Source organism: Myxine glutinosa, chromosome 14, assembly GCF_964187855.1.
Source record: "Myxine glutinosa chromosome 14, kmMyxGlut1.1, whole genome shotgun sequence".
Lineage (NCBI taxonomy): Eukaryota > Metazoa > Chordata > Myxini > Myxiniformes > Myxinidae > Myxine > Myxine glutinosa.
Genome location: NC_136274.1, coordinates 24598169 through 24726641, shown reverse-complemented (window position 1 = coordinate 24726641; position 128473 = coordinate 24598169). Strand labels below are relative to the sequence as shown.

Genomic DNA, 128473 nt, shown 5'->3' with positions numbered 1-128473 from the left:
TTTTAATCATACAGGTGGTAGTTTTAATCATACAGGTGGTAGTTTTAATCATACAGGTTGTAGTTTTAATCATACAGGTTGTAGTTTTAATCATTCAGGTTGTAGTTTTAATCATACAGGTTGTAGTTTTAATCATACAGGTTGTAGTTTTAATCATTCAGGTTGTAGTTTTCATCATACGGGTTGTAGTTTTAATCATTCAGGTTGTAGTTTTAATCATACAGATTGTAGTTTTAATCATACAGGTTGTCGTTTTAATCATTCAGGTTGTAGTTTTAATCATACAGGTTGTAGTTTTAATCATACAGGTTGTAGTTTTAATCATACAGGTTGTTGTTTTAATCATACAGGTTGTCGTTTTAATCATACAGGTTGTAGTTTTAATCATACAGGTTGTAGTTTTAATCATACAGGTTGTAGTTTTAATCATTCAGGTTGTAGTTTTAATCATTCAGGTTGTAGTTTTAATCATACAGGTTGTAGTTTTAATCATACAGGTTGTCGTTTTAATCATACAGGTTGTCGTTTTAATCATACAGGTTGTAGTTTTAATCATTCAGGTTGTTGTTTTAATCATACAGGTTGTCGTTTTAATCATACAGGTTGTAGTTTTAATCATACAGGTTGTAGTTTTAATCATACAGGTTGTTGTTTTAATCATTCAGGTTGTAGTTTTAATCATACAGGTTGTAGTTTTAATCATACAGGTTGTAGTTTTAATCATACAGGTTGTAGTTTTAATCATTCAGGTTGTAGTTTTAATCATACAGGTGGTAGTTTTAATCATACAGGTGGTAGTTTTAATCATACAGGTTGTAGTTTTAATCATACAGGTTGTAGTTTTAATCATACAGGTTGTAGTTTTAATCATACAGGTTGTCGTTTTAATCATTCAGGTTGTAGTTTTAATCATACAGGTTGTAGTTTTAATCATACAGGTTGTAGTTTTAATCATACAGGTTGTTGTGTTAATCATACAGGTTGTTGTGTTAATCATACAGGTTGTAGTTTTAATCATACAGGTTGTAGTTTTAATCATACAGGTTGTAGTTTTAATCATACAGGTTGTTGTTTTAATCATACAGGTTGTTGTTTTAATCATACAGGTTGTAGTTTTAATCATACAGGTTGTAGTTTTAATCATTCGGGTTGTAGTTTTAATCATACGGGTTGTAGTTTTAATCATACAGGTTGTAGTTTTAATCATACAGGTTGTAGTTTTAATCATACAGGTTGTAGTTTTAATCATACAGGTTGTAGTTTTAATCATTCAGGTTGTCATTTTAATCATTCAGGTTGTAGTTTTAATCATTCAGGTTGTAGTTTTAATCATACAGGTTGTAGTTTTAATCATTCAGGTTGTAGTTTTAATCATTCAGGTTGTAGTTTTAATCATTCAGGTTGTAGTTTTAATCATTCAGGTTGTAGTTTTAATCATACAGGTTGTAGTTTTAATCATTCAGGTTGTAGTTTTAATCATACAAGTTGTCGTTTTAATCATACAAGTTGTAGTTTTAATCATTCAGGTTGTAGTTTTAATCATTCAGGTTGTCGTTTTAATCATACAGGTGGTAGTTTTAATCATACAGGTTGTAGTTTTAATCATTCAGGTTGTAGTTTTAATCATTCAGGTTGTCGTTTTAATAATTCAGGTTGTAGTTTTAATCATACAGGTTGTAGTTTTAATCATTCAGGTTGTCGTTTTAATCATTCATGTTGTAGTTTTAATCATACAGGTTGTAGTTTTAATCATTCAGGTTGTAGTTTTAATCATTCAGGTTGTCGTTTTAATCATACAGGTTGTTGTTTTAATCATTCAGGTTGTAGTTTTAATCATACAGGTTGTAGTTTTAACCATTCGGGTTGTCGTTTTAATCATTCAGGTTGTAGTTTTAATCATTCAGGTTGTAGTTTTAATCATTCAGGTTGTCGTTTTAATCATTCAGGTTGTAGTTTTAATCATTCAGGTTGTAGTTTTAATCATTCAGGTTGTCGTTTTAATCATTCAGGTTGTAGTTTTAATCATACAGGTTGTAGTTTTAATCATACAGGTTGTAGTTTTAATCATACAGGTTGTAGTTTTAATCATACAGGTTGTAGTTTTAATCATTCAGGTTGTAGTTTTAATCATTCAGGTTGTCGTTTTAATCATTCAGGTTGTCGTTTTAATCATTCAGGTTGTAGTTTTAATCATACAGGTTGTAGTTTTAATCATACAGGTTGTAGTTTTAATCATACAGGTTGTAGTTTTAATCATACAGGTTGTAGTTTTAATCATTCAGGTTGTAGTTTTAATCATACAGGTTGTAGTTTTCATCATACAGGTTGTCGTTTTAATCATTCAGGTTGTAGTTTTAATCATTCAGGTTGTCGTTTTAATCATACAGGTTGTAGTTTTAATCATTCAGATTGAAGTTTTAAGTGTTCAGGTTGTAGTTTTAATCATCAAGTTGGTAGTTTTAATCGTTGAGGTTGTAGTTTTAATCGTTCAGGTTGTCGTTCTAATCCATCTTGTGTACATTTGGTATTTGTACCCCACTTACCTTTTGCTGTTGTTTTACACTATAATTTGTGCGCAATTCAATTCACATGTTTAATTATAATGGGGAAAGGATGTGATGCACCTTTCTGACTTACATTGCCCGTGGATGAAAAAAATTCCATATTTCACATGGAAAAGATAAAGTAATAAAAAAAAATAGAACGATAGAGTGTCCACAAGGAGTGCGTAAGTTTGGAAAGAAACATCACCTGTCATTCAAGGTAGACGTGGGGTGAAAATACTGCCACCCAGCGTTCTTGAAGACGGGATGACAAACTGGGAAAAGCTTCAAATCAAGAGATTTATAGGAGTTATATCAACAAACTATCATCATGGGATAGAGAGGGGTGAAGCAGGTCGGTGGCAAAGTTATTCTCACCCCACACTTGAAAGGAATCGTGAAGATGTTTTCAAAATCCAAACCCATTGATAATGTGACTTGTCGGGTAGAACGGAAAGGAGCATGGAATGTGGAACATCCTGTTTCACAATCACTTATTCCCAGAATTCCCGGGTCAGGAACTCTGTCCCCCATATATCTTTGGGGGACAGAGTTTGGGGGACTCTGTCCCTCCTTGTTTAAATTAATCTATAACAACCCTAACACATATCTGTATTTCGAACAAGTCGTTGTACTTCCCATAAACATGCGTTGTTAAGACTCCTTCCTACTCCTACCCAGGCTAACCCTAATCTCCAACATCGTCACGTCCCATAAATCTGTTCCCCTGGCGCACCACAGCAGGACACGCCTTCTTCTTCTTCTTCTTTGCTCAGGAATCAGCACAAGGCTGCAGGTTGCAGCATTTGCTGGGGTGCAGTGAAGCTTTGTCACTGAGCCAGCTTGCTTGCTCATTCTTCTGAGTTTGAACAATCAACAACACTTTGCTAATCGCTGAGATTTATTGGTGAAAGGCTTAAAGCCTCGTTATTGGGCCGATGATTCAACAGTTGGAACCACTCGAGAATTTTTATTTTCCGGATTGAGCAGAGCACGTCCTGCCTTTAAATGAAGGAGCAGGTTAAAGAGCGAACACAAGAACTAAGTTACAAACCCACGACCTTCGAGTGAAAACCTACGATCTTCAAACACTCAAATCACCCCGGCCAATACCGTTCACGGGAATTTCAAATTATTTTTTAAAACAATCAATCATACATTCGATTCCTTAAATATAGGATAAAATCATGGGATTCTAACTCACAACCTCACCAGCCAGTGTAAACCCCCCTCAACCTGTTCGATATTTAAATTAAATAAACGATTAAACCTATCTATCTATCTATCTATAATTCCAGTAATCTCTGTGTGTATGTATGTATGTATGTATGTATGTATGTATGTATGTATGTATGTCTGTTTGTCTGTGACCGCTGTTTCTCGACAACTACCGGTCCGATATACTTTAAACTTGCCAGGTATATTGCTGGGGACCCGAGGATGTGCCTTTTCAAGGTTTCATATTAATCGGAGAAGTAGTTACCGAGCTATGTCCAAAAAACGATTCAACCAATCAGAGAGCAGCGAGCTATCACGTGTGCCGAACATGGCGAACAGACTCTGCCTCGGACGGCACATTTGAGAGCGTATTCATTTATTTCACGTTGGCAAACTATGTTGGCGTTCAACTATGTTTTAAAACTAATTAAAACTAATTTGCGATTCATCGTAACTGCGATATGCGACCTTCCGGACAGTGAAGACTGCACTTCCGGCAGCCAATCACAGAACGCGTTGTTGCGTAGGCGTGGCCGATGTGAGAGCGAGCCGAGCCGAGCCGAGCGCGTGCGCCATTACGGTTCGTAATTCGATTTCTTCCGGAGAAAATAATAATTTCTCGATTTCTTATGCACATTATTTCTCCCAATTCAGTCAGAGCGAAGGGCGGAAGCGAAGAGCGTTGTTTTTTTTGTTTACGGGTGTACGGGCGTACGGGCGGGGTAGAGCGTACGGGTAGCGTTTTTTTTTTTTTTTGGCAAGGAACGGGCACCCACGTACGGGCATGCCCTACTATATATATAAACCTATCTATATTAAATAAACGATAAACTATTAAACTAAATGAACGATCAACCTGTTAAAAAATCATGGGATTCTAACTCACAACCTCACCAGCCAGTGTAAACCCCCCTCAACCTGTTCAATATTTAAATTAAATAACTCAACCTGTTCGGTATTTAAATTAAATAACTCAACCTGTTCGGTATTTAAATTAAATAACTCAACCTGTTCGGTATTTAAATTAAATAACTCAACATGCTCGGTATTTAAATTAAATAACTCAACCTGTTCGGTATTTAAATTAAATAACTCAACATGCTCGGTATTTAAATTAAATAACTCGACCTGTTCGGTATTTAAATTAAATAACTCAACATGCTCGGTATTTAAATTAAATAACTCAACCTGTTCGGTATTTAAATTTAATAACACATTGTTCGGTACTTAAATTAAATAACTCAACCTGTTCGGTATTTAAATTAAATAACTCAACCTGTTCGGTATTTAAATTAAATAACTCAACCTCTTCGATATTTAAATTAAATTATTTCAACAATCAAATATTTAATAATCTACCATATAAAACATGTTTGCATGAACATAAACATGTTAAAAAGAATCATGTTTGTATGTTTGTATGTTTGTACATTTGTCTGTTGTCTGTCGCACTTCATAAGGACGATTTGAGTCGGGGTTTAAATGCCAATCTTTTAACTTTAACACGACTGTGTTCACCATGGTCAAAAGACCCAAAAGACTCGGAAGACCCAAAAGACCCATCAGACCTCGATGATTCAAAAGTCCCCAAGGACTTAAAATACCCCAATGACTCCAAAGACCCAGAGGACCCAAAAGACCCTGAGGATCCAAAAGACCCAGAAGACCCTTAAATACCCCAAAGACTCGGAGAACCTAAAAGACCTGAAGACCCAAAAGACCCTGAAAGATCCCAAAGACCCCCCCAACCCCCCAAAAAAACCAAACTCAGAGGACCCAAAATACCCTTAAAACCTTGCAGACCAGATGACCCAAAAGACCCAGAGGACCCAAAAGACCCTGAGGAGTCCGAGGATCCAAAAGACACAGAAGATTCAAAAGACCCAGAAGACCCAAAACATCCTGAAGACCCCCAAAAAATCCCGGAGCCAAAAGACCAGAGGACCAAAAAGACCACAAGGACCATGAAGACCCAAATTCCTCCTTGTTTAAATTAATCTATAATATGAGTTATGGTCAATCCATGACCCACAGAATAACAAATTCAACAGCTTTACAAAATCTCTAAGGACGAATCCATTGCAATTACGGACACATCTTCAGGTAAGGTCTGATACAGCAATACTTAAATACTTTTTCATCAAGACAGCACTTGACACCATCAAGGCTACCTTTTGGGTCATTGCAAGAAAATAGCCCTAGAGTGGCATTCAAATTAAATGAACTCTCCTGATATTGCAGAAAACTGCACGCGGTTTGGAAGAATCATATTCAAAATCGAAGGCACCACCACTGAGTATAACTTCCCAGTAGGCAAGGTTCGACCACCGAGTGGCCTTTGGCCTGGGACTGTGGGGCCATTGCATGCCAGGTCTTGGCGAGACCGACGGCATCACAAGTCGAAGGATTGAAAGACACAAAGCAAGCGTCCAGACACCAGTCTATTTACTGTGAGCGAACACACGGTAAGAGCACTCTGGACGCCACCAGGTGGCAGAGCCTGGAACTCGACCTGACATCACAATACGTTTCACCGGTCGGCGTTAAGTCTTTTCCCAAGAGGTGGAGGGAAGAGGCATCACGTGACTGCATTAACCAAAAGGTTTGACCTAATGTCATTTTCATCATCACCTTTTTTTTTTTTTTTGTATACAAGATCGAGGCTCGTGAAAGAGCGAACATTAATCACACAGAAAGACAAACCGACACATAAAACATAACATCGGGAGCGGTAGACAAGATGGGGAGAGAGGGGGAAGGACACAAACACAACATTTGAGAGCAGGGACCGAGAGACATGGAGACATCGAGAGATCTGAGAGAGGGCGAGGGCTTTGGGGGGGGGGGGCATGGGAAGGGGGCGGTGGGAGAGGTATAAAACATATGGACACTGCCAGGACTTCCAGGAAAGAAGTTGGAATTTCAAACAAGGTGGATCTGGGGTGAATTAGCGGGGGTAGAAAAGATCAAGGTTTTGGATGGGGGAAGATAAGAGATGGTGGTGAACAGCTGTTTTAAAGACCTGGAGGGAGGAGTGGGATTGAAGGGAGTGAGGGAGTTTGTTCCAGAGGCGGGAGAAAAGAGGAATGAAAGAGTGGAGGTGAGCAGAGAGCCGAGATTTCGGCAGTTTAACCATCAGAGGGTTGCTGGCAGATCTTGTGCGACCTGTAGGAATATTTGGGGGACAGAGCACAGAGAGAGCTGGGGGTGCAAGGCCGGAGAGGAGTCGGTAGAAGACAGAAAGACCACCTACCTGCCTGCGGTGAGTGAGTAAAAGGCCCTCAGAGATAGCTTCATCGCGGGAGATTCCAATAATTCTGAAAGCTTTGGTTTCAACAGCGTGAAGCCGAGATAGGTGTGAGGCAGGAGCACCGGCCCATAGGGGAGAACAGTATTCCATTGAGCTGCGGATGAAAGCCTTGTATGTGGTGAGGAGCTCAGGTGTGCCGAGGAAGGACTTCACACGACGGAGGATGCCCAGTCGGCGACTGGCTTTGGAGGCCAGCTTGGAAATGTGGTTTTCCCAAGAAAGATCATGGCAGATAGTCAGACCCAAAATCTTGAGCGACAGAACTTCTTGGAGAGGATTGTTGAGAAAGTAGATGGGAGGGTTGTCCAGTCGATCTTTTCGGAGAGACATAGTAAGAGTGTGAGATTTGTCAGGATTGAAAGACATGTTCCACTTGTTTGACCAGTCTGTGATTTTGTCCAGGTCTTCAGAGAGTGAGGAGGCAGCAGACTGCCGATCTGAGGGAAGAGGAATGGAGCGGCAGAGAGTGGAGTCATCAGCAAAGAGATAGAGAGGATTTTCGAGAGTCAGAGAGATCATTGATGAAGACCAGAAAAAGCACGGGGCCCAGAACACTGCCTTGGGGAACTCCAGCCTGAACAGGAAGAGGAGATGAGAGAAACCCATTCAGGGCCACACGTTGACGACGACTAGAGAGGAAGTCCGCCAGCCATGCGTGGAGATTTCCATGGATACCAAAGGAGGAGAGTTTGGTGAGCAGAGCGGGGTGCCAGACCGTGTCGAAGGCACGTGATATGTCGAGGGAGACAGCTCTAATTTCCTGTTTGGCATTGAGGACCTCCATCCATTGTTGAGACAGCAGAAGCAGCATGTCCAGAGTAGAGTGACCTGGTCTGAAACCAAATTGATGATCAGAGATCAAGCCATTGGAGAAGAGGAAAGATTTCATATCCGAAGCAATGATGGATTCCATGACTTTGCTGATAATTGGGAGAAGGCTGATTGGTCTGTAGTTGCTAGGATCTGTTTTTGCACCTTTTTTGTGCAAAGCGGTGATGTTGGCTGATTTCCAAGCAGATGGCAGTTGACCTTGAGCAAAAGAGAGGGTGAAGAGAACAGAGAGAGGGTGAGATAGAGCAGCAGAGCAGGATTTTAGGACCCGTGGGCTGATGCCGTCGGGTCCAGTTGCAGAATCAGAGTCGAGGGTTGACAGAAACTTTTCCACCTTGTCAGGAGGAAAGGACACGGAGTCCAGGAGCAGCAGGGTACGACTGGGTATGGTGGGTACAGAGAGGGATGGGTTTGGGACACAAGATTTAGAGGCAAACACAGAGTTGAGGCATTCAGCTTTTTCACGTGCGGAGTCAGCTGTGTAGCCGTTTGAGGTAAGGGAGGGGATGGAGGGGGAACAAACACCAGAAACGGATTTGACCAGACGCCACCAGAATTTGGAAGAGGGAGACAGATAAGAGAGTTCGGTCTTGAGAACGGAGAGATATTGTTTCCTGGCTCTCCTGAGGGTGGACACACACTTGTTTCGGGCTTTGTGAAAGGAAATGAGATTTCCTTCCGTTGGATTTGCTTTCCAGGAGACGAAGGCAAGTTGTTTCTGGGCAACAGCCTCACCACAAGATTCCGTGTACCATGGACGGGAGGAAGGGTATGACAACTGAAGACGAGATGGGATAAATCTGTGCATGAGAGAGAGCAATTTACTTTGGAAGAATTCCCAGGATGAGTTGATGTCAGAGGTGGTAGAGATGGGAGACCAGTCCAGATGATTGATGGCTGCTTGAAGACCGTGCCAGTTGGCCTGAGTGAAATGCCAGACTCGTCGACGCTGAGCAGGCTCCCTGAGGATGGTCAGAGAGATGTCCACTTTAACAAGGACATGATCAGATGATCCGATCGGAGCAGAAGAAGAGCAGCAGACATTTTCAGGGAAGTTAGTCATAACCAAGTCCAGAAGAGAAGATGTTCCGTTGACTGAGATCCGGGTCGGGAAATTGACAGATTGTGTCAGTCCCAGTGAGTCGCAGAAGTCCTTTGCTGAGGAGCCATGGCTGGTGAGAGAGGTACCCACACCCAGCCAACTGGCATGATGACAGTTGAAATCACCACATATGAGGAAGAGAGAGTTGGGATGAGTAGATAGAAGTTGGTCCATATCATCAGACAGCGAGATGTAGATGGAGTCATCACTGTTTGGTGGACGGTACAACACACATATGAACAAGAGGTGGGAGCGAAGGGGAAGCCGTAGCCAGAGGTATTCCTGGGGGTGAGGTGGAGAGAGTGCAGTGCAGGGCGAGTGAGGAAGAGAGTTTTTGATAAAGATAGCAACCCCGCCTCCAGGACGAGGCTCAGGTCTATCATACCGGAGGAGGGAGTAGCCCGGGAGAGATACTATGGAATCAGAGACATCATAAAGGAGGAAAGTTTCTGTTAAGCAGATCACGTCTGGTTTGACAGAAGCAACCTGTATGGAGAGATCAGTTAAGTTTGAACGAAGGCCCCGGATGTTTGAGGTCCATACCGTTAATGAAGAGGAAGGGGGAGCATCAGATACAGAACAGGGGGGAGGAGGGGTAGGGTAAGATGTGGAAGAGGTGGAAGAGGTAGGGAGAGCTGTTGAAGGTGTGTCAGAGATTTCAGAATAGCTCGGAGAAAGGGAAGGATGGGGCGGACAAAAGGTTTGATGGTGATTGGGTGAGCCACAATGAGGTGTTATTTGAGGAGGGGGAAGAGCGAGGCAGAAGGTTGGGGGAGATGGAGGTGAGAGTTTGAAGGGGGAAGAAGCGGGGAGGACGCTTTGAGGAGGGGGAGTGAGAGGGGGGAAATTGAGAAGCAATGAGGGTGGGGAGATTTGAAGGGGAGGGGTGAGGGGGGAGTTTGGGAGGGAAGGGACAAGGGGAGGGATTTGAAAGGGATGGGATATGGGGGAGATTTGGAGGGGAGGGGTGAGGCAGGAGTCTAGGAGGGGAGGGGCGAGGGGCGTCTTGGCGGGGAGGGGTGAGGGGGTAGTTTAGGAGGGAGGGGGCAAGGGGGGAGATTTGAAAGGGATGGGTGATGGGGAAGATTTGGAGGGGAGGGGTGATGGGGAAGATTTGGAGGGGAGGGGTTATGGGGAAGATTTGGAGGGGAGGGGTGAGATTGGATTTTTGAAAGTGTACGATTTATGGGAAACGAACATTTATTGCAAAATGAGTTTCTTGTGACCTTCGAGTTAAAAATACGTTTAAGGACGCTGGATGGAGGATGGAGTGCAGGAGAGTTTAGGGAATGTAGAAAAAAGGCACTATAGGAGATGGATATTTTTTTGGGGATGAATTGATTTGGTGAGCAAGTCGAAAGCAGCCTTTTAAAGAAGAAGAAGAAAAAGGTGTTTTTTTTTTTGTTTTTTTTTTTGTATACAAGATCGAGGCTCGTGAAAGAGCGAACATTAATCACACAGAAAGACAAACAGACACATAAAACAAATAACATCGGGAGCGGTAGACAATATGGGGAGAGAGGGGGAAGGACACAAACACAACATTTGAGAGCAGGGACCGAGAGACATGGAGACATCGAGAGATCTGTGGGAGGGAGAGGGCTTTGGGGGGGAGGCATGTGAAGGGGGGGAGGCATGTGAAGGGGGGGAGGCATGTGAAGGGGGGGGGGTGGGAGAGGTATAAACATATGGACACTGCCAGGATTTCCAGGAAATAAGTTGGAATTTCAAACAAGGTGGATCTGGGGTGAATTAGTGGGGGTAGAAAAGATCAAGGTTATGGATGGGGGAAGATAAGAGATGGTGGTGAACAGCTGTTTTAAAGACCTGGAGGGAGGAGAGGGATTGAAGGGAGTGTGGGAGTTTGTTCCACAGGCGGGAGAAAAGAGGAATGAAAGAGTGAAGGTGAGCAGAGAGCCGAGATTTCGGCAGTTTAACCATCAGAGGGTTGCTGGCAGATCTTGTGCGACCTGTAGGAATATTTGGGGGACAGAGCACAGAGAGAGCTGGGGGGGCAAGGCCGGAGAGGAGTCGGTAGAAGACAGAAAGACCACCTACCTGCCTGCGGTGAGTGAGTGAAAGGCCCTCAGAGATAGCTTCATCGCGGGAGATTCCAATGATTTTGAAAGCTTTGGATTCAACAGCGTGAAGCCGAGCCAGGTGTGAGGCAGGAGCACCAGCCCATAGGGGAGAACAGTATTCCATTGAGCTGCGGATGAAAGCCTTGTATGTGGTGAGGAGCTCAGGTGTGCCGAGGAAGGACTTCGCACGACGGAGGATGCCCAGTCGGCGACTGGCTTTGGAGGCCAGCTTGGAAATGTGGTTTTCCCAAGAAAGATCATGGCAGATAGTGAGACCCAAAAGCTTGAGTGACAGAACTTCTTGGAGAGGATTGTTGAGAAAGTAGATGGGAGGGTTGTCCAGTCGATCTTTTCGGAGAGACATAGTAAGAGAGTGAGATTTGGCAGGATTGAAAGACATGTTCCACTTGTTTGACCAGTCTGTGATTTTGTCCAGGTCTTCAGAGAGTGAGGAGGCTGCAGACTGCCGATCTGAGGGAAGAGCAATGGAGCGGCAGAGAGTGGAGTCATCAGCAAAGAGATAGAGAGGATTTTCCAGAGAGTCAGAGAGATCATTGATAAAGACCAGAAAAAGCACAGGGCCCAGCACACTTCCTTGGGGAACTCCAGCCTGAACAGGAAGGGGAGATGAGAGAAATCCATTCAGGGCCACACGTTGACTACGACCAGAGAGGAAGTCCGCAAGCCATGCATGGAGATTTCCATGGATACCATAGGAGGAGAGTTTGGTGAGCAGAGCTGGGTGCCAGACCGTATCAAAGGCCCTTGATATGTCAAGGGAGACAGCTCTGATTTCCTGTTTGGCATTGAGGACCTCCATCCATTGTTGAGACAGCAGAAGCAGCATGTCCAGAGTAGAGTGACCTGGTCTGAAACCAAATTGATGATCAGAGATCAAGCCATTGGAGAAGAGGAAAGATTTAATATCCGAAGCAATGATGGATTCCATGACTTTGCTGATAATTGGGAGCAGGCTGATTGGTCTGTAGTTGCAAGGATCTGTTTTTGCACCTTTTTTGTGCAAAGCGGTGATGTTGGCTGATTTCCAAGCAGATGGCAGTTGACCTTGAGCAAAAGAGAGGGTGAAGAGAACAGAGAGAGGGTGAGATAGAGCAGCAGAGCAGGATTTTAGGACCCGTGGGCTGATGCCGTCGGGTCCAGTTGCAGAATCAGAGTCGAGGGTTGACAGAAACTTTTCCACCTTGTCAGGAGGAAAGGACACGGAGTCCAGGAGCAGCAGGGTACGACTGGGTATGGTGGGTACAGAGAGGGATGGGTTTGGGACACAAGATTTAGAGGCAAACACAGAGTTGAGGCATTCAGCTTTTTCACGTGCGGAGTCAGCTGTGTAGCCGTTTGAGGTAAGGGAGGGGATGGAGGGGGAACAAACACCAGAAACGGATTTGACCAGACGCCACCAGAATTTGGAAGAGGGAGACAGATAAGAGAGTTCGGTCTTGAGAACGGAGAGATATTGTTTCCTGGCTCTCCTGAGGGTGGACACACACTTGTTTCGGGCTTTGTGAAAGGAAATGAGATTTCCTTCCGTTGGATTTGCTTTCCAGGAGACGAAGGCAAGTTGTTTCTGGGCAACAGCCTCACCACAAGATTCCGTGTACCATGGACGGGAGGAAGGGTATGACAACTGAAGACGAGATGGGATAAATCTGTGCATGAGAGAGAGCAATTTACTTTGGAAGAATTCCCAGGATGAGTTGATGTCAGAGGTGGTAGAGATGGGAGACCAGTCCAGATGATTGATGGCTGCTTGAAGACCGTGCCAGTTGGCCTGAGTGAAATGCCAGACTCGTCGACGCTGAGCAGGCTCCCTGAGGATGGTCAGAGAGATGTCCACTTTAACAAGGACATGATCAGATGATCCGATCGGAGCAGAAGAAGAGCAGCAGACATTTTCAGGGAAGTTAGTCATAACCAAGTCCAGAAGAGAAGATGTTCCGTTGACTGAGATCCGGGTCGGGAAATTGACAGATTGTGTCAGTCCCAGTGAGTCGCAGAAGTCCTTTGCTGAGGAGCCATGGCTGGTGAGAGAGGTACCCACACCCAGCCAACTGGCATGATGACAGTTGAAATCACCACATATGAGGAAGAGAGAGTTGGGATGAGTAGATAGAAGTTGGTCCATATCATCAGACAGCGAGATGTAGATGGAGTCATCACTGTTTGGTGGACGGTACAACACACATATGAACAAGAGGTGGGAGCGAAGGGGAAGCCGTAGCCAGAGGTATTCCTGGGGGTGAGGTGGAGAGAGTGCAGTGCAGGGCGAGTGAGGAAGAGAGTTTTTGATAAAGATAGCAACCCCGCCTCCAGGACGAGGCTCAGGTCTATCATACCGGAGGAGGGAGTAGCCCGGGAGAGATACTATGGAATCAGAGACATCATAAAGGAGGAAAGTTTCTGTTAAGCAGATCACGTCTGGTTTGACAGAAGCAACCTGTATGGAGAGATCAGTTAAGTTTGAACGAAGGCCCCGGATGTTTGAGGTCCATACCGTTAATGAAGAGGAAGGGGGAGCATCAGATACAGAACAGGGGGGAGGAGGGGTAGGGTAAGATGTGGAAGAGGTGGAAGAGGTAGGGAGAGCTGTTGAAGGTGTGTCAGAGATTTCAGAATAGCTCGGAGAAAGGGAAGGATGGGGCGGACAAAAGGTTTGATGGTGATTGGGTGAGCCACAATGAGGTGTTATTTGAGGAGGGGGAAGAGCGAGGCAGAAGGTTGGGGGAGATGGAGGTGAGAGTTTGAAGGGGGAAGAAGCGGGGAGGACGCTTTGAGGAGGGGGAGTGAGAGGGGGGAAATTGAGAAGCAATGAGGGTGGGGAGATTTGAAGGGGAGGGGTGAGGGGGGAGTTTGGGAGGGAAGGGACAAGGGGAGGGATTTGAAAGGGATGGGATATGGGGGAGATTTGGAGGGGAGGGGTGAGGCAGGAGTCTAGGAGGGGAGGGGCGAGGGGCGTCTTGGCGGGGAGGGGTGAGGGGGTAGTTTAGGAGGGAGGGGGCAAGGGGGGAGATTTGAAAGGGATGGGTGATGGGGAAGATTTGGAGGGGAGGGGTGATGGGGAAGATTTGGATGGGAGGGGTTATGGGGAAGATTTGGAGGGGAGGGGTGAGATTGGATTTTTGAAAGTGTACGATTTATGGGAAACGAACATTTATTGCAAAATGAGTTTCTTGTGACCTTCGAGTTAAAAATACGTTTAAGGACGCTGGATGGAGGATGGAGTGCAGGAGAGTTTAGGGAATGTAGAAAAAAGGCACTATAGGAGATGGATATTTTTTTGGGGATGAATTGATTTGGTGAGCAAGTCGAAAGCAGCCTTTTAAAGAAGAAGAAGAAAAAGGTGTTTTTTTTTTTTTGTTTTTTTTTGTATACAAGATCGAGGCTCGTGAAAGAGCGAATATTAATCACACAGAAAGACAAACAGACACATAAAACAAATAACATCGGGAGCGGTAGACAAGATGGGGAGAGAGGGGGAAGGACACAAACACAACATTTGAGAGCAGGGACCGAGAGACATGGAGACATCGAGAGATCTGTGGGAGGGAGAGGGCTTTGGGGGGGAGGCATGTGAAGGGGGGGAGGCATGTGAAGGGGGGGGGAGGCATGTGAAGGGGGGGGGTGGGAGAGGTATAAACATATGGACACTGCCAGGATTTCCAGGAAATAAGTTGGAATTTCAAACAAGGTGGATCTGGGGTGAATTAGTGGGGGTAGAAAAGATCAAGGTTATGGATGGGGGAAGATAAGAGATGGTGGTGAACAGCTGTTTTAAAGACCTGGAGGGAGGAGAGGGATTGAAGGGAGTGTGGGAGTTTGTTCCACAGGCGGGAGAAAAGAGGAATGAAAGAGTGAAGGTGAGCAGAGAGCCGAGATTTCGGTAGTTTAACCATCAGAGGGTTGCTGGCAGATCTTGTGCGACCTGTAGGAATATTTGGGGGACAGAGCACAGAGAGAGCTGGGGGAGCAAGGCCGGAGAGGAGTCGGTAGAAGACAGAAAGACCACCTACCTGCCTGCGGTGAGTGAGTGAAAGGCCCTCAGAGATAGCTTCATCGCGGGAGATTCCAATGATTTTGAAAGCTTTGGATTCAACAGCGTGAAGCCGAGCCAGGTGTGAGGCAGGAGCACCAGCCCATAGGGGAGAACAGTATTCCATTGAGCTGCGGATGAAAGCCTTGTATGTGGTGAGGAGCTCAGGTGTGCCGAGGAAGGACTTCGCACGACGGAGGATGCCCAGTCGGCGACTGGCTTTGGAGGCCAGCTTGGAAATGTGGTTTTCCCAAGAAAGATCATGGCAGATAGTGAGACCCAAAAGCTTGAGTGACAGAACTTCTTGGAGAGGATTGTTGAGAAAGTAGATGGGAGGGTTGTCCAGTCGATCTTTTCGGAGAGACATAGTAAGAGAGTGAGATTTGGCAGGATTGAAAGACATGTTCCACTTGTTTGACCAGTCTGTGATTTTGTCCAGGTCTTCAGAGAGTGAGGAGGCTGCAGACTGCCGATCTGAGGGAAGAGCAATGGAGCGGCAGAGAGTGGAGTCATCAGCAAAGAGATAGAGAGGATTTTCCAGAGAGTCAGAGAGATCATTGATAAAGACCAGAAAAAGCACAGGGCCCAGCACACTTCCTTGGGGAACTCCAGCCTGAACAGGAAGGGGAGATGAGAGAAATCCATTCAGGGCCACACGTTGACTACGACCAGAGAGGAAGTCCGCAAGCCATGCATGGAGATTTCCATGGATACCATAGGAGGAGAGTTTGGTGAGCAGAGCTGGGTGCCAGACCGTATCAAAGGCCCTTGATATGTCAAGGGAGACAGCTCTGATTTCCTGTTTGGCATTGAGGACCTCCATCCATTGTTGAGACAGCAGAAGCAGCATGTCCAGAGTAGAGTGACCTGGTCTGAAACCAAATTGATGATCAGAGATCAAGCCATTGGAGAAGAGGAAAGATTTAATATCCGAAGCAATGATGGATTCCATGACTTTGCTGATAATTGGGAGCAGGCTGATTGGTCTGTAGTTGCAAGGATCTGTTTTTGCACCTTTTTTGTGTAAAGCGGTAATGTTAGCTGATTTCCAGGATGCTGGCAGATGACCTTGAGCAAAAGATAGGGTGAAAAGAACAGAGAGAGGGTGAGATAGAGCGGCAGAGCAGGATTTTAGGACCCGTGGGCTGATGCCGTCTGGTCCAGTTGCAGAATCAGAGTCGAGGTTTGACAAAAACTCCTCCACCTTGTCAGGAGAGAAGGACACAGAGTCCAGGAGCAGTTGGGTTCGACTGGGAAAGGTGGGAACAGAGAGAGATGGGTTTGGGACTAAGGATTTCGAGGCGAACACAGAGTTGAGGCATTCGGCTTTGTCACGTGCGATGTCAACTGTGTGGCCATTTGAGGTAAGGGAGGGGATGGAGGGGGAACAAACACCAGAAACGGATTTGACCAGACGCCACCAGGATTTGGAGGAAGGAGACAGGTTTGAGAGTTCATTCTTGAGTGAGGAGAGATAGTGCTTCCTGGCACTCCTGAGGGTAGACACACACTTGTTCCGAGCTTGGTGGAAGGAACTGAGATTTCCTTCAGTTGGATTAGCCTTCCAAGAGGCAAAGGCAAGTTGTTTCAGGGCAACTGCCTCACCACAAGATTCAGTGTACCATGGACGGGAGGAAGGATTATAAAAGAGGAAGGAGGAAGGATTATAAAAGATTATAAAGAGGAGGAAGGATTATAAAATATGACGGAATACATAACTTGAGGGGAAAGTGTAAACATTGAAGGTTAATGAGTGAAAACTATCTGGGGAAATGGGGGAGAAACACGTGGTCGAAGAACGAACGAACGAATAAGAATGAATAAACGAATGAGAACAGAGAAGGAAATGTTGTTTGTTTGTTTGTTTGTTTTTTTTGTTTGTTTGTTTTTTTTGAGTTGAGATTTACACAAGGAAGTAGGCTATGGGTGAAAAGACTGGGAATACAGAGAACGAAAGTTATTGGATCCAAACGACGGACCGCTGAGAGAAAAACAAAGCCTCAAGGTTGTACAGTGCACACTGTACAAGGCCTCAAGACACGACACGAATTAACACGATTTTCAATACAGGTATGAAAGATTTGCACCGAAAAATCTTCGTTGGGACACAATATACGTACACCATAAATAAATACAGTTTTAACGAAAATACAAATGGGAACAATCACTTAACTTCGATTTCAAATCGTTCGCGACGCGGCAAAGGCCTTGCTCGCGACACGGCAAACAGATGATCAATTTATGAAAGATAAACACCGAGAAACAACCAAAGTTGCACATAATAACTTCACACACCGAAAGATAAATACAGTTTCGACAAAATACAATTGTGAACAGACTTAACTTCGAAAAACGTGGAGACCGTGTGGAGCTTCGAAAATCCCTCCCACCGTCTCCGAGATCTCGCGAGATGCGAGATGCGAGACGCGAGACCTCACACCTTGCGAGTGAATGGGTTTGGGTGCGGTCTGGCGTGCCATGTGTGTGCACGCAGACATGTCTACGACCAAACATGTGTCCTTTTTTTCTTTAATTACTATTGTGTTTTTCGTTGTTCTCTTTTTTTCTATACTAAGTCGAGGCTCTTATAAGAGATAACACATAGAACATCCAATAAATGGAGCGGGAGACAAGAGGGGAGAGACAGGGAAGCACAACAACAGTAGAGAACAGGGACATCGGGAGATCTGTGGAAGGGAGAAGGCTGGGGGGGGGGGAGGCATGGGAAGGCGGGGTGGGAGAGGCAATAGGCTCTCTGGCGAGGGTAACAAGAATGAAAACAAGAAAACAAACGGAGTGAAAACTGAGTACTCCATTTCAGCGCACGTCATCTCTGGGCCCCCCTTCGGTGATGACGTCATGCAGCGGCTGGAGATGGAATAGGAAAGGAGCGGTGTACAAAATATGGGATTCGAACTCACAACTCTAGCTCACCTGCTGGAGGAGTGTTTAACCAAACCCAACCTGTTAGGTATTTAAATTAAATAATTTCAACAATCAAATATTGAATAATCCTTAAATAATATGTAAAAACACAAGATTAAAACCTGCAGCCCTCACATCACATCAACCACTTGCTCTTTCCCAAAATAAACGAAACGACTAGTCCTCAAAACGACCTTTTCCACTGAAACAAATTCATAATCTTCAAACAAAACCAAAATGAAGGAACGAACAATTTTCCAGAAAGATTTAACATCCATAAACGAACGGGGAAAGGTTCAGAGTCAAACTAAAACGATTCAATCCTGGATTTAACTCGAACAGGAAGCCTCGGTGACTTCAACCGGAAGTGCTTTGTGTTGAAGAAGAACAACGTTTGTCACAAGATATTTCAACAATTTATTCTTTATCAATTAATTTTTTTTTTTACGTTTTCTCCTTCGTAGTAGAGCAATAGAGAGCAACAAAGTATTGTGCACTTTGAGGTACCGCAAAAGCATGACATTTGGTACGGTAGTAACCGCTAATATATGGCCACCAATTCCAAGATGGCTGCCAACATACTATAACAGTCAATTATCAGACTTAAATCTTTAAGTTTGGCATTTAAAACGCTATTCTTGGCATAGTCACAGCGATTGGTCTCAAGACTGGTTAGATTATTACAAATTGACTTTAGATCAAAACAATCGCCAAATTCAACGCCGTCCCATTGCCGGACTTTGTCATTGAGATTTGAGTTGCATATTGTGACTCTTGTTCAGTCACTAATGGAACGTAGTGCACGGAACTTTCATCTGCACCAAGAATCAATGAGACAATTTGCACTCATTCAACAAATCAAGGCTAGCATGGCCATGAACAACCCCGACATGGAGCCATGTTCCAGAAAAGCCTCCTCGTCATACGCAAGACACAAAGAGCATTTTCTGCCATTCCTATCGACCAGGCCCACAAGGAAAACAACAACTGTGTTAAAAGGGATTGGTTGAGCTGTCGTCCTGACTGAAAACTCCTCCCAACTGTTACGTTGGATGGTGTCCGAACCAGAGGTTTCCAGGGTTATTGTGGATTTTGAGGTCTCCCAAGATCTTGGCATCTTGGGAGGCCTCAAAATCCACAATTTTTTCAAGGCACGTCGAAGCAACGTGCACGATTTCCATCATCACGAACAGGTGAAAAATGTCCAGATCACCTTTCAGAAGCAGGTTTGTGCAGTTATTTACATCATGGAAAGTATGGGCAATTATTTTAAAGAATGTAGCCAAGACCTACTTGTGTTAGGTACCAAGAAAATTGTTGATGAGCAGATAAAAGCAACCATCAGGCAAATGGAAGATTTAGGAACACGACAGTACAATATATTTGTAAAAAAAAGTGTTTAATAGATCAGTTTCACTAAAACAAAGAGTGGCCTCACTGAAGCAGAATAGTTCACCTTTCTCACAGCTGCATGTATCTCGTCAGATAAGCCAAAGCAACCTGGATGAACGATTTGCCCATGAAAATCGCAATATCCACCTTATATCTCTGAGTTTGGCAACTTGCACCGGTCGTGTAAATCAGACATGATGTCGAGATTAGAAAACCTGGGCGATCACCCTGGAACGGATCCAGTAGTAGACGCCCATACTCGTCGATTGTGCAGCACCTATGAACATGATGAAACTAAGCGGAGTGTTACAATGTTTTTGGACGAGGTACAACAGGACTATTTGCCTTTTGCCACAAATCAGTTTCAGGGCGTTAATAGGTATGATGTTGTAAGGAATAAGAATATTCCCGACAGCCCGCAAGCTACAGCATGCAGCAAACATGTTTTTACATGTCTTTCAATCCTGACAAATCTCACATTATCCGAAATGGTTTGACACATTAAACCATTTCGACAAAAGTGTTTCGACAAAAGTGTTTCGACAAAAGGACACTTTGTCAAAAGTTTGACAAAGTGTCCAATGACAAATCTCACATTCCGAATGTCTCTCCGAAAAGACTGACTGGACAACCCTCCCATCTACTTTCTCAACAATCCTCTCCAAGAAGTTCTGTCACTCAAGCTTTTGGGTCTCACTATCTGCCATAATCTTTCCTGGGAAAACCACATTTCCAAGCTGGCCGACAAAGCCAGTCGCCGACTGGGCATCCTCCATCGTGCGAAGTCCTTCCTGGCACTACCGAGCTCCTCACCACATACAAGGCTTTCATCCACAGCTCAATGGAATACTGCTCTCCCCTCTGGGCTGGTGCTCCTGCCTCACACTTAGCTCGGCTTCATGCTGTTGAAACCAAAGCGTTCAGACTCATTGGAATCTCCCGCGATGAAGCTAACTCCGAGGGCCTTTCACTCACTCACCACAGGCAGGTTGGTGGGCTTTCTGTCTTCTACCGACTTCTCTCCGACCTTGCTCCCCCAGCTCTGTCTGTGCTCTGTCCCCCAAATATTCCTCCAAGTCGCACAAGATCTGCCTGCAACCCTCTTATGGTTAAACTGCCAAAATCAAGACTCTCTATTCACCTTCACTCTTTCATTCCTCTTTTCACCCAACTCTGGAACAAACTCCCTCACTCTCTTCAATCCCACTCCCCCCTCCAGGTCTTTAAAACAGCTGTTCACCACAATCTCTTATCTTCCCCCATCCAAAAACCTTGATGTTTTCTACCCCCGTTAATTCACCCCAGATCCACTTTTTTGAAATACCAACTTCTTTCCTGGAAGTCCTAGCAGTGTCCATGTGTTTTTTTTTTTACCTCTCCCCCCCCCCCCCTTCCCATGCTTCCTCCCCCCAAGCCCTCTCCCTCCCACAGATCTCCCGATGTCCCCGCTCCCCATCTTGTTCTCCCGCTCCCTTTATCATATGTTTTATGTGTCAGTTTATCTTTTTGTGATCAATGTTGGCTCTTACACGAGCCTCGATCTTGTATATAAAAAATAAAAAAACGTGGGAAGGGAATATGCTGGAGCGTCAAACCTAGAGTCAAACTGCCAGTTAACTGGGGATAAATTGAGGTTGAAACCAACAAAACAGAGCTGTTCACATATCCTTCAGCTGAAACAAGTTATATTCAGTGTGAAGGAAAGCAGGGTTTGGTAACAAATGGCGACGTCGTACTATCTAAATCAAGAGACAATGTCAGTAGGATAGCCGCCACCCTGCATCCATGAAGAGACCGACACAAAGCTACCCTTACATGCAAAAGATGCCAGGAACCGAGGCTTCTGGAAAGTAATGGTGAAAACGGTACCCACAGACTTCACGGTTTTCACAGGAATGGATGTTGATGAATTGTCGGTTGCGTTTGGCTGTGGGAAAATTTTCAGACACATTGCAATTCACAATACATCTCTTGGATCAGAGAAATCCCATGCTCTTGGTGTATTTAATGCTTACACTGGCTGTGACCAGACATCAGCCTTTGCTGGTTGAGGGAAAACCATAGCTTGGTTAAGCCGCTGTCACACCTTGACGTTTTAGCCAGCGTATGCCGACGTATGAAAAATTTGGCTACGTTAAGAGCACGCTGAAGCACGCTGGCATACGTCGTAGTACGCCGAGCTCGTCGACAAATTTCGTGCATGCACACAATTTGTCGACGTATGCCAGCGTATGACTCACACCAGCACTCAATTTTGATACGTCGGCATACGCTGGCTAAATCGTCAAGGTGTGACAGGGGCTTTAACATGGATGGCGTATGAAAAGGTAACACATGCATTTACATCCCTAGTACAAACTCCAACAAAAGAAGTTGTTATGACTGCAATGCCATCACTGGAGTGATTTGAAGTACAGTATACCCTTGTTTTACGCGGTTACATTCCGGTAAAACCCGGCGTAAACCAAATCCACATAAAATAAGACCAAGGGCCTACGGGTAAAAAGGGGGTTAGCTTCCGGGTTCCGATCTCTCGCCTATAACCTCACGCCTCATACACTGGAGTAGTTTACAAGAGTCGCCCTCGCTCACGGCGTAAAACCAGAGCATTTACTACCTCCTTATGTTTTCTGTGCGTTTATTTGGCGTACACTCCATTAGTTAATGCCATGGCGTCTACCCAGTGATGCCGCACTGTCAATCCGACCAAGCTTATTCAAAACCTCCTCTTTCTGTGTCAGACATCATTTTCCTCGACTTTTTTGCACTTGTTTCACCACTAGCAACAGTTTTCCTCTTGGGGGGGGCATTGTTAAAAATCACTAAGGGCAATAATAACCGAAAATAAAGGAATTTATACGATTCCATGGAGCGCAGTGTTGCCGCAGAAAGAGATAGGTACAGTAGAGTACTGTCCGCACTGTATCTCAGTTACCCACTTGCACCGCATCAGTGCTGCTGAGTGCACACAACACCACAATGCGGAGAAAGAAGAAGAAGACCGACCGGAAGAAGAAGAATATCCATGGAAAGACCTGACCCACATGAAAAGGTACACAGAAAATTATATGTGTAAAGTCGAAACCACACAAACTAAACGTTTACTGTATTGATGTATGGCCGAAGCAGCGATGTATATAAGGATGTAGATGATGTCCGCAAGGTTCTTTTCACGCAGAAGGGGAGATCTTTGAAAAACATTCCCCCGACATCAACAGCATTGCTCCAGCACACTAAGTGGGCCGCACTTCAAGCAGCCGTAGAAAGCGACATGAGCCAATTTGGATATATGGTGGCCATCTTGGACCTATAGTGGCCATTTTGGGAAAATTCCAAGTGGGCCTTTATCAGATATTGACCAGTTGGGCATCTACTCCAAGTGTGTTAAGTTTCATGCTTTTACCTCAAAGTTCACAATTCCCTCAATGTCTGTCTTACATCATATTGCTATACTATGTATCGACTGTGGTGAAGAGCAGCCAGTGTCTTTGTGACGAACCTGAGCGTGGAAAAAAAAAAGTTCTGATTGGCTCTTTGGATGGTTGAATGTTGCGTGCAGGTTAGGCTTTAACAGTTTCTCCAAAGGGTGAGTAAAACAGAAGGTTCCACCTGCCAACGTCCCAGATCCTGGAACGGTGAGTGAGAGTTCTCGAAATTAAAATCCACGCCTTGGTTGAGCAAGTGTGGTCTCTGAGAGTTCAACACGGAGACAAAAGGTGCAGACGAGCAGTAAACACAGGAGGGAGAAGCTCAGCAATGTCCACCGCCAGACAAACAGCTGGTCTGTCAACTGAAGGTTTCAAACAAATGCGAGAACGAGTTAAAAGAGGTCCACTTCTTCATGCCCTTCTTCCTTTCCCCCCTGCTGCCCAAGGCTTACCTCCATGCTGGAGCTAGGTGGAAGAGAGGTAGAATCCTGCTTTGGAAAATAAATAAGGAGCAATGAAATGAAGGAAGAAAATGTAAAAATACCCAGCGACAGCAATCTGTGGAGGACAGGTGGGATCACACAGGTAAATGGGTGAGATGATACAGGTAAGTCTGAAAACCTCAAGATGTTGAGAATCCAGTTCCAAATCCCAAATATTCCAAATCCCATACAGCACAGATTTGTCCATCGTAACAGTACAATGATGTCTTGTACATCGTAACAATGCTTGTTTTGCACGTTATTTACTGTGCACCTGAGATCAATGTTTATTAAATAATTAACATCACGAGCACTCCACCTCGTAATTTCCAACTGTGCATGGCCTAAACTGAATTTAGCTTCAGTATCCACACCTAACATCACCTTTTCCAGCACCATCATCTCACCTCATCTCATCTCACACCTACCCCCCCCCTCCCCCCCCACCCCAACATCAACATCTCATCATTCCTCCAGCACCAAGATCTCACCTCATCTCCCCCCCCCCCCCCCACCCCCCTAACATCAACATCTCATCATTCCTCCAGCACCATCATCTCACCTCATCTTTCTTCCAGCACCAGCCAGCAAAATGCAGACAAAGAGGCTGAAAACCCAGAGAGCAGCCAGAAGAAATATTCCTATTCCAATCCCCATCCATTTTGGAGCACCCATCTTGGCACCTGGAACGTACACCGATTGGATTACATCGACTCTGCTGGGACAACCCGGGCTCTAAAATCCATGAGGTCCTAATGCCTCACCCCTTATGTAAAGACGTTAGAGCTGATACACAAGCACATGTTTTGGTCTGACGAAGGGTTAATGTCCGAAATGTCAATTATTCCTGCTTTCTACGATGGTTAGCATACCTGGATCAACGGTCCCTTGATTGCATACATTGTTCAACCTGTTAAACACAAAGACACTAGCCTTCTTCAACAAGGCTAGTTCTTCATTCTACAGGGTGAGTCATAAGTCCCAGGATACGGTTTTAGCTGCTTATAGGATTTGTTTATACCATCTATTTATACTGTTATCTTTTTTTTCAATAATACATTAAACCAAGATAGCAGACACCAGTCCATCACAGTGGAAGAGAAGTGCTGTGGTACCACGAGAGGAGAAAGACAAATAAGATGATGAAATTTCACAAGATGCGCAGAAGACTTCGAGGAGCATTTTGGAAGTCCAGCTCCACCAAAATCGAATCTTCATCTTTGGGCAAAAAAGAAATTCCAGAATGGAAGTGTACTCGACAGCAAGTGCAGCGAATGACCAAAAAATAGTGATTTGGGAATTGAAAACATTAAAACAACCGTTCTCAAATCTCCAAAAAAATCATTACGGAAACGTTCTGCAGAGTTGGGCGTTTCGTATTCATCGTTACGTCACACAATGGAAGAAGATCTTCACATGAAACCAGATCAACCAACTGCCATTTGTGAATTGTCAGATTCAGGTCATGAAAACAGGTTGACATCTTGTGTGGTCACCTGCAGTCCTGACCTGACCACTTGTGACTGCTCTGTGGGGTACGTCACAGCTAAGGTTGCAGAACATCGCATGCTATCTGTTGATGAACGGAAACAACGCATTCAGGAAACATGGGGCACCATAACACATGGTATTTCGCATCAGTTTTCACATCGCACGTGGAAAACAATCATCTTGTGCCGTGACAACAGCGGACGTCATACGGATGCGCTCGATGTCGAAGGAGGTATTGTAATTGTTGGATCACTATACTATGTCATTGTTACTCCTGTTATTATATGTATTACTGTTATTACTGTAATATGTTATGACTCCTGGGGATTATGGCTCACCCTGGCAGATGGTGTAAACAAATCTCCTATCTTGTTTGGTGGGTTGTTGGGTAGATAGCTGTGTTGTTTGGTAGATAGCTGTGTTGTTTGGTAGATAGGTGGGTTGTTTGGTAGATGGGTGGGTTGTTTGGTAGATGGGTGGGTTGTTTGGTAGATGGGTGGGTTGTTTGGTAGATGGGTGGGTTGTTTGGTAGATGGGTGGGTTGTTTGGTAGATGGGTGGGTTGTTTGGTAGATGGGTGGGTTGTTTGGTAGATAGCTGTGTTGTTTGGTAGATAGCTGTGTTGTTTGGTAGATGGGTGGGTTGTTTGGTAGATGGGTGGGTTGTTTGGTAGATAGCTGTGTTGTTTGGTAGATAGGTGGGTTGTTTGGTAGATGGGTGGGTTGTTTGGTAGATGGGTGGGTTGTTTTGTAGATAGCTGTGTTGTTTGGTAGATAGCTGTGTTGTTTGGTAGATAGCTGTGTTGTTTGGTAGATAGCTGTGTTGTTTGGTAGATAGCTGTGTTGTTTGGTAGGTAGCTGTGTTGTTTGGTAGATAGGTGGGTTGTTTGGTAGATGGGTGGGTTGTTTGGTAGATGGGTGGGTTGTTTTGTAGATAGCTGTGTTGTTTGGTAGATAGCTGTGTTGTTTGGTAGATAGCTGTGTTGTTTGGTAGATAGCTGTGTTGTTTGGTAGATAGCTGTGTTGTTTGGTAGGTAGCTGTGTTGTTTGGTAGATAGGTGGGTTGTTGGGTAGATAGCTGTGTTGTTTGGTAGATAGCTGTGTTGTTTGGTAGATGGGTGGGTTGTTTGGTAGATAGCTGTGTTGTTTGGTAGATAGCTGTGTTGTTTGGTAGATAGCTGTGTTGTTTGGTAGATAGCTGTGTTGTTGGGTAGATAGGTGGGTTGTTGGGTAGATAGCTGTGTTGTTTGGTAGATAGCTGTGTTGTTTGGTAGATAGCTGTGTTGTTTGGTAGATAGGTGGGTTGTTTGGTAGATGGGTGGGTTGTTTGGTAGATGGGTGGGTTGTTTGGTAGATGGGTGGGTTGTTGGGTAGATAGCTGTGTTGTTTGGTAGATAGCTGTGTTGTTTAGTAGATAGCTGTGTTGTTTGGTAGATAGGTGGGTTGTTTGGTAGATGGGTGGGTTGTTTGGTAGATGGGTGGGTTGTTTGGTAGATGGGTGGGTTGTTTGGTAGATGGGTGGGTTGTTTGGTAGATGGGTGGGTTGTTTGGTAGATAGCTGTGTTGTTTGGTAGATAGGTGGGTTGTTTGGTAGATGGGTGGGTTGTTTGGTAGATGGGTGGGTTGTTTTGTAGATAGCTGTGTTGTTTGGTAGATAGCTGTGTTGTTTGGTAGATAGCTGTGTTGTTTGGTAGATAGCTGTGTTGTTTGGTAGATAGCTGTGTTGTTTGGTAGGTAGCTGTGTTGTTTGGTAGATAGGTGGGTTGTTTGGTAGATGGGTGGGTTGTTTGGTAGATGGGTGGGTTGTTTTGTAGATAGCTGTGTTGTTTGGTAGATAGCTGTGTTGTTTGGTAGATAGCTGTGTTGTTTGGTAGATAGCTGTGTTGTTTGGTAGATAGCTGTGTTGTTTGGTAGGTAGCTGTGTTGTTTGGTAGATAGGTGGGTTGTTGGGTAGATAGCTGTGTTGTTTGGTAGATAGCTGTGTTGTTTGGTAGATGGGTGGGTTGTTTGGTAGATAGCTGTGTTGTTTGGTAGATAGCTGTGTTGTTTGGTAGATAGCTGTGTTGTTTGGTAGATAGCTGTGTTGTTGGGTAGATAGGTGGGTTGTTGGGTAGATAGCTGTGTTGTTTGGTAGATAGCTGTGTTGTTTGGTAGATAGCTGTGTTGTTTGGTAGATAGGTGGGTTGTTTGGTAGATGGGTGGGTTGTTTGGTAGATGGGTGGGTTGTTTGGTAGATGGGTGGGTTGTTGGGTAGATAGCTGTGTTGTTTGGTAGATAGCTGTGTTGTTTAGTAGATAGCTGTGTTGTTTGGTAGATAGGTGGGTTGTTTGGTAGATGGGTGGGTTGTTTGGTAGATGGGTGGGTTGTTTGGTAGATGGGTGGGTTGTTTGGTAGATGGGTGGGTTGTTTGGTAGATGGGTGGGTTGTTTGGTAGATGGGTGGGTTGTTTGGTAGATAGGTGGGTTGTTTGGTAGATAGGTGGGTTGTTTGGTAGATAGGTGGGTTGTTTGGTAGATAGGTGGGTTGTTTGGTAGATAGGTGGGTTGTTTGGTAGATAGGTGGGTTGTTTGGTAGATAGGTGGGTTGTTTGGTAGATAGGTGGGTTGTTTGGAAGATAGGTGGGTTGTTTGGAAGATAGGTGGGTTGTTTGGTAGATAGGTGGGTTGTTTGGTAGATAGGTGGGTTGTTTGGTAGATTGGTGGGTTGTTTGGCAGATAGGTGGGTTGTTTGGTAGATAGGTGGGTTGTTTGGTAGATAGGTGGGTTGTTTGGTAGATAGGTGGGTTGTTTGGTAGATAGGTGGGTTGTTTGGTGGATAGGTGGGTTGTTTGGTAGATAGGTGGGTTGTTTGGTAGCTGGGTGGGTTGTTTGGTAGATAGGTGCGTTGTTTGGTAGATAGGTGGGTTGTTTGGTAGATAGGTGGGTTGTTTGGTAGATAGGTGTGTTGTTTGGTAGATAGGTGCGTTGTTTGGTAGATAGGTGCGTTGTTTGGTAGATAGGTGCGTTGTTTGGTAGATAGGTGCGTTGTTTGGTAGATAGGTGGGTTGTTTGGTAGATAGGTGCGTTGTTTGGTAGATAGGTGCGTTGTTTGGTAGATAGGTGCGTTGTTTGGTAGATAGGTGCGTTGTTTGGTAGATAGGTGGGTTGTTTGGTAGATAGGTGGGTTGTTTGGTAGATATGTGGGTTGTTTGGTAGCTGGGTGTGTTGTTTGGTAGATAGGTGGGTTGTTTGGTAGATAGGTGGGTTGTTTGGTAGATAGGTGGGTTGTTTGGTGGATAGGTGGGTTGTTTGGTAGATAGGTGGGTTGTTTGGTAGCTGGGTGGGTTGTTTGGTAGATAGGTGCGTTGTTTGGTAGATAGGTGGGTTGTTTGGTAGATAGGTGGGTTGTTTGGTAGATAGGTGTGTTGTTTGGTAGATAGGTGCGTTGTTTGGTAGATAGGTGCGTTGTTTGGTAGATAGGTGCGTTGTTTGGTAGATAGGTGCGTTGTTTGGTAGATAGGTGGGTTGTTTGGTAGATAGGTGCGTTGTTTGGTAGATAGGTGCGTTGTTTGGTAGATAGGTGCGTTGTTTGGTAGATAGGTGCGTTGTTTGGTAGATAGGTGGGTTGTTTGGTAGATAGGTGGGTTGTTTGGTAGATATGTGGGTTGTTTGGTAGCTGGGTGTGTTGTTTGGTAGATAGGTGCGTTGTTTGGTAGATAGATGCGTTGTTTGGTAGATAGGTGCGTTGTTTGGTAGATAGGTGCGTTGTTTGGTAGATAGATGCGTTGTTTGGTAGATAGGTGCGTTGTTTGGTAGATAGATGCGTTGTTTGGTAGATAGGTGCGTTGTTTGGTAGATAGGTGCGTTGTTTGGTAGATAGGTGCGTTGTTTGGTAGATAGGTGCGTTGTTTGGTAGATAGATGCGTTGTTTGGTAGGTAGGTGGGTTGTTTGGTAGATAGGTGCGTTGTTTGGTAGATAGGTGCGTTGTTTGGTAGATAGGTGCGTTGTTTGGTAGATAGGTGCGTTGTTTGGTAGATAGATGCGTTGTTTGGTAGATAGATGCGTTGTTTGGTAGATAGGTGGGTTGTTTGGTAGATAGGTGCGTTGTTTGGTAGATAGGTGCGTTGTTTGGTAGATAGATGCGTTGTTTGGTAGATAGGTGGGTTGTTTGGTAGATAGGTGCGTTGTTTGGTAGATAGGTGCGTTGTTTGGTAGATAGGTGCGTTGTTTGGTAGATAGATGCGTTGTTTGGTAGATAGGTGCGTTGTTTGGTAGATAGGTGCGTTGTTTGGTAGATAGGTGCGTTGTTTGGTAGATAGGTGCGTTGTTTGGTAGATAGGTGGGTTGTTCAGTGGTTATCTGGGTTGTTATGGCTCGATTGCTTTACCTGTTCGTTGTGGTTAGTCAAGTGGTTGATCGAACGGTTATTTGTGACGTCGGCTCATGTTTTCAAAAAGTCACGTGTCAGTGGGATTTAAATACGTGAGAGACGGAATTAGTAATAATAGTTGGACGAGTGAAAGTCGAGACATCTGTTTATTACCTACGGGGTGGAGAGCCAATTTGAGAAGAGGTAGACAAAAAAAAAAAAAAAAAAAAGGTAGACAACGATCGGGGAGGAAAAGTGGGCTTGTGGGGCGAGGAGTGGAGAGAGGAAGAAAATGATTAAAGAGAGGAATGGGTAGAGATTAAAGAGGAATACGGAGAGAGGGGGAGTTTCAAAATATTCCGCCATATTATAGCGAATTGTAAAGTGAACAGCGTAATACAATACAGATCGATCGAAGGAAGAGGCACACAATGCACCGTGTGAATGAAACAAAAAGCAGAGACATGACGAAAAAACAATAAAACTGTCCGCTTTACCGCCTCGCTTTCGATCACACACCGCCTGAGGTTTCCTCCTCTTCAATCACGCATGCAGAACGTTTCCACAGGAACAGTCCGCGCCCTCATTGGTTCCCCGGTATGTGTGGGAGGGGCGTAATTTCTCCGCCTCTGTTCAGAAGTAATATTTCACTTTTAAATTCTCCATTTAATGTGCAAGTACTGTGCACCTGCACGAGGTTGTTTCTGGTAAGACAGAACTATTTTACTTATTACAGACGCAATTATGCATTCATTTTCGAATCGAATCTTATCCATTCTCTCGACTCCACTCGCCATAATCCTCCTTTTCCTATCTTACGTTACGTCACTTCTCTAAAGCTCAGTGGTTGCCAGAAAAAAAAAAGTCAGGCGTCGTCACAACTGCGGTTGATGCTACAACGCCTCCATGAGCCTCAGAGCCTCCAGAAAAACAAAAATTGGGAAGCATTAAAATTATAAACTCAGTACAATAACTTCAAATAGCACGATGAGTGCCAGCACGTGAGCGTGCATATTTTAGGAACACCTGTGCACAGGTTGCAGGGAGGTTCACTTCCGATCTCCAAGGAATGTCAGGTTCAATGTTTTTTCGTTCAAATTTTTTGGAGATTAGCAAAACTATACATTTTTGGAATATTCAGAGCATGAGGAATCCAAAAATTTATGTTGCCATTTGTGTAATAATAATAATAATGATAATGCATTTATTTTATATGGCGCTTTTCAGGAAGCCCAAAGACGCTTTGACAGAGTGCAAAACATAATGCATAGCAAAACATAAAAACAATTGCAAAAAACAAGAATCAATAGGGAAATATTCAAAGCACAAAGGAAGGAGAAGGAGAGGAGATAGTCAGGGGTTAGATGCTGCGGGTTAAATGTTGAATGCAGTGTTGAACAGGTGGGTCTTGAGTGATGTTTTGAATGTGGTGAGTGAGGAGGAGTCTCTGATGGTGTGAGGTAGTGAGTTCCAGAGGGTGGGAGCAGCGATGGAGAAGGCCCTGTCCCCCCCAGGATCTGAATTTGGTCCGGATGGGGGGGGGGGGGGTCAGGAGGTTGGTACCAGCAGAGCGGAGGTTGCGGGTGGGAGTGTGTCTGGAGAGGAGGTCAGCCAGGTAGGATGGGGCCAGGTTATGGAGGGATTTGTAGGTCAAGGAGGATTTTGTACTGGATTCTCTGGGGGATGGGGAGCCAGTGAAGCTTGTAAAGGACGGGGGTGATGTGGTCACGGGTCCGGGAATGGGTGAGTAGACGGGCAGCGGAGTTCTGAATGTATTGGAGTTTATTGGTGATTGTTGAGGGTGAACCATAGAGGCTGTTGCAGTAGTCCAGACGGGAGGTGATGAAGGCGTGGATGAGGGTTTCTGCAGCCGTGGAGGAGAGGGATGAGTGGAGACGGGCAATGTTTTTCAGGTGAAAGAAGGCTGACTTTGTGATCTGTTTAGTGTATTTGTCGAAGGAGAGGGTTTGGTCAAAGATGATGCCAAGATTCCGGATGTGAGGGGAGGTGGATACTGGGATACCGTCGAAGCGTCGATGTTGAGGGCAAAGTTATGGGTGGATTTTATGAGCGTTTTTGGGCCAATGATGATTATTTCAGATTTATCATAGTTAAGTTTGAGGAAGTTGATTTGAACCTCGGGTGTAGACACCTGCATGGCCGCCATTTTGGATTCCCAAAATGGCCGCCATAAAATACATAATTTGCGCTATCTCAGCTTCTAGTCAACCTAGAATCTTATTTAAATATGCGAATCCTATGTTTTCTGGGTCAAGAAAACCATTGGTGGGATCATTAGACTTCTAACCCTAACACTTGTTTCACTTTTAGGACTTTCCAGATGACGCTCAGGACAGTGATGAAGATCTGTAAAAGCATATTCCTGAACGGTATAGACCTAGTAGATCCTGTGTACAGGACTTATAGTTCAATCTGATACTAACTAGGCTGCTTTCTTGCTTTATAAACCCATCCCTATAACCTCAATACAATATCATGTATAATGTAATGCAGTTATATCACAAATATAAAGACAATGGTTTTCAATTACCTTTGTTTGTTGCTTTTCTATAATCCTAAGCACTATTTTCAGGCCTTTATTGGATTCCTTGACCCAGAAAACATAGGATTAGCATATTTAATTAAGTTTCTAGGTTGACGAGAAGCCGAGATAGCGCAAAATATGTATTTTATGGTGGCCATTTTGAAAATCCAAAATGGCGGCCATGCAGGTGTCTGTGCAAATGCCAACATTGATTTTCGGATTCTCCATGCTCTGATGATTCCAAAAATGTACAGGTTTGCTAATCCCAAAATTCTGAACGAAATTATATTTGTTAACATAGTGAACCTGACTAAATCTCTAAGTGCGCCAGAACATTGCCATATACGGCGACACAAGATGAAGATCGAGGAAGGGACGGGGTTGAACACGAAACAAAATTCCCATTTTCATTCATCATTCCGAGTTTGAAATTGCTAAACACAGTGAAGGTTGCATGGTGGGGAAGAAAATATTCCAGAAAAATATGTAAATCATAGATTGGAAAATTCAAACTTTATTCACAGAATGTAAACTCAACAAGCAGAAGCAACATATATTGCATAACTTAATCTTAATTTCCAGGAAACGTAAAATAAAATAATAGAAAACCAAAAGGGAAATATGAGGAAGAGGAGGAAAACAGATTTGGTGTTGTGGTTGAGGGTGAGGAAGGCGTGAAGGAGATCCGGTGGTGGAGAGGACAGTGAACAATGATTCAAAAGAGACCGGCAGAGTGAATCAGCCAGCATCTCTGGGTGCTGCCATCCGGGATAAACCAGGCGAGGCTCGCCGTTGTCTGGAATGTTCTTGTCTAAGAGGCGGCGGATTTCCTACTGGTGGAAATGAAGCCGCGTTGGGGGCACTGGCGGGGAACGGATGGCAACTGTAGGTGGAGCTTGCAAAATGGCCCGGATGCTGCGGTGCCTGCGGACTGGGCAGCGATGAGCCAGTTGGAAAGTACTGTAGCGTCTGACTCGGTCGCTCTGCAGGCATGATTAGTGTGAGATCAAACTCTGGAAGTCCACTGGCTCCAGTTCGAATGATAGGAATCGGAGGCGAGAGCTGGGAAGCTGCAACAGGGAGTTTGGTGGCGTTGGGAAAGGGAGGCATAGAGATGGACATGAGAAAAAGGGAAAATGGAGAGGACAAACATGGCTTGTTTTGAACTTTCAAGAAACTGTGCATCACAAAAAAGAAAAATGCTTCCGGCAACTTCGTCGGCGTAGGCATGAAAAGTGTATTTTGTGCTTACTTTGTTTCAATAGCAAAGTATTTGATCTCGACTATGAACTTGGGAAAAGCAAATGTTTCCTCTTCTACCAAGGACAATCCCATGGAAAATTTACATAAAACTTGCAGAAAAGGACACCATAATAACCACCTTTAGAGGCCATTTTTCCCCGCAAAGCAGGGGTTGGCCTTTTTCGGGAACCGTGGTTGTTGTTGTTTTTTGGTCCCCTTTTTGAAGCAATGTTTTACGGCCGGATGCCCTTCCTGACGCCAACCCTTTTTGCCGCCTTTAACGACAAACAGGGAATTACCAGCAAGCTGGTACTCAATTAGCCGACCTCGGAAGGATGACAGGCTGAGTCAACCCCCCTGGCGTTAATTCAGCGATCGACCGGGATTCAAACACAGGATCCTAGGATCCTAAGCTGGCACCCTGGCCGCTAGCCCAACACCAGGGCCTCCATAATCCATAAAAACCAACACCAGGGCCTCCATAAAAAGGACACCATAATAAGATCTGCAATTTGGTCATGACACATTCAATCAGACCAAACCCCAAGGAATTCGAAACATCCAGAAGGGACGGGACAAGAGACAGATTCATATTCTCAGTAAAGGAGGAAGCACTATGATGGAGCAACCTCCTGGTATGCAATCAAAAGGACGAATGATAATCAGGTCATAGTCGGTGGGAAATTAGAGGTGTACGTCCTTACTAGGTGGGCAATCAGAGGTGTATGTCCTTACTAGGTGGGCAATCAGAGGTGTATGTCCTTACTAGGTGGGCAATTAGAGGTGTATGTCCTTACTAGGTGGGCAATTACAGGTGTAGGTCCATACTCGGTGAGCAATTAGAGGTGTAGGTCCTTACTAGTTGGACAATTAGAGGTGCAGGTCCTTACTAGTTGGACAATTAGAGGCGCAGGTCCTTACTAGTTAGACAATTAGAGGTGCAGGTCCTTACTAGATGGGCAGCGGTGTAGTTCCTTACTATGTGGACAAATGCAGGTGTAGGTCCTTACTCGGTGGACAATTAGAGGTGTAGGTCCTTACTAGGTGGACAATTAGAGTAGCAAGTCCTTACTAGGTGGACAATTAGAGGTTTATTTCCTTACTCGGTGGGCAATTAGAGGTGTATGTCCTTACTAGGTGGGCAATTAGAGGTGTATGTCCTTACTAGGTGGGCAATTACAGGTGTAGGTCCTTACTCGGTGGGCAATTAGAGGTGTAGGTCCTTACTAGTTGGACAATTAGAGGTGCAGGTCCTTACTAGTTAGACAATTAGAGGTGCAGGTCATTACTAGATGGGCAGCGGTGTGGGTCCTTACTAGGTGGACAAATGCAGGTCCTTACTAGGTGGACAATTAGAGTAGCAAGTCCTTACTAGGTGGACAATTAGAGGTTTATTTCCTTACTAGGTGGAACAATTAGAGGTGTAGGTCCTTGCAAGGTGGACAATCAGAGGTTTAGTTCCTTATTCGGTGGAACAATTGGAGGTGTGGGTCCTTACAAGGTGGACAATCAGAGGTTTAGGTACTACTAGTGGGACAATTAGAGATTTGGTCTTACTGGGTAGATAACTATTGAATTGGGTTCTACTCGGTGGGAAATTAGAGGTGTGGGTCCGATGAGGTGGACAATTAAAAGGTGTGGGTCCTACGAGGTGGATACTTAGAGGTGTTGGTCCGACAAGGTGGACAATTACAGGTGAACGTCTTACTAGGTGGATAACTAGATTTGGGTCCTACTCGGTGGGCAATTAGAGGTGTGGGTCCGATGAGGTGGACAATTAAAAGGTGTGCGTCCTACGAGGTGGACAATTAGAGATGTGGGTCCGACGAGGTGGATAACTATGTGAAAACAAAAAGGTGATGAAAATGTGGAAAGAACAACAAAGGATAGAGGCTTTAAAATTCAGACATGACAACAGGGCCGTCTCTCTGGACCTATCTATTGCTTCCAATACAGTCTGACATCCCGCCTTACTATCCAAACTCTCTGCCTATGGCATATAGGGCCAACAACACACATGGCTTACTGATTTCCTCTATTCTTGGAGCCAATGTGTGGCTCTCAACATGAACCTTTCATTTCCGCTCCCTGCCAAGACTGGAGTGACCCAAGGCAGTGTCCTGGGCTTCGTCCGATTCCTGAATTTCATCAATGATCTCTCTGACTCTCTGTAGAATACCTTTTATCTATTTGCTGATGACTCCACCTTCTGCTCTGACATCCCTTATCCTTTAGAGTTTAGACAGACAGGCAGGCATAAGCCTCTTCCATCTTCAGACCTTGATAGAATCACAAGATGGTCAAACACTTGGAATGTCTTTCAATCCAAACAAATGTCATCATCACTGTCTCTATCCGAAAGGGCTTTCTGGCAAATCCTGTTCTTCCTCGTCCCCTTCCCTCCTCCCCAATGCCCCATCGACTTTCTCAACAATATTTTGAGGAAGTTCAGTCACTCAAACTCGTGGGTCTCACTATCAGCCATGGTCTTTCATGGGCAAACCACATAAAGTTGGCCTCCAAAGCCAGTCACCGACAGGGCATCCTCAGTCATGCAAAATCCTTTGCTTGGCAAACCTGAACTCCAATCCACCTACAGTGCACCTTCAGAAAGTATTCACACACTTTGAGTGTTTTCGCATTTTGGTGTTTGGTGTGTTGCAGCCTGAATTAAAAATGGATTAAATTGAGATTTTTTTTTTCACTGATCAACACATAGTGCCCTATAATATCAAAGTGAATTTGTTTTTTTGATTTTTTAGAAATTTTTACAAATTAATTAAAAATGAAAAGCTGAAGCATCTTGAATTAATAGGTATTCAACCCCTTTGCTCTATGACACTCCAAATTGACCTCAGGTGCATCCAATTTCCTTTGATCATCCTTGAGACGTCTACACAACTTGATAGGAGTCCACCTGTGGCCAATTCAATTGATTGGACATTATTTAGAAAGAAACACACCTTTCCATATAAGGACCCACAGTTGACAGTGCATGTCAGTGCAGAAACTCTACCATGAAGTCCAAGGAACTGCCCGTAGAATTGTGAGGAGGCATAGATCTGGGGAAGTGTATAAATAATTTATAGTGTTGAAAGTTCCCAAGAGCACAGCGAGCTCCATCATTAGAAAATGGAAAGAATATGGAACTACCCAGACTCTTACTAGAGCTGGCCTTCCGGCCAAACTGAGCAACCGAGCAAGAAGGACATTTGTCAGGGAGGTAACCAAGGACCCAATGACAATTCTGACAGAACTACAGAAAGGAACGTGAAAGACAGAGAAAAAGGCAAAAGATTATGTGGTCTGATGAGATGGAAATTGAACTCTTTGGCCTGAATGCAAAGCGCTACATCTTACGGAAACTGAGCACAGCTCATCACCCATCTAACACCATCCCTACCGTGAAGCATGGTGGTGGCAGCATCATATGGAGATGCTTTTCAGCAGCAGTGACTGGGAGACTTGTAAGGATAGAGGGAACAATGAATGGAGCCAAATACAGGCAAATCCTTGAGGAGAACCTCTTCAGAATGCAAAAGAACGCAGACAACGGCCAAGATTTACCTTCCAACAGGACGATGACCCCAAGCATGCAGCCAAAGCAACAATGGAATGGCTTCAGAACAAGAACGTGAAATTCCTTGTGTGGCCCAGCCAAATCCCAGACTTTAATCCCATTGAGAATTTGTGGGAAGACTTGAAGATTGCTGTTTACCGACGCTACCCATCTAACTTGACAGAGCTTGAGCAAATCTGCAAGGAAGAATGGGAGAAACTCCCCAAATCCAGATGTGCAAAGCTGATACAGACATGCCCAAGAAGACTCAAAGCTGTAATCACTGCCAAAGGCGCTTCTACGAAGTATTGATTCAGGGTGTTGAATACTTATGTAAATTACATATTTCTGTATTTCTGTATTCATTCATTCATTCATTTTTAATTATTTAGTAAAAATTTATAAGAATTTTTTTTCTTCCAATTTGACATTATGGGTTCTATGTATAGATCAGTGAATGAATGAATGAATGATCGTTTTAAGGCCATTTTCCCCGCTAGAGCGGGGGTTAGCCTTGCGGGCCCCATGACAATCATGGTTCCCTGTTTGAGGCAATGTTTTTATGGCCGGATGCCCTTCCTGACGCCAACCCTTGGTCACGCTCTTACGATGCGCAGGGATACAGTGTACCTATTCTAAATCGGGGTACACACCGTGATCATTCATCCCAGCAAGCTGGTACTCTATTTGCCGACCTCGGAAGGATGACAGGCTGAGTCAACCCCCCTGGCGTTAATTCAGCGATCGACCGGGATTCCGAACCCAGGATCCTAGGATCCCAGGCCGGCACCCTAACCGCTAAGCCAACACCAGGCTATGTATGTATAGATGAGTAAAAAGAAAAAAATCTCTATTGAATCCATTTTAATTTCAGGCTGCAACATAAAATGTGAAAAAAGTCAAGGGGTGTGAATACTTTCTGAAGGCACTGTACAACGCTTTCATTTGCCAGTTAATGGAATACTGCTTGCCAATTTGTGCTTGCACCCCTACCTCACACCTTGCTCTGCTTGATGCTGTGGAAACCAAGGCCTTCAATATCATTGGAATCTCCTATGATGAAGCTGAGTCTATGGGCCTATCACTTTCCCATCGAAGACAAGTCATTGGGGGCAAACTTCTACCGTCTCCTTTCTGGGCTTGCACCCTCGGCCCTCTCCTTTCTGCCCCCACCCCCTAAGTTCTCGCAGGAAGCACACAGTCCACCATCAACTCCCTTCTAGTGAAACTCCCAAACCGCTCACCTCCACTCATTCATTCCTCTTTCCGCCCCCCCCCCCCCCCCCCCACCCACCTGTGGAAGCAACTTCCACATTCTCTTCAATCTCACTCTACCCTCCAGGACATCAAGGCAGCTGTGCAACACCATCTCAGATCATCCCCAATCCTAAGCCATATTTTCTACCCTCACTAACTCACTAATTGTCAAATTTCCGCTGCGTATTTTGTTGTGTATGTGTTATTGTGTGTTTCTATTTGGTTTTGGTTTTGTAGTTGTTGCAAATTTGTGTGTAATTAGTCGTTTCTTTGTTCGCGCCTCGTGCGGCCTGGTGTCTCGTGCGGCCTCCTCGTCTCGACTTGTGCCCCGCCCCCTATATCTCGTTTGTTCTTTCACCTCTGCTCCTGCTTTCTCAAATCCACGTTCTCACTTAGAGACTTTTCCCAGATTGTTTTCATGGTTTTGCTTAAATATTTATTTAAATATGTTTAAACCGCAGCCGTGATGCTGACGCCGCCCCCCACAATTTCCATGTTTTAAACGTTTCCCAGTGTGTACCCTGGATAAGAATAGGTATGCCGTATCCCTGCGTGTCGTAAGAGGCGACTAAGAGGGTTGGCGTCAGGAAGGGCATCCGGCCATAAAAAAAAACAAAAAAAAAACATTGCCTCAAAAAAAGAACCATGACAATTACAACGACATGTGGGCAGGGTACAGCCCGAAGTGGAGATCGGTTTCTGAGGTTTGGGACATGGAATGTAGGGACAATGACAGGGAGACCAGGAGAAGTGGTGGAAGTATTGGTCAGAGGAAGAGTGGACATATGTTGTGTGCAAGAGACGAGATGGAAGGGAAGTGGTGTGAGAATGGTGAAGGGCAGACAGGGACAGAAATACAAGTTTGTGTGGCAAGCGTGCCTGGAGGGCGTGAATGGTGTTGGTGTCCTGTTTTCTGAGGAGTTTGTAGACAGTGTGGTGAGTGTGACTAGAGTGAGTGATAGGTTGATGATGGTGAAAATGATGATTGGAAAGCTCTTGGTGAACGTCATCTCGGGATATGCTCCGCAGGTTGGTCGAAGCGATGAAGAGAAGGACAAGTTCTGGTGTGCGATAGAGAAGCTGATGTAAAACGTGAAAGATGAGGAAGTTGTTGTGGTAGGAGGAGACCTAAATGGACATGTGGGAAGGAGTATGGATGGTTTTGACGGAGTTCATGGGGGTTACGGATATGGTGTGAGAAATGGAGAAGGTGAAAGGATTTTGGAGTTTGCTGATGGAGCTGATTTGTTGATTTGTAATACTCAGTTCCAGAAAGAGGATAATAAGCTTGTTACATACACGTCAGGTGGGTCGACGACAACCGTTGACTACCTGATGGTGCGTAGGCGAGAAAGGGGGCACCTCCGAGACACAAAGGTGATCCCGGGGGAGGAGGCTGTTTCACAACACCACTTGGTTGTTTGCGACGGAAGGGTGAAAGGTGCGAGGAGAGCTCGGCGGGTGAAGTACCAACCGAGAATGAAGGTGTGGAGGTTGAAAGAGGTGACAGTAAGGGAGGCATTAAAAGAGAGGCTGAGTATGGTCGAGGATGATGTGGTCGAGCTTGAAAGTGGTTGGATGTCAATGAAAGCTAGTCTGTTGGGAGCCGTTGGTGAGGTATGTGGATGGACAAAAGGACCACCGAGGCACTCGGAAACATGGTGGTGGGATGATGAAGTTGGAAAGAGGATTGACGAGAAGAGGAAGAAGTTCAAGGAGTGGCAGAAGGCGAAGGGTACGGGAGCAGAAACAGCAGAGCATGAAAGTTATAAGGCAGCCAGGAAGGCTGCAAAGAAAGAGGTAGCAAAGGCGCAGGAGGCATGTAGGAAAATGTTCGGAGAACGCTTGGATTCGGAAGAGGGTCAGAAAGCAGTATTCAGGATTGCAAAGCAGATAGCGAAAGAGAGGTGTGATGTGATGGGGGTGAGTTGCTTGTAGGATGAAGTGGGACAAATCGTTGTCGACCCAGATGGAATTAAAGGAAGATGGAAAAGATATATGGAAATGCTGTTGAATACAGAGAATGAATGGGATGGCAACATAGAGAGTAACCCAGTTTTAGGACCGGCAGAGAAGATAACTGAGAAGGAAGTTGAGGAAGCGATAAAAGCAATGAAGAGTAGAAAAGCGGGAGGGCCGACGGGAGTTGTGGGAGATATGTTGAAGGCAGCAGGAAGTTGGGGTGTGAAGAGAATGACAGAGATCTGTAATCTGGTGGTGAAAGAAGGCCGCATTCCAGTGGATTGGGAACTGAGTACCCTCGTCCCTCTATACAAGGGGAAAGGTGACCCTCTGGAGTGTGGCTCGTACCGAGCGATAAAGTTATTGGAGCATGGAATGAAGGTATTGGAAAGGGTGTTGGAGAGGAGGATAAGGAAGAAAGTGAAGATCGACGAAATGCAGTTTGGATTCATGCCAGGAAGAGGAACGACAGATGCGCTTTTCATTGTGAGGCAGTTGCAGGAGAAGTACATGGAGAAGAGGAAGAAGTTGTTTCTTGGGTTTGTTGATCTGGAGAAAGCATTCGATCTGATTCCACGCAAAGTATTGACATGGGCATTGAGGAAGTTAGGAGTGGAGGAATGGTTGATCAGGGTAGTGATGGCAATGTACAAAAGAGCGTGCACAGCTGTAAGGACGAAGGACGGGAACAGTGGTGAGTTTGAGGTGAAGGTGGGAGTGCATCAGGGGTCGGTACTAAGTCCACTACTATTTGTAGCTGTGATGGAGGTGCTGGCTCAGAACGTAAAGGAGGGTTTACCGTGGGAGTTGTTGTATGCAGATGATCTGGTGTTGATTGCGGAAAGTATGGATGGACTGAAGGAAAAGATGAACACGTGGAAGGAATGTGTGGAGACATAAGGTCTGAAGGTGAATATCGGAAAGACGAAGGTGATGGCAAGTGGTAAAGCATGTGGTGAGGTGGAAAGAACTGGGAAATGGCCCTGTGCTGTGTGTAGGAAGGGTGTCGTTGTGAACTCCATTCAGTGTACAATGTGCGCTGAGTGGGTTCATCAAAAATGTAGTGGTCTGAGAGGGTCATTAACCAGTGTGGCAGCTACATTCAAATGTAAGGTGTGCACAGAGGGAGCTGCAGATGGAGGAAATGTTGAGTTGGATCTTGGAGACGGCGTGAAGCTGGAAGGTGTGAAAACATTTTGCTACCTCGGAGACATGCTGAATGGAGAAGGTGGATCAGACTCGGCAACGGTTGCTCGAGTGAGATGTGCATGGAAGAAGTTTCGGGAATTGAGTGGCATAGGCCTACTGATGAGGAGGGGAGTGTCGTTGAAGCTGAAGGGAAAGGTGTATGCTGCATGTGTGAGAAGTGTTATGATTTATGGGAGCGAGACATGGGTAATGAACGTAGAGCAGCAACGAAGGTTGGAAAGGGTGGAAATGCGAATGGTTCGACGGATGTGCGGAGTATCGTTGAGAGAGAGGAAGACAAATGATGAATTGCGAAAGATGATGGGAATAGAGCCTGTGATTGATGCTGTGAAGAGGAACAGGTTGAGATGGTTTGGTCATGTGTTGAGGAAGGATGAAAGTGACTGGTTGAGAAGAGTGATGGAAATGAATGTAGAAGGAAGTAGAAGACGGGGAAGACCGAGAAAGACTTGGCTAAAGATGGTGGAAGAAGAAATGCGGGCAAGGGGGTTAACAAGGAGAGATGCAGAAAATAGGGCAAAATGGAGAAGATTGTCATGGGGACCGCAAGGCTAACCCCCGCTCTAGCAGGGAAAATGGCCTTTAAAATGCATGTTGTTGTAACCCCTCACCTCCCCAACACCCAAGCTCTTCTCCTTCCAAAATTTCCCATTTTTCCTTCCTGAGAGTTTCCTTCTGTATCCATCTTTTCCACCCGATGCATCCTGCATTACTGTTCCCCATTCCTCTCCACACCCATTCCTTGTCCAAGTCTCCCTCTATTTTGTCCTTCAACTCCACTGTTGGCGTTTCACCCCCTCTCTCTCGAATGTTCCTTTTGTCCCATTGCATGCTGATTTGATCAGTGGTCCATCTCTTCCACGAGCATTGACCCTGTATATAAAAAGGAGACCGAGGAACAGAACAAGAATATTGTCACCTTGTCCCATATCTGAGCAAGGTGCAAACGCAAATGCAAAAGATGGTTGCCTAAGGCCTAGTACAGCCATAGCTTTGTGGGTGGAAATGTGAGAGGAGCTGGAGGGAAGGGGAGGGGTGTAAAGTAATAACTGATGAATACGAAGTTGGAATACCAGGAAGGTACAGCATGAAATAAACAAGGAAACAAGTCAACTGTTCTCATTAAGACCGATAATGTTCAGGATTCCCTGGTGTACACTCGGTAGTAGTGGACAAGCAGATGAGCCTCACCCACAACAGTCGGCGAAGCACCCTCCCTTCCATCCATGCCTGCTCCTTCCTCCTCAGAGCTCGCAATGGTTTTGATGGCATCGTGGAAGAGCGGTGCACCGCTGGGAAGTGCAAACTGGGACATTCTCGACATGAGGGACAGCGGATGCTGGAGGCTGGCCGGGGTGAGCGGAGAGAGTTCATCCTCTTGTGGCTCTCTCCCTACAGAGCAGGTAACCATGTTGCCACTTTCTGTGGTTTTCAGTAGCTGTTGGAAACAGTTGGGTGCTGAAGAAAGAGGTGGGGGAGGACAGGTTCGTTTGGGGGCAACGCGATTACGAAGGTTAATTTTACGCAAGTATCCACCAGTGGGATGTGGCAACGTTTAGCAGAAAATGTATGGCTTTTGTCATCCACACATGCAGTGCGGATTCATCTTTGGATCAAATTGTCTAGAGTGACAGACACTGCAAATCAATGTCAAAAACAACATCTCGACATACTTACCGAGATTCATCAGCTGATGGCTCTCTCTGCTCGGCCCCGGGCTACGAATGGGAGTTGGCATGGGGCCGGGAGAGGGGTGTGGGGAACCGCCCCAGGCAGGGTGAGAGCCTGAGATCGGAGAGTGGAGCAGGGAGGGGGAATGGGGCAACTGGAGAGGGTATAGAGAGAACAAGTGAAACAAGGGAACATCAAAACAAATTAGTGTTGTACTGCACTTTACTCTTCCAAACAGATAATATGGATGGGCTGGGTACCCTCCGACAAGTTCATTGTAAAGTGCAATAATGCCACAGAACCTGTTACCCCTTAAGCTACCGACAATTAGCTCTTCCAATACCAACAGCATCTCTTCAGTGTGTTGCGATTTAATCAACACAGGCACAAAAGTCAAGAGGTAATATCGGGTGCAATATTCCTTAATCTGCAATATGTAGGCATGGTTCGCTAACAGAGAGAAACAGTAAGTCATTGGTAACATTCATGCGTGATTCCAATCGGGGCATGACACTTGTCACCACTAAATGACCAAATCGCAATTTGGTGCAATAGTAGCAGGCCTTGGATGGTCGGTTCACGAAACAGCCAACGAACCACTGTTTGGTTGCGGCGCCTCAAGCTCAGCCTTCCTGCTTGTGATGTCAACACGATGGGCCTACTGGTACTAGTACGATGTGTTGCCGAAATTGTCATTTCCACCTTTATAGTATTGCACAAGATCAAGCCTTTGGAAGATTTCAAAAGCACAATATATGCTCTCGATGGCACATCACAAGACTTGAGTACCACGTGGATGCCTCCTAGTTTGGAGGTGATGTGTTGTAATAATTTATGCACATGATGTCAGTGTCATAGAGGAGTGTGCTTCTTTAGTTAAATTTAATATTCCTGACTGCAAACCTCCTAATTGTTGAGGAGCAGGGCAGAGACAATGTGTCAGCGTGGCAGGTGACACTTGTTGCTAACAGGTTGTGCAGCAATTGCTGGGGTAAGACTCAATCTGTGCCTTGCTTCCTAGTCAAGTTAGGGAGTTTAATCTGTATATATATATATATATATATATATACAGATATATATCAGTCACTATGCGTATAGAGAAACTATATACTATAGTCACCACAGGGTTGGGTGTTACCATAAGTCACATAAGTCATAAGTTAAATATGGTCACCATAAGTCACCACACAAACTATATATACTAACTATAAAAACCCTGGTGTTGGTATAACCATATATATATACCCTATAAAAAACCCTATAAAAACCCATATATATACACACATATACATACATATATATATATACAGTGCATTCAGAAAGTATTCAGACCCCTTCACTTTTTTCACATTTTGTTATCTTGCAGTCTTATGCTGAAATCGTTTAAATTCATTTTTTCCCTCATCAATCTACAATCAATACCCCACAATGACAAAGAGAAAACAGGATTTTAGAAAGTTTTGCAAATTTTTTTTTTTTTTAAACTGAAATATCACATTGACATAAGTATTCAGACCCTTAACTCAGTACTTAGTTGAAGCACCTTTGGCAACGATTCTAGCCTCGAGTCTTCTTGGGTATGACGCGACAAGCTTTGCACACCTGAATTTGGGGATTTTCTGCCATTCTTCTCTGCAGATCCTCTCAAGCTCTGTCAAGTTGGATGGGACCGTCGGTGGACAGCCATTTTCAGGTCTCTCCAGAGATGTTCGATTGGGTTCAAGTCAGGGCTCTGGCTGGGCCACTCAAGGACCTTCACAGAGTTGTCCCGAAGCCACTCCTGCGTTGTCTTGGCTGTGTGCTTTGGGTCATTGTCCTGTTAGAAGGTGAACCTTCGGCCCAGTCTGAGGTCCTGAGCGCTCTGTTTCAGGTTTTCATTGAGGATATCTCCGTACTTTGCTCCTTTCATTGTTCCCTCAACCCTGACCAGTCCCCCAGTCCCTGCTGCTGAAAAACACCCACACAGCATGATGCTGCCACCACCACGCTTCACCGTTGGGATGGTATTGGGCAGGTGATGAGCGGTGCCTGGTTTCCTCCGGACATGACGCTTAGAATTGAGGCCAAACAGTTCAATCGTGGTTTCATCAGACCACAGAACCTTGTTTTTCACAGTCTGAGAGTCCTTTAGGTGCTTTTTTGCAAACTCCAAGCGGGCTTTCATGTGTCTTTCACCGAGGAGAGGCTTCCGTCTGGCCACTCTGCTCTAAAGCCCAGATCGGTGGAGTGTTGCAGTGATGGTTGTCCTTCTGGAAGTTTCGCCCATCTCCACACAGGATCTCTGGGGCTCAGCCAGAGTGACCATCGGGTTATTGGTCACCTCTCTTAGCAAGGCCCTTCTCCCCCGATTGCTCAGTTTGGCCGGGTGGCCAGCTCTAGGAAGAGTCCTGGTTGTTCCAAACTTCTTCCATTTAAGAATTATGGAGGCCACTGTGCTCTTGGGAACCTCCAATGCAGCAGAGATTTTTTTTGTAGGCTTCCCCAGATCTGTGCCTCGACACAATCCTGTCTCTGAGCTCTGCAGACAATTCCTTCGACCTCGTGGCTTGGTTTTTGCTCTGATATGCATTGTCAGCTGTGAGACCTTATATGGACAGGTGTATGCCTTTCCAAATCATGTCCAATCAATTGAATTTACCACAGGTGGACTCCAATCAAGGTGTAGAAACATCTCAACGATGATCAAGAGAAATGGAAGGCACCTGAGCTAAATTTCAAGTGTCATAGCAAAGGGTCTGAATACTCATGTAAATGTGATATTTCAGTTTTTTCTTTTTAATAAATTTGCAAAACTTTCTAAAATCCTGTTTTCTCTTGTCATTATGCTAACTAACCGCATACGGGGCTAACTCCCGCTCTAGCAGGGAAAATGGCCTTAAAATGCATGTTGTTGTTGTTGTGTCTTGTCATTATGGGGTATTGAGTGTAGAGTGATGAGGGAAAAAATGAATTTAAATGATTTCAGCATAAGGCTACAACATAACAAAATGTGAAACAAACAAACACACACATCTCGTTTTTTAAAATTTCTGTTCCTTACAATTCTATCAAAACACACACGCGCACACACACACACACACACACACACACACACACACACACACACACACACACACACACACACACACACACACACACACACACACACACACACACGGTGTGTATCCCCCAAGTGCCAGCTATCGCTCGCTGGGTGGTCATGTTATGATAGCACAAGTGATTGCGCAATGTCAGTACATCGCTATATCATAGATATTTGAATGGACGATAATCAAGGAAAAAATATCAATATCGCCCATCCCTAGTCTTTTGTCAACACGCATTAGACGGCGAGATGAAGACACTTTTGCCACTACACGGCTTTATGACAACAAAAACACATCGACTCGGAAACGTGTGACAAAATTTGAAAACGTGATGACATTTCCCTCGGCCACAGGTGTTGGCTTAGCGGTTAGGGTGCCGGCTTGGGATCCTAGGATCCTGGGTTCGAATCCCGGTCGATCGCTGAATTAATGTCAGGGGGGTTGACTCTGGTAATTCACTGGTAATTCACTGGTAATTCCCTGTGTGTCGCAAGAGGCGACTAACAGGGTTGGCGGCAGGAAGGGCATCCGGCCATAAAACATTGCTTCAAAAAGGGGACTCTGGTGCCCGAAAAGGGCCAACCCCCACTCTGCAGGGAAAAATGGCCTCTAAAGGCGGTTCCTTTTTTTCACAATGGCCAAGAAGTTGACCAAACTCAAACAAGAAGTTGGGAAACTTGAACGTCCGGGGAGGTAAAGTAGACACTCCCTCCCTGGATGCCTCTTTGGATGCCAACATGTAGTATAAATGGGATTCATGAAGGAAGCCCACAAATCAATCACTGAACAATCATCAAATAAATGGGTAAAATAATTTGAAAATGGCAGCAAGCATGAAAATAAATGGGTAGATAAAGTACTATAAACATGGGGTTGCCGAGGTATACGGTGACCAAAACATCCCTGAAATGGTACAACTGTCCCTCCTGAAATTTTACATTGAGGGTTACTGAAAGGGTGCAAAAAAATATATATATAAATAAATAAACGTTGTCCTGCACTTAACCCAGGGCACATTTGCATTCTCAATTCCTCACCAAAGCTGGTGACCTTATCGAAGGTCCTGGGATGAGCCCCACACCTGATGGTGTGTGGATAATTGGTGACCCGTGCCCTCCTGCTCCTCCGCTGACTCCAGGAGACCCCGGAAGTTGCAGCGTAAGAATACGGCGACCGGCCGCCCGGACCAGAGCCTCAGGCCTTGGCCCGGCTTCCCCGTGCCTCCCAACCCCAAGCATCACTGGTTGCTCCAAAGCCGCCTCATGGCATTCTGGGAAAACAATGCCAGACGGCTCAGCAAATCGCGCTGGCTGGCAGGCATAAGGTCGGGGAGAGGAACGCAAGAACTCTTCCGCCAGCATTGATCGCACAGGAGATATAAAGAGACCTCCATTTGTAAAGAATTTTGGAGAGAAGTTCTGGCGTTGCTGCTGCTGTTGTTGTAGATTGAGATATTGAAGCTGCTGATAATTGCATGTCTGTGATGGTGGCATGCCCAAGACAGATGCCGTGGCCAATTGTTGCTCCATTGTGCAATCCTGCCCCATCTCAGATCGCATTCGACATCCCATTGCTATATTAGGCCCTTGTGCCCTAAGTTCCAGGTTCAAATCTGGCCCGGTAACAAACGAAGCGTCTCCGGGGTCAAGCAGGCGGTACGGTGGAGGGGGTGGACGATTTTGCTGCATGTGCAGCCTGCTGCCGTGCTTTTGCCTCCGACGTTTTTCCTCGTAAAACTCACGTTGCAAGTGCAGCCAGGCCAACTGGTCCGCATTGAGGTGCCCTGAGGGGGTGGGCATCTCCGTGAAGTTCAAAACTCTAGCCTGCAATTGCATGGCTTGAAGAGGGTCTTCAAATTGCCTCCTGGGTGGCCGGTGCCCCCAATTCTGCTGGGTCGTCGATGCGCAGATTGGTTGCAGCAGCTCCTGTTGTCGAATTTGTAACGTTGGATCTAAACCTGACAAACAAAACAAACAAAATGGTATTTTCAAGATGTGATTAAAGATGTCCAAAATAAAAAAAAAGAAGGAAAGCACTTGGAGGGAAATTGCACATGAAATTCATGAAAAACAAATGGAAATTCGGACACGCATCAAAGGAAAGCTAGAGGATGAGGTGGGAAAAAGAGTGAGAACAAGCGTTACGCCTAGGTCCCCCGTCGGTGAAGTGATGCGAGTTGACAAAGTGGAAGACGCGAGGCGGCCATCTTGGATTTTGACGTGGCGACCCAATTTTCAATAGCGTTCTTCCTTATGCCTAGATACACCCACACACCAGATTAGAAGTTGGTCCCCTGTTGTTGTTGTTGTTTTTTGTTTGTTTTTGTTGTTTTTTTTTTGGTTTTTTTTGTATACTGAATCGAGGCTCGTGAAAGAGCTAACATTTATTTCACAAACAAATCAACCAGACAAACAAAATATACAAAAAGAGGGAGCGGAAGACAAGATGGGGAGAGAAGGGGGAAGCACACAACCACAACATTTGAGAGCAGGGAGAAGTGTGGGAGGGAGAGGGCTTGGGGGAGGAGGCGTGGGAAGGGGGGGGGAAGAGGTATAAAACACAAGGGGACCGAAATTAGCGGGGGTAGAAAAGATCAAGGTTTTGGATGGGGGAGGATAAGAGATGGTGGTGAACAGCTGTTTTAAAGACCTGGAGGGTGGAGTGAGATTGAAGAGAGTGAGGGAGTTTGTTCCAGAGGCGGGAGAAAAGAGGAATGAAGGAGTGAAGGTGAGCAGAAAGTCTTGATTTTGGCAGTTTAACCATAAGAGGGTTGCAGGCAGATCTTGTGCGACTTGTAGGAATATTTGGGGGACAGAGCCCAGAGAGAGCTGGGGGGGCAAGGCCAGAGAGGGGTCGGTAGAAGACGGAAAGACCACCAACCTGCCTGCGGTGAGTGAGTGAAAGGCCCTTGGAGTTAGCTTCATCGCGGGAGATTCCAATGATTCTGAACGCTTTGGTTTCAACAGCGTGAAGACGAGCTAGGTGTGAGGCAGGAGCACCAGACCAGAGGGGAGAGCAGTATTCCATAGAGCTGCGGATGAAAGCCTTGTATGTGGTGAGGAGCTCAGGTGTGCCAAGGAAGGACTTCGCACGACGGAGGATGCCCAGTCGGCGACTGCCTTTGGAGGCCAGATTTGAAATGTGGTTTTCCCAGGAAAGATCATGGCAAATAGTGAGACCCAAAAGCTTGAGTGACAGAACTTCTTGGAGAGGATTATTCAGAAAGTGGATGGGAGGGTTGTCCAGTCGGTCTTTTCGGAGAGACATCGTAAGAGTGTGAGATTTATCAGGATTGGAAGACATGTTCCATTTGTTTGCCCAGTCTGTGATTTTGTCCAGGTCTGCAGAGAGTGAGTAGGCTGCAGACTGCCGATCTGAGGGATGAGGAATGGAGCGACAGAGAGTAGAGTCGTCAGCAAAGAGATAGAGAGGATTTTCAATCTCCCATCTCTACCACCTCTGACATCAACTCATCCTGGGAATTCTTCCAAAGTAAATTGCTCTCTCTCATGCACAGATTTATCCCATCTCGTCTTCAGTTGTCATACCCTTCCTCCCGTCCATGGTACACGGAATCTTGTGGTGAGGCTGTTGCCCAGAAACAACTTGCCTTCGTCTCCTGGAAAGCAAATCCAACGGAAGGAAATCTCATTTCCTTTCACAAAGCCCGAAACAAGTGTGTGTCCACCCTCAGGAGAGCCAGGAAACAATATCTCTCCATTCTCAAGACCGAACTCTCTTATCTGTCTCCCTCTTCCAAATCCTGGTGGCGTCTGGTCAAATCCGTTTCTGGTGTTTGTTCCCCCTCCATCCCCTCCCTTACCTCAAACGGCTACACAGCTGACTCCGCACGTGAAAAAGCTGAATGCCTCAACTCTGTGTTTGCCTCTAAATCTTGTGTCCCAAACCCATCCCTCTCTGTACCCACCATACCCAGTCGTACCCTGCTGCTCCTGGACTCCGTGTCCTTTCCTCCTGACAAGGTGGAAAAGTTTCTGTCAACCCTCGACTCTGATTCTGCAACTGGACCCGACGGCATCAGCCCACGGGTCCTAAAATCCTGCTCTGCTGCTCTATCTCACCCTCTCTCTGTTCTCTTCACCCTCTCTTTTGCTCAAGGTCAACTGCCACCTGCTTGGAAATCAGCCAACATCACCGCTTTGCACAAAAAAGGTGCAAAAACAGATCCTAGCAACTACAGACCAATCAGCCTTCTCCCAATTATCAGCAAAGTCATGGAATCCATCATTGCTTCGGATATGAAATCTTTCCTCTTCTCCAATGGCTTGATCTCTGATCATCAATTTGGTTTCAGACCAGGTCACTCTACTCTGGACATGCTGCTTCTGCTGTCTCAACAATGGATGGAGGTCCTCAATGCCAAACAGGAAATTAGAGCTGTCTCCCTCGACATATCACGTGCCTTCGACACGGTCTGGCACCCCGCTCTGCTCACCAAACTCTCCTCCTTTGGTATCCATGGAAATCTCCACGCATGGCTGGCGGACTTCCTCTCTAGTCGTCGTCAACGTGTGGCCCTGAATGGGTTTCTCTCATCTCCTCTTCCTGTTCAGGCTGGAGTTCCCCAAGGCAGTGTTCTGGGCCCCGTGCTTTTTCTGGTCTTCATCAATGATCTCTCTGACTCTCTCGAAAATCCTCTCTATCTCTTTGCTGATGACTCCACTCTCTGCCGCTCCATTCCTCTTCCCTCAGATCGGCAGTCTGCTGCCTCCTCACTCTCTGAAGACCTGGACAAAATCACAGACTGGTCAAACAAGTGGAACATGTCTTTCAATCCTGACAAATCTCACACTCTTACTATGTCTCTCCGAAAAGATCGACTGGACAACCCTCCCATCTACTTTCTCAACAATCCTCTCCAAGAAGTTCTGTCGCTCAAGATTTTGGGTCTCACTATCTGCCATGATCTTTCTTGGGAAAACCACATTTCCAAGCTGGCCTCCAAAGCCAGTCGCCGACTGGGCATCCTCCGTCGTGCGAAGTCCTTCCTCGGCACACCTGAGCTCCTCACCACATACAAGGCTTTCATCCGCAGCTCAATGGAATACTGTTCTCCCCTATGGGCCGGTGCTCCTGCCTCACACCTAGCTCGGCTTCACGCTGTTGAAACCAAAGCTTTCAGAATTATTGGAATCTCCCGCGATGAAGCTATCTCTGAGGGCCTTTCACTCACTCACCGCAGGCAGGTAGGTGGTCTTTCTGTCTTCTACCGACTCCTCTCCGGCCTTGCACCCCCAGCTCTCTCTGTGCTCTGTCCCCCAAATATTCCTACAGGTCGCACAAGATCTGCCAGCAACCCTCTGATGGTTAAACTGCCGAAATCTCGGCTCTCTGCTCACCTTCACTCTTTCATTCCTCTTTTCTCCCGCCTCTGGAACAAACTCCCTCACTCCCTTCAATCCCACTCCTCCCTCCAGGTCTTTAAAACAGCTGTTCACCACCATCTCTTATCTTCCCCCATCCAAAACCTTGATCTTTTCTACCCCCGCTAATTCACCCCAGATCCACCTTGTTTGAAATTCCAACTTCTTTCCTGGAAGTCCTGGCAGTGTCCATATGTTTTATACCTCTCCCACCGCCCCCTTCCCATGCCCCCCCCCCCCCCCAAAGCCCTCGCCCTCTCTCAGATCTCTCGATGTCTCCATGTCTCTCGGTCCCTGCTCTCAAATGTTGTGTTTGTGTCCTTCCCCCTCTCTCCCCATCTTGTCTACCGCTCCCGATGTTATATGTTTTATGTGTCGGTTTGTCTTTCTGTGTGATTAATGTTCGCTCTTTCACGAGCCTCGATCTTGTATACAAAAAAAAAAAAAAAAAAAAATTTTGAATGAGAGAGGTTGAAGTCGTGGAGATTTGAATGAGAGAGGTTGAAGTAGTGGAGATTTGAATGAGAGAGGTTGAAGTAGTGGAGATTTGGATGAGAGAGGTTGAAGTCGTGGAGATTTGAATGAGAGAGGTTGAAGTCGTGGAGATTTGAATGAGAGAGGTTGAAGTAGTGGAGATTTGAATGAGAGAGGTTGAAGTAGTGGAGATTTGAATGAGAGAGGTTGAAGTAGTGGAGATTTGGATGAGAGAGGTTGAAGTAGTGGAGATTTGGATCAGAGAGGTTGTAGTAGTGGAGATTTGGATGAGAGAGGTTGAAGTAGTGGCGATTTGGATCAGAGAGAGGGTGAAGTTGTAGAAGTTTTGATGAGAGAGGTTGAAGTAGTGGAGATTTGGATGAGAGAGGTTGAAGTAGTGGAGATTTGGATCAGAGAGGTTGAAGTAGTGGATATTTGGATGAGAGAGGTTGAAGTAGTGGAGATTTGGATGGGAGAGGTTGAAGTAGTGGAGATTTGAATGAGAGAGGTTGAAGTAGTGGAGATTTGGATCAGAGAAGTTGAAGTAGTGGAGATTTGGATGAGAGAGGGTGAAGTAGTGGAGATTTGGATGAGAGAGGTTGAAGTAGTGGAGATTTGGATGGGAGGGTGAAGTAGTGGAGATTTGGATCAGAGAGGTTGAAGTAGTGGAGATTTGGATGAGAGAGGTTGAAGTAGTGGAGATTTGGATGAGAGAGGTTGAAGTAGTGGAGATTTGGATGGGAGAGGGTGAAGTATGGAGATTTGGATGCGAGAGGTTGAAGTCGTAGGGATTTGAATGAGAGAGGTTGAAGTAATGGAGATTTGGATGAGAGAGGTTGAAGTAGTGGAGATTTGGATGAGAGAGGTTGAAGTAGTGGAGATTTGAATGAGAGAGGTTGAAGTAGTGGAGATTTGGATGAGAGAGGTTGAAGTAGTGGAGATTTGGATCAGAGAGAGGGTGAAGTTGTAGAAGTTTTGATGAGAGAGGTTGAAGTAGTGGAGATTTGGATCAGAGAGGTTGTAGTCGTGGAGATTTGGATGAGAGAGGTTGAAGTAGTGGAGATTTGGATCAGAGAGGTTGTAGTAGTGGAGATTTGGATGAGAGAGGTTGAAGTAGTGGCGATTTGGATCAGAGAGAGGGTGAAGTTGTCGGAAGTTTTGATGAGAGAGGTTCAAGTAGTGGAGATTTGGATGAGAGAGGTTGAAGTAGTGGAGATTTGGATCAGAGAGGTTGAAGTAGTGGAGATTTGGATGAGAGAGGTTGAAGTAGTGGAGATTTGAATGGGAGAGGTTGAAGTAGTGGAGATTTGAATGAGAGGTTGAAGTAGTGGAGATTTGGATCAGAGAAGTTGAAGTAGTGGAGATTTGGATGAGAGAGGGTGAAGTAGTGGAGATTTGGATGGGAGGGTGAAGTAGTGGAGATTTGGATGAGAGAGGTTGAAGTAGTGGAGATTTGGATGAGAGAGGTTGAAGTAGTGGAGATTTGGATGGGAGAGGGTGAAGTATGGAGATTTGGATGCGAGAGGTTGAAGTCGTAGACATTTGAATGAGAGAGGTTGAAGTAGTGGAGATTTGGATGAGAGAGGTTGAAGTAGTGGAGATTTGGATGGGAGAGGTTGAAGTGGTGGAGATTGGGATGGGAGAGGTTGAAGTAGTGGAGATTTGAATGGGAGAGGGTGAAGTAGTGGAGATTTGGATCAGCGAGAGGTTGAAGTAGTGGAGATTTGGATGAGAGAGGTTGAAGTAGTGGAGATTTGGATCAGAGAGGTTGAAGTAGTGGAGATTTGGATGGGAGGGTGAAGTCGTGGAGATTTGGATGAGAGAGGTTGAAGTAGTGGAGATTTGGATCAGAGAAGTTGAAGTAGTGGAGATTTGGATGAGAGAGGGTGAAGTAGTGGAGATTTGGATGAGAGAGGTTGAAGTAGTGGAGATTTGGATGGGAGAGGGTGAAGTAGTGGAGATTTGGATGAGAGAGGTTGAAGTAGTGGAGATTTGGATCAGAGAGGTTGTAGTAGTGGAGATTTGGATGAGAGAGGTTGAAGTAGTGGCGATTTGGATCAGAGAGAGGGTGAAGTTGTAGAAGTTTTGATGAGAGAGGTTGAAGTAGTGGAGATTTGGATGAGAGAGGTTGAAGTAGTGGAGATTTGGATCAGAGAGGTTGAAGTAGTGGAGATTTGGATGAGAGAGGTTGAAGTAGTGGAGATTTGGATGGGAGAGGTTGAAGTAGTGGAGATTTGAATGAGAGAGGTTGAAGTAGTGGAGATTTGGATCAGAGAAGTTGAAGTAGTGGAGATTTGGATGAGAGAGGGTGAAGTAGTGGAGATTTGGATGAGAGAGGTTGAAGTAGTGGAGATTTGGATGGGAGGGTGAAGTAGTGGAGATTTGGATGAGAGAGGTTGAAGTAGTGGAGATTTGGATGAGAGAGGTTGAAGTAGTGGAGATTTGGATGGGAGAGGGTGAAGTATGGAGATTTGGATGCGAGATGTTGAAGTCGTAGACATTTGAATGAGAGAGGTTGAAGTAGTGGAGATTTGGATCAGAGAAGTTGAAGTAGTGGAGATTTGGATGAGAGAGGGTGAAGTAGTGGAGATTTGAATGAGAGAGGTTGAAGTAGTGGAGATTTGGATCAGAGAAGTTGAAGTAGTGGAGATTTGGATGAGAGAGGGTGAAGTAGTGGAGATTTGGATGGGAGAGGTTGAAGTAGTGGAGATTTGGATCAGAGAAGTTGAAGTAGTGGAGATTTGGATGAGAGAGGGTGAAGTAGTGGAGATTTGGATGAGAGGGGTTGAAGTAGTGGAGATTTGGATGGGAGAGGGTGAAGTAGTGGAGATTTGGATGAGAGAGGTTGAAGTAGTGGAGATTTGGATGGGAGAGGGTGAAGTATGGAGATTTGGATGCGAGAGGTTGAAGTCGTAGAGATTTGAATGAGAGAGGTTGAAGTAGTGGAGATTTGGATGAGAGAGGTTGAAGTAGTGGAGATTTGGATGGGAGAGGGTGAAGTAGTGGAGATTTGGATGAGAGAGGTTGAAGTAGTGGAGATTTGGATGAGAGAGGTTGAAGTAGTGGAGATTTGGATGAGAGAGGGTGAAGTAGTGGAGATTTGGATGAGAGGGGTTGAAGTAGTGGAGATTTGGATGGGAGAGGGTGAAGTAGTGGAGATTTGGATGAGAGAGGTTGAAGTAGTGGAGATTTGGATGAGAGAGGTTGAAGTAGTGGAGATTTGGATGAGAGAGGTTGAAGTAGTGGAGATTTGGATCAGAGAGAGGGTGAAGTTGTAGAAGTTTTGATGAGAGAGGTTGAAGTAGTGGAGATTTGGATCAGAGAGGTTGTAGTAGTGGAGATTTGGATGAGAGAGGTTGAAGTAGTGGAGATTTGGATCAGAGGTTGTAGTAGTGGAGATTTGGATGCGAGAGGTTGAAGTAGTGGCGATTTGGATCAGAGAGAAGGTGAAGTTGTAGAAGTTTTGATGAGAGAGGTTGAAGTAGTGGAGATTTGGATGAGAGAGGTTGAAGTAGTGGAGATTTGCATCAGAGAGGTTGAAGTAGTGGAGATTTGGATGAGAGAGGTTGAAGTAGTGGAGATTTGGATCAGAGAAGTTGAAGTAGTGGAGATTTGGATGAGAGAGGGTGAAGTAGTGGAGATTTGGATGGGAGGGTGAAGTAGTGGAGATTTGGATGAGAGAGGTTGAAGTAGTGGAGATTTGGATGAGAGAGGTTGAAGTAGTGGAGATTTGGATGGGAGAGGGTGAAGTATGGAGATTTGGATGCGAGAGGTTGAAGTCGTAGACATTTGAATGAGAGAGGTTGAAGTAGTGGAGATTTGGATGAGAGAGGTTGAAGTAGTGGAGATTTGAATGGGAGAGGTTGAAGTAGTGGAGATTTGAATGGGAGAGGGTGAAGTAGTGGAGATTTGGATCAGCGAGAGGTTGAAGTAGTGGAGATTTGGATGAGAGAGGTTGAAGTAGTGGAGATTTGGATCAGAGAGGTTGAAGTAGTGGAGATTTGGATGGGAGGGTGAAGTCGTGGAGATTTGGATGAGAGAGGTTGAAGTAGTGGAGATTTGGATCAGAGAAGTTGAAGTAGTGGAGATTTGGATGAGAGAGGGTGAAGTAGTGGAGATTTGGATGAGACAGGTTGAAGTAGTGGAGATTTGGATGGGAGAGGGTGAAGTAGTGGAGATTTGGATGAGAGAGGTTGAAGTAGTGGAGATTTGGATGAGAGAGGTTGAAGTAGTGGAGATTTGGATGGGAGAGGTTGAAGTAGTGGAGATTTGAATGAGAGAGGTTGAAGTAGTGGAGATTTGGATCAGAGAAGTTGAAGTAGTGGAGATTTGGATGCGAGAGGTTGAAGTCGTGGAGATTTGAATGAGAGAGGTTGAAGTAGTGGAGATTTGAATGAGAGAGGTTGAAGTAGTGGAGATTTGAATGAGAGAGGTTGAAGTCGTGGAGATTTGAATGAGAGAGGTTGAAGTCGTGGAGATTTGAATGAGAGAGTTGAAGTAGTGGAGATTTGAATGAGAGAGGTTGAAGTAGTGGAGATTTGAATGAGAGAGGTTGAAGTAGTGGAGATTTGGATGAGAGAGGTTGAAGTAGTGGAGATTTGGATCAGAGAGGTTGTAGTAGTGGAGATTTGGATGAGAGAGGTTGAAGTAGTGGCGATTTGGATCAGAGAGAGGGTGAAGTTGTAGAAGTTTTGATGAGAGAGGTTGAAGTAGTGGAGATTTGGATGAGAGAGGTTGAAGTAGTGGAGATTTGGATCAGAGAGGTTGAAGTAGTGGATATTTGGATGAGAGAGGTTGAAGTAGTGGAGATTTGGATGGGAGAGGTTGAAGTAGTGGAGATTTGAATGAGAGAGGTTGAAGTAGTGGAGATTTGGATCAGAGAAGTTGAAGTAGTGGAGATTTGGATGAGAGAGGGTGAAGTAGTGGAGATTTGGATGAGAGAGGTTGAAGTAGTGGAGATTTGGATGGGAGGGTGAAGTAGTGGAGATTTGGATGAGAGAGGTTGAAGTAGTGGAGATTTGGATGAGAGAGGTTGAAGTAGTGGAGATTTGGATGAGAGAGGTTGAAGTAGTGGAGATTTGGATGGGAGAGGGTGAAGTATGGAGATTTGGATGCGAGAGGTTGAAGTCGTAGGGATTTGAATGAGAGAGGTTGAAGTAATGGAGATTTGGATGAGAGAGGTTGAAGTAGTGGAGATTTGGATGAGAGAGGTTGAAGTAGTGGAGATTTGAATGAGAGAGGTTGAAGTAGTGGAGATTTGGATGAGAGAGGTTGAAGTAGTGGAGATTTGGATCAGAGAGAGGGTGAAGTTGTAGAAGTTTTGATGAGAGAGGTTGAAGTAGTGGAGATTTGGATCAGAGAGGTTGTAGTCGTGGAGATTTGGATGAGAGAGGTTGAAGTAGTGGAGATTTGGATCAGAGAGGTTGTAGTAGTGGAGATTTGGATGAGAGAGGTTGAAGTAGTGGAGATTTGAATGAGAGAGGTTGAAGTAGTGGAGATTTGGATGAGAGAGGTTGAAGTAGTGGAGATTTGAATGGGAGAGGTTGAAGTAGTGGAGATTTGAATGAGAGGTTGAAGTAGTGGAGATTTGGATCAGAGAAGTTGAAGTAGTGGAGATTTGGATGAGAGAGGGTGAAGTAGTGGAGATTTGGATGGGAGGGTGAAGTAGTGGAGATTTGGATGAGAGAGGTTGAAGTAGTGGAGATTTGGATGGGAGAGGGTGAAGTATGGAGATTTGGATGCGAGAGGTTGAAGTCGTAGACATTTGAATGAGAGAGGTTGAAGTAGTGGAGATTTGGATGAGAGAGGTTGAAGTAGTGGAGATTTGGATGGGAGAGGTTGAAGTGGTGGAGATTGGGATGGGAGAGGTTGAAGTAGTGGAGATTTGAATGGGAGAGGGTGAAGTAGTGGAGATTTGGATCAGCGAGAGGTTGAAGTCGTGGAGATTTGGATGAGAGAGGTTGAAGTAGTGGAGATTTGGATCAGAGAGGTTGAAGTAGTGGAGATTTGGATGGGAGGGTGAAGTCGTGGAGATTTGGATGAGAGAGGTTGAAGTAGTGGAGATTTGGATCAGAGAAGTTGAAGTAGTGGAGATTTGGATGAGAGAGGGTGAAGTAGTGGAGATTTGGATGAGAGAGGTTGAAGTAGTGGAGATTTGGATGGGAGAGGGTGAAGTAGTGGAGATTTGGATGAGAGAGGTTGAAGTAGTGGAGATTTGGATGAGAGAGGTTGAAGTAGTGGAGATTTGGATCAGAGAGGTTGTAGTAGTGGAGATTTGGATGAGAGAGGTTGAAGTAGTGGCGATTTGGATCAGAGAGAGGGTGAAGTTGTAGAAGTTTTGATGAGAGAGGTTGAAGTAGTGGAGATTTGGATGAGAGAGGTTGAAGTAGTGGAGATTTGGATCAGAGAGGTTGAAGTAGTGGAGATTTGGATGAGAGAGGTTGAAGTAGTGGAGATTTGGATGGGAGAGGTTGAAGTAGTGGAGATTTGAATGAGAGAGGTTGAAGTAGTGGAGATTTGGATCAGAGAAGTTGAAGTAGTGGAGATTTGGATGAGAGAGGGTGAAGTAGTGGAGATTTGGATGAGAGAGGTTGAAGTAGTGGAGATTTGGATGGGAGGGTGAAGTAGTGGAGATTTGGATGAGAGAGGTTGAAGTAGTGGAGATTTGGATGAGAGAGGTTGAAGTAGTGGAGATTTGGATGGGAGAGGGTGAAGTATGGAGATTTGGATGCGAGATGTTGAAGTCGTAGACATTTGAATGAGAGAGGTTGAAGTAGTGGAGATTTGGATCAGAGAAGTTGAAGTAGTGGAGATTTGGATGAGAGAGGGTGAAGTAGTGGAGATTTGGATGAGAGAGGGTGAAGTAGTGGAGATTTGGATGAGAGAGGTTGAAGTAGTGGAGATTTGGATGGGAGAGGGTGAAGTATGGAGATTTGGATGCGAGAGGTTGAAGTCGTGGAGATTTGGATGAGAGAGGTTGAAGTAGTGGAGATTTGGATGAGAGAGGTTGAAGTATGGAGATTTGGATGGGAGAGGGTGAAGTATGGAGATTTGGATGGGAGAGGGTGAAGTATGGAGATTTGGATGCGAGAGGTTGAAGTCGTGGAGATTTGGATGAGAGAGGTTGAAGTAGTGGAGATTTGGATGAGAGAGGTTGAAGTATGGAGATTTGGATGGGAGAGGGTGAAGTATGGAGATTTGGATGCGAGAGGTTGAAGTCGTGGAGATTTGGATGCGAGAGGTTGAAGTCGTGGAGATTTGGATGAGAGAGGTTGAAGTAGTGGAGATTTGAATGAGAGAGGTTGAAGTAGTGGAGATTTGGATGAGAGAGGTTGAAGTAGTGGAGATTTGAATGAGAGAGGTTGAAGTCGTGGAGATTTGGATCAGAGAGAGGTTGAAGTAGTGGAGATTTGGATGCGAGATGTTGAAGTCGTAGACATTTGAATGCGAGAGGTTGAAGTCGTGGAGATTTGGATCAGAGAGAGGTTGAAGTAGTGGAGATTTGAATGAGAGAGGTTGAAGTAGTGGAGATTTGAATGAGAGAGGTTGAAGTAGTGGAGATTTGAATGAGAGAGGTTGAAGTAGTGGAGATTTGAATGAGAGAGGTTGAAGTAGTGGAGATTTGAATGAGAGAGGTTGAAGTAGTGGAGATTTGAATGAGAGAGGTTGAAGTAGTGGAGATTTGGATGAGAGAGGGTGAAGTTGTAGAAGTTTTGATGAGAGAGAGAGGGTGAGAACCAAAGAGGAAATATGAACCAACATGAACCATCAATGTTACAGTCACTCACCAAGTACACATGGTCACATTGCTCCTGACAGCACAAAGACCTTTGCTCATAATCTGTAGATATTTTGATGCGAAGGACCCCAGTGCATAGAACAGAACACAATACGAACACGACATGTTCTTACACCCTCTTTGTGAACCGGTCTGTCACTGCGGATGGGAAATTCTCGAAACGCCCACCCTGGCGGCACGTTTGGTGCACTCGAATCAATACGCACCCGGGTTGCTGGGTGCTGAAGGTACAGACTGCGCCGTCAATGTCGTGAGAGCCTGTGGTACGACAAGGCCGGGGGGATTTAAGGAGGCCGTAGTTCTTCTTTTCTCTCCTTCCCTGTCTCCTTCCTTGTCTGCCTCCCTGGGTCGCTCTCCCTGTTGAGGGAACAGCATGCGGTGGATGTGACGAAGTTTCTGCAGAGACAGCTCTCTGTGCTGTAGTTGTTCCTGAGGAAGCAACACAAAGGAAAATAATATCGGTGAATCCACCAGGAAGCAAAAAGAAGCCTTTGCACAAAACAAGCAATCAGTGACATCACCATACGACTGCTGTTATAGATTACATGGAGAACCTTTCGTTTGTTGTAGACAGCGTTTACCTGCGATAATCCTTCGGGATTTATAGGCATTGAGGGACGAGGGGAGATGGAAGGTGAGGGTGAGGAAGAATGTGAGGACGAGGAGGGAAGTGGAGCCTCTATAGGGGTCAAAGGGGCATTGTGCAAGTGAGGAGAAGAAGCTTGATTGGCCGGCGCTGACTGTGACTGGACAAACAGTGGAACAGCTGTGCTGAGCTCTTGGGCATTCTGTGGCTGCACAAGCTGTGGTTAGAATGTAGGAAATGAATGCAAGGAACAAAAACTGAAGGAAACAGTTTTGCATCCACAATCAATAAAAAGGTGTAAATGTCTTGAGGAAAAAAAGCGAAGGTAGTTACTTTGCCGTGTGCAGTTTTCTCTTGTCTGTGGAAGGTTAAGATGGAATCGACGTGGCCCTGGCACACAGCTTCTGCCGCCCTTGGAACACAGGATGTGGGAAGGGCAAAAGAGTTACCGACCAGTGAGGACGAGAGGAGAGGGTGCTCCGATGGAAAAGGAGGTTTCAACGCAGCAACAGCAGGAAGTAAAGAGGGAAGTTATAGTCGTGGTGGAAACAGGGAGGTTCGGACTTTACACGTGCCAGTGAGACAAAAAGGTGGGGAAACAAATTATCCATCTACATATTACGTACAGAAAATGGCGAAAGCTTTCATTGCACAGCGAGCAAGGTGGCTTATAGGAAATAGGCCAAGTACAGGCAGATACAGTTACAGGCTGGACAAAAGCACCAAATTTTTCACAGAATTTATTTCGGGTGCTGTGATTAATTTCAGAAGGGTAGCCATCAAAAATGAACAATTTCCAGAATATGACGTTGCTCGTTCTGGGTGGCTACCCTTCTGAAATTAATCATTATAACGGGAGGAACATTCCGGAAAGATTTGGCACTTTTGTTCACCCAGTAACGGTATTTCAAAAATATTTCATTAAGCCACCTTACGAAGCCAGACACCGGAACATCCGGTGTTGCAATTAAAAAAGATCCCGAGGGACGAAGAGCAGCAGGCCGTCCGGCCAGTATCGTGGATCAGTACAGGACAGGTGGGATTACGACAAATTAACATGGTAGTCCTTTAAAATGACAATCAGCCGGCCATGTGCATGATGCATTCACGGATGTGCACTCAATAAAATTGCATGTCTTCTAATTTCCCCGACATCTAATTCCATCCATTTCACGTCATCGCCCGTCACGCTGTTCTTCCACAAGGCTCGATGTAAATGTGAAATCACACTTGCAAAAACCTTGTGCCAAGCTTGCACAGGCAAAACAAATAGCCATGGTAAACATTATTAACTAGAACGGCACTTGGTAGAGCGCATACCTCAGCCAATCTGAACACTTTACGTGTTGTATCCCACCTTTAGGCCGGATATGGATTCGGACATGAACCAAAATCGAATTGGCTTGTTCTCATCATCTAACCAACTCATCCACCAGGTTTTGTCATAACTCGTCCATAACTTTTTGAGATATTGTGCTATATATCGTTTTTGGGAGGGAAGTTCATGAGTTTGAGGGAGTTCATGGGGGTTACGGATATGGTGTGAGAAATGGAGAAGGTGAAAGGATTTTGGAGTTTGCTGATGGAGCTGATTTGTTGATTTGTAATACTCAGTTCCAGAAAGAGGATAATAAGCTTGTTACATACAAGTCAGGTGGGTCGACGACAACCGTTGACTACCTGATGGTGCGTAGGCGAGATAGGGGGCACCTCCGGGACACAAAAGTGATCCTGGGGGAGGAGGCTCTTTCACAGCACCACTTGGTTGTCTGCAACATAAGGTTGAAAGGTGCGAGGAGAGCTCGGCGGGTGAAGTACCAACCGACAAAGAAGGTGTGGAGGTTGAAAGAGGTGACAGTGAGGGAGGCATTAAAAGAGAGGCTGAGTAGGGTCGAGGATGATGTGGTTGACCTTGAAAGTGGTTGGATGTCAATGAAAGATAGTCTGTTGGGAGCCGTTGGTGAGGTATGTGGATGGACAAAAGGACCACCGAGGCACTCGGAAACATGGTGGTGGGATGATGAAGTTGGAAAGAAGATTGACGAGAAGAGGAAGAAGTTCAAGGAGTGGCAGAAGGCGAAGGGTACGGGAGCAGAAACAGCAGAGCATGAAAGTTATAAGGCAGCCAGGAAGGCTGCAAAGAAAGAGGTAGCAAAGGCGCAGGAGGCATGTAGGAAAATGTTCGGAGAACGCTTGGATTTGGAAGAGGGTCAGAGAGCGGTATTCAGGATTGCAAAGCAGATAGCGAAAGAGAGGTGTGATGTGATGGGGGTGAATTGCTTGAAAGATGAAGTGGGACAAATCGTTGTGGACCCAGATGGAATTAAAGGAAGATGGAAGAGATATATGGAAATACTGTTGAATGCAGAGAATGAATGGGATGGCAACATAGAGAGTAACCCAGTTTTAGGACCGGCAGAGAAGATAACCGAGAAGGAGGTTGAGGAAGCGATTAAAGCAATGAAGAGTAGAAAAGCGGGAGGGCCGACGGGAGTTGTGGGAGATATGTTGAAGGCAGCAGGAAGTTGGGGTGTGAAGAGAATGACAGAGATCTGTAATTTGGTGGTGAAAGAAGGCCGCATTCCAGTGGATTGGGAACCGAGTACCCTCGTCCCTCTATACAAGGGGAAAGGTGACCCTCTGGACTGTGGCTCGTATCGAGCGATAAAGTTATTGGAGCATGGAATGAAGGTATTGGAAAGGGTGTTGGAGAGGAGGATAAGGAAGAAAGTGAAGATTGACGAAATGCAGTTTGGATTTATGCCAGGAGGAGGAATGACAGACGTGCTTTTTATTGTGAGGCAGTTGCAGGAGAAGTACGTGGAGAAGCGGAAGAGGTTGTTTCTTGGGTTTGTTGATCTGGAGAAAGCATTCGATCGGGTTCCACGTGAAGTAGTGACATGGGCATTGAGGAAGTTAGGAGTGGAGGAATGGTTGATCAGAGTAGTGATGGCAATGTACAAAAGAGCGCGCACAGCTGTAAGGACGAAGGACGGGAACAGTGGTGAGTTTGAGGTGAAGGTGGGAGTGCATCAGGGGTCAGTACTAAGACCACTACTATTTGAAGCTGTGATGGAGGTGCTGGCTCGGAACGTAAAAGAGGGTTTACCGTGGGAGTTGTTGTATGCAGATGATCTGGTGTCGATTGCAGAAAGTATGGATGGACTGAAGGAGAAGATGAACAAGTGGAAGGAATGTATGGAGACGAAAGGTCTGAAGGTGAATATCGGAAAAACAAAGGTGATGGCAAGTGGTAAAGCATGTGGTGAGGTGGAAAGAACTGGGAAGTGGCCATGTGCTATGTGCAGGAAAGGTGTCGGAGTGAACTCAATTCAATGTACAATGTGTGCTGAGTGGGTTCATCAAAAATGTAGTGGTTTGAGAGGGTCATTAACCAGTGTGGCAGCTACATTCAAATGTAAGGTGTGCACAGAGGGAGCTGCAGATGGAGGAAATGTTGAGTTGGATCTTGGAGACGGCCTGAAGCTGGAAGGTGTGAAAACATTTTGTTACCAAGGAGACATGCTGAATGGAGAAGGTGGATCAGACTCGGCAACGGTTGCTCGAGTGAGATGTGCATGGAAGAAGTTTCGGGAACTGATTGGCGTGCTGACGAGGAAGGGAGTGTCATTGAAGCTGAAGGGAAAGGTGTATGCTGCATGTGTGAGAAGTGTTATGATTTATGGGAGCGAGACATGGGTAATGAACGTAGAGCAGCAAAGAAGGCTGGAAAGGGTGGAAATGCAAATGGTTCGGTGGATGTGTGGAGTATCGTTGAGAGAGAGGAAGCCAAATGATGAATTGCGAAAGATGATGGGAATCGAGCCTGTGATGGATGCTGTGAAGAGAAACAGTTTGGGATGGTTTGGTCATGTGTTGAGGAAGGATGAAAGTGACTGGTTGAGAAGAGTGATGGAAATGAATGTGGAAGTAGAGGACGGGGAAGACTGAGAAAGACTTGGCTAAAGATGGTCGAAGAAGAAATGCGGGCAAGGGGGTTAGCAAGGAGAGATGCAGAAAATAGGGCAAAATGGAGAAGATTGTCATGGGGACCACAAGGCTAACCCCCGCTCTAGCAAGGAAAATGGCCTTTAAAATGCCTGTTGTTGTTGTTGTTGTTGTTGTATATAGTTTTTGGCCCTCTCAATGGTGAAGAATCACTTTAAAAACTAGAATGGCACTCAGTAGAGAGCATACCTCCGCTTGGTTGGCCATATCAATCAATGGTGAAGAATCACTTTAAAAAATGAAATAATTCTCACATCCTAATCCATATTCAGATCTTCACCAAAATCGAATCGATTCTTCCTTGACACACACACAACCTGTCCACCAAGCTTTGTCCAAATCCGTCCACAACTTTTTGAGATATCCTGCTATGTATCGTTTTTGGCCCTATCTCCCAATGGTGAAGAATCACTTAAAAAATTTCTATTAGCCGGATCCGAATCCAGATCTTCACCAAAATCGAATCATTTCGGCATTGTGACGTATGCTACACCTCTGCCCAAATTTCGTCCGAATCCGTCCACAACTTTTTGAGATATTTTGTTCACAAACAAACAAATAAACAAACGGACAGACAAACAGACAGGGGTGAAAACATAATTCGGTGAAAACATTTGAAAACAATTCAAACATGAAAACATAATTGAAAATTGAAAACAAAAAGAATTTTCTTTTCACATTTGCGTTCGTCTCGAAAACAACAGATTTCGAGACAAAATTTGACGATTAGCGGAAGTCTGGCACATTGGCATTTTCCGCCATCCATTCGGATAAAGGAGGTACGATATAGAGAACAACGGTAACATTACGTATCCACCTTTGGTGGGGGAGGTAACGAGAAGGGTACTGGTATAGCACATACCTCCGTCAGCCTGACCAGTTTATGTTTTGTATCCCACTTAATAGGCCGGATCAGGATTCGGACCTGAACCAAAATCTAATTGGCTTGTTCTTGTCGCCGAACCAACTCATCCACCAAGTTTAGTTATAACTCGTCCATAACATTTTAAAATATCATGTTATATATCACTTTTCACACGATCGCTCAATGGTGAAGAATCACTTAATAATTAAATAATTATCGTATATATATGAATGATCGTTTTAAGGCCATTTTCCCCGCTAGAGCAGGGGTTAGCCTTGCGGGCCCCATGACAATCATGGTTCCCTGTTTGAGGCAATGTTTTTATGGCCGGATGCCCTTCCTGACGCCAGCCCTTGGTCACACTCTTACGATGAGCAGGGATACGGTGTACCGATTCTAAATCGGGGTACACACCGGGATCATTCATCCCAGCAAGCTGGTACTCAATTTGCCGACCTCGGAAGGATGACAGGCTGAGTCAACACCCCTGGCATTAATTCAGGGATCAACCGGGATTCGAACCCAGGATCCTAGGATCCCAAGCCAGCACCCAAACCGCTAAGCCAACACCAGGCTATCGTATACAACAACAACAACAACAACAACAACAACAACAACATGCATTTAAAAGCCATTTTCCCTGCAAGAGCGGGGGTTAGCCTTGCGGTCCCCATGACAATCTTCTCCATTTTGCCCTATTTTCTGCATCTCTCCTTGTTAACCCCCTTGCCCGCATGTCGTCTTCCACCGTCTTTAGCCAAGTCTTTCTCGGTCTTCCCCGTCCTCTACTTCCTTCTACATTTATTTCCATCACTCTTCTCAACCAGTCACTGTCATCCTTCCTCAACACATGACCAAACCATCTCAACCTGTTCCTCTTCACAGCATCAATCACAGGCTCTATTCCCATCATCTTTCGCAATTCATCATTTGTCTTCCTCTCTCTGAGCGACACTCCGCACATCCACCGAACCATTCGCATTTCCACACTTTCCAGCCTTCGTTGCTGCTCTACATTCATGACCCATGTCTCGCTCCCATAAATCATAACACTTCTCACACATGCAGCATACACCTTTCCCTTCAGCTTCAACGACACTCCCCTCCTCATCAGCACGCCACTCAGTTCCCGAAACTTCTTCCATGCACATCTCACTCGAGCAACCGTTGCCGAGTCTGATCCACCTTCTCCATTCAGCATGTCTCCGAGATAGCAAAATGTTTTCACACCTTCCAGCTTCACGCCGTCTCCAAGATCCAACTCAACATTTCCTCCATCTGCAGCTCCCTCTGTGCACACCTTACATTTGAATGTAGCTGCCACACTGGTTAATGACCCTCTCAGACCACTACATTTTTGATGAACCCACTCAGCGCACATTGTACATTGAATGGAGTTCACTCCGACACCCTTCCTGCACACAGCACATGGCCACTTCCCAGTTCTTTCCACCTCAACACATGCTTTACCACTTGCCATCACCTTCGTCTTTCCTATATTCACCTTCAGACCTTTTGTCTCCATACTTTCCTTCCACTTGTTCATCTTTTCCTTCAGTCCATCCATACTTTCCGCAATCAACACCAGATCATCTGCATACAACAACTCCCACGGTAAACCCTCCTTTACGGTCTGAGCCAGCACCTCCATCACAGCTACAAATAGTAGTGGACTTAGTACCGACCCCTGATGCACTCCCACCTTCACCTCAAACTCACCACTGTTCCCGTCATTCGTCCTCACAGCTGTGCGCGCTCTTTTGTACATTGCCATCACAACTCTGATCAACCATTCCTCCACTTGTAACTTCCTCAATGCCCATGTCAATACTTCACGTGGAACCCTATCGAATGCTTTCTCCAGATCAACAAACCCAAGAAACAACTTCTTCCTCTTCTCCATGTACTTCTCCTGCAACTGCCTCACAATAAAGAGCGCGTCTGTCGTTCCTCTTCCTGGCATAAATCCAAACTGCATTTCGTCGATCTTAACCTTCTTCCTTATCCTCCTCTCCAACACCCTTTCCAATACCTTCATTCCATGCTCCAATAACTTTATCGCTCGGTACGAGCCACACTCCAGAGGGTCACCTTTCCCCTTGTATAGAGGGACAAGGGTACTCAGTTCCCAATCCACTGGAATGCGGCCTTCTTTCACCACCAGATTACAGATCTCTGTCATTCTCTTCACACCCAAACTTCCTGCTGCCTTCAACATATATCCCACAACTCCCGTCGGCCCTCCCGCTTTTCTACTCTTCATTGCTTTTATCGCTTCCTCAACTTCCTTCTCAGTTATCTTCTCTGCCGGTCCTAAAACTGGGTTACTCTCTATGTTGCCATCCCATTCATTCTCTGTATTCAACAGCATTTCCATATATCTGTTCCATCTTCCTTTAATTCCATCTGGGTCCACAACGATTTGTGCCACTTCATCCTTCAAGCAACTCACCCCCATCACATCACACTTCTCTTTCGCTATCTGCTTTGCAATCCTGAATACCGCTCTCTGACCCTCTTCCGAATCCAAGCGTTCTCCGAACATTTTCCTACATGTCTCCTGCACCTTTGCTACCTCTTTCTTTGCAGTTCTCGTCAATCCTCTTTCCAACTTCATCATCCCACCACCATGTTTCCGAGTGCCTCGGTGGTCCTTTTGTCCATCCACATACCTCACCAACGGCTCCCAACAGACTATCTTTCATTGACATCCAACCACTTTCAAGCTCAACCACATCATCCTCGACCCGACTCAGCCTCTCTTTTAATGCCTCCCTTACTGTCACCTCTTTCAACCTCCACACCTTCATTCTCGGTTGGTACTTCACCCGCCGAGCTCTCCTCGCACCTTTCACCCTTATGTCGCAGACAACCAAGTGGTGCTGTGAAACAGCCTCATCCCCCGGGATCACATTTGTGTCCCGGAGGTGCACCCTATCTCGCCTACGCACCATCAGGTAGTCAACAGTTGTCGTCGACCCACCTGACGTGTATGTAACAAGCTTATTATCCCCTTTCTGGAACTGAGTATTACAAATCAACAAATCAGCTCCATCAGCAAACTCCAAAATCGTTTCACCTTCTCCATTCCTCACACCGTATCCGTATCCCCCATGAACTCCCTCAAAACCGTCCATACTCCTTCCCACATGTCCATTTAGGTCTCCTCCTACCACAACAACTTCCTCATCTTTCACGTTTTCCATCAGCTTCTCTATCGCACACCAGAACTTGTCCTTCTCTTCATCGCTCCGACCAACCTGCGGAGCATATCCCGAGATGATGTTCACCAAGAGCTTTCCAATCATCATTTTCACCATCATCAACCTATCACTCACTCTGGTCACACTCACCACACTGTCTACAAACTCCGCAGAAAACAGGACACCAACACCATTCACGCCCTCCGAGCACCCTTGCCACACAAACTTGTATTTCTGTCCCTGCCTACCCTTCACCATTCTCACACCACTTCCCTTCCATCTCGTCTCTTGCACACAACATATGTCCACTCTTCTTCTGACCAATACTTCCACCACTTCTCCTGATCTCCCTGTCATTGTCCCTACATTCCATGTCCCAAACCTCAGAAACCGATCTCCACTTCGGGCTGTACCCTGCCCATATGTAGTTGTAATTGTCATTGTTCTCTTTTTGAGGCAATGTTTTTATGGCCGGATGCCCTTCCTGACACCAACCCTCTTAGTCGCCTCTTATGACACGCAGGGATACGGTGTACCTATTCTAACCAGTGTACACACCGTACACACTGGTCCAAGTCAATCCATGTAAAACTAAAAGCACAAGGATGGCCGAGTCGTCCTCCCAAATACATTACACATACAAGCTCCTCCACAAGATTGAGATCACCATTGATAACAAAGAAAAGGTTCGTTTACACTGCACGTTAAGTAGCTAAGATGGCCAGGCGTACAGAATGTAAACGCAACACTTTCGAAGGTGATGATGCACGAAAGAAAATGCTTGATGCTTGATGAAATGAAAATGAAAATGCTTGATGAAAATGCTTTGTGCACGAAAAAACGATCAATAAACTATATTCCCAAATGGAGCACTCCCAAACATACCCAAATACAGACAAAGGGAAATCCAACTGAAAAACAAAGAGGTGTGATTTAGTGGGCACTTAGTCTTAAATCGGCTGGTGTATCTCGTCAGGAATCATCAAGGATCGTCCGAGGCCCTGGCGTCTTTGCGCATGAAACACTCCTTGGCGCGAAGTAGGCCTTCCGCGTCAAGCGAACGGCCTTGGCGTGCAGCTCGCTCTTCCCAGCCGTGCTTGTCCTCACGATGTCTGCACGGAAACCACAGCTCTCCGTCCACAGTTCCCCTCCGTCCACAGTTCCCCTCCTCACGACCGACCCCAGCAAGACGTCAGAAGACGACCGCTCCTGATGAAGCCGGGACTCGAACTCGCACGACGTGAGAATGTCTTGCCTGATCGATATACCTCCAAATTGGCTGGTGTATCTCGTCAGGAATCGTCAAAGATCGTCTGAGGCCTTGGCGGGAAAATGTGTTCGTTGGCGCGAACTCAGCCTCGCTGCGTGTCCGCTCCACGCACAGCTTGAAGAAGGTCCGCAGGACGAACCGCCGCTTCGAAGTCAGCACGAACCAGGACGCACAGCTTAAAGAAGGTCCGCAGGACGAACCGCCGCTTTGAAGTCAGCACGAACCAGGACGCACAGCTTAAAGAAGGTCCGCAGGACGAACCGCCGCTTCGAAGTCAGCACGAACCAGGACGCCCAGCTTATAGAAGGTCCGCAGGACGAACCGCCGCTTCGAAGTTGTGTGTGCTGCAGCCTCGATGTCTTTGCATCAACAGGTGAATAACACTTCGTCGTGTCGCAAGAAACATCAATCGCGAATGTCGCGAATGACCATCGCAAGAAACATCAAACTATCGTATCCAAATCCATATTCAAATCTTCAACAAAATCGAATCGATTCGTCCTTGTCACACACACAATCGATTCTTCCAAATTTCTTCCAAATTCATCCACAGGTCTTTGAGATATCCTGCTATATATCGTTTTTGGCCATATCTCCCAATGGTGAAGAATCACTTAAAAATTATACTAGCCGGATCCGAATCCGGATCAAGATCTGCACCAAAATCAAATCATTTCGGAATTGTCGCACCCCAACCAGTCCACCCAATTTCGTCTGAATATGTCCATAAACTTTTGAAATATCCTGCTCACAGACAGACAAACAGGGGTGAGAACATAACCTCCACCCACTTTCGGTGGTGGAGGTAACAAAAACCTAGTAATTTCGATTCTCATCTCAAAATGAACGTCAAACTTCAAAAAGGTGATGTAGTTTGCCAAATTAATATAGAAAGCAGGTAAACAATGCGATGTCACGTGACACAAATCCGATCCCATGCAATGTAATCTGACCCCAATCACTTTTATTAACTAACTAGCCGAAACCCGTGGAACATCCACGGAAGGGAGGATGTGGTGTATGGATAGAGTGTACCATTATGGATGGCATAGGGGATTTGCTTGTCCGAGTAAGAGTTAGGAAGAAAGATGAGAATGAAGAGTGCGTATATGAACAACGATCGCCGACACCGGCACAAATGCATGCTCTGGATTGTCCACTCAGCGGACGGCTTGCTTCGCCTTCGCCCAGCAGACGCCAATACGATGGCGTCCTAAGATGGCGTCGTATCGGCAGTTAATCGGATGCTTTTGGGCCCCAACGTCGGCTAATTCAGATTTTTCGAGTATGGCTGTACGTGATAAACAAAGAGCGCAGTTCGTAGATCGTAAATCCATTAGTGCCGTGGGCATCGTGTCACTGGGTGCGGCGTAAAAGGGATAACAAAGTCGAGTCCTTACGCTATTATTATATAGATTTATATATGAACCAATCCTCACCCCCTTCCGCCCCACTGTCCCCCTCCCTAAAAACAATTTTATTTTCACATTTGCGTTCATGATTTCGAGACAAAATTTGACGATTAGTGGAAGTCTGGCACATCGGCATTTTCCGCCATCCATTCGGATGGAGGTACGATATAGAGAGCAACGGTAACATTAATGGCGGAATAAAAAGAAAGCATCATCACTTACCTGTTGGCAAGTTCGGTGGAGAAGAAGAGCCGACAATCCCCTTCTCCCCTTTTTACAACCTTTGGGTTCGCTTCCTCATGAGGACTTTGAGGAGGATGATGCGCAGGTGGGGGTTCCTTCATACTGGATGGTTATCAGCTGGAGGAGAATGTCGGAGGTGAGTGAAATGGACCAAGCACAAGATACACCAATATAAACATTCAATAAAAGTAGTTTATGTTAAGTACTTTGGCAAATAAAAAAAAGAAAAGGATCCGATACTCCAGGTCCCCCACATTTTGGGTGGTATGAGGAATCGGTGTGCAATATGAAAGTTCATTGGTTTTTGAAATATCAGATACACAAGCAAAGTTACCAAGATGGTTGCCATGGCAACATAATTCAGCCAATCACAACTGTGATCTAATCAGGTTAAGATGTCATGAGGAATAAATATCTGCAATATGAAAGCTAAATGTTCAACAGTTTTTAAATAAATTAATTTTGCGTACAAAAAAGTACATGGACAAGTGGTCAGTCTGTCGGATGGAGCTCATTTTAATGTCACCCGTCTCCGATGTTTTCGGAGGGGAGGGGGACAAAACAAACGTTATGAATGACACTGCCAGCTTTGAAAACAAAAATAATCACCCAGGACAATTATAAGTGGAGGGTAGGGAAAGGAGGGGCGAAAGGGGGTGGGGAGTAGGAAAAGGAAGAGGAGTAATAGGAGGAAGAGTAGGAGTGGAAGGAAGAGGCAAGGTTATGGAGATGAAGGAGAGAAGATTCATTTAAAGAGGATGGGAGGGCAGGAAAAGGACACAGAGAGGTGGGTACTGGGGTGGGGAAGAGGGAAGCCAGTACCAAAGGTCCTTCATATCTTTCTGGCTTAACCGATGCAGCATCAACAGCAACCTTGGATCCCACAAGTGTTGTAACTAGAACAAAAACCAGTTTACTCAACGGTGCAGCCTCGTGAGCGTGCCAAAGTCTGAAGCCTCGGCCTAGTATCAGGTGCGATTTTATCCTTATTTATTAGACATCCTACGGATGTAAATGAACGCTCGTTTTCCTTTCTGTGTGTTGCACATCACGTGCAGCCAATTTCACCTCCCCGCGCCTTGTATTTATTGTTATTTTTAAAAAACGCTTCTGTACACCGCCCTTGAGGCTCGGGTTGCAAGCCACCGTCTACATTTCCAATAGAAGAGACAAAATTACTCTTTTGTGGAAAATGTTTCTCGAGTTTGCTTTCTCCTCAAAAATAGATCGTAGTGAACACACATTCATGTCAAAATATTGGCCTTTAAAACCCTACCCGAAAGTGGGACAAACACCTGTACAAACACACAAACTGACATCGTGTTTTATATGGTAAACACACACACACACACACTTGACTTCTGACATCACACTGATTGTTGGTGGCACCATCTTGTGACAACTTTCTCTCCATAGTCAGCAGGGCAATTAAAGAGGACCCTCACCCCCACCCCCCCCCCCCCCCCCCCCATCGGATCTAGACTCAGACAATGCACTCTAAGCACAAACCCACCGAGTGCAGTAGATATGCACACACAAAAACGCAACATGATTCGCCATCTCCGATGATCCAGTGCCTTTCCCCTTTTATTTACTGACTCCTAAACTTTTATTTGTTTTATTCCAATTTGTCTCCTTCAGATCCAATCCGTACAAAACCTGTGTGCGTCATCATGGAAACTACAGTAAAGAACCAGGTTGTTCACAGTATTCCGAGGCTCATTGAAGGATCTTGTACACAGCCCACACACAGTCCTAGGAGGACAATAGCAGCCGACGGACAATCAACAGCATGTGGGATCGCACCATGAGACAAGTGCTCAGATGGGAATGGCAAAGAGGCCAATCATTGCTACTCTCTGGTGTTTTCTGACTCCCATTGAAGATTGATTTTCTATTTTTTGGTTCAAGTCGATAAGCCTTGAGATTACGTGAACAAATCACGTCGTGCCAGCAAATTTGTGCGCCGACAGACGGCAGGTGAGCTCACTTGGTGGCGTGCTCACCTCAAGGCCCTCAGCTCATGGATTCGATCTCGTGCGGGTGGAATCCGACTACCAAACTGCCATCAGGAAGCAGCCAGGACGAGGAGCCGGGAGAGCACAGCATCCTTCAAATGGAGATGCAAAGCGCGCCGTCCCATTTGCATTCAGGTTGCGGCCATTAAAAGACCCCACAGTATCTCTGGAGAAGAGTAGGCCACGATTGAAGCGTGATGTTGAAATCGATTCATTATAAATAATTAATAATAGAATAAATCAGAAAAATTAACCCTTTCATTGTAACATTCGCAAAATGAAACTATTTGCATCGAGAGTTAATATATTCTCACAAAAAGGTGACAACTCCAGGTATATAATATAAATGGAGCACCACAATGTCATATTACTTGGGTTTTTGGTCCGGTGGTTGCGTGTTTGGGCTGGTAGGATAGCAGAGAGGTACGCACATTCCCCTCTAGCCTGGGTTTGAATCCCGACCAAGCTATAAACCACCATCTTGGTGTTTCACAGGCAGGGCGAGGTATCGACGCGTGTGCCGTCACTTGGATGGACGTAGACGTAGAGCCAGGTGTACCAACTGCCGGCATTAGTTGGTGGATTTTAAAGATCCCACAATGTCCTTAGCGAAGAGTAGACAAGTTATCTTTGGCATCCCGGACAAATTGCAAACTTCTGTCACCTCCGGTCAAACGTCAGGCCTGGCCATTCGGTTCGTGAAAGACTTTGGCCACAATCCTTAACCCAACCGAACCCACGAGGGAATCATTGTGGCGGTTAAAGGGGTAGTAATAGTTTTTGCGGAGTGGTTCATATTATTTGTCAAAAGCTCAAAGATATGTTTCAGGAACAGGTATCCAATCACGTTCAGGTCACACTCAGCTTCATGGTCTATTGGAATGCGAAGGTTCACATCGAGGAACCTTGAGCTTTGCCTTCGCTTTGTGGAACACACCAAGTGCTGTGTGTACAGTGTTAGTGAATGCTTGTGATAAACCCGACATTCCCAAGCCTCAAAAGGCAATGACATGCCCTGTGGCACACTATGAACCCTCGAGGGTGCAGGCAGTCTGTTACACACCAACTACACACCTGTGCCAATGGATGGTGGAAGTCCGTCCATTACCACACCAACTACACACCTGTGTCCATAGAGGGTTCAGGCAGTCCGTCACACACCAACTACACACCTGTGTCCATAGAGGGTTCAGGCAGTCCGTCACACCCCAACTACACACCTGTGTCCATAGAGGGTTCAGGCGGTCCGTCACACACCAACTACACACCTGTGCTAATGGATGGTGGAAGTCCGTCCATTACCACACCAACTACACACCTGTGTCGATGGAGGGTGCAGGCAGTCCGTCACACACCAACTACACACCTGTGTCCATAGAGAGTTCAGGCAGTCCGTCACACGCCAATTACACACATGTGCCAATGGATGGTGAAGCTCGCCCATTACCACACCAACTACACACCTGTGCCGATGGGGTTCAGGCAGCCTGTCCAGTGCACACCAACTACACACCTGTGTCCATAGAGGATTCAGCAGTCCATTACACACCAACTACACACCTGTGCCGATGGGGTTCAGGCAGCCTGTCCAGTGCACACCAACTACACACTTGTGTCCATAGAGGATTCAGGCAGTTCGTTCATTACACCCAAATGCACACCTGTATCCATAGAGGGTTCAGCAGTCCATTACACACCAACTACACACCTGTGCCGATGGGGTTCAGGCAGCCTGTCCAGTGCACACCAACTACACACTTGTGTCCATAGAGGATTCAGGCAGTTCGTTCATTACACCCAAATGCACACCTGTATCCATAGAGGGTTCAGCAGTCCATTACACACCAACTACACACCTGTGTCGAAGGAGGGTACAGGCAGTCGGTCCGTTACACACCAACTACACACCTGTGCCAATGGATGGTAAAGCTCACCCATTACCACACCAACCACACACCTGTGTCGATGGGGGTGCAGGCAGCCTGTCCAGTGCACACCAACTACACACCTGTATCCATAGAGGGTTCAGGCAGTCCGTTACACACCAACTACACACCTGTGTCGAAAGAGGGTACAGGCAGTTCGTCCGTTACACACCAACTACACACCTGTGCCAATGGATGGTGAAGTCCGTCCATTACCACACCAACTACACACCTGTGTCGATGGAGGGTGCAGGCCGTCCGTCACACACCAATTACACACCTGTGTCGAAAGAGGGTACAGGCAGTTCGTCCGTTACACACCAACTACACACACCTGTACCAATGGATGGTGAAGTCCGTCCATTACCACACCAACTACACACCTGTGTTGATGGAGGGTGCAGGCAGTCCGTCACACACTAACTACACACCTGTGTCCATAGAGGGTTCAGGCAGTCCGTTACACACCAACTACACACCTGTGCCAATGGATGGTCAAGTCCGTCCATTACCACACTAACTACACACCTGTGCCAATGGATGGTGAAGTCCGTCCATTACCACACCAACTACACACCTGTATCGATGGAGGGTGCAGGCAGTCCGTCACACACTAACTACACACCTGTGTCCATAGAGGGTTCAGGCAGTCCGTTACACACCAACTACACACCTGTGTCGAAAGAGGGTACAGGCAGTCGGTCCGTTACACACCAACTACACACCTGTGCCAATGGATGGTAAAGCTCACCCATTACCACACCAACCACACACCTGTGTCGATGGGGGTGCAGGCAGCCTGTCCAGTGCACACCAACTACACACCTGTATCCATAGAGGGTTCAGGCAGTCCGTTACACACCAACTACACACCTGTGTCGAAAGAGGGTACAGGCAGTTCGTCCGTTACACACCAACTACACACCTGTGCCAATGGATGGTGAAGTCCGTCCATTACCACACCAACTACACACCTGTGTCGATGGAGGGTGCAGGCCGTCCGTCACACACCAACTACACACCTGTGTCGAAAGAGGGTACAGGCAGTTCGTCCGTTACACACCAACTACACACCTGTACCAATGGATGGTGAAGTCCGTCCATTACCACACCAACTACACACCTGTGTTGATGGAGGGTGCAGGCAGTCCGTCACACACAAACTACACACCTGTGTCGAAAGAGGGTACAGGCAGTCCGTCCGTTACACACCAACTACACACCTGTGCCAATGGATGGTGAAGTCCGTCCATTACCACACCAACTACACACCTGTATCGATGGAGGGTGCAGGCAGTCCGTCACACACTAACTACACACCTGTGTCCATAGAGGGTTCAGGCAGTCCGTTACACACCAACTACACACCTGTGCCAATGGATGGTCAAGTCCGTCCATTACCACACTAACTACACACCTGTGCCAATGGATGGTGAAGTCCGTCCATTACCACACCAACTACACACCTGTGTCGATGGAGGGTGCAGGCAGTCCGTCACACACCAACTACATGTACCGGTGTCGATGTCATGAGGCATGAGCAGACAGTCGTTGGTTGGAGAACGTCAATCCCTCGTCCTGTGCCAATGAGGGAGAACGTCAATCCCTCGTCCTAATCAGCTAACTTATCAGTCATATTTCTGTATCTAGCTCATACCTACATGGACAACCCAAGCTTCCCTTAAACTTCTCGCAAACCCCTCGGTCTCACCTGTGCGAGTACGTGGTGCTTGGAATTGGATACCTTCACTCAGGTCGTTTCCAGAATGGCTAAACACATCAAGACACATTCAATGCCATGCCAATGGTGACAGACTCTCACCAGATCAGGTGACGTAAGCAAATATGCCGGTACGTTCGTGCGAGTTAAAATACCTGTTCATGAGATGACGACCATATTCGGTAATACTGTACCAGGTAAAAAAAAATTAAAAAAAACACCACGCCTAGTATCAGATGGACAGTTGAATCGAACTGTAGTAAACAGAACGCATTACCAAACACAGGAATACACGTGTATTACCATACTGTACGCCATTTCCAAAACGAGGAACCATCTCCGGGTAGAACCCGCTTTGTCACAGCGAATAATCGAATACGAACCAGAACAACAAAACCCAACAAACCACAACAAGCACCCGCGGCCCCCCACACTCCCCTGGCAGGAAATCGACAAACCGCAAGCACCGCGCGTCCACACACGCTGTGTGCACACCTGTCCGTGTCCCTCACCTCTTTGACTAACGGAACACAGGTGGGGAAAAACTCGGGAAGGCGAGTCTGAAGGGGAAGAGGAGATAAGCGGGGGAAAGGAAAGGGACGAACAGGCCTGACTCCGCCACTGCTGTTTGGATCGTCCGACTTGGACTCTTCGTGAGGGAGGACAGAAACACGTCGGCTGCGTTTGACTCGCAGAGGATTTCAAATTCGCTTAAATATTACAGAATTTGTACTAATTCAGTTGAATATTCTTAAAAGTTCATTCATTACACGTGTGACGAATGGTAAGAAATATCGGGAAATCGTCATGGTTATGCAATCTCCCTTGCACGATTGGTAGAGTCCAAACCCTCCCGATAATTTGTCGAAGGGGCAGGACGAGACGAAATGGGCGGGGATTGTTGAAAGGGGGTGTGGCGTAGAAAAAGGGGCTGGACTAGATAGTCTAGATAAGACGGTGGAGCAAAGGCCGATTACATTTATTCGATACGCTCCTTCATATTCCATAATTATTAGCCCGTCCCCTGCACAGCAGGAGACGGTATTTTTTCTTTGGAGTCGTATATTGTGTGTGTGTGCGTGTGCGTGTGTGTGTGTGTGTGTGTGTGTGTGTGTGTGTGTGTGTGTGTGTGTGTATGTATGTATGTATGTATGTATGTATGTATATATATATATATATATGTATGTATGTATGTATGTATGTATGTATATATATATATATATATATATATATATATATATATGTATATATATATATATATGTATATATATATATATACGTAGTGTGTTCAAAAAGTATCCGACCTTTATTTTTCGTGCGTAAAAAAAAAGAAGCTAGGGAGGCGTTGATTGGTGCACGTATGTAGGCGATCCTAATGCACACGCGTGAATTTTTTCCCACCTGCAGAAGCTGTCATTCGACGGCAGACCGCCGATGAGTGAGGACATGTAAGTGAGCGCCGTCGGATTTTCGTTTTTGACAACAACAACAACAACATGCATTTTAAAAGGCCACGGAAAAACTTGAACAACGCTACTGCATCAAATTTTGTGTTTTTTGGCCTCAGGGATGTTGGATGCTTCCATTGTGATGACTGCAACTTGGTTTCTGGGTCGTACCCATAAACCCAGGACTCATCGCCAGTGATCACTGTGTTGAGGAAGCTGGGATCGCTGTTCACAGTCTCCAGCATGTCCTGTGCAATCTCCAAACGGAGTTGCTTCTGCTCAATCATTAGCAGCTTTGGTACGAACTTCGCTGAGATTCTCCTGAAGCCCAAATCCTCCTTCATAATGGAATGAACGGTGTTGAATCTTGCGGATCGTTTCCACTTGGGAATCGCCAAGCTTTACACAAAATTTGATGCAGTAGCGTTGTTCAAGTTTTTCCGTCATTTTGTCAAAAACGAAAATCCGACGGCGCTCACTTACATGTCCTCACTCATCGGCGGTCTGCCGTCGAATGACAGCTTCTGCAGGTGGGAAAAAATTCACGCGTGTGCATTAGGATCGCCTACATACGTGCACCAATCAACGCCTCCCTAGCTTCTTTTTTTTTTACACACGAAAAATAAAGGTCGGATACTTTTTGAACAGTCATTGGTATATATATCACAGAACACACAGAACACATATATATATATATATCATTGGTTGTTATCTCCAGGACCTAAGCTAAAGTATCCACCTCCGCTTCGATAAGGGATCACAGTTCATGGACAAAGCTGTTCAACTTTTTCATAGTTTTGTTCCCAGGGCTCTATTCAGGATCGTCACCGAACCCCAGATTGCCTCCAGTTGGATTTCATTTGTTGTAATATTCCAGGGGATGTTTTTTTTTTTAATCTGTGAGGTTCTTCTTCGTCATTCCTGTTGCTCCAATTATCCCTGGTACAATTATGATGCTCTTCAGCTTCCAATATATCTTGACCTCATTTTTCAGGTCCTGGTATTTGGTCATTTTCTTTGTTTCTGCGTTGTTTAGGCCAAATTCGCTGGGTACTGATATCAATCATCAATGCTGTCTTCTCATTTTTGTTCCTGAGTACAATGTCCAGATGCAATGCTTTGTTTTCTATGTTCACGCTCGATGGAATCATCAGGTCATACATGAGCATGACGTCATCATTTTCAAGCATTGCCCTTGGTTCATGTTTCCAAGAGTTTTCTGGTATTGGGATGTTTAATTTTTTACAGATATGCCAATGAATCACTTTGCATACTTTGTTGTGCCGTTGTGTGTAAAGTTATGATGATAATAGTTTTTTGCATCCAGAGCACAGGTGACTAGGGCTTTCTGTTTCTGTCTTGCAGAATCTACACTTGTCCATCTAGTTGAGTCCCACCATCTTTTTAAATCCATTGGTGTAGTGTCCTTGATCTTGGGCATTTATTATAATTTGTTCTCCGTCCCAGTTGAGCTGACCTCTTCTTAGCCTTTCCAATGAGCCTTCTTTGTCTATCCCCACTCTGGCCAATTATTTTTTGTATTTTCCTGCTCTTTCGTCATTCTCCCAGTTGTTGGTGTATATTTCTTGATCGTTCTTTTTATATATTTCAAATGTAAGGTGTGCACAGAGGGAGCTACAGATGGAGGAAATGTTGAGTTGGATCTTGGAGACGGCGTGAAGCTGGAAGGTGTGAAAACATTTTGTTACCTAGGAGACATGCTGAATGGAGAAGGTGGATCAGACACGGCAACGGTTGCTAGAGTGAGATGTGCATGGACGAAGTTTCGGGAACTGAGTGGCATAGGCCTACTGATGAGGAGGGGAGTGTCATTGAAGCTGAAGGGAAAGGTGTATACTGCATGTGTGAAGTGTTATGATTTATGGGAGCGAGACATGGGTAATGAACGTAGAGCAGCAACGAAGGTTGGAAAGGGTGGAAATGCGAATGGTTCGATGGATGTGCGGAATATCGTTGAGAGAGAGGAAGACAAATGATGAATTGCGAAAGATGATGGGAATAGAGCGTGTGATTGATGCTGTGAAGAGGAACAGGTCGAGATGGTTTGGTCATGTGTTGAGGAAGGATGAAAGTGACTGGTTGAGAAGAGTGATGGAAGTGAATGTAGAAGGAAGTAGAGGACGGGGAAGACCGAGAAAGACTTGGCTAAAGAAGGTGGAAGAAGAAATGCGGGCAAGGGGGTTAACAAGGAGAGATGCAGAAAATAGGGCAAAATGGAGAAGATTGTCATGGGGACCACAAGGCTAACCCCCACTCTAGCAGGGAAAATGGCCTTAAAATGCATGTTGTTGTTGTTGTTGTTCTTTTTATATATTTCCTTGTCTTTTTTTGCAATTAATGGAGCTGTATTTGTTGTCGTTTCATTTTCCTGTGTGGCATCTTCTATTCGCAACTGTTTTTGGAAATTCTTTGCAAGCTGAGTTAGGGATACTTTTCCTTGATTATTGGGTGCATGTTTGTTTACAAATTGCATCCAATAGTCTGTTGAGCATTTCACATACTCAGCTAGTCCTATACTTGTGTGTGTGTGTGTGTGTGTGTGTGTGTGTGTGTGTGTGTGTGTGTGTGTGTGTGTGTGTGTGTGTGTGTGTGTGTGTGTGTGTGTGTCTGTCCAGGTCGTAACTTTTTAACCATTTGAGCCATTCTCATTAAATTTGCACCAAAGCTTTATGATAATATGAAGAAGACAAATTAATAATTTAGTCGAAATATCAAAAGGTTAAAGGTGAGCGTCACCTAAAATCATCAATATTCATCCAATTGACCTGAAATTTAAATTTACCATTTGAGTTTTGTCATCAAATTTTCAACAAAGTTTTATTATGATAATATGGAGAAGGTAAATTCATAATTTTGTCAAACAGTCAAAGGTCAGTGTCACATAAAATTACCAATTTTCACCTGATTGACCTGAAATTTAAAGAATTTCCATAGCGGATAAATGAATTGGTACACCAATCAAAAGGTAAGAGTAGTTTTGTTTTTTTTATATGAAAATACCAAAGGTCAAGGTTGCATAAAATTACCAATTTTCACTAGATTGACCTGAAATTTTAAGAATTTGGAGATTGGGTCATATAATTGGTTCACTATTGAAAAGCAAGAAGCTGATTATTTATTTAGATTTAAACCTCAAATGTCATCAATTTTTATTTTGTCCATTTTGTATTTTTTACTCCCGCCATTGAGTAATGCATTCGATCGTGTCCGTCTGTGTGTGTGTTCGTGTATTTGTGAACAAGATATCTGGGAAAGTTCGGAACGGATTTGAATGAAAGTTGGTGGGATGATTGCCCTTGGGATAAGGAAGAATTGATTAGTTTTTGGTGAAGCTCAGGATATTATTCCGGATCCAGGGATTTTTTTTGGGAAAGATTTTTTCTGTTTTACTGCATTAAAGCTTTTATTCTTATTCTTAAATGATGTTTTTCTCCTCCAATTCCGAGATATATCAAAATAAATTCTCTGACAGTTAGGGCCTACTTTCTTTTTCATTTATTGTTTTGGGGAGAGGGGATGTTAAACAAAACGTATTATTCCAACTAAACCCACGGCGGGAGTATGTGCTCTAGGGTGGCGGTCTAGTTTTAACCGTTTTCGTTATTTTGAGCATACTGAAGAAGAAGAAGACGTTGATTACAAACAGACGTGGACGGGCTTAGCATTTTCAGATGCTTTCGAGTTTTCCTTTATAATCCCTACCCCTCCTGCTTTCGCTACTTCTACACTCCCCAATTTATATTCTTCATTCGTACCTTCCGTCCCACCCACACACACACACGCAATAAATAGATAGCCCCATTATACATATCAAGTGCAGTACTTCCACTATTCCTATTCATGTACCATCCACATACCAACTATTCATGGGGAAGGACTCGAATCACACAAAGTTCATTCAGCACAGGGACAAAGTCAAGAAAACTTATTTATTCATCATTGCTATGGCATTTAAAGAAATGAAAACAATATTCAAAGTGATGAAAATCTGTGGTACAGTTCATTCCGTTAAATAGTGGCGAATGGACTACAACTCTACAAGCATAAAAAGGTCAACATTATAAAACACATCAATCCGGTGACGCTGAAAAACACCAGCCCGCTTATGTATCATCTCACCGACACGCCGCATAACCTTTACTCCTTTTTATCCCTCTTCCTTCTTCACTTCTCTCTCCCTTGACTATCCCTACAGCGGTGTTGGAACAAGAGTGCTTTGGGATTCAGTGTCAGGTTGGACCAACAAGGTATAAAAACAAAATTGTAACTATTAAGCAAGTTTAATGAACAGCAAGTGGTAAAATTAATTTTGTCAAACTAACAGTATGCACATTTGTACATGTCTTCATTACAAGTGTAATAAAGACAAACAAAGTCATAACAAGTCCCAGAAGATGAATTGTAAAATGTACATGGGGCGGGGGGGGACTTGCAATTACAAAGCTGTGACCACACTGTTGTGAGCCTTCTATTATTCCCATCTAAACCTCTCGTCCAAAACAAAAACAACTTCTCTCTCTCCATCTCCGTCACCAACTTTTTCCTCACACCCGAAGAGATTCTCGACCTTGCAGGGCCTGCGTAACACGTCGGAGAATCAAAACAACATTAGGCAGGCCACGGCACGTGATGGATTCCACAGCTCAAGGTCCCCTTAAGAAACCACCTACGGTGGTGTTTTAAACAAGCGGCGGTGTTCACCACTCACCGCTTCACCAAGTGCGAGTACATGAACATGGTTGAGAAGCAACTATCCGTGTATCGATTCCACGTTCATAAAGCAAAGGCACCTCATATGTATTGTACACCGCTTCTTTCCTATGCCATCTCCAGGCACTGCAAAACGTCATTGCCGGGCACCGAAGGGGGCTCGGCAGTGACGCACGCTGAAAGGGAGTACTCAGTTTTCACTCTGGTTGTTTGTTTGTTTGTTTTCTTGGTTGTTTTCTTGTTTGTTTGTTTGTCTGGGTGATATCTCTTGAGCTAGGAAGCTGAAATTTCGGTACAATAGTGAGCAAGTCCTTTGTCAAAAACGGTATTTTTTTGTTTTTTGATTAATCAATTAATTGAAGAGTTATTTAATTATTAGCGATTAATTAAGTACTTATTTAATTAATTAAATTTCATTTCTCTTCTGACCATTAACTCAGGCACCTTTTGAGTTAGGAAGCTGATATTTGGACATGCCAATGACCAGGTGATTTGGCTGCAAAGGCTATTTTTGATTTAGTAATTAACCAATTAATCAAGTAATCGCTTAATTATTTAATTATTCGATTAATGACTTTAAAAAATTTTAGTTTTAAATTACAGATTCTGATGAAATGGTGGTGGTTTATGTGTTCTATGACCGAATTGATTAATAATTTATTTTTTTAATGATTATTATTTATTTATTTTCATTATTAATCATTTTTTTATTTTCTTTCTCATTTGGCCAATATCTCAGGCACCTTTTGAGCTGGGAAGCTAATATTTGGACATGACAGTGACCAAGTGATGTGGTATCAAGGATATTTTTGATTTATTGATTAATAATTTAATCGATTAATTATTTATTGATTAATCAATTAATTATTTAATTTTTTATTAATCACTTATTTAATTACATTTCTAAAAGATACATCTTCGTTTGAAGCACTAGTGGTTTAGTTATGCTATTAGCCAATTGATTAAGAAAATATTTTGTGATAATCTTTTATTGATTTTAATTATACAATTAATCAATCAATTATTGTACACCTCTCCCTCCCAATGCAGTCTCTATGAGCTGCACTGCGGTATTGCCGGGCGCCGGAGGCACCCCAGCAATGCCGCGCTGTAGGATATTTAATTATTTGGCATGGAGGCGGTGTACTTTGAATGTATCTGTACTTGTTTATTTATTTTTCTATACATAGTCGAGGCTCATGGAAGAGCGAGTATTAGTACACTGAATGATCAAGGCACAACACGAAAACTCGCTCCAATTGGAATTTGTGATGACGCAAACAACCTAGTGGGATTCCGAATGACCGTACGTGCTTCTGTAAGCCAATAATTACAAGTGGGGCGAGGTACCATTAGCAAACAAATTCACAAGAACTACAATGCCTCACCTTCCTCTTTTTCTTTCCTTGTCCCGATCCACTCCGTGAATTCACATCATCCGAGCGGTACGATGGCGGAGGCCCAGAAGTCGGAGGTGTGCGGGAATTGGGACGAGAGCGAGGAGAACGATGAGGCTTATTGGAAGAAAGAGAAAATAGAAGGGGAATGGATAACGATAAGGGGAATTTATTTTACTAATGGTCAGAAAAAAAAGAACCATTTCACAAACAGCTGAAAACTGGATAAAGGAATAGTGGTAATGGATACTTCATCAAGAGCAGACTCATAGGAGCGACTCATTGGAGAGGATTTGGGAGGAAGGCGCCCATTCCGGCCGTTTCTTTCAAAATCCTTCCTTCTTCCATTCCCTTTCTGCACTGAGGGAGAGTAATAGTCATCACTTCCTGAAGGAGATGGAGAGCGGCGTCTGCATACAAAAAGAAGAAGAAGAGTTCAGTCGCACCATTCATGGAAAGCTTGTAAAATAAGCATCCTATTATTGTGTAGAGTCACATCCAGTATTACACCGACCCTCTTCCTCTGCTTCGGTCCTCTCCACGTCGTCTTTCTCTACCCCAATCGTCAAGGACCTCCATCGAGTGTGCCCTCATCTGTCCATGTCGAGATCTCTGCCATTCTTCATCGCTCTCCCCCTCCGACAGGTCGGAGAGTGGAGGAAGAGCCCGCTCCCTTGCCTCACGCAAGGCCATGTGGAGGGAAGAGTCAGCCCTGTCTCTCTCCCTCTCTCTGCCTCTCCCCTCATGAAGAGATGAAAGCTCGGTCACTATGGAGAACAAAAAGTAAGCCGGAAAGGTTTCCAACAAAATAAGTGGCAGACACAAGGTTATCAAAGTTGTACTGGTGGGGTAAGAGAAAGTATTTGTGTTGTGCGAGGCCAAACATACTGCGATCAAATTCATTGTGATACGAAGGCAACGGTGATGGCCGCATGTTGTTGAGCTCTCTTTCCGTCACATACAGGACCCGAGGCCCAGAGGCATCATGTTGTAAATAAGTGTTGCGCCCTGGGATTGTACAATTGGTAGGGTGGGGTAGGGGTGGGGATGAAAAAAATGAAAATTGATCATATATTTTCCTCGATACGTACTAAAACTACCCGAGACCTGTTGCTCCACTACACAGTGCGGTTATTGCCAATCCTCCTTCACTCATCTGCTTACCAATGGAATTTGATCCATCGTCGAAGGGGAGCAACGGCGCTCGAGAGCTGTGGCCAACTGGAACAATCAACAACACAGCAACACATTACACAAGGTCAAAGGGTACAAGAATGCGACAGGACATCATAGATGAGAGTGCATTACCGAGCGAGTACCTGAACTACCGCCTTCCATATCGGAAATGGCAGGGTTGGCATTGTAGGGGTACATTCCGGTCATTGGAGTGAAGATAGTTGGAGCATGAGAGCCGGCGTACGAACCAGTTGCTGCCTTGCCAGCTTCATACACTGCGATTATATAAAAATAGTACAAAGGTCAGGTGTGATCACACCGCCTGAAGAAAGACCCAACATATGCTGAAAGTTGAACATGTAGTTGCCAAACACTTACGTGCTCGTGGACAGCAGCAACGTTCTGGACAGCAAGGACAGCGAACATAGCAAGGACAAGTGTGTGGACAACATTGACACCAGCATATGGACAGTAGAATAATTAGAATAATGCCAGCAAGGGCCACCAGGACCACAAACAACCAATCTGGGGGAGGAGGAGAAGAGAGTACGTCAATATAAGAAATTATCTTGTAACATGAAGTACTATCAATATGTGGTAATCGAATAGTGATCCAGACCCAGTGAAGTAATGGTTACAGTGTCCGTTCCGAGTCTGGGCGGTCGGCGGTTAGATTCCGAGTCCAGCTGACTTTTAAAAAGGTAAGTGCTGCTTTCTCACTTGTAATGGACAAACCCTGTTGATCGGCATCTCATAGGTAGAGTAGGGGGAGAGGAACTTTCTCCTTTATTACTCCAATGCCACAAAAATGCCCTCACCTGTACCCATATTTCCCCGGAAAGTTACGTCACTTGCCCAAAGGTCACCGGCTATGTTTGTCTGAAGCCAAGTCCTATGTTGTCTGGTGTCTGTCTTGGTCTCTATCTCTCTGCACGTGTCTGTGCAATTGCTATGACCATTCTCCCACGAGTCTTAGACCCTGTAAAAATGAAATAAAAGACAAACAAATCCTTCAGGAGTCCTAAATGTAGTAACATCATTCATCTAGGGCAACATGAACGAGCAGGTTCATGGAAATGACGTCAGAACAACAGATTTTACAACAACATGTTACGGTGTTAGGGGAGCGACAATAGACATCTTTTGCCCACTCAACAGGGAGACACAATCGATGTAATGGAGCAGGACTGAGGTTTGGTCATCGGAGCATTACGAAGACTGCAAACAATGTCAGGAAAGTTTAAAAATTTAAGGATAACATTTATAAAATAGTGTAGCAGCATAGCAAACCTGTTGTGCATTTTGTGATACAAGCACCAAATTTGGCACAAATGTACATTAATATGTTGCGAACATTTTCAGATATTGGGCCACTTGAAATTCCGTAATTTTTTTTTTCAAATTTCGTAATTTCACATTTTTCGGGTGACACCGTCACAATTTCGGTCTTCGAGGCTGGCCGATATAGTGGGGCGGCTTAGCCCAAATATTCAAAAGAATTGTGCATTTTGTGATACAAGCACCAAATTTGGCACAAATGTACATTAATATGTTGCGAACATTGTGTGGTCAGCAATGAAGACGAGAGTCTGAATTACATGTATGCAAAAGACCTTGTGAACCAGTGAAGCAAATACACGGGTAAGCATGAATTAAATCTAGGGCATGATATAATTTCCATGATGTTTACCTCTACACTCAATGGTGGAAGGAGGTAATGTTTTGATCCCAGCTTGTCTGTATGTCTGTTTGTCTGTTAGTCCACAAAATTCCAGACAAAGCTTGTAGTAGTGGTAGTTGTAGTGGTAGTGGTGATAACAGAAATTGTTATATAGAACTGAACTTATATTATTATTATATGCAGAAAATAACTTCATTTCTATATGCCCTGCAGTGGACAGGTTAATTGGTTTATGCACTGAAGGGGTCACCCTGGTGTGCACTGCTGTGTTCTGCCTCACTGAGTTGTTCAGGTATGATGTACTCAGCACAAGCTTCCGGTCGGCCCGGAGGTGGGGGTGCGGGGCCTGTCACGGAACGTCAAAACAAACGGCCTGCCGGGGCCGCCCAAATGTCGGGCGTGAGGGGCGCGTCCACTAATGGAACGCCTCTCGCTTCCCAGATCGAGGGCCACGTGGTCAGGAGAACCTCGTCCCTTCCGGTCACACTTTGCCTATCGGCCGGCCTCGAAGACCGAAATTGTGACGGTGTCACCCGAAATATTTGAAATTACGAAATTTGAAAAAATGTGAAAAAAAAAATTACGGAATTTCAAGTGGCCCAATATCTGAAAATGTTCGCAACATATTAATGTACATTTGTGCCAAATTTGGTGCTTGTTTCACAAAATGCACAATTCTTTTGAATATTTGGGCTAAGCCGCCCCACTAAAAGCACTTCAGATTCGACGAACGCATGACACGAGACGCTGGACTCGGAGTTGGAAACAGTCCCTGTGGCTAGAAAAAGCAACAGTGTTAGGCAATGTTCAAAAGAAGCGAGGATAGAATTCCGAACAACGAAAGTTAAGGTGTAAGTACGCGCAGTGCGATTGTAACATGTTTGACAATCGCAGGCAATATCATGGTGTATTGCGAGCCCTTCACTACAGCAGGTGCACATACACCAATCAAGATCCTTGTGGACTTGCATCACGAGTAACAAAAAGCCATTTAGTAATGGTGACGCTTCCAAAAAAGGGGGAAAAACAAAACACCTGCTCAAAAATCTCTTATGGTTTGGTCGTCTCAGACATGAAAGACCTCCGACGGAAGACACAACCTTTGTTTTAAAAGCAGGAATGTTGCTCTTAAAAAAGGAAACTACCCAACTAAAATGGACAAGTCCTCAAACATGCGGAAGGCGTGCACAACTTAAGCAAACAAAGGTCGACCCGATTGCGAGAGAAAATGAAACCACAATGTGAGGTACAAACGTCTTCTTATTATTATTATTCTTATTCTTATTCTTCACAACTATCTAACGTTCTCAGGGACACTGAACACACAATCCTCTATGTGCAACACACATCGACTCACGGAAGACTTAGGACATTTTGCATCAGAAGAGGAAAATGCAAGATGACAGGCAAAGGTTTGGCAAAAGTCAGGGTGTCTGTCCACCCATCCTTCAGATAGGTTAGGCTCAAGTTGAGCAGTAAAAACAAAACAAATAAAACAAAAAAACAATTAAAGGCTCATTACCAAGTTTGAAACTTTACATTTTCCATTTCAAAAATGTCCAAATTTTTCTACAAGCAAACCAAATGACAATTGGACACCCTGATGGTTGATAGCACCCCTCGGCAGGAAAAAAGCATGAGCCCCAATTAATAAACCCTTTTCATTCATAAATCTGTTCATGCATCCCATTCCTCGGGGTGTGCGGACAGACGCGAAAAGCATGGGCAGGTGGAGGGTAAAGGGAAGGTACTGGCAGATTTGATGGGAAGGTAAAGTAGAATTTCGTTTCAAGATATACCTGGAATGTTAAGTGATAAACCAGGTAAGAGCTGAGCTTTGTCTGTTGTCTGTCCTGCAGAAAGACAAAGATAGACGTGCCAAAGGAGGGGCAATCGGACGGCAACACTCTGAGGGGGATAGAGGGGTGATGGCAACGAGCTCAAAGCAGATTTAAAACACGAAAGAGGAAAAACAGCAATCATCAACTCGCAACTCATGCTAAATTAACTCTTAAGATTGTTTATTTAGGGAAATATCTGCTGGAATTGTGACGACATTACGCGCATCATTTTCAATAAAAGAATCCACAAAGTGCCACTCAGGATGTAACGGGCAGTATCACAACAGCGTTTGTGCCTTCCTTTGTAATCCCTTTGCAAGACAGACTTGTCTTTTAGTACAAGGCACGACTGTACATTCCTGCAAATGTCACGAACCATTAGTAATGCTTACCCACACAAACTCACAAAGGAAACAAACGCATTGATGACTAACCAAGAACAAGGACCTCGGCGAAGCCTTCGTTGTTCCCGGAAAGATCCGTCACGGATGTGACTTGACAGTAATAGACTCCACTGTCCCCCCATCCAGCCTTTTCCAAGGACAGAGTTGCCTCTGAGTGGACAAAACAGATGGGAGTGGGTCGTGGGGAGATATTCAATCTATTTTTGGATTGTTGTTGTTTGTTATCATCAAAACACGCGCACGCACGCACGCACGCACACACACACACACACACACACACACACACACACACACGGGAGGGCAGACAAACACGGGAGGGCAGACAAACACGGGCGGGTGGGCTGGCAGACACACACACACACACGGGCAGGCGGCAACACACACACACAGGGGCGGGCGGCAACACACACGCACGGCTGTGGGCAACAAACATGCATGGGCAGGCAGCAACACACACACACACACACACACACACACACACACACACACGCACACACACACACACACACACACACACACGAGGGCAGACAAACACGGGCGGGTGGGCTGGCAGACACACACACACGGGCAGGCGGCAACACACACACACACACACACACACACACACACACACACACACACACACACACACACACACACACACACACACACACACACACACGGGGAGGGCAGACAAACACGGGCGGGTGGGCTGGCAGACACACACACACGGGCGGGCGGCAACACACACGCATGGCTGTGGGCAACAAACATGCACGGGCAGGCAGCAACACACACACACACACACACACACACACACACACAGGAGGGCAGACAAACACGGGCGGGTGGGCTGGCAGACACACACACACGGGCAGGCGGCAACACACACACACAGGGGCAGGCGGCAACACACACGCATGGCTGTGGACAACAAACATGCACGGGCAGGCAGCAACACACACACACACACACACACACACACACACACACACACACACACACACACACACACACACACACACACACACACACACACACGGGTGGGTGGATAAACAGGGGTGGGCGGATGCACACGGGCAGGTGGGCTAGCGGGCACACACACACGGGCAGGTGGATGGGTGGGCGGACACATGGGGGTGTGGACACACACATGGGCAGGCGGGTAGGCACACCCTAGCAGACACGGACACACACACACACACACACACACACGGGCAGGAGGACACACAGCCATGCGTGCACGTACACAAACACGGGCAGACACACACACACACACACACACACACACACACACACACACACACACACACACACACACACACACACACACACACACGGGCAGAAACACACACATGGGCAGAAACACACAGAAGGGCGGAAACACAAACACACAGGCAGATACTCGTAGACACAGGGAGACACACACGGGGAGGTGGGCGGAGGGGGGCTGGAGGGAGCAGTGGGGCGTATGTACCATTCCGCCCATGGATGCTGCCAAACCCTTGGTAGAGTAATAGAGAATGAGAGGATCCAAGAGGAAAGAAAATATAGAGCAGGATATTCACGTACGATCTATGATGGTTATTGCCCGGGCTTGGTATTCTGCACCCAGGGTTACCGAAGTTCCTTGCTTGGTGGCAATGTTTCGTACTTCCCGACTGGAATCTGGGGGCAATCTGTGTATATGTTGTATTTTGAGCCTTCTTTGTGCATCTGAGGACACATGGGAGAATATTATGGACAAACAGTCGGACATACGTTCAAGCACAAAGTCTGCTCAGATACAGAGGTCGTTTCAACCTGCGAGTTAATCTGGACAGCTGAACTGCTGGGGTTGAAAGCATCAGCGATCCGGTCCCGACAAAAGGACTTGTATTTCCACGTGACGATGGGTTCTGTGCCTGCGCTGGTAGATGACGAGAACTGGCAGCGCAGGCGTACAGGCTGGAATAACATGACGACCATCCAAGGGTCAAGCACGTCCACCTGCACTGCACACGCTATTGGTGTAGGAAAGGAACATATGGGGATGGATGGGGGGTCAGGGAGGGGGGAGGCAGAATCAGCACCTGATGGTAAATAACAGCTTTACTCCACTTTACCAATGACTAACTCCGGAATGACTTAAGGGTGTGACAGGTGAACAGGTGAACTGGTGAACAGGTTTTTTTTTGGTTTTTTTTTAGCTGAACAGTTTCCTTATAGTCTTATAAACAAGAATCATGCTATCAGAGGTCATAGAAGTACCCCTAATTATTGAAAAATTCAAATTTCAATTCAATTCAATATAATATTTTGCATGAAATTTGTTATAACTTGGGAAATGCATCATTCTTTTGGGATGAAATTTGGACAGGATATTCAGAATATCACTTCCTTTAAAATGATGAAGGCTTTTGTTTATAGGAGTAGCCATTGTGGATTTATTGAAGGACAACCAAGTTTTATCTGGTAATTGGCATAATTAGCTAATTAGTGAACATTTGACATAATTTCACAAAATCCTCTCATCAGGTAGTAGAGCAACACATGTATAATACATGTACCAAGTTTTGTGTGAAAAGAATGATAGGTGACATAGAAGATAGAAGTAGAAATGTGTTCTTTGTTTTTCCTTGTTTTTTATTGACGGTCTAATTTATGCAAATTATATGCCCTGGTGTTGGGCTAGCGGCTAGGGTGCCGGCTTAGGATCCAAGGATCCTGGGTTCGAATCCCGGTCGATCGCTGAATTAACGCCAGGGGGGTTGACTCAGCCTGTCATACCTTCCGAGGTCGGCTAATTGAGTACCAATTCACTGGTAATTCCCTGTTTGTCGTTAAAGGCGGCAAAAAGGGTTGGCGTCAGGAAGGACATCCGGCAGTAAAACATTGCTTCAAATAGGGGACCGAAAAACAACAACAACCACGGTTCCCGAAAAAGGCCAACCCCCGCTTTGCGGGGAAAAATGGCCTCTAAAGGTGGTTATATATGCATGTAATATGACAAAGAAGCGTTGAAACTGGTCTGAGTTAAAGTCCAAGATTATATCTTTCAAGAAAAACTGAAAATTAGATATTAACTTGACTTTGTTTTTGTGTAAAGGCCTCTCAAAGGTAACTATGTAGTTTTCTCAATTTTTCACCAGTACTACACCCTGGTGTTGGCTTAGCGGTTAGGGTGCCGGCTTGGGATCCTAGGATCCTGGGTTCGAATCCCGGTCGATCGCTAATTTAACACCGGGGGGGTTGACTCAGCCTGTCATCCTTCCGAGGTCGGCAAATTGAGTACCAGCTTGCTGGGATGAATGATCCCGGTGTGTACCCCCGCTTAGAATAGGTACACCGTATCCCTGCGCATCGTGAGAGGTGACTCAGGGTTGGCGTCAGGAAGGGCATCCGGCCATAAAAACATTGCCTCAAACAGGGAACCATGATTGTCATGGGGCCCGCAAGGCTAACCCCCGCTCTAATGGGGAAAATGGCCTTAAAACGATCATTCATATTCATTCATTCACTACACCGTTAAAATCGAAGGAATGTATTCAAGGTTCCTTTTTTTTTTGACATTTCCATGAGTCATGACACCTGTATTTAATTTAAAATTAGGGAAGTGAGGAAGGAGAATAAGAAACGATAAATAAAATACAGTTAGGAAATAAATGCAGCTTAATTATGTTTAAAAGGATATTTTATACAATGTCTAAGCAAATGATGGAACTGAACAATGGAGATTGCAAGGCCAACAATAACACGATGGAACAAAGGGGAGCAAAGAGACAAGGCATCGATGAAATCAAGTTTGGGTTTACATATTGGGGGAATAAGTGGATACGGAAGGAAAAGAGTAAAATACATCACTCGGGATCGGTGATGACACAGGCTGGTAGTGAGCAGCCCACCTTGAAAGGAGTAGGATATATATAAAGACACAGAGGAGGCACTTTAAGACATGGGTTAAAATGATGATGGTCAACATCGAGCTTGAATTTTAGAGGCCATTTATGCACAAATGTGAGCCTCCTCACAGACATTATGACAGAAGAGGAGGGGTGGAGGATTAGGAGGAGGATGGATGATGGGAAAACTGGAGAATCGTCAGAAAAAGCTGGCAGTAAAAGAGATTATCACCAAGGAGTCGACAATCGGAAAGGAATAGGCCTGGTGTCTCGACTTATTGTCATGGGATTCCAACAATACCCGAGACGTTTCCTCCCACTGCTTCCAGGAGAGCAATGTGGGGCAGAGTAGCCGCAGTCCACAGAGAACAACAATCCATTGGAATGTGCCCAACGACTTTGTAGATTGCAAAATAAGAGGTCCTGATGAAAGATAGTCTTTATTTATTTATTTATTTTTTTTGTATACAGGGTCGAGGCTCGTGAAAGAGCTAACATTTATCACACAAAAAATCAAACAGACACACAAAACATATAATAAGGGGAGCGGTAGACAAGATGGGGAGAGAAGGGGAAGCACACAAACACAACATTTGAGAGCAGGGACATCGGGAGATCTGTGGGCTGGAGAGGGCTTTGGGGGAGGAGGCGTGGGAAGGGGGGGAGGGGTGGGAGAAGTATAAAACACAAGGACACTGCAAGGACTTCCAGGAAGGAAGTTGGTATTTCAAAACAGTGAATCAGTGGTGAAATTAGCGGGGGTAGAAAAGATCAAGGTTTTGGATGGGGGAATAGAAGAGATGGTGGTGAACAGCTGTTTTAAAGATCTGGAGGGTGGAGTGGGATTGAAGAGAGTGAGGGAGTTTGTCCCAGAGGCGGGAGAAAGGAGGAATGAAGGAGTGAAGGTGAGCAGAAAGTCTTGATTTTGGCAGTTTAACCATAAGAGGGTTGCTGGCAGATCTTGTGCGACCTGTAGGAATATTTGGGGGACAGAGCCCAGAGAGAGCTGGGGGGGCAAGGCCGGAGAGGAGTCGGTAGAAGACGGAAAGACCACCAACCTGCCTGCGGTGAGTAAGTGAAAGGCCCTCGGAGTTAGCTTCATCGCGGGAGATTCCAATGATTCTGGCAAATACTGGCAAAGTATTCCCAACAGACATCCGGCTTTTGAATCCATTCCCAATCGAGTCTGTCCAGGAACGATGGTATTAATAGTGTGACCAAGAAGCTCCAGAATTTTGCAGTTTTCCAATGGTGTGGTGGGAGAAAGATTGGAGCAGTCAGTGTGCATGCCGATGTGTTTCTACTGACATTTCTGGAGCAAACCTCTGGAAAGATGGGGGATTAATTAAAGTAAAAAAGCACATTCCACGACGTGAACCCGAACCTGTCCGAAGAAAGCAGACAACAATGCTGTCACAGCCTGCCTGTTGCCGGGAACAGAATTTGTGGCACAAAATGGGTTCTCCGGTGTCCGAGTGAAGAGGACACCAAAATGGCATCCCGGAATTTGGGGGCTCCACTCCATCTGAGAGCAGCGGTGCTACGCATTTCAATCGTGGGAACTTTGGAGTTTATGCTTCCAATTGATTGCCGAACACCCAGCTAGAAGTATATGGCTGGTCTTCACCACGTGGCATATACAGGCCTACATGTGGTTCCAGTCCACAATTGGTGGATTCCCAAGGAAAAGTACTGCTTGGAAAAGTGCCTCTCATATCAGTTCTCATATCCTACCCAATGCCCCCACTGTTTTGTCCCATTTCTCCCCCTTTCTAACTGTACCCTCCCCCAGACTCCATCCAAACCAAACAACAAAGGTATGCAAGGATGCATAAGGAACTTTCATGCAGGAGGAGAACTTTTTTTTCTTTTTTTTTGTATACTGAATCGAGGCTCGTGTAAGAGCTAACATTTACTTCACAAACAAATCAACCAGACAAACAAAATATATAAAAAGAGGGAGCGGAAGACAAGATGGGGAGAGAAGGGGAAGCACACAAACACAACATTTGAGAGCAGGGAGATGTGTGGGAGGGAGAGGGCTTGGGGGGAGGAGGCGTGGGAAGGGGGGGGGGGGGGAGGGAGAAGTATAAAACACAAGCACACCAAGGACTTCCAGGACAGAAGTTGGTATTTCAAAAAAGTGGATTTGGGGTGAAATTAGCGGGGGTAGAAAAGATCAAGGTTTTGGATGGGGGAAGATAAGAGATGGTGGTGAACAGCTGTTTTAAAGACCTGGAGGGTGGAGTGGGATTGAATTTGGTCCAACAAGCCTGGTTCACATCAATATCCCATTCATTTAAATAAATGTAAGCGAAAATCAACTTAAATAATTCACTGAGGGTGGAGGGGGGGGGGGGGGTTGGAAGGGGTGACTCGTAAATCCGACCGTCCAAATCATTGATGTGCACGAACACAAAAGGCCCGTGTTAGTCCCTGATTAAGCACATTCTGTACAGGTATTTACAAAGTTGGACTTTCTGAGCTTTTACCTTTTCACCAAAAACCGTTTGAGTTAGCTTTGTCCTTTTGTAAACTGAATTATCCAAAGTATTAGTATGATTACATGCGCTGGCAGGATGGCCTAGAGGTACGCACAGTCCCCTCTAAGCTGTATACCCTGGGTTTGAATCCAGACCCAGCTACAAACTGTCATCCCAGTGTTTCACGGACAGTGTTATTCATAAGTGTGTGTGCCGTCCCTCAGATGGATGTTAAACTGGACGTCCCATCTGCCGGCATTACTTGGTGGAGGTTAAAGATCTGTTACGTGGTCCCCTCAGTGCATACCAGGTCTCGGTGACCCCCGGACCGTGAGAGGACCTTCGCCAGCAAATAGTATTATATAGGCGCATTCGCCACGCAATCCATAGGAATTTCACCCAGGAGACAACTGATGTGCAAGTATATATTTCCAATGGTAATGATACCAAACACTTTCAAAGACACAACCACGGAGATTTTCCCCGAGCAATCAACAATACACAACCAGGCACAATCAATATTACAACCATGTGAACTCATCTACACAAACTCTAAGATGGCCATCTTATACTAATACATTCCTCACGTGAGCCCCACTCCTGACTCCCTCCGTGGTCAATGTCTCTCCTCTCCGCACACGGGCGGTTGAACGAGCCCCGGGCGGACGTGCTCTAAACGTGCCGTCTCGGACTGGGGCCGCGGCTGCAGCGCACCTCCTTGCCAAGCCACGGGGCAAACCCAGCGCGGCGTCCAACGTGCGCGAGGCCCCAAGTGCGACCCTTACGCGTCCTTGTAGATGGGCAAAAACCCAGCGCGGCTTCCGACGCGAGCGAGGCCCAACGTGCGGACCCGTACGCGTCTTTGTAGACGGGGCAAAACCCAGCGCGGCTTCCGACGCGAGCGAGGCCCAACGTGCGGACCCGTACGCGTCTTTGTAGACGGGGCAAACTGTCCCGGACGCTTGGTTTCGTGCACGAACTCACGGTGACTGGACGTGTCAAAAGGTATTTACCGCCCAGGTAACTCCTCTCGCCAGACGTTTCGAAACGGCGCGTTTTCCACGCAGCGCAAGGTCGCTTCCACCTTTTGGTCGGAGCCGGGCGAGGAAGAAGAAAAACTTCCTTTCCCTCGTGTCTTTCTCCTCCCTTTCCCGTCACTTCCGCTTCCGGCCACTTCCGTTTCCTGCCACTCTTTCAGAAGGGCTCCTGACCCTCCAACCACAACAACTACACAACAACTTAATATACTACACACGGAAGCAAAGACCTGCATGGTAATTCACATACATTCACATAAATATGTAACACTCCCCCCCTTCAAGAAAAAAGTTTGAACCCAGCGAAAACTTTCTTTGCCGGCCAATTTGGAGAAACAAACCAGATAACTCAACCCCCCCACATTATCAGTTCCCCCCGGGCACAGTTATCACTTAAAAATAAAGCCAGTTAAGCCACTCGATAGCACTTTTCCGGGAGGCCAAGCCGAGTATTCACTACATGGATGCCTTTAGGAACGCGGAGTTCACGGTTAGTCCGTGCAGGAATCTTGGCTCGGCGGCTCCGCCGCCTTCAGTGCTTCAACTTCTCAGAACGTCCCTAATAATTAGGGTGGGACCACTGGTCCCTGTAGTCCCCTGAATACCGGTCTTCTTCTCGGCCACTACTTTGCCAATTCTTCCTTCGGGAGCGGCCGTAACTCAGGGAGCCTCCATAATAATATTGACTGCGGCCACCACCAAAACTACCGCCCAGTTGTCCTCTCCTGTAGACCTCTCGACGCCTACGAAATGCCTTCCCTACTGTTATGGTCCGACCCTCCAAATCCTTGCCATTCCAATTCTTCTCTGCCTCTCTGGCGTCTTTTGTGCTGGCAAACGTGACAAAGCCGAACCCTCTTGACTGTTGCGTTTCCCAGTCTCTTACCAACCGCACTTCCACCAGCGGCCCATATCTGTTGAAGACAGAGGTCAGAACTTCTTCCTCTGTTTTGAAGTTCAGTCCCCCTACAAATAACTTGGCACTTTTGTCACCATCCCGAGCTGGTGTGGTGTTATTTTCCCTGCTGGGCTCTTTATCAACCCTCAGGTTACCATAAACTTGACCCCCGGCCAAATCATTCCCGAGAACCACAGATACACCCTCTACAGGAAACGTGGCTTGTAAACCGACGGTGACCGGTCCTGACACCAAATCGGACTCCAACTGGATGACCTGAAGGGGAGCACTAACACCGCCCCCGATCCCCTGTAAACGAACACTATCCCCCGTTGCCGTCTCCTCGGACCATGGCAAAATGCCTTCAAGCATTAAAGATTGATGGGCCCCTGTGTCTCTCAATATCCTAACCGGTCTCCGGTTAGTCGAGGCTCCATCCAGTGACACAAACCCCTCGGAAATAAATGGTTGGTAACCCTCTTGATGGCGATTTCTTACGCTAGCCATCGCATTCGGAGTTGTAATAGTCGGACTCCGCTCTGGGTTGTCCCTTTTCATGAGGTAACAACTGGACATCAAGTGTCCAGGTTTTTTGCAAAACGCGCAAGTAGGCCCGGAGGAAAAACTCGGGGTCTGCCTCGGGCCCCCCGAACTATAAGTTTGTCTTGGGCCCGCATCCCTCTGATTTCGAACCGGTGGGGTATCATAGTTGTCCCCATAATCATCTCGAGGCCGCCGCCATGTATGGTCGTTCTCCGCACCTGCTGTTCCCCACCTCCCCTGCGGAGATCTAGGCGAGGAGTTAGGTTCGTGGACCCCTATTCGGTGGGTTAAGGCATAATCATCTGCCATGGTGGCTGCGTCCCACAACTTTGGTACCTTCTTTTCCTGCAGGTACACTTTGATGTCCTCGTGGACACACTGCTGGAATTCCTCCACCAGGATCAAGTCCCGCAATGTCTCGAAGTCTTTCCCGACTCCTTTTGACTCACACCACCGATCAAACATGTTTTCTTTCACTCTGGCAAACTCCACATGGGTCTCACTCTCCCTCTTCCTGGCATTCCTGAATTTTTGCCTGTAAGCTTCCGGAACCAACTCATAGGCCTTGAGGATGTGCTTCTTCAGTACCTCATAATCTGCACATTGGTCCATTGGTAATGCCGAATAAATTTCCTGAGCTTTCCCCACCAGCACACTTTGTACGAGTATGGTCCAGGCCTCCTCCGGCCAGTTTAATTGTCGAGCCACTTTCTCAAAGTGTGGGAAGAATTTCGCGACTTCCTTTTCACTGAACGGTGGAACCAGCCTCACATGTCTGCCCACATCCCAGGTTTTCTGGTTAGGTGTCGACCCCGTCAGCAAGGGTGGTGCCTCTCCCCGTTCTCTCATTAACTCCAGCTCCTTGCATTTGATTTCTTGCTGAAGCTCCATGTCACGTTCCTTTAATTCCCTTTCCGCTTTTCTCTCCTCTGCTTCGAGTTCCCTTGTTTTCATCCTTTCCTCTGCTTGTTTCTCTTCTCTCCTCTCCTCTGCTTTCCTTTCTTCTTCTGCTCTTTCCTTTTCTGCTTTCCTTTCTTCTTCTGCTCTTTCCTTTTCTGCTTTCCTTTCTTCTTCTGCTAACCTTTCCTGGAGTTCTCGTTCCACTCTCCTTTCCTCTGCTTGTTTCTCTTCTCTCCTCTCTTCTGCTTTCCTTTCTTCTTCTTTTAACCTTTCCTGGAGTTCTCGTTCCACTCTCCTTTCCTCTGCTTGCTTCTCTTCTCTTCTCTCTTCTGCTTTCCTTTCTTCTTCTTTGATCCGTTCCTGGCTCCGTAATTGCAACTCCAGTTTCCGGAGCTCCACGTCTTCTGGTTCTTCGGGTAGCCACTCCCAGGCTAACTCGTCCCATGTTCCTAATCCCACCATAGATTGTATCACCGTGGCCTGCAACTCTGCCTTCCTCAAATTAGTTCGGACCTCCAAGTTAAAATGTTTGGCCAATTTCAAGAGATCCGACTTTAGCAACGCTCGGAACTGTGCCTCACTCGGGGTTACCCCAAAGTTCTGTGCCACAAACGCCATGGTGCCTATCGTTAACACCTGTTAACCTTCACCCCAAGACTTTCCCCAATTTCTCAAAAAAAAAATATTACCAATTAATAATTAATTAATAAATTTTAATTACCAAAAATATTATTATTTTATTATTTTATACACTTTTAGATCCCGGACGAGCCCCCAATTCTGTTACGTGGTCCCCTCAGTGCATACCAGGTCTCGGTGACCCCCGGACCGTGAGAGGACCTTCGCCAGCAAATAGTATTATATAGGCGCATTCGCCACGCAATCCATAGGAATTTCACCCAGGAGACAACTGATGTGCAAGTATATATTTCCAATGGTAATGATACCAAACACTTTCAAAGACACAACCACGGAGATTTTCCCCGAGCAATCAACAATACACAACCAGGCACAATCAATATTACAACCATGTGAACTCATCTACACAAACTCTAAGATGGCCATCTTATACTAATACATTCCTCACGTGAGCCCCACTCCTGACTCCCTCCGTGGTCAATGTCTCTCCTCTCCGCACACGGGCGGTTGAACGAGCCCCGGGCGGACGTGCTCTAAACGTGCCGTCTCGGACTGGGGCCGCGGCTGCAGCGCACCTCCTTGCCAAGCCACGGGGCAAACCCAGCGCGGCGTCCAACGTGCGCGAGGCCCCAAGTGCGACCCTTACGCGTCCTTGTAGATGGGCAAAAACCCAGCGCGGCTTCCGACGCGAGCGAGGCCCAACGTGCGGACCCGTACGCGTCTTTGTAGACGGGGCAAAACCCAGCGCGGCTTCCGACGCGAGCGAGGCCCAACGTGCGGACCCGTACGCGTCTTTGTAGACGGGGCAAACTGTCCCGGACGCTTGGTTTCGTGCACGAACTCACGGTGACTGGACGTGTCAAAAGGTATTTACCGCCCAGGTAACTCCTCTCGCCAGACGTTTCGAAACGGCGCGTTTTCCACGCAGCGCAAGGTCGCTTCCACCTTTTGGTCGGAGCCGGGCGAGGAAGAAGAAAAACTTCCTTTCCCTCGTGTCTTTCTCCTCCCTTTCCCGTCACTTCCGCTTCCGGCCACTTCCGTTTCCTGCCACTCTTTCAGAAGGGCTCCTGACCCTCCAACCACAACAACTACACAACAACTTAATATACTACACACGGAAGCAAAGACCTGCATGGTAATTCACATACATTCACATAAATATGTAACAGATCCCACCGTGTCCTTTGCAGCAAAGACCATGGACAAACGAATATGCATATTCCAAAGCAGGAGGAGGCTGTGACACTTGAGCAGTTTAGACCAATATCATTGCTCGATGTAGATGACGATACTGATGGGTGACCGATGAAAGATAGTGATGGGTGACTTTGCGGCACGGCTCTCGGGCTTCAGCAGAGAGAATGGTTTTGTGGATGGTTCTGTGCAGGAATACCAGGATCACCAGGATGCGTTGAACACTCGGCAATGGTCTGGCAAGTGTTGCAGGAGGCAAAGAGGCAAAGGAAGGATGTGGCGGTGGAATGGCTGGATTTGGAGAATGCATACGGGTCAGTGCCGCATGCCTTGATCAGGTATGCCATGGATTTCTTTTGGGTGCCACGGAGATTTAGGGATTTTTTGATGGCATATTATGATCAGTTTTGGATGCGGTTAAAAGTAATTCGACTTATCAACTCTCCCAATCTGACCTCAAAACTCGACCGGCTCAAATTACGTCGCAAAGTTGGCTCTCTTTCTCTTCTACAGATATTACTTCGGTTTCTGCTCCCAATAACTTGCTGCTTGTGTATCTCCGCCATTTGCGAGACCACGGAATACTCGACAAGCCACTTCATCTCATGATCACTGTGTGGCCATTGGCCGTTTGGTTGTGATGTTGGGTTATGATGGTTATAGTTATGATGTTTGTTTCTTCCCCTCCACTGCCAAACTCTGGAGCTCTTTACCTTCACATGTCTTTCCAAACACTTATGATCTTCCGCTTTTCAAAAAGCAGATTTTCTGCTTTCTCAAAAACTCTTAGACTATTCTCTCCTTCTTTACTTTTCTATCAATGCAGCTCTTTTATTTAGGCCTGGCCTCGATGAGCACTACATAGTCCGTGCCTCGACCCTTCTACATAAAAAAACATATATTTATATATATATATGAATGGATGAATGAATGATCGTTTACGGCCATTTTCCCCGCTAGAGTGGGGGTTAGCCTTGCGGGCCCCATAACAATCATGGTTCCCTGTTTGAGGCAATGTTTTATGGCCGGGTATGGTATTTTCTGAGTGATATGTCAACAACATTTCAGGGATTTTGGAAGTATCGTTCTACGCACGACATATTTCTTGTTTTTTGTATGTTACTTGCCTACAGGTCACATTTTTACTCCAATCGTCACGAAACTTAACCACCTGTTAATGTTAGTGATTAGCTGGAAGCCTATTGTTTTTTATGGTCAATAGTTCAAAGGTCAAGGTCATATAAATCGTTGGTTTGTTGGTTATATATATATACATATATCAAGTGAATCTGATCAAACCAACGATTTATATGACCTTGACCTTTGAACTATTGACCATAAAAAAACAATAGGCTCCAGCTAATCACTAACTATAACAGGTGGTTAAGTTTCGTGACGATTGGAGTAAAAATGTGACCTGTACGCAAGTAACATACAAAAAACAAGAAATATGTCGTGTATAGAATGATACTTGCAAAATCCCTGAAATGTTGTTGACATTTGGCCTATGTTGACCTCAAAAATACTTGGTGGTTGAATTCTGTGATCTGATATGCAAATCCGCTTCATATTTCGAGTCAATCGGATGAAAATTGAGGATTTTAGAAATAACACTTATAGTGAGTGAGTCTCACCTTTGGCCTACGTTAGCATATATTGACCTAAAAATTAATGGTCGTTTAATTCAATGAACAAGTATGCAAATCCTCTTCAAATTTTAAGTCGATCAGATTAAAATTGACGATTTTATAAATTCGGCCTATGTTGACCTTTTCACCATTAGACTTCAAAAATAATTGATGGTTGAATTACATGACCAGATTTGCAAATCCTGTTCAAATTCCAAGTAAATCGGATGAAAATTGAGGATTTTAGAAACTTCACCTAAGTCGTCGACCTTTGGCCTATGTTGACATCAAAAATAATTAGTGGTTCAATTCAGTGACCTGGTATGCAAATCCTCCTCAAATTTTAAGGCAATCGAATGAAAATTTAAGGATTTTAGAAATTCCACCTTAAGTTGTTGACCTTTGGCCTATGATGACCTCAACAATTATTGGTGGTTGAATTCATTGACCTGAAATGCAAATCCTCTTCAAATCACAAGTCAATTGGATGAAAATTCAGGATTTTATAAATTTGACAAAGTTGTTGACCTTTGGCCTATGTTGACCTTTTGACCTTAAAATCAATAGGCTTTTCCCATATGGTCAACTCTAACATTTGGTGAGGTTTCTCAAAGATCTATTTAAAATTGTGAGCTGTAGACGATCGACATACAGACAAACAGACAGACAGAAAACAGACAGAACTAGCACGGCACGCACAAGAAAAAATAAAATACTTGCAGATCTTTTGATTTTGCAAGTAACAAACAGACAGACGGACAAACAGGGATGAAAACATAACCTCCATCCACCTTCCCTGGCAGTGGTAATAAATGCTTCGATTGATTTTTTTCTTGTTGTTGCAAGTCAACAACATAGAATGCCTCAGACCGATTGTAGGGCACAGGGTGTACCTCCAAAATCCAAAAAGGTAATAGAAAATGCCTTTGTTGAGTGAGGTACCAGTAACCTGAAAACGCTAAAAGGTAACGAGGTTTTGAGGACATATCCTGAAAGGTCAAATAAAGATTACAGAAGGGTCAAAGTCTCAACTTGATATCTTTATTCAGTGGCAAGATAAGGACCTCCCAAAATGGCAATTGTTAGAGAGTGATTAACAGGCGCAGAGAATGGGCACGGAACTACTTTCAGGCCAAAATCCCGATGCACTCAGAGTTGCAAGATGAAATATTTTGTAGAATCACTTTACCCATAAACATTTGGATCTTGAGATTGCTGCCTCGGGGAACGTTTGGAAAGTTAGTCGAGTTGTTAAGGAATGACCCCTTTGTGTGTTTGCGCATTGCAATCCACTGTGTGCTTCACAGAACGCTGACAATTACATCGATGAAGACTGCCCATCGGTTAAGAAAAACATCCTTAGCAAGTACAGCAGAGTAACAAACTGTGGCCTCGTCTCCAAGAGCGCATTTGCACCAAGCTTGTGTGCTGAGAAACGCCCCGCTTACCGCTGTGCGCAGGGACTGATCCAAGATAAATCAACACACCATCCCCTGGTGGTTCACGCTCCTCCGTGAGCCTAGAATTTGAATACAAAAAAAATAAACAATTGCCTTCAAATGACGTCAAACCGAACGTGGCGATGTTGACTTGATGATGGGTGACATTAGGCGTACAGAAAAAATCTGCTGTTCTTGCCACCGTGAGCACAAATATAATGTCGACGTTTGCTTACAGTTGGGTCTTGGTAGTGATAGACACGCAGCTTCTGTTTCAGATTAGTCCTATCCATCTCGCGGTGACAAGACACAAAGACGACCTTGAATTGTTGAGTATCGAAGTTCAGCCACACCTATTATTAGCCCCCTTTGGACTTATTCTGAAACGGGGGCTTATGGATTTGGTCTCGTCCGTCCATCCACCCGTCCGTCCTTGCGTCCGCAACCATATATCAGTGATGTATGGACCGATTTTGTGCATACTTGGCACAAAGACAATACATGACGGCATATACAAGCACATCATTTTGTTTCGAGAACAGATCCAAGATGGCCGACTGCCGGCCATTTTAGTTGTAAAAAACAAAACCTGATGTTGAACACGTCCTCAACCATGTCTCGGACATGACTTTTCCGATGTTGTTCAAACTTTGCACACAGATAATGAATGATTGCTTATATAAGCATGTCATTATTTTTCGAGATCAGATCCAAGATGGCTGACTGGCGGCCATTTTGTTACTTAAACGTGTCCAACAATTTCTCGGACATGCATGATCTGATTTTGTTCAAACTTGGCGCAAGCACAATACCTGATGGCACACACATGCACCTCACTTTATTTTGCGATCTGATCAAAGATGGCCGACTGGCAGATTGCAGCCATTTTAGTTGTAAATAAATAGCACCGCAAAGCGGGCGAAGCCCCTCAGCCCATGCATGGTGGAAACCAATTTCAAGATGGCTGCCGTGGCGGCCATATTGAAAATCGCAGCGCACCCATTTTCGAAAGGAACCTTCCTCTACTCAACCCCAACACACTGCAAAAATGGATTTAATCGGACAAGCCGTTCTGCTCGAAATTGATGGAAACCAAAAGTTGACGGACGCCCGGATGGCTGCCGTGGCGGCCATATTGAAAATCGCAGCGTGCCCATTTTCGAAAGGAACCTTCCTCTACTCAACCCCAACACACAATGCAAAAATGGATTTAATCGGACAAGCTGTTCTCCTTGAAATTGACGGAAACCAAAAGTTTACGGACGCCCGGATGGCTGCCGTGGCGGCCATATTGAAAATCGCAGTGCACCCATTTTCGAAAGGAACCTTCCTCTACTCAACCTCAACACACACTGCAAAAATGGATTTAATCGGACAAGCCGTTCTCCTTGAAATTGACGGAAACCAAAAGTTTACGGACGCCCGGACGACTCCCGTGACGACAATACCCCTTAGCCCAATTTGGGCTGAGGGGTGAAAACCCGATATTGAACACATCCTCAACCATTTCTCGGACATGCATTTACCGATCCTGTTCAAATTTGGCACACAGATAATGAATGATTGCTTATATAAGCATGTCATTATTTTTCGAGATCAGATCCAAGATGGCTGACTGGCGGCCATTTTGTTACTTAAACGTGTCCAACAATTTCTCGGACATGCATGATCTGATTTTGTTCAAACTTGGCGCAAGCACAATACCTGATGGCACACACATGCACCTCACTTTATTTTGCGATCTGATCAAAGATGGCCGACTGGCAGATTGCAGCCATTTTAGTTGTAAATAAATAGCACCGCAAAGCGGGCGAAGCCCCTCAGCCCATGCATGGTGGAAACCAATTTCAAGATGGCTGCCGTGGCGGCCATATTGAAAATCGCAGCGCACCCATTTTTGAAAGGAACCTTCCTCTACTCAACCCCAACACACTGCAAAAATGAATTTAATCGGACAAGCCATTCTGCTCGAAATTGACGGAAACCAATTTCAAGATGGCTGCCGTGGCGGCCATATTGAAAATCGCAGCGCACCCATTTTCGAAAGGCACCTTCCTCTACTCAACCCCAACACACACTGCAAAAATGGATTTAATCGGACAAGCCGTTCTGCTCGAAATTGATGGAAACCAAAAGTTGACAGATGCCCGGATGGCTGCCGTGGCGGCCATATTGAAAATCGCAGCGTGCCCATTTTCGAAAGGAACCTTCCTCTACTCAACCCCAACACACAATGCAAAAATGGATTTAATCGGACAAGCCGTTCTCCTTGAAATTGACGGAAACCAAAAGTTGACGGATGCCCGGATGGCTGCCGTGGCGGCCATATTGAAAATCGCAGTGCACCCATTTTCGAAAGGAACCTTCCTCTACTCAACCTCAACACACACTGCAAAAATGAATTTAATCGGACAAGCCGTTCTCCTTGAAATTGACGGAAACCAAAAGTTTACGGACGCCCGGACGACTCCCATGACGACAATACCCCTTAGCCCAATTTGGGCTGAGGGGTGAAAACCCGATATTGAACACATCCTCAACCATTTCTCGGACATGCATTTACCGATCCTGTTCAAATTTGGCACACAGATAATGAATGATGGGTTACCTATGCACATCATTTTTTTCGATATCAGATCCAAGATGGCCGACTGGCGGTTATTTTGTTACTTAAACGCCTCCCCATCTATTTCTCAGACATGCATGGACCGATTTTCTTCAAACTTGGCACAAACACAATACACGAGAGTGCAACATATGCAGCAGATTTTGCTTTGTCATCCAACCAAAGATGGCCGACTTAAGAGAAAAAACCCATGCAGCAAAATTACTAAAACCAGGGCGGGGGCTTTGACATTTTATGTCTTTTTCTTCTTGTTAATCGAGTGACTTGACCAAAAGCGAAATCGTCGATCTGTGATCAATGAGCAGGTAAATAGGAATGATTCAAGTAAGCTACGATTGCAGACTCCATGATTGTGCTCACAGAGGAAGATGATGATGGATAAGTCTTGGTACACTTCCTGGGGATTAGGAAGGAAACCAATGGCAAAGGACCTGGAGAAGGAGGTAAACAAAGGACTTAAGAGGTATCTCCCCCTCCCACATTTCTCCCGATGTCCCTGCTCTCAAATGTTGCGTTTGTGTCCTTCCCCCTCTCTCCCCATCTTGTCTACCACTCCCCTTGTTTTTTGTGTTTTATGTGTCGGTTTCACTTTTTGTGTGATTAATGTTCGCTCTTTCACGAGCCTCGATCTTGTATACAAAAACAAAAACAAAAAAATGCAAGACGGTTTCAGGTACTATAAGGTTCAGTTTTCGGGTGTCAAGGTGTGCGTTCCCACCCTTTGCCGTAGGGAAGGCGATGGAAGTGAAATGGCGAGAAATTACAGTCATTGAATTTAAGCCCAAATTTAAACTCTTTACCTTGGAGAAGCAAAGGGAAGGAAGAGGGGACATGCATGTCCGACAGTTTACGATAAAGGTGCGCCGATGGGCATGCATGGCAAAAGCCGATTATCTCGGGGAATAAGAGGACAATGCAAAAAAGGTGTTCAGGTAGAAAGAGAAGTGAGATAAGAAGAGTGCTAGGAAATGGTGCAATTGATACAAACGAGGGATTTTCAAACCAACGAGAGAATAAAAAACAGGAATGGTCGTTGTTGGGAAAGAGCGTTCGTTGCACGGTCCGTTTCACAAACAGGTTGCACACTGTCGTTCAGGTGCACACCTGGTAATTCGTACAAGGCTAAAATAGACGAATGGCTGAAAGGTAGACAATGAAAATTAAAGGGTGTTCATTTGTCTGTGATTAAATGAATATCACTGGTGATCTTAACGAGATCCCAAAAGTAAAATATACAAATAAAACTCTGAAAACTGGAAAAATTGAATAAGGGAAACAAGTCGGCTGGATCAAAGGGAGAGGGAGGGGGTGGGGGATCTGAGGTAGGATATCAGCACATCTTAATAAGAGGGGATCATCAAACGAGGGAGGGGTTAGTAGAGGCTGGGTGAGAGAGGAGGAGGGGAGGAGGGGGATCTGAGGTAGGATATTAACACATCTTAATAAGAGGGGATCATCAAACGAGGGAGGGGTTAGTAGCGGCTGGGTGAGAGAGAGGAGGAGGGAGGGGAGAGAGGAGGAGGGAGGGGAGAGAGGAGGAGGGAGGGGGGGGGTGGAAAAGGGCAAAGGGGGTCATACACAAATAAAAGCTGATTGCCTTGACATAGTTTTGCTAATCGGTTATTCCATGGGAAATAAGATAATACCTTGAAAATAGCATTTATATACTCGGTGATAAAGTTTTGTTGGGATGGGAGAGTGGGATAGGAAGGTGTGGGGATGGGAGAGTGGGATAGGAAGGTGTGGGGATGGAAAGTGTGGGGAAGGAAAGTGTGGGGAAGGAAAGTGTGGGGATGGGAGAGTGGGATACGAAGGTGTGGGGATGGTAGAGTGGGATAGGAAGGTGTGGGGAAGGAAGGTGTGGGGATGGAAAGTGTGGGGAAGGAAAGTGTGGGGATGGTAGGGTGGGATAGGAAGGTGTGGGGATGGTAGAGTGGGATAGGAAGGTGTGGGGAAGGAAAGTGTGGGGATGGGAGAGTGGGATACGAAGATGTGGGAATGGTAGAGTGGGATAGGAAGGTGTGGGGAAGGAAAGTGTGGGGAAGGAAAGTATGGGGAAGGAAAGGGTGGGGAAGGAAAGTGTGGGGAAGGAAAGTGTGGGGAAGGAAAGTGTGGGGAAGGAAAGTGTGGGGAAGGAAAGTGTGGGGAAGGAAAGTGTGAAGAAGGAAAGTGTGGGGATGGGAGAGTGGGATAGGAAGGTGTGGGGATGGTCGAGTCGGATACGAAGGTGTGGGGAAGGAAAGTGTGGGGATGGGAGAGTGGGATAGGAATGTGTGGGGATGGTGGAGTCGGATACGAAGGTGTGGGGAAGGAAAGTGTGGGAATGGTAGAATCGGATAGGAAGGTGTGGGGATGGTAGAGTCGGATACGAAGGTGTGGGGAAGGAAAGTGTGGGGATGGGAGAGTGGGATACGAAGGTGTGGGGATGGTAGAGTGGGATAGGAAGGTGTGGGGAAGGAAAGTGTGGGGATGGGAGAGTGGGATAGGAAGGTGTGGGGAAGGAAGGTGTGGGGAAGGAAAGTGTGGGGAAGGAAAGTGTGGGGAAGGAAAGTGTGGGGAAGGAAAGTGTGGGGAAGGAAAGTGTGGGAGTGGTAGAGTCGGATACGAAGGTGTGGGGAAGGAAAGTGTGGGGATGGTAGAGTCGGATACGAAGGTGTGGGGAAGGAAAGTGTGGGGAAGGAAAGTGTGGGGAAGGAAAGTGTGGGGAAGGAAAGTGTGGGGAAGGAAAGTGTGGGGATGGTGGAGTCGGATACGAAGGTGTGGGGAAGGAAAGTGTGGGGATTGTAGAGTGGGATAGGAAGGTGTGGGGAAGGTAGTGTGGGGAAGGTAGTGTGGGGAAGGAATGTGGGGGAATGGTAGAGTGGGATAGGAAGGTGTGGGGATGGTAGAGTGGGATAGGAAGGTGTTGGGATGGTAGGGTCGGATACGAAGGTGTGGGGAAGGAAAGTGTGGGGATTGTAGAGTGGGATAGGAAGGTGTGGGGATTGTAGCGTGGGATAGGAAGGTGTGGGTATGGTAGAGTGGGACAGGAAGGTGTGGGGATTGTAGCGTGGGATAGGAAGGTGTGTGGATGGTAGAGTGGGATGGGAAGGTGTGGGTATGGTAGAGTGGGACAGGAAGGAGTGGGGATTGTGGCGTGGGATAGGAAGGTGTGGGGATGGTAGGTGTGTGGTAGGGATGTAAGAGAGCGGAAGTTGTAATGGAGTGAGTCACAACCCAGACGAAGCCAGCCATGACAGCGACGTACACAGTTTATACTTTTTACCTGTACAGGTCAAGCAAGCCAAAAGTAACGCCCGCAGAACCACCATGGCCAGGATTCAGGTCGCAGGGGTCGATCGTGTTCCCAATGGCCTCGTATGTGCCACGGAATCGGGATGGGGGCGAGATTAGGGGGATATCTGTGGAACCCAGGTAGAACAACAGATGGACGCGTCCAAAGAGGGGGTGTACATTTCTCCAGTCATCACTAGATAATTCTGTCGTTTACTTGAACGTGATTTATCAACTTATTTTCGAAAGTTTACCAATCGATACAAAGTTATGTTTGTGTTTCATGAGCGAATTATTTTCGCGCATCCTCAGTTTGTTTCTTCACTTTTTCCTTTCCAGCGAGTTGGTCGAGTCCGTCCTCAGCGCAGCGCGTTGGACGAGTCCATCACAAGGAGGAGGGTTGGGGGTTCCGTAGGTGAGGTAAAAACTGCGCTTCGGTTCGCGCCTCATAGTTTGGATCCAGGTTTTTAAGATAACTAGGAAAGGTTAATTTAGTTATTGGGGTTAGTTGTTTATCCACGTAACTCTGACGCTGATAAGCTAATATCTCTTCAACGCTATTGTGAGCTTGTCATCACGTGATGCACTCACTGGTCAATGAGGGCGTGGCTATCCGTGAAATGGGGAGTGGCGATCTGCTCGCCGTGGTTGTGCAGGCAGGTGGGGCCTTGAAAAGTTCCTTAATGACGTGTTAAGCCGGCTGTCCCAGGCATCAGCATTCCTGTGAACTCGAGAGGTTTTAAAAATATTTTCATTGCGAGAGTCGGCTTTGGCTGGTGAAAGCTGACAGGTAACCTAACCACCTTGGTTTATTTAGATGGTAACTGTTCAAGGTGAACAACCAACTGTGGTGTTGGAAATTCTCTCTGACAAACGGTAGATAATATTGTGCATACGTGTGTACAAACACCTGTGAACTTTCTCCCTCCCCCCGTCACCTTGCGCACATGGTACGTTCCATGGGTGTGGCCGCTCGTGTTTCCCGCTCAGTTGGACTTGGACGTTTTGATCCGGCGTCCGGTGACAACTTTTTAGAGTTTTTCGAAATCTTCCTCATGGTTTTCTTAACACGCGACGTGTGTTAACTTTGGGATAATTTGGAATGCTGCAAATTAATTTTTTCCGAGTTTTAAAGACACGAGATGTATAAATTAAGAAAGGATATTATTAAACGTGGACTTTTGGAATGGCGAGTAGCGCAAGATGTGCTTAATGAAGGTAAACAATAGGAAGGGAAAGCAGACTTCCTTCGTTTACCGTGAAGCTTCAACCAGGGGGGGGGGGGGGGGGGGGAGAGAGACAAAGTAAATAAATAGCATCAATGTTTTACTTTCGGTTCCATCTATTTATTACAACAGGGAGGGGGACGACTTTATGGCGGGGTGGATGAGTCGAATTCTTCCGTATTTGCAGATTTATTAAATGGAGGGTCGCTCGCTGCTTGTACTTGCACGTGGTGCTTGGGGTGAACAGATTGTTGGGGGGATTTGGGGTGAACGAGGGGTGGGGGTAAACAGATGGTTGGGGGGATTTGGGGTGAACGAGGGGTGGGGGTAAACAGATGGTTGGGGGGATTTGGGGTGAACGAGGGGTGGGGGTAAACAGATGGTGGGAGGGGTGGAGGGGGGGTAAACAGATGGTGGGAGGGGTGGAGGGGGGGTGAACAGATGGTGGGAGGGGTGGAGGGGGGGTGAACAGATGGTGGGAGGGGTGGAGGGGGGGTGAACAGATGGTGGGAGGGGTGGAGGGGGGGTGAACAGATGGTGGGAGGGGTGGAGGGGGGGTGAACAGATGGTGGGAGGGGTGGAGGGGGGGTGAACAGATGGTGGGAGGGGTGGAGGGGGGGTGAACAGATGGTGGGAGGGGTGGAGGGGGGGTGAACAGATGGTGGGAGGGGTGGAGGGGGGGTGAACAGATGGTGGGAGGGGTGGAGGGGGGGTGAACAGATGGTGGGAGGGGTGGAGGGGGGGTGAACAGATGGTGGGAGGGGTGGAGGGGGGGTGAACAGATGGTGGGAGGGGTGGAGGGGGGGTGAACAGATGGTGGGAGGGGTGGAGGGGGGGTGAACAGATGGTGGGAGGGGTGGAGGGGGGGTGAACAGATGGTGGGAGGGGTGGAGGGGGGGTGAACAGATGGTGGGAGGGGTGGAGGGGGGGTGAACAGATGGTGGGAGGGGTGGAGAACAGATGGTGGGAGGGGTGGAGGGGGGGTGAACAGATGGTGGGAGGGGTGGAGGGGGGGTGAACAGATGGTGGGAGGGGTGGAGTGGGGGTGAACAGATGGTGGGAGGGGTGGAGGGGGGGTGAACAGATGGTGGGAGGGGTGAACAGATGGTGGGAGGGGTGGAGGGGGGGTGAACAGATGGTGGGAGGGGTGGAGGGGGGGTGAACAGATGGTGGGAGGGGTGAACAGATGGTGGGAGGGGTGGAGGGGGGGTGAACAGATGGTGGGAGGGGTGGAGGGGGGGTGAACAGATGGTGGGAGGGGTGGAGGGGGAGTAACAGATGGTGGGAGGGGGAGTAACAGATGGTGGGAGGGGGGGTAACAGATGGTGGGAGGGGGGGTAACAGATGGTGGGAGGGGGGGTAACAGATGGTGGGAGGGGGGGTGAACAGATGGTGGGAGGGGTGGAGGGGGGGTAACAGATGGTGGGAGGGGGGGTGAACAGATGGTGGGAGGGGGGGTGAACAGATGGTGGGAGGGGGGGTGAACAGATGGTGGGAGGGGGGGTGAACAGATGGTGGGAGGGGGGGTGAACAGATGGTGGGAGGGGGGGTGAACAGATGGTGGAAGGGGGGGGTGAACAGATGGTGGGATGGGTGGAGGGGGGGGTGAACAGATGGTGGGAGGGGTGGAGGGGGGGTGAACAGATGCTGGGAGGGGTGGAGGGGGGGGTGAACAAATGGTGGGAGGGGTGGAGGGGGGTGAACAAATGGTGGGAGGGGTGGAGGGGGGTGAACAGATGGTGGGAGGGGTGGAGGGGGGGTGAACAGATGGTGGGAGGGGTGGAGGAGGAGTGGAGGGGGGGTGAACAGATGGTGGGAGGGGTGGAGGGGGGGTGAACAGATGGGAGGGGTGGAGGGGGGGGTGAACAGATGGTGGGAGGGGTGGAGGGGGGGGTGAACAAATGGTGGGAGGGGGGGTGAACAAATGGTGGGAGGGGTTGAGGGGGGGGTGAACAAATGGTGGGAGGGGTGGTGAACAGATGCTGGGAGGGGTGGAGGGGGGGGTGAACAAATGGTGGGAGGGGTGGAGGGGGGGTGAACAGATGCTGGGAGGGGTGGAGGGGGGGTGAACAAATGGTGGGAGGGGTGGAGGGGGGGGTGAACAAATGGTGGGAGGGGTGGAGGGGGGTGAACAGATGGTGGGAGGGGTGGAGGGGGGGTGAACAGATGGTGGGAGGGGTGGAGGGGGGGGTGAACAGATGGTGGGAGGGGTGGAGGGGGGGTGAACAGATGGTGGGAGGGGTGGAGGGGGGGTGAACAGATGGTGGGAGGGGTGGAGGGGGGGGTGAACAGATGGTGGGAGGGGTGGAGGGGGGGTGAACAGATGGTGGGAGCGGTGGAGGGGGGGTGAACAGATGGTGGGAGGGGTGGAGGGGGGGTGAACAGATGGTGGGAGGGGTGGAGGGGGGGTGAACAGATGGTGGGAGCGGTGGAGGGGGGTGAACAGATGGTGGGAGGGGTGGAGGGGGGGTGAACAGATGGTGGGAGGGGTGGAGGGGGGGTGAGCAGATGGTGGGAGGGGTGGAGGGGGTGAACAGATGGTGGGAGGGGTGGAGGGGGGGTGAACAGATGGTGGGAGGAGTGGAGGGGGGGTGAACAGATGGTGGGAGGGGTGGAGGGGGGGTGAACAAATGGTGGGAGGGGTGGAGGGGGGTGAACAGATGGTGGGAGGGGTGGAGGGGGGGTGAACAGATGGTGGGAGGGGTGGAGGGGGGGTGAACAGATGGTGGGAGGGGTGGAGGGGGGGTGAACAAATGGTGGGAGGGGTGGAGGGGGGGTGAACAAATGGTGGGAGGGGTGGAGGGGGGTGAACAGATGGTGGGAGGGGTGGAGGGGGGGTGAACAAATGGTGGGAGGGGTGGAGGGGGGGTGAACAAATGGTGGGAGGGGTGGAAGGGGGTGAACAGATGGTGGGAGGGGTGGAGGGGGGGTGAACAGATGGTGGGAGGGGTGGAGAACAGATGGTGGGAGGGGTGGAGGGGGGGGTGAACAGATGGTGGGAGGGGTGGAGGGGGGTGAACAGATGGTGGGAGGGGTGGAGGGGGGGTGAACAGATGGTGGGAGGGGTGGAGGGGGGTGAACAGATGGTGGAGGGGGTGGTGAACAGATGGTGGGAGGGGTGGAGGGGGGGTGAACAGATGGTGGTAGGGGGGGTGAACAGATGGTGGGAGGGGTGGAGGGAGGGTGAACAGATGGTGGGAGGGGTGGAGGGGGGTGAACAGATGGTGGGAGGGGTGGAGGGGGGGTGAACAGATGGTGGGAGGGGTGGAGGGGGGGTGAGCAAATGGTGGGAGGGGTGGAGGGGGGTGAACAGATGGTGGGAGGGGTGGAGGGGGGGGGTGAACAGATGGTGGGAGGGGTGGAGGGGGGGGTGAACAGATGGGAGGGGTGGAGGGGGGGGGTGAACAGATGGTGGGAGGGGGGGGGTGAACAAATGGTGGGAGGGGTGGAGGGGGGGAGAACAGAGGGGTGGAGGGGGGGAGAACAGAGGGGTGGAGGGGGGGTGAACAGATGGTGGGAGGGGTGGAGGGGGGGTGAACAGATGGTGGGAGGGGTGGAGGGGGGGTGAACAGATGGTGGGAGGGGTGGAGGGGGGGTGAACAGATGGTGGGAGCGGTGGAGGGGGGTGAACAGATGGTGGGAGGGGTGGAGGGGGGGGTGAACAGATGGTGGGAGGGGTGGAGAACAGATGGTGGGAGGGGTGGAGGGGGGTGAACAGATGGTGGGAGGGGTGGAGGGGGGGTGAACAGATGGTGGGAGGGGTGGAGGGGGGTGAACAGATGGTGGAGGGGGTGGTGAACAGATGGTGGGAGGGGTGGAGGGGGGGTGAACAGATGGTGGTAGGGGGGGTGAACAGATGGTGGGAGGGGTGGAGGGAGGGTGAACAGATGGTGGGAGGGGTGGAGGGGGGTGAACAGATGGTGGGAGGGGTGGAGGGGGGGTGAACAGATGGTGGGAGGGGTGGAGGGGGGGTGAACAGATGGTGGGAGGGGTGGAGGGGGGGTGAGCAAATGGTGGGAGGGGTGGAGGGGGGTGAACGGATGGTGGGAGGGGTGGAGGGGTGGAGGGGGGGTGAACAGATGGTGGGAGGGGTGGAGGGGGGGTGAACAGATGGTGGGAGGGGTGGAGGGGGGGTGAACAGATGGTGGGAGGGGTGGAGGGGGGTGAACAGATGGTGGGAGGGGTGGAGGGGGGTGAACAGATGGTGGGAGGGGTGGAGGGGGAGTGAACAGATGGTGGGAGGGGTGGAGGGGGGGGGTGAACAGATGGTGGGAGGCGTGGAGGGGGGGGTGAACAGATGGTGGGAGGGGTGGAGGGGGGGGGTGAACAGATGGTGGGAGGGGTGGAGGGGGGGTGAACAGATGGTGGGAGGGGTGGTGAACAGATGGGAGGGGTGGAGGGGGGGTGAACAGATGGTGGGAGGGGGGGTGAACAGATGGTGGGAGGGGTGGAGGGGGGGTGAACAGATGGTGGGAGGGGGGGGGTGAACAGATGGTGGGAGGGGGGGGTGAACAGATGGTGGGAGGGGGGGGTGAACAGATGGTGGGAGGGGGGGGTGAACAGATGGTGGGAGGGGGGGGTGAACAAATGGTGGGAGGGGTGGAGGGGGGTGAACAAATGGTGGGAGGGGTGGAGGGGGGGTGAACAGATGGTGGGAGGGGTGGAGGTGGGGTGAACAAATGGTGGGAGGGGTGGAGGGGGGTGAACAGATGGTGGGAGGGGTGGAGGGGGGTGAACAGATGGTGGGAGCGGTGGAGGGGGGTGAACAGATGGTTGGAGGGGGGGTGAACAGATGGTGGGAGGGGTGGAGGAGGGTGAACAGATGGTGGGAGGGGTGGAGGGGGGGTGAACAGATGGTGGGAGGGGTGGAGTGGGGGTTAACAGATGGTGGGAGGGTTGGAGGGGGGGGTGAACAGATGGTGGGGGGGGGGGGGGGTGAACAGATGGTGGGAGGAGGGGTGGAGGAGGAGTGAACAGATGGTGGGAGGGGTGGAGGAGGGGTGAACAGATGGTGGGAGGGGTGGAGGGGGGGTTAACAGATGGTGGGAGGGGTGGAGGGGGGGTGAACAGATGGTGGGGGGGGGGGTGAACAGATGGTGGGAGGGGTGGAGGGGGGTGAACAGATGGTGGGAGGGGTGGAGGGGGGTGAACAGATGGTGGGAGGGGTTGGGGGGGTGAACAGATGGTGGGAGGGGTGGAGGGGGGGTTAACAGATGGTGGGAGGGGTGGAGGGGGGTGAACAGATGGTGGGAGGGGTGGAGGGGGGGTGAACAGATGGTGGGAGGGGTGGAGGGGGGGTGAACAGATGGTGGGAGGGGTGGAGGGGGGGTGAACAGATGGTGGGAGGGTGGAGGGGGGGTGAACAGATGGTGGGAGGGGGGGGTGAACAGATGGTGGGAGCGGTGGAGGGGGGTGAACAGATGGTTGGAGGGGTGGAGGGGGGTGAACAGATGGTGGGAGGGGTGGAGGGGGGGTGAACAGATGGTGGGAGGGGTGGAGGGGGGTGAACAGATGGTGGGAGGGGTGGAGGGGGGGTGAACAGATGGTGGGAGGGGTGGAGGGGGGGTGAACAGATGGTGGGAGGGGTGGAGGGGGGGTGAACAGATGGTGGGAGGGGTGGGGGTGTGAACAGATGGTGGGAGGGGTGGAGGGGGGGTGAACAGATGGTGGGAGGGGTGGAGGGGGGGTGAACAGATGGTGGGAGGGGTGGAGGGGGGGTGTACAGATGGTGGGAGGGGTGGAGGGGGGGTGAACAGATGGTGGGAGGGGTGGAGGGGGGGTGAACAGATGGTGGGAGGGGTGGAGGGGGGGTGAACAGATGGTGGGAGGGGTGGAGGGGGGTGAACAGATGGTGGGAGGGGTGGAGATGGGTGAACAGATGGTGGGAGGGGCTGGGGGGGTGAACAGATGGTGGGAGGGGTAGAGGGGGGGTGAACAGATGGTGGGAGGGGTGGAGGGGGGGTGAACAGATGGTGGGAGGGGTGGAGGGGGGGTGAACAGATGGTGGGAGGGGTGGAGGGGGGGGTGAACAGATGGTGGGAGGGGTCGAGGGGGGGTGAACAGATGGTGGGAGGGGTGGAGGGGGGGGTGAACAGATGGTGGGAGGGGTGGAGGGGGTGTGAACAGATGGTGGGAGGGGTGGAGGGGGGGTGAACAGATGGTGGGAGGGGTGGAGAACAGATGGTGGGAGGGATGGAGAGGGGGTGAACAGATGGTGGGAGGGGGGGTGAACAGATGGTGGGAGGGGTGGAGGGGGGTGAACAGATGGTGGGAGGGGTGGAGGGGGGTGAACAGATGGTGGGAGGGGTTGGGGGGGTGAACAGATGGTGGGAGGGGTGGAGGGGGGGTGAACAGATGGTGGGAGGGGTGGAGGGGGGTGAACAGATGGTGGGAGGGGTGGAGGGGGGGTGAACAGATGGTGGGGGGGGGGGTGAACAGATGGTGGGAGGGGTGGAGGAGGAGTGAACAGATGGTGGGAGGGGTGGAGGAGGGGTGAACAGATGGTGGGAGGGGTGGAGGGGGGGTTAACAGATGGTGGGAGGGGTGGAGGGGGTGAACAGATGGTGGGAGGGGTGGAGGGGGGTGAACAGATGGCGGGAGGGGTTGGGGGGGTGAACAGATGGTGGGAGGGGTTAGGGGGGTGAACAGATGGTGGGAGGGGTGCACGGGGGTGAACAGATGGTGGGAGGGGTGGAGGGGGGATGAACAGATGGTGGGAGGGTGGAGGGGGGGTGAACAGATTGTGGGAGGGGTGGAGGGGGGTGAACAGATGGTGGGAGGGGTGGAGGGGGGTGAACAGATGGTGGGAGGGGTGGAGGGGGGGGTGAACAGATGGTGGGAGGGGTGGAGGGGGGTGAACAGATGGTGGGAGGGGTGGAGGTGGGTGAACAGATGGTGGGAGGGGTGGAGGGGGGGGTGAACAGATGGTGGGAGGGGTGGAGGGGGGGTGAACAAATGGTGGGAGGGGTGGAGAACAGATGGTGGGAGGGATGGGGGGGGTGAACAGATAGTGGGAGGGGTGGAGGGGGGTGAACAGATGGTGGGAGGGGTTGGGGGGGGGTGAACAGATGGTGGGAGCGGTGGAGGGGGGTGAACAGATGGTTGGAGGGGGGGTGAACAGATGGTGGGAGGGGTGGAGGGGGGGGTGAACAGATGGTGGGAGGGGTAGAGGGGGGGTGAACAGATGGTGGTAGGGGTGGAAGGGGGGGTTAACAGATGGTGGGAGGGTTGGAGGGGGGGTGAACAGATGGTGGGGGGGGGGGTGAACAGATGGTGGGAGGGGTGGAGGAGGAGTGAACAGATGGTGGGAGGGGTGGAGGAGGGGTGAACAGATGGTGGGAGGGGTGGAGGGGGGGGTTAACAGATGGTGGGAGGGGTGGAGGGGGGGTGAACAGATGGTGGGGGGGGGGGGTGAACAGATGGTGGGAGGGGTGGAGGGGGGTGAACAGATGGTGGGAGGGGTGGAGGGGGGGTGAACAGATGGTGGGGGGGGGGGGTGAACAGATGGTGGGAGGGGTGGAAGGGGGTGAACAGATGGTGGGAGGGGTGGAGGGGGGGTGAACAGATGGTGGGAGGGTGGAGGGGGGGTGAACAGATTGTGGGAGGGGTGGAGGGGGGTGAACAGATGGTGGGAGGGGTGGAGGGGGGTGAACAGATGGTGGGAGGGGTGGAGGGGGGGTGAACAGATGGTGGGAGGGGTGGAGGTGGGTGAACAGATGGTGGGAGGGGTGGAGGGGGGGGTGAACAGATGGTGGGAGGGGTGGAGGGGGGGTGAACAGATGGTGGGAGGGTGGAGGGGGGGTGAACAGATTGTGGGAGGGGTGGAGGGGGGTGAACAGATGGTGGGAGGGGAGGAGGGGGGTGAACAGATGGTGGGAGGGGTGGAGGGGGGTGAACAGATGGTGGGAGGGGTGGAGGTGGGTGAACAGATGGTGGGAGGGGTGGAGGGGGGGGGGTGAACAGATGGTGGGAGGGGTGGAGGTGGGTGAACAGATGGTGGGAGGGGTGGAGGGGGGGGTGAACAGATGGTGGGAGGGGTGGAGGGGGGGGTGAACATATGGTGGGAGGGTGGAGGGGGGGGTGAACAGATTGTGGGAGGGGTGGAGGGGGGGTGAACAGATGGTGGGAGGGGTGGAGGGGGGTGAACAGATGGTGGGAGGGGTGGAGGGGGGTGAACAGATGATGGGAGGGGTGGAGGTGGGTGAACAGATGGTGGGAGGGGTGGAGGGGGGGGTGAACAGATGGTGGGAGGGGTGGAGGGGGGGTGAACAAATGGTGGGAGGGGTGGAGAACAGATGGTGGGAGGGGTGGAGAACAGATGGTGGGAGGGATGGGGGGGGGTGAACAGATAGTGGGAGGGGTGGAGGGGGGTGAACAGATGGTGGGAGGGGTTGGGGGGGGTGAACAGATGGTGGGAGGGGTGGAGGAGGGGGTGAACAGATGGTGGGAGGGGTGGAGGGGGGGTGAACAGATGGTGGGAGGGGTGGAGGGGGCGTGAACAGATGGTGGGAGGGGTGGAGGGGGGATGAACAGATGGTGGGAGGGGTGGAGGGGGGTGAACAGATGGTGGGAGGGGTGGGGGGGTTAACAGATGGTGGGAGGGGTGGAGGGGGGGGTGAACAGATGGTGGGAGGGGTGGAGGGGGGGGTGAACAGATGGTGGGAGGGGTGGAGGGGGGGGTGAACAGATGGTGGGAGGGGTTGAGGGGGGGTGAACGTGGTGGGGGGGGTGAACGTGGAGGGAGGGGTGAATGTGGTGGGAGGGGTGGGGGAGTGAATGTGGTGGGAGGGGTGGGGGAGTGAATGTGGTGGGGGGGGGTGGGGGTGAACGTGGTGGGAGGAGTGGGCGGTGAACGGATGGCGGGAGGGGTGGGGGGTGAACGGATGGTGGGAGGGGTGGGGGGTGATCAGTTTTCTTCCCAAATTTCCCAGAGAATTTCTTTCTTCCCAATCTTCCCAAACTCTTCACAGGGGCCTCCACCAATGATGGAACCACATCCCCTCCCAGCTCAAACCTGTTCATGTCATCCACCACTCCTCGTCTCACTACCACACTCCTCGACTTTGTTGCTTTAAATCCCATTCTTGCCCACCGCATCAACCTTTCCAGTCGTTCCAGTACCTCTACTGCTGCATCAGCGGACTGTTGGACAACTGTCAGGTCATCCATGAAAGCAAACATTGCTGGCAACCTCTGACCAGTGGCTAGCTCCACTTCTTTCCCATGTCCACTCACCGCACGTATCAACAACTCCATAACCAGCACAAACAAAATAGGGGAGATGGTACATCTCATCGGGATCCCACTTCCAACTTCTGCCACTCTGTTACATAGGACTGTGTAGCAAAGCGCATCCAAAACTGATCATAAAATGCCATCAAAAAATCCCTAACTCTCCGTGGCACCCAAAAGAAATCCATGGCATACTTGATCAAGGCATGCGGCGCTGACCCATATGCATTCTCCAAATCATATATATATATACATATAAACAGTCACGTGAAAAAGTAAGTATACACCCCATGTAAAGTTTTGACTTTTTCAACATATTTCAACATACAGCTATTTGATCTTCATTTCAACAATATTGATAGATAAAGGTGATATAATATAACAAATATCATGAAACATTTACATTTTGTAGTCCATTGTATAATTTAAATAAACATAAATGCAAATTTCGCATTTGGAAAAAGTAAGTACACCCCTACATTTATCACTACTTCAAATACCTAAAATTAGAATCAGGTGCACCAGCTCAGGGGGTGAACAGATGGTGATGAGGGGTGGAGGGGGGGGGGTGAACAGATGGTGGGGGGGGGGGGGGGGTGAACAGATGGTGGGGGGGGGGGGGGGGTGAACAGATGGTGGGGGGGGGGGGGGTGAACAGATGGTGGGGGGGGGGGGGTGAACAGATGGTGGGAGGGGTGGAGGGGGGGGGGTGAACAGATGGTGGGAGGGGTGGAGGGGGGGTGAACAAATGGTGGGAGGGGTGGAGAACAGATGGTGGGAGGGATGGGGGGGGGTGAACAGATAGTGGGAGGGGTGGAGGGGGGTGAACAGATGGTGGGAGGGGTTGGGGGGGGTGAACAGATGGTGGGAGCGGTGGAGGGGGGTGAACAGATGGTTGGAGGGGGGGTGAACAGATGGTGGGAGGGGTGGAGGGGGGGGTGAACAGATGGTGGGAGGGGTAGAGGGGGGGTGAACAGATGGTGGTAGGGGTGGAAGGGGGGGTTAACAGATGGTGGGAGGGTTGGAGGGGGGGGTGAACAGATGGTGGGGGGGGGGGGTGAACAGATGGTGGGAGGGGTGGAGGAGGAGTGAACAGATGGTGGGAGGGGTGGAGGAGGGGTGAACAGATGGTGGGAGGGGTGGAGGGTGTAAATGATTAGAACATCGTTAGAGAGGATCTTGGAGGAACCTGTCTTATTTAAACCTCAGACATTTAGTTTGGTTTGCTCTTTGTTGTTGAAGTGTGCGGTGTCACCATGCCGAGATCAAAAGAGCTCTCTGAGGCCTTCAGAAAGAAGGTTATATATGCCAACGAGTCTGGGAAGGGATTTAAAAAGATCTCCAAACAATATTCGAAATCAATCATTCCAATCATTCGATGTCAAAGTGCACGAGTCTACCATTAGAAAGAGGCTGCACAAATTTGATCTACATGGGAGGTGTGCGAGGAGGAAACCTTTGCTGTCCAGAAAGAACATCAGGGCAAGACTAAAGTTTGCCAATGAACACCGAGGCAAAGACCAGCACTTCTGGAACAATGTGCTCTGGACAGATGAGTCAAATGTAGAGCTATTTGGCCACAGTACCAGAAGACATGTTTGGCGAAAACCAAAGACAGCATTTGACCACAAGAACCTGATACCAACTGTAAAGCATGGAGGTGGAAATATTATGGTTTGGGGCAGCTTTGCTGCATCAGGGCCTGGGCAGCTCACCATCATGGAATCCACTATGAATTCTTCATTGTACCAGAGGGTGCTTGAGGATAATGTGAGGCCATCTGTCGGAAAGTTGAAGCTCAACCGAAGGTGGACCTTGCAACATGACAATGACCCTAAACATACCAGTAAATCCACCAAGGAATGGCTGAAAAGAAAGAAATGGAGGGTTCTGGAATGGCCAAGTCAAAGCCCGGATCTAAATCTCATCGAGATGTTGTGGTGGGATTTAAAACGAGCTGTGCATGCAGGAAACCCCTCAAACATCGCGCAGCTGAAAGAAATCTGCATGGAGGAGTGGGCAAAAATTTCCCTCAGTCGATGTCAGAGACTGGTAGACAGTTATAAGAAACGCAACTTGAGGTTGTTTCTGCCAAAGGGGGCAATACCACCTATTAGAGCCAAGGGTGTACTTACTTTTTCCACATGCGAAATTTGCATTTATGTTTATTTAAATTATACAATGGACGACAAAATGTAAATGTTTCATGATATTTGTTATGTTATATCACCTTTATCTATCAATATTGTTGAAATGAAGATCAAATAGCTGCATGTTGAAATATGTTGAAAAAGTCAAAACTTTACATGGGGTGTACTTACTTTTTCACGTGACTGTATATAACTGTGAGAAGTAGTAGAAACTCCACAGTACGAGCAGGGCGTCTCATTTGCATTAAAGAAATAATCGGGAGATTAAATGAGACGCGGACGTAGCTTCAGGACGGTCGATCTTTAATTCTCGACAAGCTTTCGACCAACAAAGGTCTTCTTCTTAGTCGTCCCCAAGTCTTCCGCTGAACTTGGCGACGACTAAGAAGAAGAAGAAGAAGTCATTTGTCTATATATCTACACATCTGGGCAGGCAGTGTCTGTGTTGTCACTTAACGACTCCCTCAAACTTTTGTTTCTGTGGTTGTGAAGTGTTTTTAATAACTGTGGTGGTTTTGAATCACGTGGTGGTTTTGAATCACGTGGTGGTTTTGAATCACGTGGTGGTGAGGTATTTTGAATTATGTGGTGGTGGTGTTTTTAAATGACGTGGTGGTGAGGTGTTTTTAAATCACATGGTGGTGAGGTGTTTTGAATTACGTGGTGGTGAGGTGTTTTGAATTACGTGGTGGTGAGGTGTTTTGAATTATGTGGGGGTGAGGTGTTTTATAATTACGTGGTGGTGAGGTGTTTTTAATTATGTGGTGGTGAGGTGTTTTGAATTAGTTGGTGATGAGGTGTTTGGAATTACGTGGTGGTGAGGTGTTTTGAATTACTTGGTGGTGAGGTGTTTTTAAATGACGTGGTGATGAGATGTTTTGAATTACGTGGTGGTGTGTTTTGAATTACTTGGTGGTGAGGTGTTTTTAAATGACGTGGTGATGAGGTGTTTTGAATTACGTGGTGGTGAGGTGTTTTGAATTACTTGGTGGTGAGGTGTTTTTAAATGACGTGGTGATGTGTTTTGAATTACATGGTGGTGAGGTATTTATAATTACGTGGTGGTGAGGTGTTTTTAAACGATGTGGTGATGAGGTGTTTTGAATTACTTGGTGGTGAGGTGTTTTTAATTTTGTGGTGCTGAGGTGTTTTTATTGCGTGTTTTATGGCTCTGAGGTGTTTTTAATTTTGTGGTGCTGAGGTGTTTTTATTACGTGTTTTATGGCTGTGAGGTGTTTTAAATTACTTGGTGGTGAGGTGTTTTGAATTATGTGATGGTGAGGTGTAATCGTCTGAAACTTCCAGTCTGCAACTACCCCTCCCCTATGTATGTGCTGAGGGGTTCTTTCTTGAAAAAAAAACATTCAACCTGAATCTTCAACCTAAATTGCTTATAAAAATGAAATATCACAAACACAACAAATACATTTGTGCAAAATAATTGTTTGTATTATGATTGGTGTAAATCATGACAACACAGCAATTCAGGTACAGTCATTATCCTCAGCTAAAATAAGCCCGTTCCTCAGTAACGACGCTTGGTGAGGCGTGCACAGCGAGCCGAGTCAAGCAAGTATATATATATTGTTGTGGTTTTGGAATAAAGGATAATCCCCCTCGTAGGTAGACGCACCACAACATGAAGCCTCACGATAGTTCAGTTATTTCTTAGTAAATGTCAGCGTAGTCCTTTCCTGTGTTAGTTTTGCGTTGAGCAGGCCCGTGAGTAGGGCGGTCCTTTGGCGCTGGAATGCCACGTACTCGGCCTGAACAAGTCTGGCAAGGCCGAAGGGAGGAGCTGCAGGGGGGAGTGGCCGGTAAGCGCGAGCCGCCAATCAGAGCTCGAGGGGAGTGGCTTACCACGGGGATGAGAGGTGGGGCTTGGAACATTCGAGTAAGGCCAGGGCGGAGCCATAAAACTCTGCTCTGAGCCCCCCACCTCAGTTGGAGTCGGGATCGGAGTCGAGTCAGAGCCGGGGAGTATCGTGAGTCAGTTGAGTTCAGTTGGAGTTCTGAGTTGAGTTGGGTTGAGCTGGAGTGCGAGAGAGAGAGAGAGAATCGCCCAGCCCCTGGTCAATTGCCGGTTATCAACATTGTACACAAACTTTCCCCGTGCCCTGCGCTCTGTGCTGTATTAATCGCGCGTTCAAGAAGACGACCCATCCGGGCCACAGACGCGCGACGTCCTCCTGCCTGCCTTTTCCTGCATACGTGCCGTGACCGCCAGAGGGCCATGCCGGGCGAGCTGCCCCGTAGCGACCGACGGCAAGGCACGTTTGGCGCGCGAACTTCTCTTCTTCTTCTCCCCGTGTGCGTGAGTGGGCCCTGTGTCTGGGTTTAAGTTAACACTGTTAAGCTTCTGCTCTGTGTCCCCTTTCCTTTATCCGGATCCTGTACATTGTGTAAATAAATTGTGTTCTTCCTCTGATTTGACCGTTCCCGTCCCTTCCATTAATTGGCCTAGCATAGTACGAATAAAACCGCTCGAATCGGGTTCCATAAAAGTAACGGCACGAGTCACATGATACGCACACCGCTCGGACGTACTCGATTAAGCGTGGCTCGTGCGAGGTCCGGTCCCCGCTTTCGTGGCAGCGTGGGTTAAAGGTACGTGCGGCGTCGACCCGATACCCTTTTTCACGCTTGCTGCGGAAGTGGCGATTCGGCCTCGTGGACACGAAGACCCAAGGGGAAAAAGGGGTTTAATCCCCCCTTTGTAACGTGGAACGGGGTTCTGGAGATCCGTTGAGAACCCACACAGGTAACATCATTAAAGGTTAAAGGTTGCACCCCATTGTTAGGCCACATGCAACACGTAGGTCACCTTAGAACGTTAGTTATTTCTTAGTATACGTGAGATAAGGCCATTTCCAATAGATATCATCTGCGTTGTGTAAAACAAATAAGAGTAGGCCCCGTTCATTCTGCAGCCCTCCCTCCAATCGACTCCATTGCACACCATCCAGTCTGCACCCCATTGCCCGTCGCATTAGGATGCTCGCAGTTGTTGCACCTTGCTTGCCAGTAGCGTTCGCAGCCCTTGGGCTTTCGCCCGAACCAGCCCAAATGCCACGAGGTAAGGCCCGAAAAGGGGGCGGAGCGTGAGGGTGGGGGTGTGGCCACGTCAGGCAGTCATCAAGGGCGGAGCCGGTAAGACCCCAACAACGAACCAGGGCTCAGGTGAGATGGCCTGATAGGGCGTGGTAAGGGCGTGGCTAGAGATTTGAGAGGGTTGGCTGAAGCGGCGCGATATAACCCAGCGCGCAAAGCCCTTCAGGAGGACTCGCAAGTGGAAACCATTGTAAGAGGACTCGTGTGCATACGGCAGTGGCAAAGGATTTGAGGACTTGGGTTGGAGCGCATTGCATTGTTGGTTACAAGGACTCGCTGGGGAAAGCGCCATTGTGAACTATTGGGAGAGACGCGCTATCCTGATCGATTGCAAGGGCTCGGTGGGAATTTGGCTGTGGGCTTACGGGGAGCGCATATCAAGCGCCGGTCCTTCTATTACATACGCGGCCGTGAGCCACAACGTAACCGTTAGCCAGCCTACCTTTCCCCGACGTAATTGTCCGATCCACGCCACCGACACGCGAAGATCTTGCCTGCCGTCTACCATCGCCTCCACGGTACGAGTCGGGGACCGGAGCGAGCTGTGAACAAGATCCTTGGGACCATCGCCTGACCATCTACAAACCCCGTGTGAGTGAGTCTGAGAGTGTGACTGAGTGTGAACGGGCCCGTGTCCAGGGGATAAGTATAAGACTGTATAAGTCTGCCCTGTGTATTCTGTACTTCTCCTTCTTCCTGTGTAAATAGTTAATAAACCAGGTAGTGACCATAAAGTCATAAAGGTAGTGTTCTGGGCCCTGTGCTTTTTCTGGTCTTCATCAATGATCTCTCTGACTCTCTTGAAAATCCTCTCTATCTCTTTGCTGACGACTCTACTCTCTGTCGCTCCATTCCTCATCCCTCAGATCGGCAGTCTGCAGCCTCCTCACTCTCTGCAGACCTGGACAAAATCACAGACTGGTCAAACAAGTGGAACATGTCTTTCAATCCTGACAAATCTCACACTCTTACAATGTCTCTCCGAAAGGACCGACTGGACAACCCTCCCATCTACTTTCTCAACAATCCTCTCCAAGAAGTTCTGTCGCTCAAGCTTTTGGGTCTCACTATCTGCCATGATCTTTCTTGGGAAAACCACATTTCCAAGCTGGCCTCCAAAGCCAGTCGCCGACTGGGCATCCTCCGTCGTGCGAAGTCCTTCCTTGGCACACCTGAGCTCCTCACCACATACAAGGCTTTCATCCGCAGCTCAATGGAATACTGTTCCCCCCTCTGGGCTGGTGCTCCTGCCTCACACCTTGCTCGGCTTCACGCTGTTGAGGCCAAAGCTTTCAGAATCATTGGAATCTCCTGCGATGTAGTCAACGCCGAGGGCCTTTCACTCACTCACCGCAGGCAGGTTGGTGGTCTTTCTGTCTTCTACCGACTCCTCTCCGGCCTTGCTCCCCCAGCTCTCTCTGTGCTCTGTCCCCCCAATATTCCTTCAGGTCGCACAAGATCTGCCTGCAACCCTCTTATGGTTAAACTGCCAAAGTCTAGGCTCTCTGCTCACCTTCACTCTTTCATTCCCCTTTTCTCCCGCCTCTGGAACAAACTCCCCCACTCCCTTCAATCCCACTCCTCCCTCCAGGTCTTTAAAACAGCTGTTCACCACCATCTCTTATCTTCCCCCATCGAAAACCTTGATCTTTTCTACCCCCGGTAATTCACCCCAGAGTCCTTGCAGTGTTCATATGTTTTAATCCTCTCCCACCTCCCCCCAAGTCCTCGCGATGTCCCTGCTCTCAAATGTTGTGTTTGTGTCCTGCCCCTTCTTCCCCCTCTCTTTTGTGTCCTCCCCCCTCTCTCCCCATCTTGTCTGCCGCTCCCCTTGTTTTTTGTGTTTTGTGTGTCGGTTTGTCTTTTTGTGTGATTAATGTTTGCTCTTTCACGAGCCTCGATCTTGTATACAAAAAAAACCAAACAAACAAACAAAAAAACCAATCTGTTCTTCCTGTTTTCCTCTTGATTCGACCGTCTTAGTGATTTCTCCATTGGGTAAACATGGCACGATCAGGAACCGCTCCAATCGGGTTAGTTCCCATTAACAGCCCGAATCGCGGCTCGCTTTCGCTCGGTGTGTCCACTGAAACCGTGGTTCGGGCGGGGTTATTTCCTTGCTTCCCGGAAGGCGCTGGTACTTAGGTAATAGGACCAATTCGACCTACCACCCTATTCAGCGCTGACCGGAAGGAACGTAATAGCCCCGGATCGCGTCGGCTAGTAAAAAGACAAGGGGATTAATCTCCCCTTGGTAAGGGGAAGGCCGACGTTGGAGATCCGCAACAATTGGTGTCAGGGAAGTGGGATTTGACCCGAAGTGCGCCTAACGCACTCAAAATTACGAGCGGCCGAAATTGTACTAACATCTAAATTTGAATCGTGCCATGGATAACCAAGGCGGTCGGATGCCGGTGGGGGTAGATGAGGAGTTAGAATTAACCCAGGACCCCCGGGAAGAATTGGGACAATTGGAAATGGAAGAGAACATTGATGAGGGTGCAGCAGTAGGGGTGGCAGGCGAACAAAATGGCGGCGCCTCGCACATGGCGACGAGGGCTGCGCCCGCTGCGCAATGGGGGTGCTAGATGTGCAGGCCCTCATGGCGCAGATACAGGCAGCCATACAAATGGGGGGGGGGGACAGAACGGGGGAGCAAATTGGGGGACTAGAAAGCAAATTGGGGGGATTAGAAAGCAAATTGGGGGGATTAGAAAGCAAATTGGGGGGCCAATTGAGGGACATGGGTGGCCAAATGGGAGAAGTGAACGAGGGGTTAACGGGGTTGGAAAACAGGATGGCCACCCGAGAGAATCAAATGAAAGGAATGAAGGATGGGTTAGCGGGGTTTGAAAACCGAATGGGTGGCCACAAAAAAAATTTGGGGAGAACATTGATCGCAGGTCGAGCGGGAAGGTCGCGG

General features: G+C 47.2%; 2 protein-coding genes and 1 long non-coding RNA gene across 19 annotated transcripts; all 3 read right to left on the bottom strand.

Moving 5' to 3' along the window:
• Window positions 1-20889: 20889 nt before the first annotated feature.
• On the bottom strand, window positions 20890-30409 carry LOC137439506 (uncharacterized). Its single transcript, XR_010986945.2, has 4 exons — window positions 29695-30409; window positions 23923-24043; window positions 23331-23436; window positions 20890-23240 (listed from the first exon to the last, which is right to left on the bottom strand). It is a non-coding gene; the product is annotated as an uncharacterized LOC137439506 (long non-coding RNA).
• Window positions 30410-32229: 1820 nt separating this feature from the next.
• Window positions 32230-77286, bottom strand: LOC137439509 (uncharacterized). 17 transcript variants are annotated; one of them, XM_068135324.2, is made up of 11 exons: window positions 77147-77282; window positions 72978-73155; window positions 70951-71088; window positions 60304-60382; window positions 59966-60187; window positions 59591-59813; window positions 47470-47685; window positions 46766-46998; window positions 42649-42796; window positions 42163-42429; window positions 32230-32812 (listed from the first exon to the last, which is right to left on the bottom strand). In XM_068135324.2, exons 3-11 carry the CDS (start codon window positions 71070-71072, stop codon window positions 32481-32483), a joined length of 1842 nt encoding a protein of 613 aa, XP_067991425.2. In that variant the 5' UTR covers window positions 71073-71088; window positions 72978-73155; window positions 77147-77282; the 3' UTR covers window positions 32230-32480. The 17 variants fall into 17 exon arrangements, 16 of the variants coding, with proteins under 16 accessions (XP_067991425.2, XP_067991411.2, XP_078624312.1 ...); XM_068135310.2 differs by lacking the exon at window positions 77147-77282 and adding exons at window positions 76626-76684; window positions 76790-76856 and having other exon boundaries at window positions 46766-47685; XR_013621361.1 differs by having other exon boundaries at window positions 42163-42409; window positions 46766-47685; window positions 77147-77284.
• A 4737-nt stretch (window positions 77287-82023) lies between these two features.
• Window positions 82024-109989, bottom strand: LOC137439504 (lipolysis-stimulated lipoprotein receptor). Its single transcript, XM_078768141.1, has 13 exons — window positions 109825-109989; window positions 91121-91294; window positions 90864-91007; window positions 89343-89462; window positions 88867-88920; window positions 85765-85911; window positions 85530-85661; window positions 85375-85431; window positions 85099-85218; window positions 84725-84977; window positions 84461-84620; window positions 84202-84327; window positions 82024-82680 (listed from the first exon to the last, which is right to left on the bottom strand). The coding sequence occupies exons 1-13, from the start codon at window positions 109868-109870 to the stop codon at window positions 82648-82650; spliced, it is 1566 nt and encodes a 521-aa protein (XP_078624267.1). The 5' UTR covers window positions 109871-109989; the 3' UTR covers window positions 82024-82647.
• Window positions 109990-128473: the final 18484 nt, after the last annotated feature.

Bases quoted from the DNA above. Each gene is read 5' to 3' on its own strand.
- LOC137439509 (XM_068135317.2), bottom strand. From the start codon at position 71,072: ATGAAGGAACCCCCACCTGCGCATCATCCTCCTCAAAGTCCTCATGAG. The intron at 60,383-70,950 runs GTAAGTGATGAT...CTGTGTTCCAAG, and splicing joins TCCACCGAACTTGCCAACAG to GGCGGCAGAAGCTGTGTGCC. The intron at 42,797-46,765 runs GTGAGGAATTGA...TACCCTCTCCAG, and splicing joins CGATAAGGTCACCAGCTTTG to TTGCCCCATTCCCCCTCCCT.
- LOC137439504 (XM_078768141.1), bottom strand. From the start codon at position 109,870: ATGGTGGTTCTGCGGGCGTTACTTTTGGCTTGCTTGACCTGTACAG. The intron at 89,463-90,863 runs GTACGTGAATAT...TTGTCCACTCAG, and splicing joins GGCAATAACCATCATAGATC to AGGCAACTCTGTCCTTGGAA. The intron at 84,328-84,460 runs GTATCCATTACC...TCTTCCAATAAG, and splicing joins ATGAGTCTGCTCTTGATGAA to CCTCATCGTTCTCCTCGCTC.